Source organism: Caloenas nicobarica, chromosome 10 (genome assembly GCF_036013445.1).
Source record: "Caloenas nicobarica isolate bCalNic1 chromosome 10, bCalNic1.hap1, whole genome shotgun sequence".
Classification (NCBI taxonomy): domain Eukaryota; kingdom Metazoa; phylum Chordata; class Aves; order Columbiformes; family Columbidae; genus Caloenas; species Caloenas nicobarica.
This window is the reverse complement of record NC_088254.1, coordinates 3,709,742-3,813,667: the sequence shown is the minus strand read 5'-3', so window position 1 is coordinate 3,813,667 and position 103,926 is coordinate 3,709,742. Positions and strand designations below refer to the sequence as shown.

Sequence of the window (103,926 nt, the reverse complement as noted above, 5' to 3'; positions counted from 1 at the left end):
GGGGAGCAGCTCCTGGGTTGGGGAGCGCAATGCCCGGGCTGTCGGTCAGCCCCCAGGGACTGTATTATACACGACTGACTTCTGCCTCCGTGCCCACGTCCTGTGGTTCCTATAGGTCCACCTGTCCTCTCCCAGCTCCTTTGACAGCAAAAACAGCCTGGGGGCCATGCAAGCCAGGGCTGCCTCCTTAGTCATCGCATCAAGTTCATTTGTGGCTACAGGTGGGATTTCTGAGGCAACCAAACCACAAGTTTAGCAAGAAATGCAACCCCCGGTAGCTCTTGAGAGTGCAGAAAGCGTCAGAGAGGTCGAGGGTTTCTCTTTGGGAGTGATCAGGGCGGGCACATGTGGGAGGAGAAGGGGAGGAAGGTCCGTGCGTTGCTGAGGTTCAAACCGGGTCACCTCAACCAGAGTGGAAAAAGAAGGGGAAAAAAAAAAAAAAAAGAGGTAAACAAATCTGACGAAGAAACTGCAGCTTCCTCGGGCTGATCTCTCGCAAGGTTTGCCCGGAGTTACATCATGGTGCTCGTCAGGGACCGGCAGCAGGAGCCCACAGCCCAGCCCAGCCTCGGGGGCTTCTCCTGCTGCCCCTGCCCGGGGGTGCAGCCGCAGCCAAGCTGTGCGGGGGATCCCATAGGTGCTCCCTTGGGGGTCCAATGGAGAGACACCCCTCTCCAGCTCCTTTGCCCCAAGGAGGTGTGCACAGCACCCCGTAGCCCCCCCCCCAGCATCCCACAGCCCCACACAGCCTGGCCACTGGTGCCCACTGGTATCTGAGCCGCGTCCCCTCCAGGACAGCAGGTCAGTAGGGATGGGCGCTGCTGCGGGAGGATGCAGCAGGACTCCACACCGCTCTGTCTGGCAGCAGGGCAGCTCCCGAGCATCGCCATTGAATGGGAATATAGCGCAAGGTTGGCGAGGACGTTGGTTAAGTGTAAATACCCTCAAAGTGACTTGCACCTGTCTGTAGAAAAAGCACATACATCACACTAATTGTTTTACTGACCTTGTGTGCTTGATGAGTAGAACCTCTCTGTTAGATAACATAGGCCTGTGAGAAACTCCAGGCACCTTATCACTATGTCTGAGATTCCTGCTTTGTTGTGGGAAAGAGCTGGAGGCTGCGCCTGCCTGAAGCCTTGAAATACAGGCGAGCTCAGCAGAACCGCGGATCTTCTTAACAGGGCTGAACTTACCAGCGCCTGCGTCCCCGCTTGTGTTACCTCTGCATGGGAGCTCCCCCAGTAGAGAGGTAACTAAAATAAAACTTGCTCTTTGCAATGCATTCGTGGCCTCTGGCTCTTCTTGCGACGTGCGTGCGCATGTGTACACAGCCGTGACCCTAAAGCACCTACATGGAGGGTGCTGTGGGGTACGGGACGGCAGCTGGAAGAGCCTTCCAAGGCTTTCAAAGGATGCAGTTTCTTAGCTCACTGCCAGCCTTCCTCCCAAGCAGCCTTTGGGGAAAGCTGGGGGTGTCCCTGGAGGTGGTGGGAGCTGGGTACAAACTCAGGGGGCTGCATCTGCGGGCTGGAGGGGCAGGAGGCGGAGGAAACAGGAGAAGCTCAGAGGGGAACCCCGACCTGGGGACCTCTGTCCTGGGTGTGGGATTCCTGCAAAAGCCTTTTTCTCACAGCCCTGGTGCTGGGGAGAAGCTGTGCCATGGAGCTGCCTTGGATATTTAATGAGTCGCTGGGTTTGGGGTTGTTTCCTTCCCGCAGGCAGGGAGCAGGTGAACCACCCCAGTGACTCTGTCCCGTCCTCCGAAAGAGCCGGGAGTGTGTCTGGAGCATCCCCAAGGCTGCCCCAGCCCTGGGACTTCCCGAGGTTGGAGCATCCAAACACACCGAGGTCGAGCGAGTCTGGCTGCCGGGCTTCAGCGCCAGCGCCGCGGGCTTTCGAGCCCACGTCATGACGCAAGAGTGATTTTCCTCGGCTTTGGACGGGTTTCATCAGCCTGAACATCCCAGCGGGAGGATTTTGGGCAGGACCTCGGAGCAGGGCGCTTGGCAGAGGTGCAGCCGGGCTCCTGCCAGCCCCGCTGCAGGAAACCTCCCCTCCGCCAAGGGCACGGGGGAGCTGTCAAGAGCCCTAATTCATCGCCTCCCCAGCTGCCAAATGGTGGCTTTGTTTTTGCACGCGAGAAGGAGAAGAGTAAAGCAGGGGAGAGGCTGTGTTTTGCAGGGCTATAAAATAATCCCACTGCAAGCTCCATCACCTGGGGAAAGGCGGCAGCGGCAGCACCCGGTGTCCCAGGGGCCGCTCAGCTTCTCCCTCCACAGTCCTCCCCAAGGGTCTTTCGGGGCAGAACCTCCTGCGGGAGCTCCCTTACTGGGAAACAAAAGAGAAAAGAAACACCAGGGCTTTTTCTTTTTTAAGTGGAGGAACAGCGTGTGAATGCAGAAGCAATAATTCAAGCAGGAACCCAGAGCTGGAGAGCTTTCAACTCCCAGACTCTATCCCCAGCCTCAGCAGTTTGTTTTTTGCTGCTCATTCATCTGCAGGGTTATTTCTGTTTTCGTGCCCCTGGGAGAACAGGATTCATTTTGTTTTCCAGGTCCCTTTGAGAGCAGCTTGCTGAGGATACGGTTTAGCAGAGAGAAACCCTCGTGGCCGGTTGGGTTTGCTCCCACCCCGTCCTGGACAGCGAAGCAATGGCACTTCCACTGCCATCACGTAGGTGTTGCCCATTTTCTGGGTGGGAAGGCGATGTTTTATGTCCCTTGGGAATTTACACCCACTCCGCTATTGTCGCGGATCCGATATCTCATTATCTACGGATAATTATCTAGAGATAATGAGATACCTGCATCTACGGTTTACTGGGTCTCGTCTTTATTGCTTTCCTGGGGCAGTGAGTTGTATGTGTTGTTTTATTTTATTTACAAAGAACCGTAGGCCCTGATGCAGTGTAAATCAAAGTTTGGAAGGCGGTAAACTTGGCAGAATGCTGGGCAACCAGACCTGTCTGTGCCTTATTTTCTCCTTAAATCATCCTAAAAGATCATTTCGCCCTGGGTGGAAGCAGCTCCAGAGCAAGGAGGAGTGGGAGAAGCTATGAAGCTGTCCCCTGCCACCAAACAACCCCCTCGGGGCATTTCCAAAAAATCCCCTCTCCTCTGGCGGGGCTGGGCGTGGACGACAGGCAAAGAAGAAATTCACACTGTCTGTGCAGCTCTCTTACTCCAATTATCTCAATAATTAGAGCCTCATCGAGGACGTTGCTGCCTCCAAGGATGTCTCCAGGGCGAGGGCTGTTAATGAGGCTGAGAAGTCCCTGGGTGTGGCGAGATGGGGTTAAAGCCACCTCTTGTCCCCTTGGTGTCCCAAATCCCCCCGCCAGGACCCAGGGGATCAGCCTTCATCCCACACGGGACGTGCTCTGGAGGCAGAAGAGGACCCGTCACCCGCTTCCTTCGAAAACGGCTCCCGAGCCCCAAAAGCCTCCGCGTCCTGTGGCGGGGGATGCTGTGCAGCTGCACAAACTGAAAAACCTCAACCAGGAGCCCCCCGAGCTGCCGCGGGCAGGGCAGGCAGCTGCTGGTGGGAGACAGCCCGGCCGGGGAGCGAACCCGTCGCCACCTTCCCACGCTCGCTTCTGTTGGTGCTGAGCAGAAATGGCAGAAACGGCCGTAAAACCTCCCTGGAGAAAAGCGGCGACAACTGCTGCCGAGCCCCGGGAATGGTGGCGAGCTCCTCGGCGACCTCTCGGCATCCCCCAGGGTGGCATCCACAGGGATGCAGGTCCGGCAGGCATCTCCCATTCTGTGCTTGGGCTTCCCCGGGTAATTTGGGTGCTACTAGATGATCCAAGGAGGGGAGAGGGAGTTTCTCATCACTGTGTAAGCAGCCGGTCCCGCTCCAAAGCCTGCCCACGTACTAGGGGTTAAACCCGAGGCGTTTTTAGAAAGATGCTTAAAAACTTGGTAGCTGTGACGTTTGTGGGCAGCAGATGACCTTGAAATCTCACCTCTCCTTGTCACCGAGAGATCAGCCAAAGCCTACCAGCTCTCCAGAAGCTAGAGCACAACTTCATGGGGAAGCAAACAGAAAAGAAGAGGAAAAAGAGGAGGGAAAATGAATAAAGACAAGATGCTCTTGGACTGATCTGCCAAGGGAAGAAGAGATGGGTGGGGATCTGCCCCCTGACCATGTCTTTGCCGTGTCTGGGAGCCGGGTACCCAGAGTCACCCCTGGCCTGCATCACACTTCTAAGGGGGATTAACTCCCTTGAGGGTCTTAACTAGCACTAGGACAAACTGGAGAGCACAAACTGGGGCAAGAACCATCCTTTTTTGGGCTACGGGAGAAGTGGCACGGCTGGGGAGCAGCGATGAGCTCAAAGCTCTGCCCGGAGAAGGGAGCCTGATGCCCAAACCCCCACCCCTCGCCCCCTCACCCCCCTCATTCATGACGTTTGGGGACCCGTCCCAGGCTGCCACGCTGGAGGCAGCGACAATCTGAAGGCAGCAGGTTTCCTGAGCCTGAGCACGGCAAACCACAGATCAAATCACCCGAGCGATGAACCCGGAGATAGACGCCAGCGCTGCCGGGGCTGAGAAGCCTCAAAAAGAAAATTGAAAACCACACGGCCAAAATTTGACTAATTCGGTCAAACCCTCACCTCCCCAGTCTCGCATCGGGGCTGCCTGTGCTGCTGCCCAGCAGTGGGGTCCGCACGTCCCCCGGGTGCTCGCCCACCACGGGGCATGTGGGTGGCTGCAAGGGTAAAGAGTTTTGGCCGTGCCCTGGGTGTGTCAGAACTGGGAATCACCACCCACCGGTCCCCAAAGGCCATTTTCCCAAGTGCTTGTGTCTTCAAAAACTTATTTTTTTAAAATAAATAGAATAGAATAGAATAGAATAGAATAGAATAGAATAGGATAGGATAGAATAGAATAGGATAGGATAGGATAGGATAGGATAGGATAGGATAGGATAGGATAGGATAGGATAGAATAGAATAGAATAGAATAGCATAGCATAGAATAGAATAGAATAGAATAGAATAGAATAGAATAGAATAGAATAGAAAAGGATAGGATAGAATAGAATAGAATAGAATAGAATAGAATAGAATAGAATAGAATAGAATAGAATAGAATAGAATTAAGTAAAATAAAATAAAATAAAATAAAATAAAACAAAATAAAATAAAATGAAACTAAACAAAACGAAACTAAACTAAACAAATAACATAAAATAACATAAAATAACAAAATAAAATAACGTCAAATAACATAAAATAACATAAAATGAAATGAAATGAAATGAAATGAAATGAAATGAAATAAAGTAGTGGTTTCTTTTGATTCAGGTGTCTCCTGTGCTCATTGTGCCAGCAGGTCTGTTGCCTCAGCAAGGAGCAGGTTTGTCGCTGCTCAGCCCACTTCAGTTGCTAATGAAGAAATGAATCACGCAGGAAGTCGAGAGAGAAGGAAATTCACAGCGGAAAGAAGAACGGAAAGAAGAAAACAGAGCAGGTGTTTGCCTAGAGGACAGGTAGAAACCCCTCTGCTCTAGGGAAATGCAAGACCCTGAGTTATTTCAAGAGGGAGATTGTATGGGAAAAAGTGTGTTTTAGAATAAGTCATCATAAAACCAAAACATCCTCTAGAATTGAGAGGAGGCTGCTGTGAAAAACTCACACCACACGTCACAGCGTTTTGAAAGCCTGTTCAAGAGGAAAAGGATATTGCGGAAATTACAGATTAAAAAAAACCCAAAGCCCCATCAGACCAAAAACCAGGGAGAAGATTTTAGCGAGGTTTGGTTTCAGAAGTCCAGCTGAATGACTGGCAGCAGAGATGTGTCCAAATACAGATGAGGAAGGATGTTTCTGGTGTAAAGTTAAGCAAGTGTGTTAACCACCTCAAGCTTAAAAGGATTATCTGCCACCTCAAGTGAACTGCAATTCTGTCCAGCCAGATAAAAATTGACACTGATTTTTTTTCATGACCGTAACTCCAAATAATAAGCTTTACTATCCTCCCATTTGCTCCTTTTAATACATAACTACTATTATATATTACATGCTAATATAGAACATCTAAAAATTACATATATAATAATTATTCTATAATTGCGTTACAATTTGACCAAAGAAAATAATGCAGCAGCGCATGATCGATGAACTCCAGACAAAGGAATTGTGTAAACATCAAAGCCGAGAGACTGGAAATTCAGAGCCGGCTCCTCCCAGCTACTTGTTTTCTTTGCAAGAATCAACTGCTGCTGCCACAAAACTGCTATAAATTAAATAAAGCCATAAGGGAAAAATGATGATTGTGAGGCCAAGGAGAGGAGAATTCAAACACTGGCTTCTTGGGCTTTGTTCAATAAGGTCTTTAATCACCTGTATTTGTAATAAGGCACAGTCCTGTCATGAATCGGGGCCAAAACCACTGTGAGCAGCTTCATATTTCTTGTTGAGCTGCGGCTGGGCTAGATCCCTTCCTGAAACAATCCATATAGCCCACTCCCCATCAATAATCATTGCATTGCCTTTACATTTAGCAAATGTAAAGCTCATTCTCTTGGGAATCCTTCAAGGGAACGCTTTTCCTCCCCTTTCTCCTGCCACCTGCCATCCGAAGGTGCTTGGAGGCTTTGGTTTCCAACAAAACCCTGCTCAGACGATGATGTTTTGAGGCACCTCCATGCTGCAGAAGGAGCAACTTGGACTATATTGGAAGAAAAGGCAATTTGAAAAGTGGGAATCTTTATTTCTCGCTTAGAAAGTTTCAGTTCTCTCAGTGGGAGCTGAGCTTCTGCCACCACTTCACTCTGTGGCCTTGGGCAACTCACTTAATCTCCCAGCTTCTGTGTCACTGGGTTAATCGTATTTGCAGGCCTTTTACGAGGGTTAATGATTAGTTGGGGAATGTTTGCGTGGACCTGTTCAGATGTGACTCCTTGGATCAACACTAAATCTTAACGCTGGCATGCAGACTTGGGGTTCGACCCTTTGTGCTGTGTGGGGGATCCCGTGCGCCAGGTGGTTAAATCCAGAAGAGTGTTTTCTTTGGGGTGGAAGGTGACGGTGACGGGGGGTTGGAAACCATCCCGAGCCCCCCCAGGCTGTGAGTGGATCCCTCAGCTTCCCTCTGTCCCTGAATGTGGGATGGGAAAGCACTTTGTGTGTGGATGGACGGACCCGTGTCCGGCCAAACCTGGACCGTGCAGCTGCATCCACACCTGCATCCACCATCCTGGTGGGCTTCGGCTTGGGGGACCCTCGCTGTGCTGGGGCTCCTCTGCAAGTTGGGGCCTCCCTGTAATGGGGGCTCATCTTTAACAGGGGCTCCCCACAATGCAGGATCTGCTTGCAATGGGGGCTCCCCTTAACGGGGGGTCCTTTCTACTGGGGGCTGCCTGCAATGGGGGCACACATTAATGGGGGGTGCTCTCTACTGGGGGCTGCCTGCAATGGGGGCACACCTTAATGGGGGGTCCTTTCTACTGGGGGCTGCCTGCAATGGGGGCACACCTTAATGGGGGGTCCTTTCTACTGGGGGCTGCCGGCAATGGGGGCACACCTTAATGGGGGGTCCTCTCTACTGGGGGCTGCCTGCAATGGGGGCACACCTTAATGGGGGGTCCTCTCTACTGGGGGCTGCCCCAATGGGGGCACACCTTAATGGGGGGTCCTCTCTACTGGGGGCTGCCTGCAATGGGGGCACACCTTAATGGGGGGTCCTCTCTACTGGGGGCTGCCTGCAATGGGGGCACACCTTAATGGGGGGTGCTCTCTACTGGGGGCTGCCTGCAATGGGGGTACAACTTAACGGGAGGTCCTTTCTACTGGGGGCTGCCTGCAATGGGGGCACACCTTAATGGGGGGTCCTCTCTACTGGGGGCTGCCCCAATGGGGGCACACCTTAATGGGGGGTCCTCTCTACTGGGGGCTGCCTGCAATGGGGGCACACCTTAATGGGGGGTCCTCTCTACTGGGGGCTGCCTGCAATGGGGGCACACCTTAATGGGGGGTGCTCTCTACTGGGGGCTGCCTGCAATGGGGGTACAACTTAACGGGGGGTCCTCTCTACTGGGGGCTGCCTGCAATGGGGGTACACCTTAATGGGGGGTCCTCTCTACTGGGGGCTGCCTGCAATGGGGGTACAACTTAACGGGGGGTCCTTTCTACTGGGGGCTGCCTGCAATGGGGGTACAACTTAACGGGGGGTCCTTTCTACTGGGGGCTGCCTGCAATGGGGGTACACATTAACGGGGGGTCCTCTCTACTGGGGGCTGCCTGCAATGGGGGTACACCTTAATGGGGGGTGCTCTCTACTGGGGGCTGCCTGCAATGGGGGCACACCTTAATGGGGGGTGCTCTCTACTGGGGGCTGCCTGCAATGGGGGTACACCTTAATGGGGCTTCCCCCCCAGCGTAGCCTCCCCATGCGGCTGCTTCTCCATAAGGGGGGCTTGCTGCAACGGAGACCCTTGCACACCAGGGGCTCCCCGCTGCGGGGGCTCCCCTTTCCGGGGGAGAATGACCCTGTCCCGCGGGTCCCCGCTCGGGGCGCGCCGGGCAGGGGGCGGCAGAGCCCCCGGCGGCTCAGCGCACATGCGGCGGCCGGGGCTGGGCTGTCCCATCCTGTCCCATCCCCTCCCTCCTCCGGCCGGCCCACACGCACACCCAGCCCTCTCCCTCCTCCTCCTCCTCCTCCTCCTCCTCCTCCCCCCACTTCCTCCTCACAATGCGGGCTGCCGGCCGAGCGGGGCAGCGCCAGACGGGCCCCCCCGGCCGCCGAGCCCCCCGCCCGGCCCCGTAGCGATGCTCCGGGGGAGGCACCGCCGCGCCGTCGCCGCCGCCGGAGGTGAGTGGGGGGCCGGCTGCCATCCGCGCTGCTCGGTGGGTTTTGGGGGTCCAGCGGGGCCGTGCCGGAGCCGGGCGGTGCGGGGCGGGGGGGTGTCGCGGGGATCCCGCTGCCCGTTCCCGTGCCCCGCTTGCTTTGAGCTCCGCTCGGAAGGTGCAGCTCCCGGCCGGGGCTACGCGGTGCTGGGGGGTTGCGGGGGGCCACCCCCCGCCGCTTTCCTGTGCTCTGCGTTAACGTCTTCCTGCAGCTCATCTGCTTCTCGTTGGGCGATGCGGGGAATAATGGGCTTGAGGCGCCAGTTCCAGGGTTTTTACCCATTTATGGACACTTTGGTTCGTGCGGCTGATGCACAACGTGTGCGAGGGGCCGAACGCGCGTCCGGCCTCCCCGCCGGAGCAGAAACCCGCCGGGGGTGATGCCGTGCTCAGGGCAGCATCGCCCACCCCAGTGCCGTGGCTGTGGGTGTGCGGAGGGACAGACAGACGGACGGTGGCCGTCCAGCCCTGGCCGGGTCCGTGCCTGATGGCCAGGCAGGAGCCGGCGATGCTGCGATGCCCAGGATCCGTGAGCACGGGGTGTCCCCGCCTGAGCGTGGCCAACCTGGGACGTGGCACTGGTGGGTCAGAATCACATCGGTGCGTTTGTAGCTGTGTATCGGAGGGGTTTTAATCCCCTAAATATGCAGGTGTTGGCCTGGAGGGAGTTGCGCTGCCCTTCTGGTGGCTGCTGCCCGCTTAATTAGGTATTTTTTTAAATAAAAGTTAATATTGCTGGGGCTTTTTCAGGAACAGCAACCTAATTTGCAATAAAAGCAATGGCTTGCTGCGTGTGTTCGGTGAGGATACTGCCTTAAAAAGTGGATGGCTTGGTCCGAGTGAAGGCTCTGGCTGGGCTTTTGCCTACCTGGGAAAAGCTCAGGAGCTGCCAACTTTTTTGAAGAGAGATGAGGTGTGAGAGAAGGGAGCTGGGACTCCTGTTTGCTCCCCCACATGACCTCAGCGGGGGGAACCTTGCTGGCGATCACATCCAAGCCCACCAGAGAGATAGGAAAGGTGACCTCGGCAGGGACCCAAGGTCCCCACCATAGTGAAACCGGTATTGCAGCCGGACGGGAAACCTCCTTCTTACCAGGGAAAAAAGCCGATTTGCTTTGGGGTGACTGGGGGAAAGTCGCCTCCATTAATGACTCTCCACTGCAGGACCCCGAGGGGGGTGTCTCGGGGGGGGTACAGGATGGCTGGGGATGCCCAATGCCAGCAGGCTTAGGAGATTTAAGGGTTTATTTCTAGATTCCTGTGGGCCGGCTGAGAGTTGGTGGCTGTTTCTTCACATCACGTGGCGATGGAGGAGGCGGGAGGCTGCGATGAGAGGCTCCCGCTTCTTGCTGCCGCGGTCCGGCATCGCATCCTGGGGAGGAAATGAGTGCCGGGCCTGGCTGCCCCGCTGATAATGCACCCGGCAGCGCTTGTTCGGGGCTGTCAGAGCAAACAGAGGTGGCTGAGCCATCCCCGGCAGCCTCGGCAAGCCAAGGAGCCCCGGCGGAGCTCCAAAATATGGCAGATAAAGCCAACCGTGGCCCGCGAGCTCTTATCGGGGAGGTTTTGCTGTCACGCAGCAGAGCAGCACGTGCTCCTTCTCGTTTGGTTTTACTTTTTTTTCCCCTCCTCTTGTGGGAAAAAACCTCTGAAAATAAGAGGGAGGGGGGGAAAAGAATCTAAAAAAAAAAAAAAAGAAAAGAGGAGTAAATTGGTTGCGTTTAATCCACCCGCTGCTTTCCCCAGCAATTGGGTTTTGGTATCATAAGCACGTGTTAGTGTTCACCCAGGCATCCCCCCAGCCCCAATTCCTGGTGCCCCCCAGCAGCTCCCCCAGGCCGGGGGAAGGATGGAGGGCACCGCCGCGCCGGCTGCAAGGGGATAGTCCCGGAGGGGAAGGGCTGGTGGCGACAGCGACCGCAGAGCTGTTTTCTCGGGTCTCACATGGCGCAGGTGTAGGGATGGCACCCACCGGGACAAAGCCCCAGTGGATTTCACGGCAAGAGGGAGCCCATTAGTGCCCTCATTCTAATGAGGTTAATGAGCTCAACCCCTATCAGACAGCGGAGAATCCACGGCTCGCTCTGTCCTGCAGCCCTCCCGCGAGGCTGGAAGCTGGAAAGAGGAAAAAGCAGCGAGGAAATGTTGGAAGTCACAAGATCCTGAGTTTCTGTCCCATCTTGTCCACCCCGAGCATCGTCACCGCATGGACGGGATCCCACGCCCGCATCTTCCTCCCACGCAGCATCTCCCAGGGAGACAGATTCAAACATCGCTGGTGGGTGGGGAGAGTGTTAGGCTGGATAGGAAAACAACCCGGTTTGGGACCCCCCGCCCACCGGCTGAGCCTGTTCCTGCTTCACATCCTCCCCATCAGGGTGTAAGGAAAGGCTGTGGCTCGTTTTTGGGGGGGGCCACATGGCAAAGTGCAGCCGGCTTCTCAGGGCCCCCCAAATATCTCTCCCAGCATGTGGTGATGGGGTGAGGAAGGACCGATCTTTTTAATTTGAGGACAGTATTTTATCTGGATCTAAGTGATGGCAAGTTTAACCGGTACTGGATGTCTTGGAAATGACCCTGAGGCTCCTGAGGATAAAGCTGTTGGAAATGATGCGCTTACCCTATGACCCCTTTCTTCGGGGAGCTGCTTCTGGGGGTGAACGTGGGGAGATGAGCTTCCTCCTCAACCACAGGGAAGCATCGACCTTCCAAAGAGATTTTCACTCGTCAGCCTTCGATGTGCGGAGTCGTCCAGGGAAGCAGCATCCCGCTGGGAAAGTGAGACGTTGTTGAAGTTTGGGGAAAAAAACCCAACCAAAACAAACAACCCAAAGGAATGGCAGAGGGGTGCAGCCTACTTGGTCATGCCAGAGCTGCTGTTTTGGAGCAAAACACTGTTTTTGAGCTGGGGCTATCCCCTGGTCCCTGTGTGCAGCTTGGCGCTGGGCTCCAGCTGCGCTGCAGAGCAGAGCCACCGCGCTCTTATCTCCTCTCACAAGCCTCCCCAGTTATCTACTTTATTTCCCCTTCTGTGGACAAGGCTTTTATCTTATCTCCACCCTCTCTTCCTCCATTTCCGTCTTTGCTTCTCTCCTACCTCTTGCCACAAAAAGAAAAAAACACAAAAAACAAAACCCAACAAAACTAAACCACGGTGGAGTGAAGAACAGACATGGGATCCCACCACAGTACGTCCATCTGTGGGTTTTGGGGATGCTGGGCCGTGTTTGGGAGACGCTGGGTGATGATTAGCCATGCTGGGTGGATGCTGAGCTGTGGTCCAGCAATGCTCAGGGTGGTCTTGGGACATGCTTGATGTTCACAATGCTGAGGTGATGCTGGGGGGATACTGGGCGAAGGTCCAGTGATGCTCTTGGGGCTCAAGTGATGCTCAGGTGTCTCAGTGGGATGCTCAGGAGATGCTGGGCAGTACTGGGGCGATGCCGGGTGATACTGGGGGCATACTCGCGATGCTCAGGGGATGCGGGCGATGCATGGGAACGCCGGGCGATGCCGGGACAGTCTGCCAGCTCCACCTGCTGGCATGCACCGCCTGACACTGTGGGCCAGCACCCAAAATCAGAAGAAACCGTAAGGGAGAGGGTCCCCCCAGCTGCAGGCTGCTGCAAATGAATAAGGAAAAGCCGCATGTGAAAGTCAACATGCTTTCTCCAGCCGGTACATGGGCAAACTGACTTTTGGGGAGCTCATGGAGGATCCTGTCGCACCGTGCCGTTCCACCGTGGGTTGAGTGCTTGCCACGGGGAGTTGCTTTGCTCATGGTTTATTTTCTCTCTCTCTCTTTCCTGTTCAGGAGGGCCAGCTCACCTCTCCTGTTGCGTGCCCTGGTCTGGACGCTGGCAGCAACATATAAATGGCCTCAAAACGGCACTTGGAGTCCCTGGATCCCGTGATTTTCAACAAGCTACCTCGGCTGGAGACGGAGCCCGCTGCCGGCTTCCCCGATGGCCTCTGCAAATCCAACCCTGTGCCCAACCCCGGCTCCGAAAACCATTTCAACTACAAGGGCTCCTACTTCGCCTGCCCGCTGCAAAGCCCTGATGGCCCCGAGCAGCCCCTGGCCCGCTGGAGCCCGGCAGCCGCTTACCTGCCCTACGGCAGCGGCGCCGGCAGCCAGCCTGTGCCGGCCGAGGGGCCGCTGCTGAGCTGCCTGCTCTACCGCCCCGACAGCCTGGGGGCCGGGCTGCAGCCCCCAGGTGCCGAGAAGGGCAAGGACGGGCTGATGCGGGAGCTGCTGATGGCGAGGGAGAAGTGGGGCAGCCCGCCGCCCGCGCCGGGACACCCCTTCCCGGTGAAGAAGCCGGTGGCCGTGAGCAAGGTGGCCCCCCTGGCTGTCCCCAAGCCGGTGTACAGAGCCCCGGCGTGCTTCGTGGACCCCAGGATGGCCCTGCCGCTGGGACCCCGCGCCGGGAGCCTGCAGCAGAGACGGGGGGATGCCGACTGGGCTCTGCCCGCTGCCAGCCACCCGCTCCACCCCGGCGAGCCCCGCGGCGGCACCGGGCTGCACAAGAGGGGTCCCCACTCCGACCCCAGCCTCCCGCCGCTGCGCCCCAGCCTGGCGCTGCCCGCCAAGGAGAAGGTGGGCTCCCCCGTCGCCTTCTCCCCCTATTACACCGCCTTTGAGAAATACAGGGGTTCCCCCGACACCCCCTTCTTGGAAGCCAGCTGCCCTGCTACCCACAGCCAGAGGAAGGTGCCCGAGGTCCCCAGCCTCAGCCTGGACCCCTGGCCCAAGCTCCAGCCGCCCGCTGCCAGCCCAGCACCGCGGGAGAGGCCACCGACGTGCTACCCGCACGCCCACTACCCGCTGCCCCTCCACAAGGCCACCCTCCTCTACCCTCCGCTGCCCCACACCGTGGAGGTGCAGCCCAGCACCCTGCCTGGCGCCTACAAAGCCTTTGGCTCTGCGGGAAGTGGGGAGCCCTTTCCTGGCTCCTACCTGAAGCCTCAAGCCCCCAGGAGCTACTTTCCCAGCCCCTTGGACACCTACGTGCCCAGGACAGCCGGCGCGGTGGCGTCACCGCCCACCAAGTCGGCAGCGCTGCCGAGGGACGCCGAGCTGCCACGGAGAGCCGGCTACTTGCCCAGCCCCGGCTTTGCCTTCGGCCCCGGCGATGCAGCCGCATTCGGCACCTCCTTTGCCGGCACCGAGCCGGGCTGCGAGCGGCACCGGGCGGAAAGTCCCCAGCGGCAAGTGACGGTGAGGCAGAACAGCGCTTTCCAACCCGTCTGTGGCTCTGAGAAGGTGTCCGGGGGCTCTGGTGGGCTCACAGAGACATTGCTCAAAGGAGAAGCGGGCTGGGTAAAACCCAGCCGTGGGGAGCAGGAGCCCCCTTACCTGGGGAGGAGGAGAGCCAGCCCGACACCCCAGGAGCCTCCCCGCGGGGGACCACCAGCTCCCATCATTGTAGGGAAGGGAGATGCTGACAAGGTGAAGGATGCAGCCAAGGAGCTCGTCCCCACTGCTCCGTCCACCCCCCCTCCAGAGGGGCTGAAGGACCCGAGGGACAGCGAGGTCCCTCCTCCCTCCCCGCCCATGCCCGTGATCAACAAGGTCTTCAGCCTGGCGCCCTACCGAGACTACCTGGAGGGGACCGATGGCTCAGCCCAGGTCCCCTTCTCCAGGGAGCATCTGCGGCGGGACACCCCACCCCAAAACGTGGGGGGCAGCCGGGAGCCCGCGGCCGTCGGAGACGTCTCGGCGGCGTCCAGCCTGCTGCCCACGGGCACGGCGGCTGGCCGGGTGCTGAAGACGGGCAGCGGCATTGTCCAGAGCCAAGGGGAAAGCTGTTGTGGAAGGGTCCCCGAAAAGCCGAAGCTCGTGCCCCGAGACTCGGGGTCTCGGGGGGGCAGCCCCGGTGGGGCGGGGAGCGGGGACCGCGTCCCCGGGGACTTTGTGCTGGACCTCAGCTTGAAGAAGAGGCTGGTCAGAGCCGGGGAGACCCAGGGACCTGCTGGACAGACAGACGGGGAGGATGCAGAGCGGGAGAAAGAGAGTTTGGGGGGGAAAGCGAGGGAGCGCGAGGAGGCCAAGCCCCCGGCGCTGCCCTTGCTGCTGGAGGTGAGCTCTGGCTACAAGAGCAACTTCCAGAGCTCAGCCGCCTTCATGTTCAAAAAATACAAGATCCTGCGCTCCCTCCCACCCAGCACCGGGTCCCCCCGTCCAGCCGGCAGCCCCCGCACCCCCCAGCCCAGCCCGCCACCACCAGCCCCCTCCAGCAGCACCCCCACCCCGCCGCCGCGGAGCCCCCCTGCCTCCCCGCCGGCCAGCAGCCCCCCAGCCCCGCAGCCCGGCACCACCTCGGCTCCGCGGGGGGCTCGCCCGGAGCCGCGGCCCCCGCTGCCCGCGGCGCCCCGAGCAGCAGGCGAGGAGAGCGCCTGGCTGGGCGGGCAGCGCCAGCCCCCGCAGCCCCCGGCCGGGCAGGACTTCGCCTCCCTGCACGCCTCCCTCTGCCGCGCCATCTCCTGCTCCGTGTCCCGCTCCTCCCCGCAGCTCCTGCGCGAGTGGCTGCAGCGGGCAGAGCCGGCCGAGGGGCTGGGACAGGCGCCCGAATCCCCCCCCAAGCCCAAGAACGGCTCCAAGATCCCCGAAGCTCAGAAGCGCACCAAAGGCAAGGAGATCTGGCTGGCTTTCCAAGACGTGCCCGCCCTCCTCGCCAACCTGCTGTCTCAGCTGAAGACCTTCATGTTCGCTTGCAAGTGTCCTTTCCCCCACGTGGTCCGGGCAGGGGCCATCTTCATCCCCATCCACGTGGTGAAGGAGAAGCTCTTCCCCAAGCTCCCGGGGGCCTCCGTTGACCAAGTGCTGCAGGAGCACAAGGTGGAGCTGCGTCCCACCACGCTCTCGGAGGAGAGGCACCTGCGGGACCTGGAGCTGAAGAGCTGCACCTCACGCATGCTGAAGCTCCTGGCTCTCAAGCAGCTCCCTGACATCTACCCGGACCTGCTGAACCTCCACTGGCACGATTCCATCCGGCAGCAGCTCGGTAGGTAGCCCGGCATCTCCCGTGGAAGGCTGGTGCCACATGTGGGTCCCTGCGACTCTCCCAGGGGAGCTCCAGCTGTATCTGCCTCCCAGATGCTGCTGTCGGGTAGAAGCATCCTGTGGTCCCTCAGCATCCTTGTCCTACCAAGGGTTCTGCAGAGCAGAATATTCAGCTTTTCTCCGCAGGTGTCCCATCCCACTGGTGACAGTCCCACCACCCCACCCCGTCCAGATGCCCTTTTGCTGCTGCTCGAGGCCGTTGCCAGCAACCTTATTTCTTACAGGTTGGAGCCCGCAGGCCAGCCAGCGCCCCTCCAAGTAGGTGGCTCCTCTGGCGTGAGGCACGGGGAGCTGATGGCACAGCGACAGCCATGGAGAGCACGGAGGAAAAGGAGCCACTAAGGAACATGTCACGGGCAACAGCCGAGCCACCTGCCCGCGAGGACGGGAAAGGGACGGGACGGTCCCCCTCGTCCCCAGAGCAGGTCCCCTCCTGGCAGGGACACGGTGCCGGGATGGGGCAGGTGGAGCTGGAGGGCTGGAGCGTTTGTAGCCACCAGAGAAGGAGCGTGGCCATGGCCACAGCCCCGTCCCCAGCCCTGGGGACAGGCTGGCTGCTGCGCGGCTGACTGACCGCGTCCTCTGCTCTTGCCTTCCCTGCTTTACATACATCGTGCCCGATAAACCAACCTTCCTCCCGGGGTTTCATCTTTATACACAGACTTCACGCAACGTGACGGGTCAAGGGAATCGCAACTTCTGTAGTTGCAGGACTGATTTTTTTGTTGTTGTTTTAAATGAAGACATTTTAAAAATGTTATGCATTTACCTTTATAAGGAGCTGCTGCCTTCAGGGTGTTGTTTCTTTTTGTTGGTGTTGTTTTTTTTTTTTTTTAGTAGTAATTTATATTTGTCTTTTTATTTAAAGTCGCGGCTTCACCTGTTTACTGTGCTGGCCCAAGGCAGCGGGAGCGACGCTGTTCAGGCTGAGCCTTTCAGTCCCGATCGCAGCTGACAAGGGCTGCACGAAAGATTTAAAGACTGTTAAAGCAAACCAAACCGCTTTACAACCCAGACCCGAGGACACGGGAGACGATGCACATTTGGGGATGACCTTGACGGAGATGGAGCGACCCTGGTGGGGCAGGAGCGGGAGCGATGCTGCGAGAGCTTGGAAGGAGAAATTCTTCCATCCCGCAGCACCGAGAGCTCGATGGGCGTCCCGACAGGGATCCCGGCAGCCAGGGACGGACAGACGGACTCACCGGGTCTGCAGCGGCGATGCACAGCAGAGGCCTTACAAACTCAACACTCAGGTGTTTTTCCAACTGATGCAGGGCACGGAGGAGCAAAATGAGGATTATTATTATTTGGTTTTTTATTTCACTACAGGAGATATTTATTTTAAACTAAGAAAATTGAGGAAAAAGAAAAGGAAAAAAATACCCAAACTGTACCGTAGACTCTTCTTAGCCAAAAGGTGCCGTGTTTTCTGCAAGTGCCTTTCTGGTTTCCACTGGGGTGTACACACCAGGTCTGCGCCTGGCATCGTACAGCGATTTGGAAAGCAGTGTTTGTTAATGCTATTGTCGTTTTGTATATATATATACATATATATATATATATATATGGTTCCGGGGAAGAAAGTTCCTTCGCTTTATTTAACATTTTGTAAGAATACGGATTTCACAAGGTGCCTCGCCCGATTAAAAGGGTTTGGCTTGTTTTGAAACGCGCCGTGCTCCGGTCTCTGCTTGCCAGCGCGGGCGCGGTGGCACCTTTGTGGGGACAGGGATGTCCCAGTGCTGGGGCAATGTCCCCAGGCTGATGCAACGGGGACCCCAAGACACCCTCCCCCTCGTCAGCCCCCACCAGAAGCACAAAATCTGCCTCATCTTGGGACCCAAACACCCCGAACCACGTTTTTCAGCCCAAATTACTGGAGCTTGGCCGGGGGAGAGCATCGCCACGACCCCCTCCCCGCAACCAGGGTGTTTTGAGGAGCATTTGTGGTGCATGGGGCAAAATCCGCCTGGAGAAACAGGCATGGAACCAATTCCTGAGGCCAAGGGCTGGATGAGGAGCAGGGGGAAGCTGGGACCCATCAGCTGGGAGAGACTCTCACCTGTGGGAGGGCTAATGAGTTGGTGTGTTAATTGGGAGCAGCTGGGATGGAGTCACCCCTTCCCACCGCTGGGAAACCAGATAAAAGCCACGGGCTGGGCAGGGGGCTTGATGCTCTCTGCTCCTTGGGTGCTGCCAGGTGAGGGGGGTTTGCATGAGCCAAAGGGGAGGTTTTTGGGCAGGAGTGGGGGAACCAGTAGCCTCCCAGGTGATGCTGAGGCTTGGCACAAACTTTGCTGGGCTGGAGCAGCTGCTCGGTGCTGCTGGGACTAAGGAGCTGCTTTGGGAAGGGATGTCCATGGGGTGTTCTGGGGACGAGCTGTCACTGGGGTGGGGGCAGCTGGACCCCTGCCTGATGCTCCTGCTGTGTCTCCCCGCAGCTGGGCTCTGCCCATGGCCTCTCCCAGGCAGAGCTGGGGGCTCAGACCACTGGACACCCCCAACGTTGCTGCCTGTCAGCCGAAAATGATGCTCCGTGGTGAAAGAGAAGGGGCTGCAGCCACGGCCCTGAGTCCTGCTGCCCGTGTGGCCGCTGCTGCCCGCGGGCTGCGGTGCAAAGCTGTCCTGGCGCTGGCCGTCTGTCTGTCTGCCACCGCGCTGCCCTACAGCCTGGGGGCTCTGGCTGCTCCAGTCCAGGGCTCCCTGGCCCCTTCCCACACTCGACCGGGCTCACCAGCGTCGTGGAGAGGGACAAGTGACGATGTGGTGGCAACACGTGGGGATCTGCTCACCCAGCCAGAGGTGCACCAAGACGGGGGGATGCTGGTGGGCTCTGCAGGTGCCCCAGGCTGCTGCCCGGGGTTAGCAGATGTATCCTCTGGTGCCGATGACAAGGGACAGAGCCTGGGGACGCCGATGGTGGCCACAGCGAGGAGCCGCAGTGGGCAGAGGCAGGAGGTGAGCCCAAGCCCTGGCCTGCCTGGGAATGAGGATCCTGCTGCTGCTTCTCCCCTGGTGTCCCTTCCAGGGGTCCCCTTGGCCCCACCATCAGAAAGGACACCCAGCCTGGCCGAAACCCAGCCTGGCACCGCGTGGGTCCCCTCTGCTGTGACAGCTGAGGTGATCTGGGGCACACAGCCTGCTGGCACCTCCCTGCATGGCCAAGCTGCGCTGTTGGTGGACACTGGTTTGGCCAAGGTCCCAGAAAACGGGTCTGGACTTCTGGCCCCTGTCTGGGTGTCCCCTCCCCGTGTCACATCGGCTCGTGGTGTCAACCACCCACAAGAACCGGCTCCCTTCCTCCCTACAGAGGAGGCTGGAGGACCTGCTGTCACCTTGGGGATGCGGAGTGACCTGTCCTCCTCCCCAGCACATGGGGCTCTGCTGACACCCTCTGAAGCCCCCACTTTGCCTCCTTGGACCAGGGCTCCCAGTGCTGCAGGTCCTGCTGGGACTGGGGTGAGCTGGGCAGCCCCTGCTGCCACCACAGAGCCCAGAGCGACCGAAGTCCACTGTGAGGATGGAGCTGTGATGGTGGCTTCCCCCTCTCCCGGAGCTGCAGGTGTGACACACGGCTCCTCCCTGGGGTCACCTGCCCAGAGGCCACCTCTGCGCCCAGATCCCCTCCTCCCCATGGCACCTGGGGGTGGACCCTCTGTGGGGTGGCCCTGGGCCACGGCGGTGGCGGAGATGAGTGCCCTGCCTGGAACAGCGGCTGTGACAGCAGCAGCTGGGCACAGCAAGCCCAGGACCGCACCGGTGGGACCCCCAGCAGGACCTCCAGGCCCCCTCGACGCCAGCCCAAGCTCCCAGAAGCCTGCTCCAGAGCATCAATCTGAAGCTGAGCACCACACCAGCACCCCAGGCTCGCCATCCCCATTCTACGTGCTGACTCCTGGAGCTGCACATGCTGCCAGCTCCCCGCTCCACTCTCAGACCCCAGGTGTTCCCGCAGGAGTGACCCCTGATGCTCGGTCCACGTCCAGTTGCTCTGCCCCCTCCACAGCCAGGGAGCATCTTCCTGCAGCCACAGGAGAGACCTTCACCCCCGCTGAGCAGCTGCCGAGCGAACTGGGGGTGAAGCCCCTCACATCCCACCCCCCAGGGCTCCCCTCTCCTGCTCAGCCCCCGCGTGTGCTGCCCCTGCAGTTCCGGCTGTTGGGCATCGCTTACACTGCAGCCCTGAGCAACAGGTCCTCGGGGAGCTACGGGCAGCTGGAGGAAGAAGTGAGGCTGCTGGTGAGTGCAGGAGCTGTTGCTGGGGATGCTGGTACCTCTGGGTGCAGCTGCGAAGCTGCTGCAGCAAGTGCCGCTGGGCTGAGGAGCCTGCGGGGGCTGCGTTGGCCCTGGCTTGGTGTGTCACCCACCCAGGCTGGTGGAGATGCTTTGGGCTGGGATGGCGGGTTTGAGCTGGGACTGGGCTCCCCATCGCACCCCGTGGTGCCGGGTGTTCCCTCCTGGTGCTGGTTCTGGGCTGGTGGGAGCCCCGGCTGGGCCATCTCTGGGGCTCTGGTGTCCACCAGCATGTCCTGCCCCTGGGCAAACCCAGCTGACTCCCCTCTATTTACCTCCCACCCCGGTACGTGCCCTCCTCACACAGGGGAATTTGCAAAAGCTGCTCGATTAACGGGTGCTGCTTTCTTCCAGCTAAACCAAGTGCTGTCCTCCTACGAGACCTTCCTGCAGGCCAAGGTCCTGGAGTTCCTGTGAGTGTGTGGCTCTGCCCTGGGGTGACAGGTGGAGAGGGGTGGGTTTGGCTCCGAGGGAAGGGCTGGTCCAGGAAAACACCCCAGAGACAGCAGCCGGGGCTGGGGGGGCTGTGCTGCCTCCCCAGGGCACCATCCCCAGGGATCCCTGGTCGAAGGTGTTTGAGGCTGCAGACAAAACCTCCCAACATCGCTCTGCAGGGGAATGGCTGCTGTGGGCTGAGGGGGCTCTAAAGTTGCTCCTGAAGGGGGGGGTCTGTCTGTGCAGACCAAACACCCTCGGCCTGTGGCCCATCGGCTCCTCTCCATCCCAGGAACGGCTCTGTGGTGGTGCGAGGGGAGGCTCTGTTCCGCGGGGACGATCCCGCTCCCACCAGCTCCCACCTCATCCGGACGCTGGTGACAGAGGCGAGCAGGGCAGGGAGACCCTTCAGCTGGCAGCTGGAGCCCCGGTCTGTCCGCTCGGGTGGTAAGCTGCTGTCGCTGTCCTCCCTGCACATCCATCCAAGCCAAAACCTGCCCGGTTTGGACTTCAGGCTTCACCGAACCTCCCCTGTCCCAACCTATCCAAAGCCTGTCAGTGCCGAGGCTGCTGGAGACCACATCAGCAGCAGGTGGACCTGCGTGGTCCAGAGCTTCTGCTGAGCTCCCTGGCTTCCCCTCCTTGACCTGCTTCTCTCCTGGGAGGTGGGACATGCCCAGCCCTTCCCACCACACGAGGTGTTCACCTTCCCTCAGCTGCTCTGTGGCTTCTGCTGACCGAGATCTCCCCAGGAAGGTGGAGGAACAGGGATGGGCTTAACAGTCTCCTGAACTCTCGTAGGCTTCAGCCTGGAGAACCTCGACCCAGAGAAGCTGTCCTTCTCCCTCACTGCCCTGCAGCTCGGGAGGAGCAGGACAGAGGCCCTGGAGAGCCTGATCAGTGAGGTATGGAAGCCTTGGTGGCCCCTCCAAGGGACGATGCTTGGGGAAAAGGGCACAGGCTGTGGCCGCGCTGCTGCAGGGTGGGTCATGAGCGCTAAAACAGGGGCAGGGGGTGAGCTGTCGTCTCCTCTCCATCCAGGCGACTCGGTGTCTCAGTGCCCGTTACGAGGTCAGGAATGTGACCGTCACCCAGCTCAGGTATGGGACACAACTACCCCTTTCCAAAGCTCTTCAGTAAATTACCTTCATGACCTCTTGTGTGCTCTTCAGCTAATTAGCTGTGCTCCAGAGATGGGGAGGATGGATGGTGCTGTGCAGCTGATGGCAGATGCTGTCACCGAGCACCTTCCCTGGGCTGAGCAGTTGTGGGTGCTGAGCAGAGAGCAGCCAGGGTGCAACGGGAGCCTGGCCCCAGCCCTCCTGCCTTGCTTAGAGCCCTTCTCTCCCCTCAGAGACCTCCATGGGCACCTGGAGGTTGCTGGAGACATTTATCTCGACACAATCGTCCATGCTGATGTTGCAGAGGTTCTGCAAGCCCTGACAGCTCTAGCCAACTGCTCTGTGGACCTGCTGTCCCTTTCGGTGGAGGGTAAGGACAGTCCCTGGGTATGGTGGGGCTCGCTGCCAGCTCTGCTCCCCTCGCACGTGTCTCTTGTCCCTTCAGGAACCGGGCTTCACCTCCAGGTCTACCCATTCTCCTTCCTCATCACCAACAGACACTTCAGCGAGCACCTTCAGGATCCACTTGCTCCAGAGCACCAGGAGCTCACCAGAGACCTGGGGGATGCGGTAGGTGTGGGTGGTGGGAGGGACCTGGGGTCCTCCCAGGGTGCTGAGCACCACTGGAGGAAGTGGGACGGTTTTGGGGTGTCCAAGCCAGACCCTCAGCTCCAGCACCCTGGCTGAAACCTGCTGAAGGCAGCAGAGGCTTCAGGGTCAGGATGGTTTTTCTCTGCTGACGGTGCTTTGGGCCACCAAAACACATCCAGGGAACTGGAGGTGCTGCAGGACAAGAGCTGCTCTGTGTCCTTGCTGTGGTGGTTGTCCCAGCTCCACCATACCTGTGGAGGTGGTGGATGGTCTGGTGAGGTGAGATGCCTTGAAGGCTGGTGGGGAGCTGAGTGAAAATCTCTCTTGCAGGTGGCGAGGGCCCTGAGGGACCACAGGAGCTTCCTGCAACTGCTGATCAGAGAATTTCTGTGAGTGGGAGCAGAGGGTCTGCTGGGGCAGTGGTGTACGGAGACAGGGAGGTCTCCCCACAGCCATCAACCAGCAGGTCATGGCTGTCTGGTGTCTCGTCAATCTCAAAGGGTTCGCAGCTGAGGTCAACCATTTCCCTGCTGTCCCAGGAGGGACCTGCCAGACCTCCAGGGATGTCTCTTCCATCCCAAAGAGCAGATGCAAAACCAATGCCCTCCTGAGTGGAGAGAGACCCTCCGAGGGGGGGGCTCATCTGAGCAAAACCAGCCCCTGGGCACAGCCCAGCGTGTGGCTAGGGGGTCACAGTGGCACCTGGAGCTCCTTCTTCCTCTGTCCACAGACCTGGCTCCTTGATCTGCCATGGGGACCTGGTGTTCCAGCACCCTGCTCCCACCAGCCTGGAAGTTCTGGAGGCACTTGTGCTCTCAGTTGGGTCCAACAAGGCTTTGGCTGGTTCAGACTTGCAGGTGGACCCTTACTCTCTTGCCGTGGGAGGTGAGCTGCCCTTTGCGGGGGTGGAAAGTGAACCCCAGCAGTGTGTGAGCAGAGGAGATCCACAGCCCGCTAGATCCAGATCTCTTATGCAGTGGGAGGGGGGATATCTTGGCTGAGGAGGTGACCAGCTTGCAATGGTTGATCGGAAAGTACAATTCCAGGATCAGCCGTGTCCTGTCCCTTGGCACAGCCTGGGGTTTGGAGCTGGAGAGACCTGTTTGCTGCAGGGGGCACAGGGCAGGAGAAGAGGGGCTCTGGAAAGGGCAGGGGGGTGTCAAACACATGCTAGAGTCCTGTGTCTTGCCAGCTGTGTCCCCAAGGAGGGTGGGTGGCTTTCCCTGGCTGGGCAGAGCCCCTGTGGCTGTGCTGACAGCTGTGCTCTGCTCCAGAGGACACCCTGGAGCCCCCCCTGCCCCAACCAGGCTTTCCGGAGTACGGTGTGGCCATCATTGTTGTGTGCAGCCTCTGCATCGTTGCTGCTCCCATCGTCCTGCTGGTGGTAAGGGTGATGTCTGTCTGTCTGCTGGGGCAGGGGGAGTGGCATGGAGTGCAAGGCTGCAGCTCTGTGCCCTCCTCCCCAGTGTCTGAGGAGCAAGAGGCTTGGCTGGCGGGATGTGGTGGTCCTCTGGGACAGAAGAGACCCTGAAGCGGGGACCCAAAACCTGGAAATGGAGAACCAAGGGTTCTGGACAGCCTCTGAGCAGGTAAGTGTTTTCTACAGCCCCTGAAATCAGTTTCTGTGCTTCAGAGCTGGAGCTTTGGAGCCCAGCTGGTGTTTCTGCAGGTCCTTGTATCTGGTGATGGTCCTGGTCAGTGCCAGGAGTTGGAGAAAGCTCTTGGGGAGAAGGAGCCCTCACCCCCTGCCCCTGCTGGAGGTGGGTACAGTGACTTCTCCCCCTCTCCCCTGCAGGGCACAGAGGATGTTCAGATGCAAAGTGACTCTGCCTGATGAAAGAAGATGCAGCCGATGGTGGGAAGGAGACCAAAAAGGGGTTGGTGGGGGAGACAGATGCTGAGAAGCTCTCCCTGCTGTTAAAAATGCTTGTTGAGAAGGGTGTGGGCTCAGATGGATGAAGAAATGATTCTTTTTAATATGCTGAACTTTATTAAATTGTTTATGGACTGTCAACCCCAGCTGTGGATGGTCTCTGCTTTTGCTGTGTGGGTGGGGTTGAGCTCCCACCCACCAAGGTCCAGCTCCTGTGGTGGGTTTTACACCTTAGGCTTGTGTAAGAGCTGCCAGCTCTTCCTGTACAGACCTGGCTTTGAGCACCCCAAGCCATGTGCTGCTGGTCTAATGGGCTTCAATAAGCTGAGCTTGGTCTTGTCCAGCTCTTGACCAACTCTACACTAGTGCCAGGGAGTTAAAAGGCCAAGTAACTGGGTCCCTCTTTGAGCTGGGTTGGGGACATCAAGCCCTGGGCTGTTCCCAGTTGAGCACTGGGGACTTTGCTTCACCCCAACAGGCACAGCACCTGATGATGGGGGCTCTTAGTGCTGCCTACAAGGTGAGGATTTTCACGCAAAAGCTTGTTTGTGGGGTTTGGTGTGTGTGGTGTGGGGGTGTGTGTGTGTGTTTATTTTTTTTTCTCCCCCCTCCTCACTGCATGTTTTTAGCCAGTGTGGGACTGGGTTCTGTGTGGAGCAGGTTCTACATAAAGACACACACAATTCGAAAGGTAATTTCACTTATTTATTTTATAATCAAATGTCAGCCAGGGCAGAGCCTCTCTGCCAGCAAACCCTCACAATGCCGGAGGTTCAGCTCCAGCTCCTCAGCATCTCATGTCCACCCTCATAATCAGTATATCAATCCCAGCCCCAAATTCTTGATTTCCTCTCCAGCCCTACAGCATTTCTTTCAGTTCCAGCTCCTGCTCCAGCATCTTTGTTTCAGCTGCAACTTTGTCATGTCAGCCCCAGCCCCAAAATCTTTATTTCAGCTCCATCCGTATAGATGTTATTTTAGCTCCAGCTCCTGCTGCAGATTCTTTATTTCAGCTCCAGGTCTCGGTAGGTTCAGCTCCAGCCCCCGCAGGTTTCTCTCAACTCCACAGCTCCCATCTGCAGTTCAGCTTTGGGATATTGTAGCTACAGCTCTTTTTTTTCTCACAAGCTTTATTTTTCTTTAACCTCTGTGAGATTAAACTCCAGCCTTACAGCGATTCTTTCAGCTCCAGCCCTATATAGTTTATTGCAGCCCCACCCCTAAAATCTTTATTTCAGCTCCATCCCTGTGAGATTTCAGCTCCAGCCCTGTAAATTTTATTTCAGCCCTGTCCCTATATATTTTATTTCAGCTCCAGCCCCACATCCTGTATTTCAGCTCCAGCCCTATATACCTCACTGTAATTTCAGCTCTGTGCTATCTCAGCTTCAGCTCTAGAATCTCTGTCCTGGTTCCAGCTCCTTCCTCCGCCAGCCGCTCCCGGCTCTCCCAGCAGCGCTGCGGGCTGTTGACAAGGTTGTCAATCAATCACTGCCACATCAATACGAGCTGTCACCACTGTCCCGATATCACTTTGATTGGCAGGTGCTAAATAGAGCCTTCCCCCCAGCCAATCGCAGGCGTTGGTGGTTGGCCCCGCCCCTCTAGGCCCCGCCCACCTCCCGCAGCCCGGGCCGGAGCGGCCGCTCGGTCCCCGGTTCGCGTCCCCAGGGGCCGCGCTCGGGCCGGGGCTGAGCCCCGAAACAGCCCCGAGCCCCCACCCCCGCGGGTTTCCAGCCCCGAAGCGCAGCCCTGCGGCCCCATCCCCGGCTCTGCGAACAGCGTGATCCCAGTTTGGGGCTGGAACCGCCGGCGTGATGGGGAACGGGGAGCGACCCCACCCGCACCCCGCGGGGAAAGTGCTTGTGAACTGGGGGCACCTGCACGGGGAGGAACGGGCAGGGGGGCAGCACCTGCCCCGGGAAACTTTATTGGACTTTATTACATTTCATTATTTAAGTTATTGTTACACAGTGTGCTTATATGAAAATAATAACGACAGTTTTATTATTATTTTGAGTTATACTATTTAAGCCCCACAGCCCCACGAGGAGGCGGGTCTGGCCTCCCCAGCGCCGCCCGGGCCTCCTCCGATCCCCACCCCCCCAGCTCCCGCTTCGGCCCCACTCGTGACCGGTCCCCTCACCCCGGACAGCGGCCGGTGCCGCTCACCGCTCCGACCTCCGCTGCCCGATCCCAGCGGGGAGCAGCCGGCGGGACGGGGCCCCGCTCCGCCGCCCCGGATCTTCCCGCGCCGCTCCTGCCCTCAGCCGCTGTCCCCGACACGAATCCCGTCTCAGCGCCGCGAACGGCGGTCCCACCGCTCCGCTCCCAGCGCTCACCGGCGCCGCTCAGCCCACGGAGCCACACCGCTACCAGCTCCCACGGGCGCCGCTCCACAATGGCGCTAACAGGGCCATACCCACGCCTTTTATAGGCTCAGGCTCCGCCCGCCTCGCCAATCCAGCCAATCCCGACCCGAGACTGCTCCCGGCCCCGCCAATCCCAGGCCTCCGCCCGTTTCAGTTCCACCCAATCGCAGCCCGCCTCTTGGATCCGCCCGCCGGGTGCGGAGGTCGGGGGCTCGTTACCCGTCGTGTGGGAGCAGCGGGGCAAGAACGGCGGTTTGTGTGTTTGAACTCGGTGTTCGGTTTGCGGCTTTGAACTTGTTTGCATGTTTGAATAAACCTCTCTATATAAGCCGGCTCCACTGAGGACCGCGGTGAGACATTAACTGCTATGCGTAGGCGCGAAAGAGCTGACGAACTCGAGCTGAGTGTGTACAGTTTTGGATTGAGAATAAGATTTGGATGAAGAATGTTTAGATTAAGAAGCTTCTGGGGAAATAATTGCAATAATTGTAACGTGGGGACCGTTCCCTCTAGTGAAATACCACCTCGTTCCCCCTTAGGAGGCATCTTTAGAGTAAGTTTGCTGGAAACACCCTTGAGTCCGAGGAGCTGCAGAGCATCTGCAAAAGTGCTTGTCCTGCAGTGGCCTCCCAGCCGCCTCTGAGAGACCTGCTCCAGCCCCCCCTGCACCTGGGACTGTCCCCTGGGGCACAGGAACAGTGACCGGGCTCCAACCAGACCTGCTCCCGCCCTGGAGCCAGTTCTCAAGCCAGCAGCCCGGGCACTGAGCGATGCCGCTGCTCCAAACCAAACGGCGACAGGGAAAGAGGCGTCTGGAGGACCTGGGGAGCGAAGAGCAGCTGCTCCTGCGAGGGGGGCAGGAGAGGGTGGCTGCTCCAGGGCTGGGACATCAAGGAAAGGGGCTTTTGGGAAATGGAAGGCGAAAACAACACAAATCTCACAGGGTTGGCACACGCTTTCCATGCAAACCATTTATTGCCACACAAGAGGGATGCCAAAGCTGCCAGCACTACGCTGGTCCCTTGGGGACGGATGCTCCAGCCCCACGTGTCCCCTGGGCACATCGTCGCCTCCATCACTGCAGCGCTGGGGACACCTGGGAGAGAAGACGGGCTGTGGTGACGCTGGGCAGGGGTTCAGAGTCCCCTGGGATGCTGGCTCCCACCATGGCACCAGCGAGCTGGCCCAGCCCCAACAGGGCAAGGGCGAAGTGGACGCAGTTGCAGGTGACGGCATCATACTCCAGTGCCTGGTCCATGGCCGCCCGGACCCGTCGCTGCAGGGCGGCTGCATCCAGCCCTCCCTTCCTCCGCAGCACCTTGGCCGGGCCCCGAGTCCGCAAGAGGTGGCTCTTGCCATGCTTGGCCACGACCCCCGATGGGGATGTTCCCGAGCTGCCTGGGGGTGGAGGAGACTCTGTGCCCCATGTTCTTTCCATGGGGACATCCCCATGTTGTTACCACCTGGTGGGGCTCACCTTCCAGGTGGATGATCTCTCCGTCACCGCAGTACACACCAGCGTGGGCGCCCCACCATCCAGGGCCCCCGGAGGCCAGTGGGAAGAGGAAGAGGTCCCCAGGCTGGGGCTTGGCCACCCCATTGGGGACCACGTCAAAGTGCTGGCCCAGCAGCCCCTCGCAGAGGAAGAATGCCGTGGTGCTCGCCACCCCGGCCACCGCCTGCGGATCCATCCGTGTCTCAGGGCCACCAGTGCTCTGGGGACAGCAGCAGCATCACCGACCCACTGGCTCATCCCCTATTCCCAGTGGCTTGGGCACAGATTTGGTCTCCAAGTATGTGGAAACCGTCCAGGAAGGGGCCATCTCCTCCAGGTGCTGAGCACCCATGGGTGATGAGGAAAGGGCAGGGCGTGCGGGATTTGGCCCTGTTGAACCAAGGGTGACACAGATGCTGTGGGGTGCCGAGAGGACGCTGGCACTTACCTGCCTGGAGCTGCTCACCTGGAGGGACGAACACTCAACATCAGCCCCAGTGACACCGGGGAGGTGGGACCAGTGGCATGGCGCAGCTGCTGCCACCCCCTGCCTGAGCCCCTGGCTGGGGTTCCCGTGCCAGCACCCCCAAACCTGTCGCACCCAGGAGCTCAGGCACCGCCAGGACTGGAGGAACGGCCCCTCTGGGGCTCGCAGGGTCTGCAGCAGGGCGCTCACCTGTGGGTAGAGGGGACAGGGACACCTGGGACCCATCCCTGGCTGGCACCCACCCCTGGTAGCACCCATCGCCATGAGCATGCATCCCTGCTGTTACTCACCACTGCTGGCACTCACCTCTGGTATCACCCACCATTGTGAGCACCCTCCTCCAGCCCATGCAGCCTCCAGGACCCCCCATCCCCCTGTGTCCCCAGACTCAGCACTGGGCAGGTCCCATCCATGGGGTCTGTGGGTGACGGGGGCCACAGCAGCGGGGTGGCACCACCTGGGTGCAGGTGCCCACCGCGATGGCTCCCCGGTTACCTGGCTGAGGAGGCTCATCTGCAAGGAGAAAACATGATGTGCAGAGAGCTGCAGACGCAGGGCTGTGCCCAGCTCCAGCACGGGGACCTCTCTGTCCCCAAACGGTTGTGGTGGCACATGGCTGTGCCAAAACCCAAGCTGCAGCCCCAGGCACCGTGCCAGCCCCGGTACTCCCTCACCTTTGGGACCTCCTGAGGTCCCCTGGCTCCACCGGGGTCCCCAAGCAGCTCCTGCTCCACCAGCAGCGGTGGGGCAGGACCTCAGCTCTCCCCAGCGAGCACCGCGGCGGCTCTTGGCACCCGCACCAAGCTCTGCCGGTGCCCGGGAATGTGCCCGGACCACACCGACCGGCCCCGCCGTGGCACCCAGCCCGCTCTGTTCCTGCACCCTGAGGCCGGTCCTAGGGGAACGAACCCAACCTGGTGTGACATTTCATCACCAAACCCCTTGGGTGACCCTGAAGGAGTCGCGAAACGGCGCCGCGGTCACCAGGTACCGACAGCTGGTGGCCACCGCACTGATGCAAAACCACCTCTTGGTGCCAAAACGCTTCTTGCCCTGCAGGTGGCCCAAGGGACGGCCACCAACCTGTCCCCAGCCCTGTGTCCCCGGGGCCGTGCGTGCCTGGGGTCGGCTCCAGAGCCACATTAAATTTTAATCCTTGCTCTGGGGTGTCAGCGAAGGCTTTGGCAGGGCTTGGGGTGGGTGATGTGGGAGCTGTCACCCTCTATCACCAGGCGACCTCCACGGCATCATTTATCATGGAGTCTCCACTAAACTAGGGCTAATTACAGCTGAAACCAGAAATTTAAAAAAAAAAAAAATTTCCCCACTTTAAAAAGAACCATTATGAAAATAATACTGTTTTACTATAAAATAAGCAAACCGCCAAGCGAACCTCCACAAGGCACCGTGATTTTTCATGGGGGAAAAAAAAATACTCCTGTCGCACTTCCTTACAAATATCTTCACGATATTTTTCTCAATTAAACATTATTTAATTGAAAAACTAAATTCCGATACCCCCCGAACCCGCCCGCCGCCGCGCCCGCCCCTTCGCTCCCATTGGTCCGCCCAGCCCACGTGAGGCGCCGCGGGGGCTGCTGGGGAATGTAGTCCTTCGGGGCACCAAACTGCGCATGCGCGGCCACTCCGCGGACTACATTTCCCGACAGCCCTCGCGGCGCGCTGGAAATCTTAATCTAGCGAAATCTTAATTTAGCGAAACCTTAATTTAGCGAAGCGGCGCGGACACAAACGAGGCTCGTGGGGTCACCGTGTGAAGAGGTAGAAGTTTATTGGAATATAAACATTCAGATAACGTGTAAGATAGAAAAAAAAAAAACCAAACCCAACAACAACATATACAGACACTTGTTGGAAGGAGACGTTGAGGTATTTATCCACCGCCTAGGCTATCACATTTCTTTTTTTAAAATTTATTTTATTTTATTTTTTTTTTTTTACTTATTTTTATTTATTTTTTTTTTTTTAAATAGGTAAGAAAACTAGTAGCAAGGCTGCTGCAGCTGTTTGGTGAAAAACATCATCCGATGCGAAGGCGTTTGGAGCAAACGCACCCACGCAGGCAGCGGCCAAAGGACTCGGCGTGACACGTTCACCGTCCTTGTGCCTTCCCAGCATCAACTGGGACCCACTGCAAGAGGACAAACAGGTTTGGGTTTTATTTTGTCTTTGCTTTGCTTTTTCTCCAGCATCAAACCCAGCAAACCTCCCCCTGAAGCAGGAGCACTAAAGGCCACGTGGAAGCAAGCTGGGGGATTTTCATTTTATTTTTTTTCCTCATTTGCTATTTTAATTTTTGGTTTGGCTGCTTGCTGCAAAACCTTCGCTGGTCTGGAGTTGAAAGAGAATTAGCGACACTGCAAAGCAGAGCACTCCACGCAAGGAACAGTTCTACCCGCAGTATCAAAACCCCTGAGTACTTTACAATCGAACACGGTCGAGTGAAATGATGCGGAGCCGGGGGAATTGGGGGGACCCACCACCCTCGCTCAGCCTCCCCCGGCTCCTCCGCCCCGTCTCTGCTGCTGGTTTCCACAAGCCCGGTTTCTAAAACCCCGTTCCCCAAAGCCCGGCAGCTCAGCAGGAGACCTGGAGCTCAGCAAAACCTGCGTGTGCCAAGATCAAAGCCAGGCTTTAGGGAAAGGCTTAACTCTTCACAGTCTGACTTGGCTGGTCCTTGTCACTGAGGAAGGACCAGTTTATTGATGCAGCTTATTTTTACTGAGGTATCTGTTACGCATCCCGACTTGATTCTTTCCCTGAATCGGATACAAAACAATCTGTTAGTCCCTATTTCCAGTCTAGTTGTGTAAAGCTTATAAACATTAATACTCTAGTAGTGTCAAAGCTGTTTAGCAGTTCAGTGATTCGAGTGCCTTTCTGTGCAAGAAAACACAACGTTAGCATGTGATACATCAGCAAAACCACCCATTACTAACCTCTGCTCCCCAGGACCAGAGAAGAAAGCATAAAGGAAAAGCAAAAAGTCCCCCAGTCCCACTTGTAGGAAAGAGCCCCCAAACCCACCCCAAAATAAAAATAATAATAATAAAAAAAATTCACAAAAACATTTAAAAAAAACAAACAAAAAACCCACACCAAAATAAAACCAAAAAAAGGGGGGGGGGGTGGGGCGGAAAGAAAACCAAAACTCAATCTGAATCTGGAACAACAATTTGAGCAGTTCAGCCTCTCCATGCCTGGTGTGGGGTTGTTATTCCACCCCAAAGCGATGGGAGATCTCAGAGCAGCATCGATCTCGGGACATGTGCACCCTCAGCCGCTTTCCCTCGTCCTCCCGACGCTGGGCAGCGGGATAACTCAAGCCGTAGTGTAGAAACTAAGGTCTCGAGAGCATGCAGCCTCTTGCAACTAGGAGGTGCTGCCCATGGTTTACACAAGCCTTACCACGAGCTCTCGGGACACAGCAGCAGCGCTGGGGGATTAAAAAGGAGAACCTGACATTTGAGAGTTTAAAAGAAGGATTAGTGATTTCATTTTCTATGTACGTTTTGCAGCCCGATCCTCAGGCTGCTGATGGGGCTTTTTCCTGTGGCTCAGTGTTTTTAAAATCCATACTTTTAAAATAAAATAAACAGCTTTTCATAAAATAAACAGCAGAGAGCACAGCACTAACCAGAGGTAGTACAGAGGGCATCTCCCCCGGACCTGTAAAATCTCGCAGAGCGTTAAGACAGGCTTATACTGTTCACAGGAAGGAACAGACGCTTCTAGGCTGAGCTTAGTCTCAGCGGTGCAGGCAGGTACAGCCCCTCCTGCACAGTTCACGTGGTGCCTTTCTCTTACCATACTGGTGCGACACGGGGCAGCTCACCCACTGCACTCCAGAAAACTGGTTTTTAGTAGGCTGAACCTCTCGAGTTATAACATGGATTTTAAGTAAGATCATAATATACCTGCTGGCTCAGGGGGTCATTACACAGGCACCTCTGCACAGGTGACAGATAAGAATAACTTATTTCAGTGGCTCTTACAAAGGCAAATCTTGTCACGCAGACAGAATGAGCTGTGTTGGGGATAACCCAGTCCCAGCAGGGCTGAGGAGCTGGTTGGGGGCAGCAAACTCTGCTTTTGCACAGACCCTGCAACTTGGAAAAAGAGCAGGGACTTTGCAAACACCCTCGTGTCCAACATAAAGGACAGATCTTCTATGTCAACAGCCACTCTTGTTCTCTTTTCCGACCTCTCCCTGTCCTCCCATCTCATGCACATATCCTGGGACAATGCTGTTCAGGTTGTCTCCTGCTTAGCCTGGAGGACGGGGGAGCCACTGCTCTTTCACTCAGCTTTTTTTCTGTCTTTGGTGATACGATTAAAAATAAAATTAAAAAAACAAAAACAAAACCCAACATAATGTCAGCAAAACCATGTATAAAAAAAAAAAAAACAAGTGATAAGATATGCCAATACTTCCTGAAGAGGTCAAAAAAAAAAAAAAGACAAAAACAACAAAAAAACCAACCCAAAACAAACCTCTAACAACAAGTACATATCTGAGGTATTTCGTCTGCTCAAAAAAACCTGACTTGGGCCTGGAGGATTGGCAGGACGTCACCAGGGCAGGCTGGCTGGTGCTGGGACCTGATCTCCAGGCTGGGGCAAAGCCAGGAGGAGGAGAGGACAGAATGAGGCCACCTGAGCAGGACCTGAGCTCCTGGAGTCACTAAAGTCACCTTGGGTGGCTCCAGACATGGGAGAGCCACGGCTGGGCCTTCGCTTTTGACCAGAGGTTTGAGGGAAAAGGACAAGGAAGGGCTTGATTTCCTCCTCTCTGCTTCCACCCAGGAGAGCAAAAGGTTTTACTCAACTGAGAGTGAGCGACTTTCTTTTTGCTCATGTACAATTTGAAGGGGACTGGGCGCCTAGAGGCTTTACAGAGCCCAAGGAAAAGACGTGTGTGTGTGTGTGACATTAATCACAATACCTACACACGCCCCATTAGAGTTCAGATATTTCTTCTACCTTGTGGAGAGCTTCTGGGGCTACTGAAAGACACTTTAGGAGAAGGAAGTCACTCACCAGCCCTTTTGTGAGGATCAAAACATGAAGTCAGGGGGACAAGTTCCTCAAGGGGAGAGAGACAAGGTCAAGGGTGTTTAAAACTTGGCTGAAAGCCTGAAGAAGGCAACAGTGGGGAAGAGGCCAGCACCAGCCAGGAGAACCGAGCAGCTGATCGCGAGGTTTTTAACATGTGTAATGGCTCTTTGGATTGTCAATACACGGAGTTGTTTTGTGGGAAAAAGTCCTTGTGGGTACTGGTTCGAGGAGAACCGAGTTTCCCTGCCCCAACTCCAGGTCTTTCCACCTGCCTTGGTGATGTCTCGGCCATCTCTCAACTCGCAGCTCCTAGAGATGATCCCTGATTGAAAAACGCCAGGTGTGTCCCCCCACTCACTCTTCCATGTCCCACCCCCCAACAGGAACACGGCAAACCCTGGGAGGAGGAGGAAGAAGAAAACAAAAAGCGAAAGGGCGGAAGAAAGGGGAGAACAAAAGAAAAAGGCTGGCCAAACAGATGATGAAAAAAACCTCGCTGGCATGGAACGGTTTCAACATCATCACCTCGCCGTTGGCCAACCCCAAAAGCAGGTTCCTTGAGATGAGGTAATCTGTGCGACTCCTTCGGCTCGCTCCCTCCCCGAGCAGAGGAAGAGGTGCCGGAGGCCAGTGTGAGACCAGAGGCTGGGCCGTCCGTCAGAGAGACCAGCTGGTGGAGGGCTCCGCGCCGGGGGTTCCGCGGGATGAGGTAGGGCTGGGGGAGCAGTGGGAGCTGCTGCTGCTGCTGCAGGAACTTTGGGTGCTGGAGCCTGCGATGAGGTGGACGACCGGCTTCTGGGCAAAGAGCACTCCTGCGAGGCGGAGAAAGAGAAGGGTCAGTGAGGTGGCACAGCTGAGGAGGGTACAAAAAAAAAAAAAAAAAAAAAAAATCACAGACTGTCAGGGATTGGAAGGGACCTCGAAAGCTCATCCAGCCCAATCCCCCCGCCGGAGCAGGAACACCCAGATGAGGTTACACAGGAAGGTGTCCAGGTGGGTTGGAATGTCTGCAGAGAAGGAGACTCCACAACATCCCTGAGCAGCCTGGTCCAGGCTCTGGCACCCTCACCGGGAAGAAGTTTCTTCTCATATTTAAGTGGAGCCTCCTGTGTTCCAGTTTGTACCCATTGCCCCTTGTCCTATCACTGGTTGTCACCGAGAAGAGCCTGGCTCCATCCTCCTGACACTCCCCCTTTCCATATTGATCCCCATGAACGAGTCACCCCTCAGTCTCCTCTTCTCCAGCTCCAGAGCCCCAGCTCCTCAGCCTTTCTTCACACGGGAGATGCTCCACTCCCTTCAGCATCTTCGTGGCTGCGCTGGACTCTCTCCAGCAGTTCCCTGTCCTTCTGGAGCTGAGGGGCCCAGAACTGGACACAATATTCCAGATGCAGCTTATCCATCCCCAAAAACCTCATCCTAACAGAGGGAGGCTCGGCGCAAGCCAAACAGGTGTGGAGACAGACCAGAGATAACCAGCATATCTGGAGAGATCACCAGGACTTGCTCCAGCAGCCTTTGTCAGGGGATGTTTTGCTTACAGAGGCCTAAGAGATCCCAGACTTTGGGGGTGAGAAGCAACTTTCATTGCCCCGTGGTGCCGAGTCCAAGGGTGCAAGTGTGTGACCTGCAGCGGCGAAACGACTCAAGCAGAATACAGGGGACAATATCCCAGAGATGTGCGAGGAAAAGCTGAGTAAAGCCGCTCCTCAGCAGGAGAAGGATAATACTCCGTTTAACGCTTCTAGAGAAGTCCTTTCCCTTAGATTTTGAAAATACTAACCAACCACCACCACCAGAAGGAAAGGGCGTTCATCCTGACTGCCTAGGACCAAAAAAACCCCCATAAAAACAAACCCACAAAAAAAAACCAAACCCAAACCAAACACACAGACAGAAACACCCCACACAAATCCCAACCAAACAAAAAAACCCACACCATCAATAAAAAGAGAGGAATCTTCTCCTGCACATCCTGCTCTGCACCACCAGCCCAGCTCTCAACCCATCCCCGGGAGCAGTTCTTTCTCACCAGCGTAAATCGTGCCGTTAATCTCCACCGACATGTTGATGCTCCCAATGCCGTTGGGTGACAAATTCAGTGCTGCCGCTGCCGCCGAGTCTGGTTTGTCTTCTTTCAAGAAAGAAGAGATGCAGAATTAGAGAGGAACTATCCTGTTCTCTGCATTATCCAGGTGCACACACAGCCTGCTCTCTGCTGAGGAAATCCCCACACAACGTCCACTTCCCGGGGCTCCATTTACACCAATATATAAGGGCAGCTGAATGTCAAAACCCTCCTGGACCCTTCTGAACTCCCAACCTCAGCCACCTTGTGACTGAGAGCTTGGGTTGCAGGATTGCTTCTCTGCCTTTCCAGTTTGCGCAGCCATATCATGGTTACCAGCCCACCCCATGGTGATTTTGGGGCATCGAGCTATTAAAACAGAGAGAGGTTATGCAGAGAGTCTGCTCAGGCTCTGGCATTGCATGGAAAACGCATCTTTAGCTCCTTTCAAGGCTGCTGGGACAGCAAGTCCACCATCCCTGTAAAGAATGCTAAGGATGTCGCTCACATTTAACCTAAATGTTGCTATCGAGCTGTGATAAGCTCACACGATGCTTTTCAAAAGCACAAGATGATTTTTATTTTGCAATTGGGAAAGTCAGAGCATGAAAGACAGGACAGACTTGTCCACGGTCATCTAACAAAGGTGGGAATAGCACGGAGTCCTGAGGGCTCAGCCTGTTACTCTTTGTAGAGACTAAAATCGTTCCTAGCATTTTGATTTAGGAAGTTCAGAGTGGAGAGAAAAAAAAAGGTGACATAAAAGGGAATGAACATTACTTGATAAAATTTGTACTCCTTTTTTGTTACGTTTTTATGTACATGTGAAGTTTAGGTGGATGGACAGCTGTCAGGAACTGTGATGTGAAGTCCCAATCCCATTTAACTCCACTGCAAGCTGCTACTGCTTCAAAGGGGAACCTGCTTTGACCCTTTGCCATATATATTTTTCTGGCAAAGCATCTCAGTAAAGCATTTACCAGCATTGCTCGCAAAGGCCTCAAGAAAACTCTTCCCTTTCTTCTAAGCCGTGCCAAACTTGCCTGGCCTTGCGCCTGCATCCCAATGTACAATTAATAAGTGGTCTGAGCCCTTTAATTTTAATGGATCAAAAGGTTTGGAGGAAGCAGCTGTTGGACCTGAAATTTTCAGAGGCTTTGCTGTCCAGGGAAGCGCAGCCCCCAGGACAGGTAAGGGAGCCACGGCACTTAAATCACCTTTTGAAGCCACGATGTGTAACAGTCTCGATTGTGACAACGTGACCTTTACAGGGCGACTCCCCTTTTACAAAAGCATTTCGGGAGCGCGTTTCCCAGGCCATGAATGCTGCTTATATGTGACCTTCTCACCCAGCCCAGCCAGGAGTTCTTTGCCTGGAGGCTGTGCATAGGGTTGCAGCAGATGTTGGTAGAAATCACCTGATTTGCTCAAAGCCCCGGGATGCGTAGGGCGCCCCCCCCAGATACGTGGGGTTTTTTAGCCGCCTTGTCACACCTGACAAAGGATAATAAAGCAATTCCCCACAGGGCAAGTTCTGGGGAGGTTTAACAGCTTGAGTCATGAAGGAAACTCAGAGTATCTTGTTGTATGGGTCAAGTGGGTTTTACCAGCTCAGATGCAGAGCTTTCTGACGCCAGGCTGGACTCAGACACTGCTGGATTATGCATCAACAAGAAGAGAATAAACCCAGCAGCGGTTAAGTTTAAAACCTAACAAAATACTGCAAAGACCTTGCTGTGAATCCCGAGGCACTGCTCACCCTTGCCGTTGATTTTGATCTTCATGGGGATTTGCCGCGCCACGCTGAAGAGGTTGCGCTGCAGAGCCTGCTGGACCAGCCGCTGCTCCTCCTCCGTCATCCGCGACACCTTCTTCTCGGGGGGCTCTCCCGACTCCAGCCTCTCCCGCAGCTGCTCCAGGGTGGCTGCTCTTGCTGCCACCGTTGCCTGTTGGCTCGCCAAGGTCACTGGCACGGCGATACGGTTTGGCATAGACACGGTCAAGGGCACGCCATCGCCTAGAAAAGGAAAGAGTCGCTTAGTCCCCTCCCGCGGCCCTTCCTAAAGCGAGCAGGGAAAGGTTGAAACAACAAGCAGAATATTCTGAGCCACACAAGTGGCTACTCTCAAGCCCAATGCGGATAAAATGGAAAAAGCCCCTGTGTTTCAGTGCCTGCACGTCTTAACCCAGCCACCTTTGCTGCAAATAAAAGTAGCCAACCTTTTCTGACAGCCGCTGCTGGAGAAACCCGAGGATTGCTGGTCCCGCTGCCCGGCGCGACGCCGATGATGGGGAAGCGGATTTTTGGGGGAGACAGGAGGGAAGGAGGCCCCGGGGTGGTGGGCGAGTAGCTGAACAAAGAGGAGCTGTAGCTGGGCCGCCTGCCCTCCCGCCTGTTGCCGTCGATGGCAGCCTGCAGCTCGGCGGGAGAACTCAGGGATTTCTTCTCACACTCGTAGGCATACAAGTACTTCATATACCTGGGAGAGAGGTGAGCAGAGGGAAACTCAAGGAGGTTTCTCAACAGAACATGAAGTTATAGGCTACAGCAACAAGCAGCGCGTTCAGGAAGCCTTTCAGGCTGAGGTCCTCCGCAAATTTGGAGCCTTTGTCTGCATATTGTGGTCTTTGCACATCGTGACGGCTGCTGCGTTTGGTTTGACGAGCATTGAGCGGTTTGGGTGTGAAGCCCGGCTCTCGCAAAGAAACTCTGAGTTTACTCCGTGTTTATAGGGAAGCACATAGTTACATACTACTGCAAATCATCCAGAGTCACTTTACGACAGAGATACCATTGAAAATGGTAAGAATTAAGATCTTGGACTGTAATATTAATGCAAGGAAGGATGTTTGAGGAATTACTCTTGTCTAAGTCATTTGTACTGGGCAGCACCGAACCATTTGCTGAATTCTGGCAGGAGACTGCCTGTTTGTATCACAGGTGGAGAAATGGTAAGGAGCTTCCCTCTCTGGGACTTCCAAAAACCTGCGTTTGCATAAGAACTGGGTGTGGATTCCCAGAGCCCAGCCTCCCATGCTCAACTCACTAAAGCACAGCTTTGCCTTCTCGCTTAAATTTTACAGTAGCTTTACTTTTACTGGTCTTTCTCCTCTGCTTATTCTATTTTTCTTCTTTTTTTTTTTTCCTTGCCTAACCAACACGAGGTACTGCAGGCCAGAAAAGCAAGCCTCAGAGTAAGTGCTAAATCGAAGTTTCCATAACTAAATAGTGATAACACAGACATTTAAATGATCAAGTTTGTACTTGATGCCTACAAATCAGGAAGCCTCCCCACCTCCTCACTGTGCTAAGTGCTCTTCAGAGACAGAGCAAAACCCTCCTTGCTCTGCGGAGTTTAAGCTCTGAAGAGGCAAGAAAGGCAGAGGAGGAGGGGGGCGTACGCAATGGCGTATTAGTGCTGAGATTGTAGGGGAATGAGTTCAAGAACAATCAGCGCTAAGAAAAACGAGAGGAGAGGGAACAGAAAGGAAAAACCGCAAGCTTTGGATGAGAGGGATAAGTAAACAACTTATCAGCCCCTCCCTGGCCGCAGAGTAGAATTTAAACTTTCAATTTTCCCAGCCCAGTCCCCATCTTCATGGACTCACTGGGTTCGAAGCGTGAAGGCGGCACTGGTGATGGAGGTGGGCAGGTTAAGGCCTTTGGTGATCTCTCGCCAGATCTTCTTGTTGATGATTTCCACCAGCCCTCCTTTCTCAGTCACCAGCTTGTAGAGCATGTAGAGATCCAGGATCTGCTTTGCCATGATGGGGATCCGGTTGATGGGGGTTCCTGCGAGGGAAGGAAACACGGAGTCAGGGAGAAAACGAGGCCAAGAAAACCAGCAGGTTGGGGCTATCTATCTTCTGTCTAATAGGAAATTCAGGCAACTCTATTTGTAGCCTGACTTGAGGCCTCTCGATGAGCGAGTAAATGAGCCAGAGAAGCGCAGCGACATGGCACGTCCTTTTCATGAAAAATCCTTTCCTGTAGGTAAAAGCAATTATCAGCCACATAACAAACCTGCAGCTAAGAGCAACTTTGAAAACAGAAAGAGGGGAAGCAGGGACTATTCAGTCCGAGGGGCGAGGAATCATTTTTGATGGGCTCTCGGGGCAATTTCAGATCAAAGTCTGTATCATTGGTGCTCAGGAAGGGGCTGAGCAGCCAGGCATCCTCACGGCTGCTCGGAGAAGCACCAGGCATCCGAGGGCTTTTTGGAGCCCAAAACAAGGTCCTGCTCTGTCCTTGCGAGGACAGACAGGGCAGGAAGGGAAACAGCTCCATCCTGTTCAGTTTTGTCATCTTGTGCATTAACGGCGGTAAGAAAATCTGATTTTTAACCTTTTAGCAGCACCTCAAAGTGATAAAGCGCGTGGGGTTTGTAAAGGTCAAACTAATGAGATTTAGGCAAGGAGAGGAAGGGGTAGGGGGAGAAAAAAGACGCTGATGTAGCAAACCTTTTATTTTACATAGGAAATACTGTCCTGGATCAAAGCACCGTCCATCCGAGGGCAGTACCACAATGGCCAGCACCAGCCTTTCCAGGAAAACGCTGTAATGGACAATTATGGAATCCCCAACCCACAGGGGACACTTCTGCCACTGCTCATCAGCCAGCGAGCTGGTTAATGCCCCGAAGCAGAGCAGTTTATGGCCCTTATAAATGAGTTTTATTCTGTTTAGTGAAAAGGAGTTCAGCTCAGCTCTGCAGATGTCCTCATTATACATGTATTTTTTTCTCTTTCTCTTCTTTTTGAAGCCTCTTATGTGGTGCCAGTTCCCACAGGTTAATGAGATGCTGGATAGACAAAGTAAACTTTTTCAGCTTTAATAGGGCTGCCTTCGATCTCCCCAAGTTACTAACTCTTAAACTGTAAGAAAACATAAAGAGCAACCAGATCAGGCTTGGCCTGCACGCTCCGTCATTTTATATCTCTCATATCCTCTTTTCCTTGCCTTGTCTAAACAACCCCTTCCCTGCCCACGACAGAGAAGCCCACAAAGCAGTAATTTCACAAACTACATCAGATCCTCTTCCTGCATTTCAGAGACAACAGTTCCCTCGGGGAGCAGCGACAGAGACGTTTCTAAACTGTTTAAACACACCGCGGCTCCATCCATCCAGCCCAGCTGGCTGCCCCGAACCAGGAGCTGGTCCCTCCCAAAAACCCACCCTAGGTAAATGCAATTCCTCAATTTGCTTCGTTGTTTGTTTTCTTTTGTTTTCCTCAGCCACCATTTTGTCTCAGTGTGTTATTCCAAAGATTAAGAGCATCATTTCAGGCACAACACAGAGGGCTGGGAGCGATCGCGTTACCAGCCTGAAGTTATCATTCATCAGCTGAGCCACAGCAACCAGAGTCACACCCAAGTGAAAAGCAGGGAAATATTTATCTCCTATGGCCTCTAGGAAGAGCCGAGGTGTTTTTTTCCACCCCAAAACATTAATACTCCAGCATTTTTGCCCCAGCATCAAGGAAAGTCAGGGTGTCTTAACCCTTTGCTCTGGTGGGGCAGCATCCAGACCCTCTCCCCGATGCCTCCAGCAAGCCCGTGCTGCTCAAAGTCACCCACTTTTCCCCAATCCAATTTAGGGAATGGCATTAGCTTGTCCAGAAGGGACTTTCATCCAGCTCTCCTTGGACAGGGACCAGATGGAGAATGAAAGGGGTCACGGATTAAGGCTCCTCAGGCAAAGAAGCCACTAAGACTCTAAGGAAATATCTACTTTTTAATATATTGCATTTGTCCCAAACGCAGTTTTACTCTTCTCTAGACTCTCCCATCTCAACAGCTGAAAAGGTGCACAAGTGTATTTATCCAAATGCTTCCATGAAAGGGACAAAGGTTATCTACATCAGCGGGAAATAAAGGTTTGAATGTATTTCCAGAGAGCTGGCTCGTAGCTGGAGCAGCAACAGCAATCAGCTCTGACCTCCCCGCCTCACGTTACAGCCCCTCTGACACCTTCCCTTCCTCAAGTTTGCTTTAAAACAAGCCCCACAGACCACAGTGCCCTGAAATTTAATTAGTAGCTTTATAAACTAAGCTAAAATCCCTAGCTTTCCCCCCGCCTCCCGAAATTTCTTTATGCACGCTGAGAAAACTTTACGGCAGGGACAAAACTACTTCCATCCTTCTATTATACCACTTGAGCATGGTGATACAATCATTTTCTCCCACGTTTGCCCATAGTATCACCCCCAGTAATATCCCCCACAAGCCAACAAAGAGGTATTTGGGTTTTGAACCTGGAAAATTAACTGTACTTTTTTTAGGTTTCATAGGATCTGACTGCAAAAGAGTGGAGAGGCAGGGGAATGCTGCTCTCGTCTCCTCCCCCAGCCCCTCTGCAAGGAAAGGCAAAGCGATAAAGTCTTTATTGGAAACCCCCAGCGCTCCAACAGGAAAGGCTGAAAAACGAGTATCAGGGGACGATGGGGATGCTGAAGCCCAGCGGATCCTTTCAGAGGCGGCTGCGGGGCTTGTCAGGGGCCGTGATGGATTACTGTCATCTGGCAGCATCAGGATTAATGATCCGGAGGTCAGAGGGGAGAATTCCAGCGGGAAAGGTCAGCAGCCGGGGGCACGGTGTAAGACTTGTTGCCTTTTGATGGCAAACTCATTTTACTGTACTTCCCAGCCTCTGTATTCTCAGAAACGCTCTACGTACCGTGCTCGAAAGAGCCAGAAGCTTTGCGCAAGTCAAGGAGAGGGCGAGGGAGATGACTCTTGGTAAATGACTTTTCTTCTTTTTAATATAACCCCAGCTACATAAGCAAGGAATCGGCCAAAGCGGGGGACACGAGGAGCCTGTTTCCACTGGAAAAGAGATGATGAACAGCTGACGAGCACCTTGGGAAGACAAACCCTAGGGCAGGAAAAGTCTGGAAGGAGAAAGAGGAATCATCCCGTAGCCCACGGGCTCCTGGTTTTCTGAAGGGAAAGACGGCTGCAGCTACAATTCCGATTTCTGGAATAAAGAGTTTCCCTGGAGGAAGCCTGACTGTAGCTATAAACATCTCTGCCCCCTCTGCCAAGACATTTCACACCGCTCAAAAGCCTCTTCTGTTTCAGAGAGATGGAACAGAAGCCTAAAGGGCTTATATGGATGGGCCTCAATGTCCCCAGTGCTGGAGCAACTGTTTGATTCTCATTCTTCAAAAGCCATTTACAAAGGGATTGAGGAAGCTGTAAACCCCAGATAATCTTGGAACAACTGTTTTTCCATCTATTTGGCAATGAACTGGTAGGAGGGGAAGCGGCGCTGGCTGAGCCATCGCATTTCTTCCTGTTCTTCGTCCTATCTGAGCCAAACTTCTGACTTCGACCTAAATCTGAAGAGGTAGGCTGATGTTAAACATGGAAAACTACCTCCAACTATGACTAGTTTTTAACCAAATGGTAGAAAATAAGTCCTCACCTGGTGCAGAGCCACCAGCAGCCTAAGCCACAACTTGCCCTGCACACCAGAGACAAAGAGCAGTTAATTACACCCAGCCTAGAGCACTACTTCTTCAATCACCTCCCCTTTTAATTTCCTATCCAATTTACTTTCAGAAGTGCCCATTTTTTAAGAGAGGAACAAAGGAGGTGAGAATCCCAAGCCTTTATTCTGCAGAGCAACATTCAAAGTGCAAAAAAGCACACTTTGGAGTGAAAAATAGATATTTTTAAGCCACAACCTGTACAAGGAAAGAGCGACTCTTTCCAGCTTCCACTCTAAATATGTTCAGAAGAGAAACAATATCAGACAGCCAGAAGGAAGAGGTTTTCTCCAGGAGACTAGGGAAGTCCACAGTAATTTCAAATAGTTTTGAACCAAGTCTTGAATAGATCTTCATGTTTCTTTGAAGGGAGAGAGCGCAATTACTTGGTATGAATGATCTCCCTGCTCTCTCAGGCTATATAGAGGTAAAATTCAGTTTAATAGCAAATCAGCAGCGTAGAGTACAAGCAAATGGACTTGAACCTGCACTGTCTCAGTTCCCGGTTTGAATCCAAACCCTGGCTGCCTTCATGCCTGTTCAGCCACACCAGCTCCTCTGCGCGAGTCGTGTTTGTCGGTATGAGCCTGTCCTGAGCGCTCAAAATACAAAGCAAAGGTACAGAAACAAGGGAAACAGCCTCTCGCCTCTTCCTCCTTGCCTGTGCCCCGGCTGATCTCATCTCTCCCTCCGCCTGGCATTGCCACTGGGGGCATTCTCACCTCCCGACGGGAATGTCACCGCTCGAGCCACCAGCCCGCGGACTATTAGCCACTCCTAGCGAAGCAGGAGCCAGGAGAGAGGGTAATTAATCACATTCTATTTGACAGGAGGCCCACTTCTTATCTGCACCTCTCCAAACGCCAGCAGTTTCTGCTTCCCTCCTCAATAAGCAAGGCTGACAGCAGCCCCTTATCAGATTTCGGCAGCCGAACCGGCATCCAGTTGTATCAGCCAAGGCTCCAGCCACACAAACCTTCCCACACCGGGAGCTTCTCCATCCTTGAAACAGAGATCCCGCGGAGATTTGCTGCTACTGACACAGCTGGATCCAATAGATTTGCTTTTACACACAAATTTCTTCAGCAGATGTTGAACCGCCGTGCAACCGGTGGTGGGTTTCCATATGTACGACCTCTCTATGAATACAGAAGATAATGGGGAGAAAGGAGCTGGGGAAAATAAAGGTTGGTCCAAAATTTTCACGCCAAACAGTTCCACTCTCTGCCATCCACCTGGATATCTACAGCATCATCTCTTCAGTGTTGAGCCAGCCCTGCTGTTTAAGTGCTGCGGTTCATTGATCATTTGAAAAACGTGCTTTTAAATCTAGGGAGGGAGGGCCAAGAACACCCAAAGCAAAGAGGAAGCACCAATATAAGAAAGAGCTCGAGAAAGCCAGGATTTGAGACACAAACATCCAGCCTTTGAGATGCTGCAGAAACACGTGACAATTTAACATCTCAATTTTCAGAGGAAGTGAGGAAAATAACCCCTTTGGCTCCATCACTTCACTCAAGCAGGCTGGTGTCAGATGAATGCACTACAGAAAGGTTCATGCAGAGCAACAACGGCCAATCGTTTCAAATTAATTTCTTTTCCACCTCATCCAATGCCAGCTCAGTTGATAACGACACATTTAAGCTGCTCTAACATTCTTCATGCTGGCTACATTTAAAAAAAGGCTCCTGTAAGCCAGAACCAAGTAAGCTCTGAATACTATTACAGCTGCAGCTTCCAATATCATTTTCCTTTGCAAGTAAAGCTATATTCGCTCTAAAACACCACCAAAAGCCAGGGATAATTATTACTTGGACTGAAAAAAATAACTGTGCTGGGTATTTTCCCAGAAATTTTTTTTTTTGAGATCTTTCCAAAGGGAAACTTCTAGGTTTTTACCAAATTTGAGAAAAAACATCTCCTGTCTCCATGACTGTAATGAATGCTTTGATTTATCAAAAAAAAAAAAAAAAGGACAGGAGAAAGTTTTCCTGATGGAAGGACCTGCTGATAACTACTTCTAAATTATTCCAAATTGACACAGGTAAACTCCAGAATACCAACTTACATATCTGGTGAAGGCTTTGAGTCATCTGCCACCCAAGGCTGATGGGCAAGACGCTCCCTGCAAAATAAGAGATCCCAGGCACTGTGCATCTGATTTTATTCTAGCATCACTTAAAAGTATTTAAGGACAAGGAGCGGTGCATTCTCTGTCCCCTGTTCTGAAAGGCTCAAAACCTCTTAGAGAATACAGAGGAATGTAAACCAGAATGCCAGCTCCCCCTAAAAACTTAAGGAAACTCATTCTTTCTGAAAATGTAAAAGTAAAAGCCTAAAATATTTCACTGATCCCTGCTTTAAAGGAGGGACAAGAGGCAGAGATTGTGCTGTGTACAAATCCGAGGGTGTAATGTGGAAAGAGGACCTTGCCTGGTTGATTTGTACCGTCCAGAACAGACCTTTGCGGTGCCTCAGGTGAGAATTTTCCACCGCAGAACATCACCTGCTATTTCAGGAAGCATTTGCTGTGGCTCAGCATTAAACAGGTAGCACAGGATGCTGTGATTTTATCAGTTTATCTATTGATGTCTCATTTCGAGAACTACATCACTTAATTCAGATTCCAAAATATCTCCAGAGGGTCAAAAGAAGAAACCTGCAAAATCGAATCAGTAGAAGAATGAAGTGTATTCCCTGGACAAACATTTCATAAACACCACTTGGCCTATAGACAAAAGAATCCATCAGTAAATGCTTTTGTCAATCCCGTGGATTTGTTGTATTTCCATATCTAAAATGTGCAGACAGGGCACACAACAGCAGGAAAACATTAAAACCACACGCTCAGTCTTACAAAGCCCCTTCTATGTATATACACATAAAAAAACCCCAGAATGGTCATGCCATCTGGGAAAACCAAGGTCACACAGAAACCTTGAACAAAATTAGTAGAGCTGTACAATTGGAGACGTTTTATGAGGTCTTCACAAAGGCAGCACTTAAAATGAACAAAACAGCTTCCCTTGAAAGGGAATAATACAGCCTAGCACGCAGTTAGATCTCTTCCCCATCAAACCTCTGCTCAAGAGGAAGGTCTCACACGAACATGGTTGATCCTTTCAGGGGATCAAACAGTCCCACTGCTCCAACTAACAGCTACATTTTTCTGCGACTCCTCATAGCGGTGGCTTTCAATCACATAGAAAAGAAAGGGAAGACGTCGTCATCTCCGAGTCTGATCTGAGTAAACGAACTTGCCCATCTGGCTGTGTACATTTAGGTCATCAAATTCTTTTCAGTAATGCAAAAGTGGGGGAACACAGAATTACCCTGAGTTATTGTAAGGGACGAAGCTCCAGCCTGGGCACTTGGCAAACAAACCCACGTTCTGTGCCTCGCAGAGAAGCCTCAGCCTGTGCTCTAAAAAAATGCCCCGAGCCACCAACTTGCCTACAGAATGGCTTAAAAGGTTAAAAATACAGCTTCTGAGGAACCAGCCCTCAAGACATCCAAAACTCAGGTTGTCACAAGACACCAGATTAGCTCTGGAGAGAAGTCACCAGTGAAGCTGCTTATCCCTGCTCGGTTTGAGGAAAGATCTTTAGTTTGAGGCTGCAGAGAAGCCAAGAACAGGGAAGGTGACAGTGTTAATACAAACTAGGATCAGCCCTGCCGAGCTGTGCCAGGTCAGTCTTGTAGCAGGCCTGGTTCAAAGTTAGTCTTGCACAATAACCACTCTCCCCTCCTCTCCCCATCTGCCCCTTCAATCACAGCCGTGGTGGGACCCATTCACCTCGCCCCATCCAAGGAATAAAACCTCCAACAAAGGCAGAGTTACAGCTTTCCTCTCATCTCCCTCTTCCATCATTATTGCCACTGAAGGGCCATTTTATCACTTGCAGCTGTGGTCATTCAGCGACAACCTGCTGTGCTCAGAGGCAGATGAGACCTGCACATTTGATCTGCATTAAGCCTGTTTCATGGCTTCACATTTCTAGGTACATTCCTAACAGCAGCACCAACCCACCAAATCTTTTCATCCCTCCCAACTACTCAGTAGCTCCTGTGAAATCTGTCATTTATCTTTCACATCAGGGTGGTGGGTTTTTTTTTTGGTTCAGCATCAGTTAGCGATCTGTGCCTCAAATCCATCAGCCCCAAACAAGGGCCAGGACCTCTCCAGCTCCTCCTGGACAACAGCAAGATCCCCATCTTTACACCACCAATGTTTATTAGCCGAGCTGTTTCCCATTCCCTTCAGACACGAGGTGCAAATTAACCAGCTCTTCGCATATCCCAACTAAAAAACACAGCACTTTGCTCTCGGGTGCTGTGCGGTTCATGGTATCTCTGCCCCACGGGTGCTTGGGCTCTTACATTTTATTTTCAGCCTTCCAGTGAGCAAGAAAATGAGCCTTCAGAAAACAAACCCACTTGGAAATGCCCAGATGATTAAAGGCTCAACTCCTACAGCAACCAGCTGGTGACCAGCTCAGCCCCTGCGCCAGGAACATGTCAATTATAAATAATTAAAACATAAGAGGCAGGAGACACTGAAGTATTAAGCAGATTTCTCTCTAGGTAGCCGGAGGTTTACTATTGCTGCCAATCACACCCTTCAGATGATTGTGTTGTCTGTCGGTCATCCTGGTCCTTCCATTAACATGTGAGCTCAGGTTAACATTTGCAAGCAAGCTAATTAAGCCCTGTAACGCTTCTGCACACAGAAGCCAAAAAATATCAGCAAAACCCAGCTCTAATTTTTAACCGACTTGGAAGCATAACCTCAAACTGCCAGAGAGTGACGATTCACGCAGGGCAGGTGTCAGCTCCAGCCAGGACAAACAGACAGGGAAATGAAGGGCAATTGCAAAAGCTGCATTTTTGGGTAGCCTTTCCTCTGCTTGTCATCTAGCCAACCGCAGAGGGGGATGCATCTGCTTCAAAAGACAACTGGAAACAAAACTCCAGCTCCAACCCAGCAATCTGGTAATTTTCAAACAGATGAAACTGAGATCTTGCATCTTTGTACTTCACTAGACTCTCAGGGGACAATATTGCAGCAGCCCCCCTTCCAAATAAGCACAACTTGGCTTCTTTGGTCCAGCGTGCTCTCAGTGAGCATTACACCAGGAGGGAGCAAAAGGTTCTTCTTACGTCTGCTCCTCACACCTACATTCAGCAGACTTCTTTGGAAACAATGAAAAAGTCCATAGCACAACTTAACACTTTTTGTCAGAAGCATCTTTGGAAAAGTCTTGGAGGGATTTAACAGAAATGTTCAGAGATGTCTGTTTTACACAATACCACACATATGTACATTTTTGTATGAATATTTTGCAGTGAGGGGATTGAACTTTGATAACCAGGGGATGGAAAGACTTGTGTGACATCCCAGCTGAACTACTTTGTACAGGTATCATCACTCCTGTAGCAAGGAGAGATGAAAATTGCTGACAGCACAGGGAGGAACGTGAGAAACTCTGCGCTTCAGCACTCAGCTACACAAAACTACTAAACGGAAAGATGACACGTTGTGAATCTACAGGAAAATGTGGGTCGGGGTCTGTTTTCCCAGTCCCCAGATTGCATGTCACTCCTCTTGGCAGACTGTGAAGGCATTCACACTCAGCTGCCACATACCATGGAAATCAACCATGATGTGTGATCGTGCCACCTGAACAGGAGACCAGAGAATCCCCAGCCTTGTCCCAAAAATCCTTGGGGAACCAGGTTTCTTGGGCTCTTCAGTTCATGGACAACATGGGTGAAGAAATAGCACCTGTGAAATTTAGCCATAAGGCAGAAGAGTTCTTTCTTCCTGCGCTCCTTATCTCCCAAGGCAAATATCTCAAGTCTTACCACTACTCTTCCACCTGATCTGCAAGTTCAAGGGCTGGATTTGTTCTTTCAAATGCAGGAGGGGAGAATTCCAATGGCAGTAGCCCGCTTTTACCCCACCGAGTTCAAGCAAATGCTCACTCACCCCTCTTCTGCATAAAGATGAAGAGGTCATCCAGGAACTCTTTTCGTTCAGGGTCACTATCCAGTTCATAGAGCTGCGGGGAAAAACAAAATAAAAATGAAGGCACAAATCCACAACAAGACAGCAAATAAAATAATATTAGCTTCCTGCAATGGGTGATCCGGTGTTCGTACTGAAGGGGTGAAAGACAGGAAGGATTCCTGAACGATTTGGTGGACAAGGTGATAGTTTGAGGACCCTTGTTATGGTTTGTCTTGCTCAGCCCCTCAATAATTCATGCTGGCACAGCAGAGACCGGTACCCTGAAGGGAAGAGGATTCAACTTGGTTAACAACACTGCTACAGCGCAGGGTCTGAGGCCACCTGAAAGCAAAGGAGAGAGAAATAATTAAGACAAGCTGGAAAGAAAGAAAAAGAAAGAAAAAGACAGACAAGGTAACCACAAGGAAGGTGAGAGCGGTTTAGGGCAGATCAGTTGTCTGTACCTTTGAGGCATCAAGGAGGGAAAGTTCTCTGCAGCTTTTTCTCGTGATTCCTTCCTTCAGGGATTGTCACATAAGTGACAAACTCGAAGTCCCTTGAAGGAGGAGATGAAAGGATAAAGCTTTCCTCTAACTACAAATGCCTGGCAGGAAAGGCCCCTCTAAAATAAGCAAAAAGCCTTGAAAAGTATCAGAAATCAATTTGCTGCAGAAATAATTTTACCAAAAGGCTTAAAAACCCAAGCATTTAAAACAAAGCTTCACAGACACCTTATTCCAAAGGAGATGTGCTGTGTGCTAGCATTACCCACTGATTTCTCAGAAGGAAAGGCATGAGTGTCATCTTACAACTACCTCTTGAATAGAAAAATAATCTAATTTTCACCTATCAAGAATCCTGAGAGGTCACAACATGACAGGTTGAAAGGGCTGAAGTCAGTTGCCCTCAGAGATACGGGAAGATATAGAACAAGACGCAAGACAATGCTGTACACAAAGCAGAATTCGACTCCTTCTCTCGTTTGCATTGAGGAAAAACCCTGCATCACTCCAGGGAATTTTTTGCTAGTTGTAGCTACACTCGTGCTCAACTAAAAAACAAAGATTCACTGGGAAATACGTATTTCAGCCTCTCTGTAGGTGCTGCTAGCTGCTTGGTATTCATCTCGTCTGAAAGAAGGACATTTTGGGCTCATTTCCTGTGAAACTCAGCGCTTTCTCACACGCTGAGCTCTGGGAAGAAAACACACCAGTGTATTTGCAGAGCAATTAACTGCACCCTTTCAGAAAGGGTTTAAAATGAATTCCTCTGGCTGATGTGACACGCAGCTGCCACATTCTGATCCACGAGCACAGCGCTAATCAGGTTCAAGAAACAAAATACTCTTCTCCCAGCTGGAGAAAGTATTGACTAGGTCTTTAAATGCCAAAAGTCTGGTTATTAAGTCTTAGTTCCAACCATATTCCAGTGACCAAAGGCAACAAAAGGGGAGGTTTGTTGGCAGAGGACTGTGGTTTTGTTACAAATTCGCTATAGAGGAATAGTGAGGGCTCCAGAGTCACCCTCTGTCACAGACCAGGGGAAGAATTCCCCAAAGTTACCTTGTTCCCCAAAACCCCCAGGATCAGACTGACCTTGGCAAAGTCTCGTGAAATTTCTCTTCCTCGGCATCCATCGCCTTCATCACTCCAGGTCACGTTGCCGTTCTGGGGAGAGAAAAACGAAAGGGTGAAAGGATCACCAGGGAAAGGCTTGGTGGAAAATTCCAGAGAGCTTGCCAACGTGCGTTTTTGGGCACAAACGTGTAAAAGCAGCTGAGGGCTCAGACTAAGAAGACTAGAAAGATGGGGGACACTTGTACATTTGTCACGGCACACTTCCCTGGAATCTCCGCCAGAAATGTATCTCGAAAAACTGTCTTGGTGCCAGGGAAAACCATTCTAGAGGAAAGTCCTCAACACCTTCAGCTGTAATGAGGTCCAACACCTAAACACTAAGGCGCTGCTTTTGCTCTCCACGTCCATCTTTTAAGCAAGGGCACATCCTCGAGCCCCTGGTGAAAGCTGCAGGTGTCAGCCAGGCATCCTTCCTTCTGTTCGCCAGGTGACACCAAACGCACTCGGAAATATCCTTCTGTCCGCCCCTCACTTGCCTACAAAACCAGAATATCCTGAAGAAAGAAGGGAAATATTAATAATCCCACTGGGAAGCTTCTTGCCAACCCAGGACCCCTTACTCCCAGAAGCTACTGGATGTGAATTCTCCCCACAGAAATGGAAAGCTCAGCTTTGCTGGATTAAAGGTTCATTCTTCTTAGGCATTAAAAGGATTACGCTAGTTAGGCTTATTCTCCTTGGGAAATCATCATCCTGAAATGATCACCGGGGCTGGAAATCAGCAGAGGCAGCCTCTGGGAGCACCGAGACCAGAAGAATGATCCTGAAGTATCTTCAAGCATCTTTAAACCATAAAATTCATAAAGCTCCGGTGTAGCAAGTGCTCTGGAGCCACTCGAGGAAAGAGAACAGCCACATCCACCTGGCGGGGCAGCTCGGACTGCCCTGTCCTGATAAACACGCAGAAAAGCACAGAATAGAGCCAGATGTTTCAGCACACCAAAAATAAAGCACGTGAATCAGGGAGGTGCTCCAATATCTGAAATCTTGGAGTCATCTGGTCATGACACATCCATCGAATTAGAAAGATGAATAGCCCTTGTCACGGCCAGGCAAAGCTACATTTCCCCCTTTCAAAAACCCTGCAGTGAGCTGCCCTAATGCCTGCTGATTTAGTTTGAGCCAGTAATTCCTGCTGGAAAGTCAATTATCCAGTGAGTCCCATCAACTGAAAGATATTTAATGGGGGATTATTGCCACTTCTGTTATGTCAGCTGTTTATTACAGATCAATTCCCAGCCCTCTCTAGGAAAAAGATCTGAAGACCAGTTTTCTTCACAGGAGGATTCATCTGGGTGTCCTTCGCTAGCAGAGATTAAAACCACAGGTTTTTTGCTAATTATGGTAACATCCAGCTGCTCCTAAAACCCCACTGGATTATTACCTGGGATCAACGAACCCACATGAACAGTCGGAATAAGAGAATCTCTCCGGAAGGCAGCAGCTATTCCCCATCTTCAACTTTACAAACTCCGCGGCAAAATGATTTGTAGAGGGCTGAGCTGCTTTCTTCCCGAGTTTGTCCTTGGTTATAAATCCAGAGGGCAAAACCACTCGCGGTGTTAAACCAGGTGCTCCAAGAAGCAAAACGCTTGCTTTCAGAGAAACTCCGGTCACACTGAGGGCTTATTCCACCGCATTTGAGGACAGGGACAAGAAAGAGAAGAGGGCTTAAAGCAGACAATTCTCTGTTGCCAGTGGGTTTGAACTTGGTAAAATTTCCAGGAACAAAACTTTTCATGGGATTAAACACTCTTTAGAAGTGATTTGACTTGTTCTGTTTGAAGCAAAAAAGGATAATTAGATAAGAACAAGATAGAAGGTTTGATACAAAGAATAAGCAGAATATATGCATCCTACTTTCTGTACCTCCGTCCTGAGATGCTCAAGAGCAGAGAGCTAATGTTCCTCCACACCCAGCTAGTGAAAAGGAGCTTAAAGCCAGCCAAAGCCACCGGTGTTTTACCATCTGTCCAGAAAACTGGCAGAGCTGGACATCACCTGGTGTGACACGGAGTGACCCGAGGTGAGGGACACTTGCCAGTATTAGCGTTTCCTCCTGGAAAGGTTTAAAGCCAGTTACCGCTCCCCACATTAAGCTTTCAGAAGAGATAAGAGGAGAGCTGGGTGTAAACCAGCAAGGCTGCACTGAAACTGGGCTGCGGAGACACGAGCACAGGTTTGGTTTGGGTAGCGAAGTCTCGGGTTAGCACAAAATGTCAGCTCAGCAGTTGTGGGAAATAAAGCCTTATTTATTCAGAGAACAGAGTACGAGCACCAACAGGCACTTTCCCAGGCTTCAGCTTTGATCTCGAGGGATGATTCCGCTCACCAAAAAACCTCTGGGTCCGTGCCAAGGCTACAACCGAAGATACCAAACACTGGCAGCGGTCAGAGCAGCGACCCGACCACAACGGGAACAGGTAAATCAAGTAAAGAGCCCCGCCGAAGCAAAAGGTGCTCCGCATCCAGAATAAACTACATTTTGCACAGCAAGAGAGCTCAGTGGGAGCTTTGGTATCAAGCTTCCTTTCCATTCCTCCTCGGAAAACAAAGTTACCCTCTGCTGAGAAGCCCTCCTCCGCATGAACAGCAGGAACCTGAGAAATCAATATATCCTCACAAGTCATTAAAAGACCTTTGTATAAGTCGGGCAATAGTAACAGGAAGGAAAAAACCCACTGTTCAGAGAGGTGGGGCGTTCTCTGGGGAGAGTCCTGCCTCCCCTCCACCTCTTCGCATCGAGGGAATTTGCTGATGTTTGACAAACAGGCAGGAATTTCTCTGGTTTCTTGCAGAAAAAAGGGGGTAGAAGTGGCACAGGCTGTGCTTGAGCCCCCGATGCAAAGCCCGGGTGGCAAGGGAGAGGTTTTGGGAAGGGCTGGTCACCTTCCCCAGGCCACAGACACACCTCGGGGGCCACCAGAGCCCCCCCACACCCCTCTTTCCCCGTGAGGCTGCACAAGCAATTATATCTGGAGCTATTTTAGGATTACTCCCTAACCACCTGGAATATCTTATTAGAGGGGAAGCTCAGATGTCCAGAGCAATTTTGGTTTCCAATCCCACATTCAAAAAGCTGGAGTTAACCCTGAGTTGCCAAGCAGACAGAAAAGGAGATGACAAACACTCTTCCTGCTCCGTCCAGCCCATTCTTTTGAGGACAAAAACCTTGTAAAACAAGCAGCCTCGAGCCCTCCCCACGGGACACCTACCTCTCAAATATTACTGTCCCTCCCAGAGACTAGAGAACTAATCAAACCTCTGTGCTCAGTAAAATAAAGCAAATTATTAAGGCAAACAGAACACCAGCTCACGGTCTCCTCCTACACAAACCACAGTGCACAAACATGGATGGTGATGAGGATTTGGAAATGCTCCTTTTCCAGGTCATTCCCCTTTCTCAGCTCTTTGAGAGGGGCTCAGCTAAAGCCCCATGAGGTTTTTCATCAGCCTGCAAAGTTGTATTCAAGTGGCAAAGTCTCAACTCGAGAGAACCCACCAAAGCTTTAATACGTAAAAGAAAAACTTCTGGCACGAAACTCAAAATCATTCTGCGCCTCCGTACCGCAAATCCGTAGTTTTGACAGAGGTTTTAGGCCAGAAATTTGCTGAAATATCCACTTAGGGACTAGGCTAAATGTTAAAATAAAGCTCCTCCCCTACCCCGTGGGTTAACTGAAAGCGCCGAGTCAATGAAAAGGTACAGGGGCAGCAATTTCAGGATTATCAGGGAATCCACAGAAATTCCTTTTGTGGGTAGAGTTAAGCCTTAGGAAGTGAAACAGATGCTATTATAAAGAAAACTGTTGTACTACAAAACGCTGATAAGATCAGGAGTACTGCCCTGAGCTGCAAGTTCTCAAGCATGGAGAAACCAAGTTATAATTACTGCGTGCACAAGCTGCCTGGTAAAGCTCTGCTGAAATCAGAATAAACCCTGCCCAGTACTGCTAATAACAGAGCTCAATTCAGTATCCACCAGCTTCAAAGACGGGGTTTGAAAACATTTTAGTGATTTCAGGAATGGCAGGGAGGATGGGGAAGGCGAGAAAAAGAATGGACTGAAGTTAACAGATTAATTACCTCTTTTTATTAAGTTTTTTTCTATGTGCTCCCACGACCTAGTGACTGCAGCACCAACGCAATTCTTTGCAAAACAGGAATCTGCTTCCTTATCCTTAAGGAAAAGCTGGACTCTGTGAATGACTCCTATTCACAAATACTCAGAGGAATTCACTAAAACGTACAGGACAAGAAAATTCGCTCAGTGCTATATAGCTGTCAGAAGAGAAATTCTCACTGCCACACGAGAGAGTCGCAGATTTATCCTGAAGTGAGAAAAACACAAGTGTAAGAACACGACACATTCAAGGTCTTTGCACCTACCGCTCTCCGGTGTTAGAATTTCTATAAACTGGCACCAAAGGAGACAAGCTGCAACTATTCCTAAAGACAAATTTAGCCGTCGAACAAACACTAAAATAATCTGTATCTTCCCTGGGATATAAATGAGCTCCTCGCTCTGCTCCTTCGCCTCCAGATATAGCACAACCTTGATGAAACCTATGCAATTGCCCTTTGAGATGAAGATCTGGGGGAATTCTCTGATGTCTAAATACAGGTTGTTCGCAGGCTGCTGCCTAGGGTCATTATCACAACCGGTTTTTCTGTTGTCTTCTCCCATACATTATTGGTTATATTAAACAAAAAGGAGCCCTTATTACCAAGATCCTGCTCTGCTCCAGCCACTTTAATTTGGATATCAGCATGAACTCCTGTGACTGTCACAGGGGTGAAAACTTCATCAAAACAAACCTAAGCCTTGAATTCAGAAGCAGCAGCAATTGGCACTTTAATAATTCAGATCTCTTATTATGGAAAACAGCTTTTGGCAAAAGAGAACTCAAATATCTATTAATGAAGAATTCTCCTCCTGCTACAACATAAAAAGAAAAATACCGGTGACCCTCACGAGGAATTAAAAATCCAGTCCTTGAATTGGGTCCTGGATATCTGAAACAGCTCGGAGGCAAAAAATGCACTGTGTGAAACGCAACTTTTTTAAAATTCCTGGGACCTTCACCCCCTCTGGATTAATGAGTATTTCCCGAGCGATACCTCAATACCCACAACACTTGAGGCACATACTTAAGGTTATGGAATCTCAGCCACTCATTCCTAGACCCTAGAGCAAAAGCAAAGTAATTATTTTAAGCTGACTTATCTTAATAAGCACTGTGACCTTTGTAAAAGTTTAGGTCAGGATTTTCAGGACTGGCTGGTGATTTCTGAGAACCTGACATGAGACACCCCCAAAAACCAGACCACAAGCCTCTCTCCGAATGTCAGACAGCTGCTGGATGCAGACTTACCTTGGTGCGATTTAAGGCGGCATTAAGTATCAGCTGATGCCTGAAAACCTCAGCTTTATTTTCACATTCCACGAAGGAATGCGTGTAGTAACGTGCGTGCTGTAGTAAGAGCCTGACACATTGCTCATGTTAGTGCTGGACACCAATTTTGAGCAGAAAAGGAGCAAGGAGCGGTCCTGCTCTCCCTGGTAACCAGAGCCACCGCTGAGCAATGCAAGAACCCACGGGACGCGAACCTACATCTGCTAAAAGCAACGTTTTCACCAGTGGAATTAAAAAGCTCATTTTTCTTCCAAGACAGGCAGCCCCAAACGGCCTTTTCGAGCCACGACGGATTTGCAGGGGACTCGAGTGAGTCTGAGGAGCGAACAAGCTGACCACAAACCCCCCTGGCTCGTCTTTGGGGACCACAACTCCCTGACAAGCAACTCCCCTCCCTGGCTGTTTTGTGCTGGCAGGATTCCCCCCGCCCCTGTGTCACAAGCTGAGCCAGTTCTTTTGTCCGCCAGCTTGTTCTACAATTATTTACTTGGCCATGCAGGACCAAACAGAACAGGGCTTCATCTTTGCTGGTAGTTTCCACCTTTTTGCCGTCTTCACACCACACGCCTTCCAGGCAATCTCAACATTACGCTTTCAAGATACATTTTTCTCCAAGGGCGTCACTTTTAGAAGAACAATCCACGCTTGAAAGAAGAAGTGACTTTTTCCCCCTCTTCCGCAAGCGAGTGCCATTATTGCATACCACAAATACTCCCCGAGCAGCGCTCGCTGGAAGCAGTGTATTCTGACTGGTTATTACCCTCCATCTCAACAGAAGCTAAAAAAAAAAAAAAAAGACAAGTTGAGGAATCATTTCAAAACAAAACCAGAGAACGCAGGCACTTCTGCATTTGAGCCTGTTTTAGGTTGGTTTTTTTTTCCTGCTCAACACAACTATTTTAGACCGAGACAAAAGAAAAAGCCCAGTATCTTTAAAGCGTGCCTTTAAAAAAACCAAACAAAATTTCAAGCGAGGCTCATGCAGGGGCAGCGTGCTAACATTTAGCACACAAAATGAGGTGGCCAGTCCACAGCTGCATGCACATTTATCCCCTTTTGCTGTCATGCCAGTTAAAAGCTCTTGTCTGCTCCCCCCAGCCCATTCCCCCCTCACCGGCTCTGAACTGGTCTAGCGCTGTTAAATTTTTACTCCCCGGTATGCCGACTGCACCGGCGACTGCAAACAAGCTGATCTGCAATATTTACCCTCCTCAAGGTGAATATACCACACCAGCATCGCTCATATTGGGCACTTCGATGTGGCCTTTTGAGCACATCACATAACGTTGTTCACCAGCACGGTTACAAGGATAAGCCACGTCTCGCTGGGGCAGACCAGTTAGGCCAGAGCTAACTTCAATAATAGTAACAGGAGACAGTATTTTGGGACAACACATGAGCCTGCCCACTTTCTGCCAAGCTTTCCCACCATCCAGAACTCTTGTAGCACAAGCACATCCCTGACATTCCCTTAAAATCCACTCCTTAACTTCATGTCCATTAATTTCTCCAGCTCCTTTCTGGTTTTCACTGGCTGCCTGCCCAGTAGTGAAACAGTTTAACACAGCAGCAAAAGAGTTTTTCTTTACATTTTGCTTCCTTGGTGAAGCTTTGTGCTCTTTGGCTTCCAGAAGTTGGCCTGAAATCAGACTAAGCTGCAACCTGCTACCAAAATACTTGATGATTCCTGCTGAACTGCTACAGAATTGGGCCAAAGTAACCGGATCAGTATTAGTGCACAGTATGCCAATTGTTAAACAGTATTTTTAGGAGGTTTTTTTTGTTATTCCATATCAGCTAAGCCCAGATCTGGCATGCTTATGGTCATTTGTCTTCTCAGAACAGGGCACACGACCCAGGAATCAAGCCTATTAGTTCAGTAAGATTCACAGGACTCTCACAAGATACGCCAGTACTGCAAAGCACAATGACATATTTGTTAACGCCAGCCACGCTAGAAATAAAGACGGCCAAAGACTAACGCTAAGTGGGTTTTTTTCTTTGGTTGGTGTTTAAAAAAAAAAAGCGATCGCCCTAACACCAGAGTCCTGGCTACTATTCTCCACCCAGGGACCTGCAAGAAGAAGTTCAACCCAGTAAATTCTGAAGCAATTTCTCTAGACCCACCTCACTTCCCTACACCAGCTTGAGCAACCGCTTTTTCAACCCAGGCCCTCTTGAAAGCGCAGAGAAAACACAGCAGCAGCTGGTTGTCTGCTGCGTCCCGAGTATCTGAGTCGACAACCCGCTTTACAGCCACAATAGTCACAACTTCGTGGAATTATTGCCACACGCACTGGTGTGGAAACACCAAACTGGCCCCAGTTTGCAGGAGCAGCTGGGCAGGAGCCCACAGACCACCATAAGTGGAATAAAGCTTGCTGAGCTTTAGTAGCTCCTCCTTGAACTGAAAAGAAATAAATCATCTTGTGCATGCAACCAGCAGCCAAGGGGAGAGATTGCCCTGAGTGCCCCCAGCAAACTTTCACACACCCAAGGTTCATCAGCCCCCACAAAACAGCTCCAGCCTTTTTATTTCACAGAGTTTTTGCAGGGGAAAACAGCCCTGGTTTTGTCCATACAAGGTTTCTGAGTTCTGAGAACTCTATCTGAAGCAAATCCAACCCTCTTCATACTCAGGCTAATGTTTGTAAGAAAGAACAATTAAGCCCAACTTCTTTTTTCTTTATTTAAACCATGCAGCCCTTCGGCTCAATTTCAACACACATAAATACTGTAAATGTCTCCAAAAGTCTCCTCAAGTGAGCTCCGTAACAACACAGCTCACAAGTGCTACACTCACTGAAATACCCACTTAAAACAAATAAAAGAATCCTTGATCCTCTGGCATTTATCTACAAGGAGTAGTAACTCTTCATTCAAACAGAATTCACCTCTGACCAAAACAAAGCAGTAGCAAGTCAGCTCCTTCCTTCCCACACGGGAAAAATGAAGTGGCTTTGCTTACTCACAGGATCAGTGGCAGGACATGGACTCACCACCAACCCGAAATCCAGGTGAAGCCGATGCATCCTGGAGGTCTTACACAAAGGGGTTATAGTGAAATAACTTGAGCGAGACATTAGCAGGCAAGTGTCCACGCCAAAAATAAATATAACACCAGCATGTCCCATTCTGAACAGCCCAGCAGCAGCGAGACAGAAGATAAACGAACCAAAGATCAAACCTCTACCTCCCCACAAAGGTTCTTACAGATCGGGGTTTCTATATCATTTGTATCTGTAAAGCAAATCTTGTGAAACGTCTTTATAAAAGAATAAACCTGGGAGAGCACAGCAGGGAAGCATCACTGTGCACGTGCCTGGCGCTTGCACTCTTTGCAAAGCACTTGCAACACGAACGAAAAAAATCCTCGGTCTGACTGAATATGGTCATTTTTATGCAGAAGGAAGTAATATGGACACTGACCTGTTTGAGCTGCTCGTCCAAGCGCCAGTTCTGCCGCCCAGACGGGGAACCGGCGTACGGCTGCTTCGTAGTGTCTTTACCCTGTTCTTCTTTGCCCGGCTGTCCCCGCTGGTGCCCCGAGGCTGGGAGAGGGTTCGAGGTAGAGGCCACTCTTTGGTTGTGATGGGCAACTTTGGGAGCGTGAAAATATTTCAGAGCGGAGCAGCTTTCTTTTGCAGTCACATCAGCGCCATCCTCAAGCTCGCCACCTTCCAAACCCCCTTCTTCTTCTTCTTCCTCCTCCTCCTCTTCTTCCTCCTCTTCGTCATCCTCCTCTTCTTCTTCTGGCTCTGAATTCATGCTGCTCTGATCAAACGTCCGCTTCGCCCCGGCCGTGGGTGGGGTTCTAGTCAAGGGCCCGCCGGTGGAGCCCCCCGAAGCCCTGCCAGATGTGGCGGCCAGGACGGCCTGCTGCACAGCCAGCTGTTGGGTGTAGAGCAGCTGGGCCTCCCGCAGCTGCCTCTGCTGCCTCTCCCGGGAATCCATCTGTAGAGGCGGCTGCTGCTTCTGCTGCTGCTTCTGCAGCTGCTCGACCACGGCTTCCAGCTTCATCCCGCAGTTTGCATGGCTGGGAAAAAGAGGGGCGGGGGGGGGAAGGTTGGTTTTTGACTTTATCTGGCAGGGTTCAAGCCCCGACCTTGGGAGATTGGCAGAATCTGAAAGATAGACAAATATTTGGCTGTATGAATATAAAATGCTTTCATCTTTTCCCCAGGAAGAGGATAAATAGAGTGCAAAGCCAATACTCTTTCCTGTGCAGGAGACCGTGAAACAATCAGCTTCATGTTTAACAGCCTCAGGCTCAAACTTGCATTCAATTTTCAGACTGTTTAATTGTATTTTCAAGCTGAACACATTTGCTATAAACTCAGTTTCGTATACCCCAAAGACAGCAGCTGAGCTGCCTTTGTCCGCTGTCCCAGCAGATCTTTTTTTGTGTGTCAGAATCCTTCCATGCTTCCTAAATAATTACTTTCGAAATGTTAGGTTTAACATCTAGGGTTTCATGCTTCTGAAGCCACTACCTTAAAAGGAGATAAGCCAGGAGAAGCTTGACCATATATCTATTAAAAAATGGGCAGGAATTTACCACACACCAGTTCTCTCTCAATTCTTTTATGCTTTCACTACATTACTAAATTCTTTACACTTTGTACACTTATCTCAAAAAAACCCCCAACTATATTTAGCCATTATTTTCCCAGGGAGAGGGAGATAAGAGTAAACCAAAGACCAGTGTAGCCCTAAAGAGACTGCTGAGCACTGAGCAACTCCTGCCTCTGGTTCCCAGCGTCGCCAGCACATCCCAAGCCCTGGCCACGGCCTCCCTTTGATTTTCCCAGCCCAAGGACCCGAGAGCTTCCCTAATTCTCCGTTTTTTTGACTGGCAGCAAGCCCGTGCTGAGCCAGCACTCGCCTTCTCTTGAGCAAAGAGCAACAGAACAGACCACTGTTGGAAACACTAAATCCTAGAAAGGCGACTTCACCTTATTCTCCAAACCATCCAAGACCACACATGTATTTTGGACTGTCACAAACTGGACCTGCTGACAAAAACTGTTCTTAGCTTTTTTTTTTTTTAATGTAAAAAGATGCTTAAGCAGATCTCACTTGCTGCCCTTCAGGGTTCACTGATATCAAAATACAGTCAGCTTAGAGAAACAAAGGAAAGGGCAACTACAAACAAGCTCCGGAGCCTCCCGGCCACCTCCCACCACCCTGTTTACAACCAGCGCACTGCTATTCAAGCCACACACTTGAAAAAAAGAGACTATTTTGCTAACGCACATTGTCGAAAGGGACGTAGTTCTGCTCTAAAACAACAAATAACCTACCAGATACCAGTTTTAAAAGTAAAAGACAACTTGCAGAATCTCCAAGGCTTCCTCTGAGGTGGTCAGAGTGTGTCTTTCATACGAAGTGCCTGCGAGCTACGATGCCCAACTCATTTTTCCTCTGCAAACTCTTCCCTGTGCTAAATAACAGCCTGGCACCAAAACTAAAAGCCGGGCCGACGTGTTTGCATTTTCATCTCGCAGCTTTAGCTTGCGAATGAAACAATATCAAGTGGATTAGCGGTTTGAACGTCAGGAGCAATAACGCATTACCTGCCAGCCGAAAAGAGCATTAGGCTGGTTTCAGGAGGCACAAGGCACCATCTGGCCCAGTAAACCAACAATGTACTGGTCTGGATGTCACGACAGCAACAGGCTGGGTGTTGGAGAACCCACACCTCACCGCGTATTGTCGCACCTGAGGCAGAGCGAGGTGTTACCTCTCCTGCCCGGGGCAGAATTCAGCAGGGCGCGTGGTTAATACATGCCTTGGGGACGTTAACGATAATAAATGACCTAATACTCGATTAACACGCCGAGCAAACACACCTTGGGCGCAGCAACCCCCTGGTATGCGGCACCCGCGTATTTCCCGGAGCGCAGGTACAATGGCGAGTGACAGGTTACGGCAGGATTTACGCGCCGCTGCCGAGGGGTTTTTGTTGGTTACTTTTTCTCTCTTTTTTTTTTTTTCACCAGAGCGCAGCACAAACCTCACGAGCCTCCAAAAAGCTGAACTTTGGATACAGCAAACACACCCTCAGCGAGTATCGTGGTTGGGAAGAGGCTTTACGGCCAGTTTTAAGTCAAGGAGGGGACAGATGCGCTGCTCGCAATAAATATTTAAGCCATGATATTAGGACGGAGTTTAAGAGAACAGCTGCAACTAGACCAAAACCAAACCTGTCCAGGTTTCCACCTCCATTTTACCCCTCAGCACCGATATCTGCGTGTTTTCTGTGCCTCTCCCAACCGAGGCAGCAGAACGATTCAAGTTTAACCTTCGGAAACCCTCACAGCCCAGCCTTTGTGTGGCACTCAAGCCCTGGGAGAGCACTTTGATTAAAACCCGTTTTTAACTCCCTTTGCATTTTTAACAAGCCCTATTTGCGGCGGGACCGGGAAAACGCACCGACAAGTGGAAACCACCTGGAAGAGTTAAAGGAGCGGCCGAGGCCTCCCAGCCCCGAGGAGGGGGGAGCTCTCCTGAGCTGGTAAACAACCCCACCCCTCCGGTTTGACCGGGGACCCCCCGTGCCCCATAACCACCCACTCCCCATCCCCAAGCGCACCTACCGGGGGGAGGCGGCTGTACCCGGCGGCCACCCCGCTTCCCCAACCGGCCCCACCCGCCGCTGAGCTCCGGGCCGCCCCCTCCGCCTTCGGTACCGGCCCCACCGCTGCGGGCCTGGGCCCACAAAAGGTACCGGTCCCCCCCCACCCCCCGGCCGCCTCCCTCCTCAGTCCCCCGGTGCCCCCCGCATTGCTCCCCCGTCCCCAGCGGGGCCGTTACCGTGCGCGGCCGCCTGGGCTCCGCCCGCAGCGAAGCCTCTTCGCTCCCTCTCCGGCCCCCCCCCGCCCCTCCTCAGCCCGGCCGGAAACGGGGCGGCGGAGGCGGCGCCCGGCAACGGAAGCGCCCGCCCCACTTCCGGGTACGGCCCCGCTCCGCGGGAGGCGAGAGCCACCGCCCCCGGACCCGGGAACGGCTTGAAAGGAGGCGGGGCTGCGGGGCGGCTGAGAGCCAATGAAATAGCCAAGCGAGGGGTGGCTTCCGGTTCCGGGGCTATAAGAGGCGGCGCGCGGGGTTGGGCCTGGTAGTCACTCAGGAGGCGCTGCAGGGTGAAGAGTGCTCAGGTGAGGCCGTGGGTCATCCCGAGGACATAAAACGATCTTTTAGGGAGGGTTTAGGGGTCCCCGCTGTCCCTTCAGGCCTTTAGAGGGAAGGAGGAGCAGCGCTTTTTGTCTGGGCGCTTCTTTGTTTTCTCTGGTGCGGGTGGGGGGCATCTCTTCAATCTCTAGGAACGAGTTACAAAGGGTCTGTGTTCGAGTTTTTCTTGATCCTTCAGGGGCTGCATATGTATCTGTGTTTTGGAGGGAATAAACGTTTTAGGGGTGGTTTATGATGGGAGATTCTTGCTTGTCCACTCAGGTGCTTGGGGAGGAGTTGTGAGGGGGCTGTGCTTGTCTTTTCCTTGTCTTTTCAGGGGCTGCGTATGTATTTGTGTTTGGGGGTTATAAATATGTGTTAATTCTCCCTGCTGTCTCCACTCAGGCCTTGATGGCTCTGTAGGGCAAACACTCAAGACTCCTCACTATATTCTCTCACCTCAGATCCCTTGCTTGTTAGTGTATTAACTCCTTCCTGGCCTATAGTGTGTGGGGGCAAGTATCAGGGCTGCTTGATGTTCCTTGGGACTTGATGATATCTTGTGTCCCTGCTCACCTCAGGCCTGCTCAGCATGGCGGATGAGGAGATCGCTGCACTTGTGGTGGACAATGGCTCAGGCATGTGCAAGGCGGGCTTTGCAGGGGACGATGCCCCCCGTGCTGTGTTTCCCTCCATTGTGGGACGCCCCCGGCACCAGGGGGTCATGGTGGGTATGGGGCAGAAGGACAGCTATGTGGGGGATGAGGCCCAGAGCAAGAGGGGCATCCTCACCCTGAAGTACCCCATTGAGCATGGCATCGTCACCAACTGGGATGACATGGAGAAGATCTGGCATCACACCTTCTACAATGAGCTGCGCGTTGCTCCGGAGGAGCACCCCGTCCTGCTCACTGAGGCCCCCCTGAACCCCAAGGCCAACCGGGAGAAGATGACCCAGATCATGTTTGAGACCTTCAACACCCCAGCCATGTACGTAGCCATTCAGGCTGTCCTGTCCCTCTACGCCTCCGGCCGCACCACCGGCATCGTCATGGACTCCGGGGACGGCGTCACCCACACCGTGCCCATCTATGAAGGCTATGCGCTGCCCCACGCCATCCTGCGCCTGGACCTGGCCGGCCGCGACCTCACCGACTATCTCATGAAGATCCTCACGGAACGGGGCTACAGCTTCACCACCACGGCTGAGAGAGAGATCGTGCGCGACATCAAGGAGAAGCTCTGCTATGTGGCTCTGGACTTTGAGCAGGAGATGGCCACGGCTGCCTCCTCCTCCTCCCTGGAGAAGAGCTACGAGCTGCCGGATGGGCAAGTGATCACCATTGGGAACGAGCGGTTCCGATGCCCGGAGTCCATCTTCCAGCCTTCCTTCCTAGGCATGGAGTCCTGCGGCATCCACGAGACCACCTTCAACTCCATCATGAAGTGTGATGTGGACATCCGCAAGGACCTGTACGCCAACACCGTGCTCTCGGGGGGCACCACCATGTACCCCGGCATTGCTGACAGGATGCAGAAGGAAATCACGGCCCTGGCGCCCAGCACGATGAAAATTAAAATCATCGCCCCGCCAGAGCGCAAATATTCCGTCTGGATCGGGGGCTCCATCCTGGCATCTCTCTCCACCTTCCAGCAGATGTGGATCAGCAAGCAGGAGTACGATGAATCTGGCCCCTCCATTGTTCATCGCAAGTGCTTCTAGGGTGGCCACTGACAACCTTCCACCTTGTACCGGAATTGTTCAGCTGTTACTTATTTTATGTTTTAATTAATGGCCTGTTAGGCTGTAGTTTTCCTCTTCCTTGCAGCTCTCTGGGGCTTGTTCACCTTCCCTGTGTAGCACTGATAGGATGACACTAAGGTCAGATTTGTCACCTTTAGGTTTGTCACAACTGACTCCTTTGTAGGAAAACAAATAAACTTCCGAAGCTTAAAAACTATAAGAGTTTGCTTTCTTTCAAGGTGGGCTGTCTCCTTGCTATGAATAATTATTGTGCAATACATGGTTTTGGGCTCCAACCTGGCCTGTAGTTGCCTGCTTAAGCCCTAGAAAACAAATTTTGGGGTAAATAAACCTTAAACCCCACAATATTTAGAGTAAATGCTCTAAAAAACATGTACTGTCACCTTTTAAAATGGCCCACACAGCACAAGGCAGCTTTAAGAACTGTGAGGGAGAAAAGCTTGACTGGTATGTGGCTCTTGCAGCCTTTCTGTACTTTCATGGTAACTCGGCTTTTTTTAGAATGCAAACAGCTCTTCTTGTCCGAAAAAGCCCTGGCGCAGGTTTTGGTGACCGGAGGAGTCATTGCTTTGCCTTTTTTGGGAGAGGGTGACAAGATGAAGCAGGGGATGGAGCTGAAGCTCGTTTGGATGGGGGAAGCTGGCCCTTCTTGCTGCAGGAGGTTGTCTACGGGACCTTATTTTCGGCAGGGGAAGGATAGCAACCGCTTAATTGACGAAGCGTTGTTAATTAAAGGGCGGTGGCACGTACCGGTCCCGGGCAGCCGGTACCGGCGCTGCCCGCGGGGCGGAGTGTGCGCGTCCCGCCGCGCTCCGCCTCTTAAACCCTCGGCCAGCTGCCTATTGGCTGGCTCCGCTGTGTCACGGTAGCGTCAGCCAATCGGCAGCTTCCCCACCGCTGAGCGGCTTAGCGTTCCTGACCGCCTTCTCTGGCGGACTCCATTTCCCAGGGTGCACCGCGCAGCCGGCCAGTACTTCCACTTCCGGTGAGCCGCGGGGATGTCGGTAGCGGGGAGCTGAGGGGCGGCGAGAGCGGGGCCGGTGGGGCCGGGATCCCTCCCCGGGCATCCCCCACCTTCCTCCCCTCTGCTCCACCGCCGCCGTGCTGGGAAACGGGGGTTTCGGGGGCTGTGCGTGCCGGGAGAACCGGGCCGGGCCTTGCTCTTGGCTCGGCCGAGTGTGGAGGCCGGCAGGGCCGTTCCTGCCCTCCCGGTAACTTCAGGTGTGGCTTAACGCTGAGGTAGGAATCTAAAAGCGTGGCTGTATGTTGGCCAGGCCTCCTGGTAGTTTCACGTGTGCTGCCCAGCAAAGCTTCACCCCATGAATTTATAAGGTTTTATCGTCTGCTTCGGGGAGTATCTCACTTTGGTTTGTTTTCCTCCTTTTCCAGAACTTTGTGGCCCTTGGCTCTGTTTGGTGAGAAGGCTGCGATGTCCCTGCCCGACTGGCACATTGCCGTGAAACTGGCGGATCAGCCACTGGCCCCCAAATCCATCTTGCGTTTGCCACAGACGGAGCTGGGCGAGTGCCCGCTGGGTGGGTGCAGCATCTCCTACCTCAAGCAGCTCATCACTGGGAAACTGCAGGAGTCCGTCCCGGACCCCGAGCTCATTGGTAGGTGTTGGCAGGGTCCCTGTCCAGGTCCTGACACTTGGGGCCGCCCTCATCCTGTGTGACACACACATCCTGCTGTCAGTGACTTGGGGCTGGTGGGGAGATTCGGCACAACCACATTGTGGCTTTGCTCCAGGGACTCTGCTACGCTGCAGCAGTCGTACTACCTCATGATTTGGATAGTTTGTTCTGCATTTGGGGATTCCAGCGCTCCTGTGGTATCAGTGCCCTTGTTAAGACGTGTTTTGACTTGCTAACACCAACGTGTCCTTGTGAGAGCTCTTACGAGAACCATGCAAGAGGTCCTTCCAAAGGAGATGGCAAAGTCGTGTTTCACGAATGTCAGCTTTGTGATTTCCTCCCTGAACCTCAGCTCTGTGATTTCCTGGTGTTCTGGAGTCCCTGTGCTGCTGAGCAGATGAGGCAGCCCCACATGTGGAGCAATAACCCCCAGGCAGCCCCACATGTGGAGCAATAACCCCCAGGCAGCCTCACTTAAAGACCCCAGACTTTTTCTGAATGTGCTGCAGACATTTATCTTTAGCTGTTTCTCTCTCCCAGACCTGATCTACTGTGGCCGTAAGCTGAGGGACGACCAGACGCTGGATTTTTATGGCATCCAGTCTGGCTCCACTGTTCATGTCCTGCGCAAGTCCTGGCCTGAGCCTGATCAGAAGCCAGGTGAGGAGGAGAAGGGGTGGGTTCTCCTGGGGATGTGTTTGACAGTGGGTCTCTTGTGACCGAGGAGCAGCTCCTCCTGTGCTTGTCTCTAGGAGGCTGATGTGAGGTTTGGAGCAGCAATTGGTGGGTGTGTTTGTGTGGGAATGCTCCACCTCTTACAGCAGCAAATGAGCGTTATGTTTTCGTGCTGATGTGAGAGTTAAGGAATGAGTGGCGTAATGTGGAGAGCAAAAATTCTTTCCTTAATTGGCTGTGACCCATTTTTAGGGTGTTGTCAGAGAATCGGGGACAAAGCAACTGGTTACTCAGCTGGAGGGATGAGTAGGCATGTGTGTGTTCCTGCTCTGCCTGCCTGTAGGTTAAGATTGGTTAGTTTAGAGTTGTTACTTTAGTATAGCTCCTTTTGTACATGTAGGGGGATATAGCTGTATGTTTTTATATGTCTGGAACCTGAGAGTGTGGTTCCTTGTTACACTCTGGTGACTGTACCGAGACGTTCATAATTGTTAGTCCATGTCCTTCCTCTCTGGCTCTGTCAAATCCAGGTTAACTAGAGAATTGCCACCGCTATTGCAGCATGGAACTCCCAGTGGCATGTAAAACTGCTACTAAAGCTGCCAGAGGGAGAACTCTGTTTTATTCTGTTATTTTACCCTCCCGCAGAGCCCGTGGATAAGGTGGCAGCAATACGGGAGTTCCGAGTCCTTCACACCGCCCTGCACAGCAGTCCTGCCTACAGAGATGCAGTGAGTGCTTTGCCGTGCAGATGTCTTTTGTCCATCCTCTCTCTGTGAAGAGAGGCCCTGAGCAGAGCCGCGTTGTTGTGATGCTGCTGATCTGCTCCCATTTTCTCTGGTAGGTCTTCAAAATGCTGGGGAACAAGGAGTCACTGGATCAGATCATTGTAGCTACTCCTGGCCTCAGCAGCGACCCTGTGGCTTTGGGTGAGTCCAGAGGATCTGAGGGAAGCCAAATAAAGATAGTCAGTGTTTAATTCCTGACACAGGGAAGGGACAGGTCCCCTTCTCTGGAGAAAGTGTCTTTTTTTGCTGCTTTTGTGGAGCATAAGAGCAAATGCTTGTTCAGGTGTTGGAGTTGTGCTCTGTTGGTAGCGCAGCAGGGAACAGATGCTTTCTTCCTGCTGCAAAACGTTACAAAACTGTTCATTAAATCTAGCATGCTTGTTCTGGACTGGGAAGTCCCTGGCCTTTTGGGCACATTACTACAAGAAATGTGGAATATGGGATGAGTCCCAACCTGGCTGGAGAGAGCCGGGTGCCATGTTTGGTCCTGTCTGTAATGCAGAGCACAAGCCCGTGGGGTCTGCTGGGAAAGCCCCAAGCCTTGGGTGTGCAGCTGTGACCGAGAGTCTCTCCAGAAAGATGTAAAAGGCTTCAGAGAGAACAATAATAGAGTATTTCTGGTGTTTGCCAGTGACTCAGTTCCTGGAAAACAATTAATTCTTTTGGTTTCTCCTATGGTTTTTGTTTGACTGGCTCCTGTTTTTTGCATCCTGTCTTTTACTCATCGTGTTTCCTGGTCCCTCCCAGGAGTCCTGCAGGACAAGGATCTCTTCTCAGTGTTTGCAGACCCCAACATGCTGGACACGTAAGTTCGTGCAAGCTTGTGCAGTGACTAAGCAATGCTTTTGTTGCATTCTGCATTGTGTAAGACCACTTCTCTCTGGGTGGGAGAGACTTCTGCTCCTGCCTGTCAGTACAGATACACCAGGCCAGAGATTCAGGGTCAGACTTTTCTTCCTCAGCAGCACAAAAGAGAGAACTGGTACTTTGATACTGACCTGCACTGTTGGATTAAACCAAAGGATGTTTGATGGGAGACAGGGCCATAATTGCATCCAGATCGTGGGTTCAAATCCCGATCTGGTTGCTCACAGCAGAGAGTTGCTCCCAGGAGAGCATACGGGAGACATATAAATTGGGAGGGTAAACATGGGATTGTCAAGAAGCCCCAGTTTCTCCATCTGTGTGGAACAAGGTTTTCCTGGACAACTGAAGGCAGTGTCTGAGGTGGTGGTGGCTCTGCCATTCCTGCTCTAAATCCTTTGCCGGAATTGAGCTGCTTATTTTTTTAGTTGCCCTGTATGTATGTTCATTCTTCTGCTCTGTCTCTCCAGGCTAATCCCAGCCCACCCCGCGCTTGTGAACGCCATCGTCCTGGTTCTGCACTCGGTGGCTGGCGGCACCCCGCTCCCTGCCCCGGAGACGTCCTCTCGAGGCATGTCCTCTGGCTCCTACCGCGACATGCCGGGTACGTTCAGCCGCACAGAGGAGCGGGGAACCTGCAGAGACGATGTGCTGCAGGATTTGCAGACAAACCGGTGCATTAGCTGGGGCGGAGAATGGCTTTGTGGCCAAGGACTCCACGGGATTCTCATCCAGTTGTCTAAACTCCTGCCAGTGCCCAGTTTTATGCATATCTTGATCCTTTTTTCTGTTGCAGGTGGCTTTCTGTTTGAAGGTCTCTCTGATGATGAAGATGACTTCCACCAGGTAAGCGGCCAGATTAGGTGGAACAGCTGGTTTGGACTTGAAATAGGGTTTAACTTGTAATTCTTAAGATTTTCTCATGAATGGCCTGAGCTGCTTTGGCTCCTGGGGGTGTTGCAGAGACAAGCATTAATCATGATGTGTGTGGATGATGTTCGTGTTTGGATTTTCTTGAGTGCTGAGGTAGGATCACAACTGAACAATGCAGAAGCTCAACACAGAGCAGCGCTTGGCCTCAGAGTAAACACCTTCACAGTCAAATTGATGCAGAGCCGGAGTTGTGCACAGATGAGTATGGCTGAGAAGCCTGAGAGTGGTGGTCCCTGCCCTTCAGTAATATAGGGAGGTTTTCCTCTCATTTGTAATAAGAAATTATGTGTTTGGGCAAAAAAAGTGCCTGCCAACATGTAATTGTTTTGTTATAGGCTAATAACATTTTGGTTTTAAGCTGATGAGTGATATATTAAAAGGGTTTACTGCCAGTTTCTGCGGCTTTGTGAAAGCTGAGTTTGTGGAAAAAAGCATGTCCGATTCTGCTGTGTTTCTGCACAAGTTTCAAGTGTTGTAGGAAACGGATCCCCAGGGATGAACACATGAGCCAGATTTTACTGGGACGTGGACACCAGTGTCAGAGGTGGTTTCCTTTTCAATTTCCATGCAGAGCACAAGATCTACACCATCCAGCAGCACTCCTGGTTCCCGCCCAGCTTCCCTTGGCTATGCCGGGGCTGCTGGACCCCGGCCGATCACCCAGAGCGAGCTGGCGACTGCGCTGGCACTGGCGAGCACCCCAGAGAGCAGCTCCCACACACCCACCCCTGGCACGCAGGTATAATAGAACAGCAGCAGCCGGGGAGCTCCTCCTGGGCCAGAAAACCAACGCTTGAGCAAGCACAAGCCCTGCTCAGATCTGGGAGGCCTCGCTGTTTTATTTTCTTGTGGGTTCTTCTCCATATGGCTTGGGGAGGCAGGATGGTAGGGGTACAGCTGGCTCCAGTTCCTGTGACAAATGTTCTCCTGATCTACATGCGACTTCTTCTCTCCTAGGGTCACTCCTCTGGGACCTCCCCGATGTCATCCAGTGTCCAGTCAGGGACACCCATCACCAACGACCTCTTCAGCCAGGCCTTACAACATGCCCTGCAGGCCTCGGGGCAGCCCAGCCTGCAGGTCGGTGCCTCAGCCTCTTCTGGAGCCCAGGGAAGCCCTGGGGTGAAGGTGGTTCTTCCAGCTGCCTCCTGGATGTGGTATCAAGTCCTGGGTGGAAGTGGGAGGGGTGGGCTGGTGGATTTGGGGAGTTCGCAGCAAGACTTTGAGCTTTTCAGCTCTATTTGTGTGCTTAGCATTGTACTTGTGAGCTAGGGACAGGTGGGAGAATTCACTGTGGAAGAGAAGGCTGTTTGGTTTCTGCTTTTACCCTTCGGTTTGTTTCCTCTCTGCAGAGCCAGTGGCAACCACAACTTCAGCAGCTGCGAGACATGGGCATCCACGATGATGAACTAAGTCTCCGGGCCCTGCAAGCCACTGGAGGGGACATTCAGGCTGCCCTGGAGCTCATCTTTGCTGGTGGGGCTCCCTAGCTTTTTGGGCTGGACTGGTGAGTTGCACTGAGGCAGCTGTGACATTCCTGGGGCTGGGACTTGTTCCTGAAACTCTTCTCAGCGTGGAGCAGCTGGGATGGCTGCTCCTTTCCTTGCAGGCGGGCAGTGTTTGAGAGCATGGACTGTGCAGCTCCTCCAATTCCAGGTATCTCTCTCCAGCCTCCTTCTTCTGGCTACCAGAGATGAGACCTCAGAACTGTGTCCAGCATGGAGAAAGGGCTGGCTCTGTGTGTTGGAGAGTTGTGGCATCTACGGTTCTGCAGTCTTAGATCTGTCGACATGTTCTCTTGCCTGTTGTTTCATTCCTGCCCACCTGACATGCCTCAGTCCAGCTTGTTTCACTGTTGTGGTCTCTCTGTGTTTGACTGGATTAAATGGGTTGTGTTCACTTGCCTGTTTGGATTGTGATCTGTCTCGGGTTGTGCTCCTTGAGTGAAAGAAACTGGAGAAAATGCTTTGCCTGTTGTAGGACTGTAGTTATTTCAGCAGAGGGCACTCTGTATTAGTCAGGAGAGCAGTGTTTGGGCTGTAGCTGACCTGCACAGCCGTCCTGCCATGAGTTAGGCCAAGACTAAAGAACTATTTGTGCTACAGATATTCTCCAAGATGGTGCTGTGGAGAAATATCATGTCGTCTTAGCATAAACCTTATTTGTTCTCAGTTGTGTTGGGCAAGGCTGGTAGAGTCCTGCAAGCTGAGAACAAGGGTACAGGTGCAGGAGCTCGTGGCCACCACAAGGTGACAGTAGAAAGAAAAATGACAAGCACAAGGGTTGAGGCAGTTGCTAGAGAGTGTGAGGTACTGACAAATGATTTGGGAGAAATTTCTTGTCTGTGACACAGGTCAGTCCAGCTGCAGTAAATATTTTCCAAGTGTCTTTTAACCCTGGGTGCCACCTTCGAGGTGCCGAAGACCTGAGCTGCAAAGACAATTAAAGGCGTTTGCCTGTAATTACAGTCAATGGGAGCTGAGAGGAGCCAGAACCAGATCCGGGCTTGGCTTCCCTCCATCGAGATTAACGAGGCATGAAAATGGGAGCTGGCTTGTCTGAAATGCCAATGTGCGTTAGCAGAGAAGCTAAGAGCAGAAAATGCTTTCCTACCTTTAGGCTGCCTGGACTCCCCTCTTAATTCCTCTCCAAGCTCCAGGATTGCTGGCTGATATGATCTCAACCAAATGCTGAATTGTTCTCTCTGGGGTCGCCCCTTGACTGATCGGCTTTAATCCTGTAGGGAGGATTAAGTCTCTTGGGAGGGAGGGGCTGTTTTTATTTTTCAATATGTAGGAGATAAGATGTGATGGACATTAGCGGCTTTTCCTGACTTGATACACCCTTCCGGGTAACCGCCCTCGTTACCTGCTTCGGAAACCCAGTCCAGATGATGGCTGTGATTTTTATGGATCAAAACTGATTAATTTTTTCCCGTCGCTGGCACATTCATTCTTTGCTGGGGCAGTAGACAGCATACGCAGAGCATCCTCCTCTCCCTGCTGTGAGCTCTCAATCCTCCCAGGCTGAGGATTAGCTGTATCACAGCTGCTGCCCAAAGCTGGAAAGCGTTTGCAGGCTCTCCCAGAGCTTTCTCAGCACCAGCAGGACTTGCTTTGGGACCAGGACCACTACTTTGCTTTGTTGTACCATGTCAATTCTCAGCTTAGGCCAGCTTGGGGTCCTTGGTGTCCTAAAATGGTATTTCTATTCTATCCTGACATTGCTCTTATGATTTGATCGCTTTGACCCGTATTTTGTATTAAATATTTTCTTATAGTGGCTATTTCTGCTTCTGTGTCCCTAGACAACTGTGAATTGCCTAGATGTTTTCTATGGAAAGAACTCTTTTTTTTTTTTTTTCCCTGATTTCTTTCCCAAATTGTGTTGCTTGGCTTGGAGCACCGCATCAGACACATTCTCTGCCTGAACTGGCTACAGCAGAGAACTTGGCACTGATGCTGTTCACGATGTGCCTGATGCGTTCGCTTCGCTTCCCCCGTCTCGCCTGCCTAGAATAGACGTGCTCAGCAGCCAGGCAAATTTAGAGATGCAGGGATGGGAAGAGAGGTGGAGGAGGAAGGGAAACTTTGCTGTAGGAGCTCAAAGAGACTTAAAACTGGCTCTGCAGCTGCTTCTTGCTCGAAGGAGCAAATTGCGATGCCTGTTCCCCATGGTCCATCCTTGGTGCTGCTGCCCTGACACCTTCCCCTCCTCCTCACTATGTCCAAGTTCGTGTTAGAGGCGAATCTGTACGTGTTGAGTCTCAAGTTATCTGTGTCCTATATCCCCCGCGTGCTGGGAGGTGCTGGGCTGACCCGTTGGCAGAGGTGGAGGTCAGGCCGTGGTTCCCTAACGTAAGCGCCTTCAGGAGGGGCTTTCTGGCTCTGACATCAAAGAGAAACTTTTTTGGTTCAGTTCCCTCTTTGCCAGGAGCGGAGCTGACACGGGAAGCATTAACAGCGGGTGTTTCCAGGGCCGATAGTAGCAGCTGTTTGTCCTCCTGTGTTTTCGGTACTTATTATTTGTGCTGGTGCTTGACCATCAATGCTGGTGCCACCTGCAGAGGCTGGCACTTTGCCTGGGATCCAGGCTCCTCACTTTGTGCCATGCTTCTCTGTTTTGGGCACTTTGATGGCTTTTTTCACTGTTTCTGCCTTGTCTCTTTTTGCCAAAGACGGTCCTGAGCTGACTGTCTCCATGAGGAGCAAACTGCTGTTGTGGGGGGCTGACTTTGCAGCAAAAGGGTCAAATGGAGACAGAGCGGAATCCCCCAGGCTTCACATCCCGATGGCTTTTGCGGTACCTCAGCCTGCGTGACTGCCCGCCTCGTGTCTTCCTCTGCTTCCACAATGACGGTGGAGCCTTCCCGTGTGTGAAGCGAATACAACCGGCAAGATCTATTCCCAGAAAAGATGTTTGTGTTTGAGATATTAACTGTTTACGTGTAGATTCAGTCTCCCTGGTGTGGTTTGCTGGATCAGATGCTGAACAGCCAAACTTTCAAGCTCTTCAGCCTTGATTTCTGGATACAAATTACTACTGTTGGAGAGGTTTTTCCCCTCAGCCTCCCACATGTTTCAGAATAAATGTTTCTTCCTTGCTCCCCCCAGCCAAACAGAGGCTTTGTGTGTGTCCCTTGCTTGCAGGACCCTGACACAGGAACCAATTCCCCACTTGGACAAGGCAGCAGAGCACCTTAAACTGTTTTGTTGCTGTTTTGTCCAGCTCCATCCACAAACGTGCAGGACCTGGTGGGATTTCCTTGGCAATAATGAAATCTTGTTCTTTCTCAGGCAGACTTGCCAGGAGGGAGGAAGGAGTTTTACTGATGCTGGGACAGCTGATCAGGAATAAGGTGAGCGCCCAAAGATGAGGGCAGGTGATACAGGGCAGCTTCCCAGCAGCTGTGTCCTGTGGGACCTGGTCCCCTTCCTAGCATGAAACAACATTTTTCTTTAGAAGTGATGAAAGGAGAGCTCTGTGACTTTAGCCATCAAAGCAGCCTTTGTACAGCAAAGAGTCTGTGTGATGTGAGCTGGAGAACAGCACAATAAAACAACGCAGTTTTAAGGCAACTTGACTCTATTTTAACTTGGTGAAAGCAGAAATGTTCTGACAATGTCACACCGCGAAAATATTTCTATTGCCTACTATTTTGTTGTATATTTATAGTATTCTAATATTTATACATCACAGTGGTTATGAATAACCCTTTGACTTATGGTAGTACCTGTAGTTCTGGTTTTGCCCTACAAGGGTGCTTGAGTTTAAGAATATTGTAAGCAAAAGGAAAGTTAAGAGGGAAGAAGGTAAACATCCCCTTGATAAATCCTTTGAAGTCAAGACAATGGCTGAGCCACTGGCTTTGAACACAAAGCTTCCTGACTCTAGTCCTCTTGGATTGAGCCTGAGAACTTTAAACAAAACGAAACAAAAAATCCTAACAGTCTTAAGGTGAGACAAGGGATTTTAGGGAGCATTTCTGTCCACATAGTCTCTCTCTAGCTGACTTCTGGGTGTTCCAGGCTGCCAGCAAGCAGAAGGCTTGTCCCAAAATCACTTGGAAGCTTTTATATTTCCCCTCCCTTACCGCTGAAATAAATACCTTGCTGGTTTAGGTGTTGAGTTTGAGGGAGAAGCTGGGGAGCTGTAGGTGTCCACTCCAGGGGCAATAAAAGCATCAGATGGGTTCTGGAGGATGAGAGCCAGAGTCCCCTGTCCTCCTCCAGTGGCCATGACATCCTGCAGAAAAACCCGAAGAACAAGAGAAAATCCATCTCTATCTATTAGATTTTTGGGGGGTTTGTTTGTTTGTTTTCACCCAGCATCCAATGGTCTGAGGTTTAGGGACTTTTAGACTTAAAAATCAGGTGTTAGTAGTTAACATCCCTCAGGACTCTTTTTCTTTGAACATGGATAAACTTGTAGTGAGGAGAGAAACCCCAGCGAGGAGTCCTGCGGTTTAGCCCCAGTTCAAGGTCTGTGACCCCCAAGAGCCTTGAGCAGCTGCAAGGAGATGAGGTGCAGATGTGGGACTGTGGCACAGCTAACTTGTGGGCTAGTCACACTCCAAAGTGGGGGTACTGGTGCCTGAGGTTTCATTTTTGGGTACCTGGGATTGCCGTGGCCACTGAAGCAGTAACAGGTGACAAGGACAGCTATAGGAGTCAGGTAGAAAATTGTCACTTAATCTGGCTAAAGCAGAAAGGGCTGCTGGTGACAGCAGAGCTCTGTAACCCCTCAGTGTGCTGCCATCCTGCAGAGCAGACCCCAAACTGTTTAATTCTGTGTTAATTGGATTGTGTAGGGCCCTTTTCCAGGGAAGGGAAGGAGTGCTGACCATCCCATCTCTGCAGAATTCCTTTCTGAGGTGTAGCTCCCTGGCATTAAATGCTTTGAGCTCAAAGGATCCTCGCTTACATCTGACTTAATTATCCCATGGATTCTACCAGCTGGTGTCTGGTCCATTTTTTCTTCTTCCACCTCATTTTTTTTAATTATTATTCTTTTCCTCTCCTCCCAACAGCCTGTGACCTGGTTGCTTATGGTTTTTCTGCAGTCGCTTTCCCAAACGAGCTGTGTGGGAGCGACTGGAACACATAATAACCAGGAAGCCTGTATAAGGAAGGGTAGATGAGAGGCAGGAAGAAAGAGGAGCTCTTCCCTGCCCAGGCCAGGGTCTCTTGAAAGAGTTTTGACAAGTCATGTGGGGGAAAAAAAATAAGTCAAACAGGGTCCAGCACACAGGGAGATCCTGAGCTGTTCCCACTCTCCTGCTGGAAGAGATGGCAAGATTCCCAAGTCTGGCAGAAAGAAAAACCAATGAATCTGTGGTGCTGAGCCTTCGTGTCACCAGGCAGATGCAGAATTTAGAGCCAAGGACAGTGGGGAACTGCAGACACTTATGGTCTGCGTCATTTGGCCCAGGGCTGGCTAGCAAGGGCCAAAATAAGGAGGAGAAGGAGATAGACCACTTCTTAGATGACTCTCCCTTCCTGGCGAGACAGATACCGCTGCTGGAAGTACTTGAACGCTACAAGGACAACTTAATCTTTAAAATAGTTTACCTTCCTGGACAGCCTCCGCTTAATCTTGCGTGTCTGGCCAGCTTGGAAAAGATTCTGTTGGCGTTTTTCCCAGCAGCAGTTCAAAGTGGTTTCTTGGGGTCCAGGTGCCTTGCTTTGGTTCCCCAGAGAGAAACATGGGCTTAAATTGCAACTCAGTAGAGCTGATCAAGGGGACTTTTATGCTTGTTTATGGGCTGATGTGGGAATTGGTGTTGCAGAGGATGCTGCTTTGCCCACTGCTGAGACGCTGCTATTCCTGCAGGAGAGTGATGCTGCCCTGAAATCCGAGCCCTGCCGGGAAGCAGAGGAACACAGCGGTCAAGAAAAGAAATGCTGAGAGTTTCAGGTAGGCGAAACATAGCCTGGCCTGCTGTGCCCCGGTGGGAAGTCAGAGCTGACATGCTGTATGGCATTAGTTTATCAATGTGCAGCTCTCATAGTGGGAATGCAGCGGAATGATCTGGACAAGGCAACTTATTTCTGTCCTTTCTGTTTTTCACTCTCTTTTAGTTGGGAAGGACGCTGCATTGGGCTTTATTTACTCTTCCTAAAGCCTTTGGCATCACTGTTTGAGGGATGCACATACTCTTAGCAGTCTGTGTCACCGATGGGCATCTGTTTTACCTCCTTTCCTGCTCCATCAGTGAGTTTTCACTGAATTGCTGTTGATAGTGCTGCTCATTAATGTGACGAGTGTTCAGGTGAAATGCTTTTGCCAATCAAATGGGTGTTTGAGGCCATCTAGATGAGCCAGGTTTGTGGCTGGTCTTTGGGCAGGGCCTCTGGAAACTTCTGGGATCAATGAAAGGTGTTGTGAAGCTCTCGTATGGGAGTTTCTGCCTGGGGTGAGCCCCAGGGGTTTCCTCAGCAGCAAAGGAGAAAGCACAGAAGAAGGGGAGTCCCAGCGAGGAGTTTCGGACTGCTCTCCAAGGAGTTGAGCACGAAACTGCTCTGGCACAGGCTTCCTTTGGCAAGTCAAAGGCATTGATCTACTAGGACAAGATGTTCTGGGGCACATGGTTCCTTCTCACCTTCCCTGAGGTGTTTTTAAAGCCCTGGGAATGGCATTTAGCAGACGGGGGCTTCTGAGCCCGTTAGTGGATGGTTGTGGTTGCGGTAGCGCTCTGTGAGGAATGCGAGTTGAGGATTTGCGTGTTGCAAGCAGGATGCAGCAGTTTGCTGATAAACAACCCGTTTTTGCTTCCTTCCCACCTCACTCTGTCATCTGAGGACTCAGGGACCTGTTGGTCAGTGCCAAAAGAAACAGTGAGCGGGATTTAGCTTTTTTTCTTCTCAAAGTTCATTCCTATGAGTCTACTTGCTCCCAAAGGTGAAGTGCAAGGGGTAAGAAATGGAAGCTCTGGTCTTCTAAATCTCGATAATGGTCATTTATACTCGTGTCCCAGCCTTATGGCACATCATGAATAACGTTCTAACATACCTGCTCTTCTCTAATGAAAAGATGTCAACTGAAAACGGGAGGTTTTGTTATGGGCTGCCTGGGCCACAGACATTCAGCAGTCTGTCTCCTCTGCAGTGATGAATAAAACTGTTCCTCTTCAGGGAAATCTGCGTTATTATGGTTTTTACCAGATACTTGGGGGAAGCTGCTTTCTGATTCATGTTGGAACCGAGCAGTGTGATCTGGAAATACTGCACTGGAGCAGTTTTGATACTTGAGTGAAGCAGACGGAAACCTGCGTAGGAGGAGGGGGCTGAGTGGGGGGGTGTGCCTGGAATTTGAATCTCTTGTGTACTCACCCCTTAGACGCAGGGGAGGATGTGGCATGTGGCTGAGCAGGTCCTGAGCAAACAAACTCTTCTGCAGAAGTGCTTGCCTGGCCTGGGTGCCTGTGTACTTAATGTAGGACAGGTGTCTGGCTGGATTTGTGGCACCGCTCTGTGTTCAGCACTCTCTGCAGACTAGTACAGGGTTGGGACAACCTGGAAATCAGCTCCAGGCTCTTCCAAAGCGGACGAGCTGGGCTGTTCCTTGATCCAACGTGTGCGGCATTGCGCTGTGCGGCTTTGTGCGTCTGTGGAACAACTCTGCTTGTGGGGAGGTTTATTTTCCCATGCATCGCACGGTGTGGGTCGTGCCACTCCTTAGATCTTGCCTGTGTGGTGAATCCACTTTCCCAAGGTCGTCCTGCGCAATGACGTGATGTTTTGCAGTCTTGCTGATGGGTCACGCTGCTGCCCGAAGGAGCTCGTGGGGAGGAAAAAGGACACTAAAGGGAGCTGTAGCTTCTCAAGGGAGCAAAGGCATTTGGGTAAATGCTCTATTTCAATGAAGACCATTCATTTAAAGAGTTGAAACATGCGTTTTGGGTGGGATGCTTGTGTACGCTTGCCTGTTCCACCTCTATAATTTTTTTTCTCCTCCGCTGCAGGCTTCTTTGAGCTGGTGTGCAGGGATCTTGCACAGCTTTGCATTTAATTGATACGCACCAAGACACCTCCTGAATCTCTTGCTTAGCAAAAGATGCTACAGCATTGTTCTGAATCCAGGACTGCAACACAGTTGTGTTCGTGGGGTGGCTCAGCTCATGGTCCAAGAGATGGAGAGCGTATCGTGTGTTGAAGTAGAAAGAACCCAGAGCTGAACAATTCCAAACTCCTGGGGCAGTCTGAAGCTGAATTTTCTACATGGCAGCATTGTTTTTAGCTGAAAGTGGAAAAGCCCAAAAGCCAACCATGCAGAATGCCCAGCTGTGTTAGTTAGGGGTAAGGAAAAGAGAAAAGCAAAGGATTTACTGTTCTAATAAGGCAGGAACTCTCCTCATTCATCTCTGATCAGAACCCTTCTGTGTTTCCAGTTGGCAACTTTGTCAAGAGCTGGAGTTAAAAGCCAGTTTCCCAGCCCGCCAGCTGCGTCACGTCATAAAAGGCAATGCAGATAATAATGTATGCAACTCATCGTGTAGCCCAAATATAGGGTGGAGGCAAAATGCTAAGTCCCCGTGTCAGTTAAGAAACCTGCATGGGTCATATAGCTTAGGCTGTTGATTTACGAACGACATTTCTTTTTCACTCATGACTGTGTTAAAGAGTCTTAATGAATTAGATGTTTTTCAGGAAGGCTGCTCTGCACGAAAACAAATGATAACAAGGTTTAGCGCCTCTGGGAGCAATGGGGCAGGCAGGGAAATACAGTTGCTTCTGCGGGGTGAATGGGTGGTTGTTTTGAGGTGAACACTGATACAAAATGGTTCAAGACTGGGAATCACCGTGTCCAAAACCGAGAAACCAGAGATGATCTGTATGTTATCAGACAGTAATTACCCAAGCAGATATTTGGTTAAATTAAAAGATGAAACCCCGTGCTTAGAGCCGGTGGGAAATTCCCATGGGTCCTTAAAATTCACCATTAGCCAGCTCATTAATTTTTTTTGCTTCCTCCAAAATGCCCCCTTTGCCCTGCTGCTGCTCATCTTCTTCAGGAGCAGGTCTGTCTTCAATGCCGACTTTAAAGAGCGCAGCTGCATCTCTCATCCTTGCGAGTTCCCCGTGGGGCTCTCCTATTCTGGTCACGTCCGACCTCACTTTCCTCGCACGTAACGCCTCCTTCTTCTCGTTAACAAACCTCCCGACGCTTCACAAAAACCATCAGCCCTTCCTGGCCCTCCCGATGGGGAATGAGGAGGTTTGGTAAAGCAAAGTGACTTTCCGAAGGTTGCGCCACAGCCCTGCATCCCGTCCCTTTGGAGGATGTTCGAGTCACAAAGCTAGAGCAGGATCTCAGGGAAGGGAGCGTTTCTTCGCCCCAGCTCCGGGTGGATTTTCCACCCGCATTCTGGGATCTCATTCACTCCCGCACTCACACCCACATGCCCACAACTGCTGCGGGTGTTTTTTCGGCTGGCAAGGGGGTTGTGTAACTGGGATAAGAGACACAGCTGAGTCGCCGTCATCTCTCAATTTGTCTTGTAACCTTCCTGGCTCATATTGACTGAATCTTGTCTCGGCAGTGTTTTATTTCAGTATGAGTGGCCCTTGGCTATTATCTAATTGTGGCCCTAGCGGGAAGAGGGCTGGCACACGGGATACGCCGCATCCTTCCGACGGCAGAGCGAGGTCTTCTGTCGACGAGGTTCCTGCCGCCTCTATCCAAGCACGGCTTTATGGCCTCGATACATCCTTTTTTTTTTTTTGAGCAGCTGGGAGCGGCATCCTTTGTTATCGCTCTCTGCACCCTTGGTCTGCTGTTGCATCTTACACATACCTATTTTTATTCCTATTTCAGTCATTTGAACCTTAATATTCCTCTAATGAGGCTCTGTGATAAGTTGACTGCAAGGCTTGGGTCAGCTGCAGCTTGAGAATAACCATCAGACTCTTACCTTCCCCTTACAGAAGAAAGGGGGGAAAAAAAAAAGAAAGAAGGACCAGAAACCCCAGCAAAACCTGCAGGTACCAAATGAGTCACTTTGGGGTGGTTTTTGGTGTGCTTCCTAATAAGTTAACCATAGTCCCGCCCTCTTTTTCAGCTATTGGCTGTCCCGGCTCTTTTGTACAGGGAGCGATGCAGCTGTCAGGCTCACAAGCTCGGGATCTCCGCTCGCTGCAGAATTAGAAATGGGCAGGAGGTGGCCGGTCACCCTGCTGGTGGCCCTGTGGCTGGGCCAGCTGGGCGCGGGGGCAGCGTGGCGCTCCAAGGTGAACCCCCGGATCATCGCGGCTCCCCAAGGTGAGTCCCGTCAGCTGCAACCTTGAGATGCGGCAGCGTCTGCAGCTGACACTGCGCCGTGCGTTTCCTACCCGTGACGTGTCTTTTGAAAAGAGTTCGTCTTTTTTTTTTTTTTCTTTTTTATTTCTTTTGGCTATCATTCCAATGCCTGTGGCCTCAGGAAGGGGCTTCTGGCTTCCTTGATTGCTTAAGTGAATTTTTAGATCCCTCTTCTTCTCAAGTCCTTTCCTTTGTATATTCTAACATTTTCCTGCAATCTGGGTGTATTAAAGGCTGTCGAAAAGCCCTGAAACAGACACAGTAACCATTTCCCCTAACTTGCAGGGAAGAATGCAGAAGTGTATTTGCATAATACAGCTATGTTCTTATTCATCTGATGTACATAACCCTGTTAGTGGCAAGAGTTCTGTGAGTAAATATTTGCAGAGCATTTCTGTTCTCTGAGAAAATATATATTTCTGAAATGGCACGCAAGGACTTAATAATCAGATCTGATCCTAGCAGCAACCGAACAAAGAAATGTTTTCAAGGACAAGCTTAGAGCACAGCCCAAGCTTCATGTGTTGAAAAGAGCAGGCTAATGTTTAATGACTTTAACTTGTGTCTTCCAAGCTTTTTGATTAATACCCTCCAGGGAGGCTTTAACAAAAGCCCCCATCATGTCCCCGGCGGTTTTGCTGTTCGGCTGAGCCGGCGGGTTCAGCTGAGCTGCAGATCTCACGCTGCTCTGCAGTACAACAGCTCCTCTGTGTTCCCTGTTCGCCGGCAACTTCAGAGGACACCGATTTCCCCTGGTTTATTCTGCACCATCTGTTATTCTTCTGCCGTTATTTGCTATTCCCTTCTTCAAGGCGATGGCTGCCTGTGGGTGAAGGGCCGGGAGCAGAGGGAAGGGTGGCGGGTGCTCGGAGGTGTAACCTCTGCTGGTGGCACAAAGGGGACAGACACCAGCAGGGAGGGCAGCGAAAGGTTTCTCCCAGTTCCGCATCATTTGTTTTATTCCCTGAGATAATGCAACGGCTCAGAAAAGGGGACGCAAGCAGGGGAGAGGACATGAAACCTGAGACTGAACAGAGGATGGGGTCACACGTGTCCCCTGTGCTGCTTGGAGCATGGAGAAGGGGGAAAGCTGTATTTTTGGCATCTGGCGTGTTTGGAAATGCTTGTCCTGGAGTACAACTGTGCTGAGGCGGAAGAGAGGGCTCGGGTGGTTGTTCCACCTGCCTGCGTGGGCTGTACGTGCCATGGCTGTGCAGTGTGGTCCTATGGCCTTTCCCTGCATCTGTGTCACAGGGTGGCTGTCCCAACATTAAACACAGCGAGGATTTGTCACCAGAAGGCAATTAGTGGTAGGACATGTCCCTGCAAGGGGATCAGCTTCTGTTTATCTCTGTTTCTTTTTTTTTTTTTCAGAGAGCTTAGCTGGGACACAGGCTGAGGGATTTCAGTTCGGGACATATCAGAGGCAGCTGTGCGGCACGTTCGTTAAGAGTCATTCACGTGTCCTATCTCACAGATCGCATTTTGCTTGGCGTAACCTTTGCCCATTAGGAAGTGGGCCTGTGGGTGAGGAGCCTCTGGAGGAGGATGAAGAAATGGGACAGGGACAAATGGGACATGATGGGCAGCAGGGAGCCCGCTCCAACTTCCCCACTGCTCCAGACACAGCGCCTTTAGGGCAACCTACAGGGCATATTTGTGTCCCCATAGAGAGGTCTGTCCCTTGCTGTGGGGTGATGGTGTTGCAGGGCTCGATTTGCAGCTCGAGCAGGATGGAGAGAAGCAGCAACACGGGACGTTTGCGTGGGTGGTGGTGCCGGGGCTGCGTTTGCCGTGGTGCAGCGCTGGCCTCAGCCCCGGGCTCTGCGGGAGCTGGCAGCTCTTCACCTCATTAAATTTCCTACATGCCACAGCCCATCACTAGCTCCAGGTACAGCAGAATCAGCAAAGACACCTAGAGATGTTTCAGCCCTGCGGGTGGAGGAAGAGATTCCTGGTGCTGGCTGCGTGCGTGGGATCCCTCCCCAGGCTGCAGTGCTGGGCGAGAGGAGGAAATCGGTGCTGGGTAAAACTACATCTCTCAGCCTTGCTCCTCTCACCAGACTGAGGGAGAGAGCCCTGATCTGTCTTGATGCATGGAGCTGCCTGGGTTTGAGTCATTTCCCAGCCCTGGGGACTTGGGGCAGTGGGTGGCTGGAGCACCGTGTTCTGCAGATCTGCTTTTTCATGAATGCCATATGCATCTAAAGCCAGCCCCGAGGCCTCAGCTGCTGTTCTGCCTTTATTTTGCTTCCCCGATGCTGCAGTGCAGGAGGGGGTAAGGAAAGGGCACGCTTTTCCTGAAGATCAGCCCCGTTTCAACACCTGCTTGGGAGCGTTTGGCCCCGTGGGCAGGGTGACAGGTCCCCAGGGCCGGCACAGGAGGCCAGTGCTTGGGTCCGGCTGGGTAAGCACTTATTTGAAAACACATCTGACTCTGCAGGATTTCTTCCCCTTAGGGCAAGACTCAGAGCGAAGGGCTGAGGTCAGCTCCAGGCCACTGGTCATATCTAAAGTGCTTCAGATCCTTCTTACTGACAAAGGCTTTGTCCCCCTTCCCCTTTGCAGCTGACCCAGGTCGGAGTCTCTTCTGGCTGTTACCCTTCCCAGCACCCTAATGAAGGCAGATTGTAAATAAATGGCAAGTTTCCCATCTCTTGAGATTTGTAGAGTGGGAGTAAGTTCAGCCGTAGCAGCTGGGGCTGGCATAGAAGCAAGTGCTTCAACCTTGCACACTGTGTTCTTGCTTATCTTCCCTGTTATTTCTCTCCTCCCTCTGCCTCCGTGGATATTTTTTTTTTTCTTAACTAAACACTGACCAGCTGGGCTTTGTTTTGAAAAGGTGCGTTCACATCCCACACTGAGCTTTTGCTTGTCAGCACAGATATTGTGGTTACTCATGCTGATCCATCAGCAGCAAGGGAGACCGCTGTGTCCCCAGCTCTCCGGGTGACAGTGCCGGCAGATCCAGCCCCTCCGGACAGAGCATCCCAGCCTGGCTGTCTCCTGACCGGAATGTCACCGAGCATCGAGCGCTGCAAAGACAACACAGAGCCCGAGGGCTGGGTCAGGCTCCTGTAGCCTGGGGCCTTTGGTGCAGAGCAGGAATCATTTTTAGCTACTGCCATGCCTTAGATTGTCTTGTCCCTGTTTACTTGCACATGGGTAGAGCCAAGACAAACTCGGGTTGCCTGCTGCATTCACACCTTGGCATAGGTTGGAGTCTGATAGTTTAATTATTCCCTCCTTTCTCCTTAACAGATGAGGCTGGAAGCTGGAGGGGGACAAGTTCTGAGCTGCTGTGTAGCTCACAGGACATAAACAAGGTCCCGCAGGGAGAGAGGAATGTTATACCCTTGACCTTTGGCTGCCTCGATGGGGTAAATTTGCTCTAGCCTGCCCCAGATCATGGCGGGGCACTGAAATGACAGTTCCTGGAATTTGCCCACACTGCAAGTAATAGCTCCTGGGCTTTGCCAAGCTCAGTTTTGTTTCCTTGCCCTGGGAAAACTGCACCAGCAAGCACCTGAGTGCTGTAGGAGCAGTTCCAGGAGCTCTTTGTGCCTACGGATGCAACAGTGCTGCATTCCACTAGCAAAGGAGCTGAAGGGGCGAGGCTGGACTCGTACTGATGGGGAATGGTGGCAAAATGAGAGATTGTAGTGTTAACACCAGCTTTTACTCCTCAGTGACAGTGGCACTTTGTAGGACAGTTTCACATCAAGCTCTCAGAGCATCATCATTTCCAGGAGAAAGCTTCTCGCTTTCCCAGCAATGCTATTTTCTGCAGGCGGCTCATTTTCACAGGGTGGGTGATGCTGGTATCATAAAATGTTGGTTGAAAAAAATATATATTTTTTTTTTTTGCTCTGCGCAGATTGAAAACAGAAAAACAAACCAAATAAACTGAGCGAGTGAATCACAGCCACCTCCTGTTGCAAGAGCACGACACAAAAACAACAGGCATGGGCGAACTAATAGAAGTTGTGGCTGCTCAGGGCTGGGAAAGGGCCAGATTCAAATTGCTGACCTGCCGCCCAGCTCTGTGCCAGCCCTCAGGCTGAATCAGGGTAAGAATTGCAGAAAATTGGCCTGGGAAGGTTTTTCTGTAGTTGATGTAGTCCAACTTGGTGCCTCAAAGCAGGATGAACTAAACCTAAGCCTGAGTACTTGAGTACAAGCTAAATAAGGAGTACAAGATGCTTTTTAAAGAAGCTCATGTCCAGAAAAAGGGCTGAAAGGTGAGCTGGAGGGATGAAATTGCTTGTTTTGCAGCCAGCTCTCTGCTGTCGAGCTACATCCGATGGTGTGCGGCTATTCCTGGTTGCTCCCAGAATAGGACTCGTTCCTCCAGTTGGACACCATTTGCTTTTCCATCCCAGCTCCACCCAGTGTCTAACTGGGTCTGGTATGACGCAGAAATACTATCAGTGCCACAGGAGGTAGATGTGGAAGCATCTCTACTAATTTCAGAGCAGTTGAAGTCCGGAGCAACAGGTTTCGTATAGTAAACCTCATATCGCCCTTAATGACAGCTCTGGATCCCTATAAATATCCAGTCACCTATTTGAATGCTGTTGACTGGTGTCAGCATCGTCCTGCAGCGATGACTCCATATCTAATTACCCACTTGGGTTAATTTTTTTCTCCTTTATCAGGCATGCCTGTGCTGGGAGGGAGAGGGCATCGAAATTTGAAGGAGCTGTAGGAGTTTCCTTGGGGAATGCATGGCCAGTCTTGGCCAGACACCTGCCCTTGGGCCGTTCACAACAACCGTGGCCGTAGCTTTGCTCATGTCTTGGATAAGTTTTGGAAAGTCTGAGCGTCTGTTTTCCAATGACTGTAATGCAGTGGTTTGGCTTTCCAAGTCTGAGTAACACTCCCGCCAAAGAGGGATGTGAGAAGAATGGATAATGTGTTTTGCTGCGGGGGGGTTGGGGTCACACTGGCAGAAAAGGGGGTGCCAGCAAGGTCTGTGTGGCCGTCCCTGCCACAAACCCAGGTGGCCTCAGGGCTGAGACCTCACTGACACTCGTTACAGGGGTGGGAAGCCTGCAAACAGCATCCCAATCCAGTGCAGAAGTCCCCTTGCTGCATGTGTAATCTCATTTATTTTCTGTAGCGAATTGAAACTTCATCGTTGTGCCAGAGCCACAGATCTTTCTCCTCACCTTTAAACCTCTGCAGGGGCTGGAGGCTCCAGGGGGGACTGCACATGTCCCCGTGTCCCTCCCGGCAGGTCACCCCAGGGCTGGCAGGAGAGAACATTTGCTGGAGAATTGTTTCTCAGCTGCCTGAAGCAGCAGCAGGGAGGGAGGAGGTGGCTGCCAATTAAGCTAAAAGGTAAAGTGGCTGTTTTGCTGGTGGATGCTCATAGAGGTGCTCGGGGCGAATTTTAATCTGGAAAGCTTTTTAAGAGAAATGGGCCTTTGGAAATGGATCTTCTTTGTGGGAGGGGTAGCCGTGTTCTCCAGATAGCAGCTCTCTGGCTAAAAGCATCCTTTTGTTGTTCGGCCGTTGTGCCTGTATAATAAAATACTATAATCACAGGCCAAAGTTCCCCAGCTTCCAGCAGGAACACGGCACAGCTCGGGACTGTCATTACGGAGACTGGCTTTTGGGAAGGAACAAAACCTGGGTCTAAATTTAGCACCCACGAGCCGTAGGGTGCAGCTGACAGCTCGGCTTTGGGGCCGGTGAGGAAAAATGTACCTGCTGGATGATGAACCTTGCATGTGAAATCAGAGGCTCCAGACTCATCTTGCAGTGGCACAGCTGTCCGTGCCGCATAATTTTGTGGTTTGAGCGTACAGGGGATATCAGTGATGCGTTAGCATGCACAGAAAATACCGCCATGCCTGTCATAATAGTCATTTTGTGTTTCAAAAGGAGAAACCTTGCTCTGGTTGGAGCCTTTCGAGGGTAAGCGGAGCCCTGCCGCGCTGCTCGATGGCAGAGGCTTTGAATTCAAGGCTTGCTCCTCCCCGGCTGCAGGTTCGGGGTCTCTTTTGTTGCTTGTTGAGTGGGCGTTTGGGACCGCTGCCAGCTCTGGCCCCAGCTTGGAGGCCCCTGGTGAAGGGAATATAGGTTGTAAAGCTCTCGGAAGAGCTTTTGAGCAGACATGCCCATGCCCAGCAGCCGCGCTACCAAACCGAGAGGGTTGGTGGTTTTTTTTTTTTTCCTTCTTTCTTCCTGCATTTGCTCACCTCTATGCTGAATAGCACTGCCAAGATGCTCCAAAGCTTACTAGAAATAGCGTGGAAATTGTTAACGTGCCAGAATATTTGTAGCGTAACTCTAAAAAAGCCCGTTTGTGTGGTTAGAGCGTTCTCTGAGAACTTGAGCCTTTGTGCATCTGGATTGCGCGCGGGCTGAGAGCTTTTGTAGGATGTATCCCCGATAATGCAGGCTGAATTGTTTCCTCTGCTTCGGAGCGTTTTGCCGTTGATGGTTGGGATCTCTCGAGGGTGGCAGAAAGCGGCTGGCTGGTCACCCCATGATTGCAGGGTCCGCAGGAGCATTCGGGGAAAGAGCCAAAGAAAAAGGCAAGCGGCAGCGTCCGGTGGCACCCAGGAATGCGGCTTGGCCAAAGGTGGAAACGTCCCGCTGCGGAGAGGAGGCGGATGTTGGTGATGGATCCATGGCCTTGCTCTTTCCTTTGGAAGAATGCTCAGAGAGGATGGGAAGCAGTTGGGGAAGAGGGGTGAGAAAAGATAAGCGTGACGTTTCCTGGCAGATGATTAAATGCTGCTTGCCTCCAAACCATTTTGGGGGGAGAGACAGGATGAGAAATACCAGATAGGTTAAACCCGCCACTCTGACTTGCTGCAAACTTAGAATGAGAAAGAGGAGTGAAATGTGAAGGCAGTTGGGGCTGGGTTTGAGTAATGTGGGCTTCCCAGCTGCGCAGTTCCCCACCGTGCTTTCACATCTCTTGCTTCTTGCTTTCCTGCATCGGAGGGACCCCTTAGCCAGGGTTCAGGGCCACAAGACCCCCTGGTCCTCGCCAACCTCCTGTGGGTCGCCTGTGCTGCCTGGCACCGGTTCTCCAGGTGAAAGATGGTCACAGATGGAGAACAAAAAGGAGAACAGCTGTGTGGCTTTCGGGAACCCACCCGCAATGTTTCCTGCGGGATGGGGGGGATGAGAAAATTACAGAGCTTTTACCTGCCCTGGGCTGATGAGAAAGTGCTTTGTCTTCACTGAGAAACTGTTTTACTTGCTCTGGCCTTTCACATGCTCTTGGGTGGCATCCATAGGAGTGTTTGGTTGGCACAAAGGCAGCGGCTCTGAGCCCGGTGTTCCTGTCCCACCTGGGCAGTGCCCAGACCCCGCTCTTGGGCTCTCCCCATCACAGGGGGCTGTGTGGTCCCTACAAGAGCACGGAGGGCTCTAAGGAGCAGGAAACACGTGTGTCTATGTCTGGTCCCACTTCAGCAAGAGACATTTTTAGCACTCTTTTTCTGCTTGCCCGGTTTCCGCTGACTAATACCGCAGAGGAGTTTTGGGGGGGGTCCCTGCAAGCATCCTGCAAAGATAAGAGGGGAGAGGGGAGACTGGGAGGGGAAGGCAGGTGGCACAAATGCCTTCTGAGATGTGCCAGGCACTGGGCTGATGGGCACCATGTTCCCAGTCCTGCCCAGCTGAATAGGTAGGGGACAGGGAGGGAGTGAAAGAGGGACAGGGATGATATTTAGCTCTGGATGGAGCTCTGAGAGGTCCAGGATAGAAATCTACAGGCAATGGGGCTGTATTGGTCCTGCTCTCTTTATTTTGCTTGCTTTGTGAAGTGGCTGATGTTGGAGCAGAGGTTGAACTGGGACAGTGTGGGGCTTCCCTGCATGCAGCGATGTTCCCTGTGGGATGATCCTTCAGCCTTTCCATGCCTCTGCGAAATCCTTTGGCAGCGTGCTGGTGTCATAGACCGGGGAAAGGAGGGGACAACGGGCCAGGTTTTGTCATGAGCCATGAGAAGGAAGCGGTTTCCCACACCGATTGCTTTGTTTGCCCCTTTCTCAGAAACCTCTCCCACAAAAGCATATCATTTTCCGCAAGGCATCTTGGCCGGTGGCATGTTGGAGACCCTGCAACTCGCAGTCACGCAATGGCAGGTCAGAGCGAACCCCCCAAAATGTCCCTGTTGCATCGTCTCATCTAGAGACAAATTGTTCCTCTAAAAAAAACCCCATCGTTGCAGGATCTGCCGGATCCCAGGAGCCTATCAGACTTCTTGAGGTGTCTGTCCCCGAGGAAGGGCACAGCTGATGGGTGCACAGGGCTCCGGGGAGCACCTCCTCGGCCCGACTGCGGTTTCCTTGTGTGTCACATCGCTCCCTTTGGGTAAAGTCACGGGGGGAGGAAAACCTGTCTCCCTAGAGGCATACTTCCTCCTTGCAAAATGTCTCAGCTTGGGAATTTATAGACCATCTTAAAAAAAAAAAAAAAAAAGAGAAAATGCAGCTTGGCTTCTTGCCGGCATCCGTGACGGAGCTGGGGAGGCAGACGGTTTGTGGTTGGGAGCAGGGTGCTGCAGTCCAGCCCTTCTCCCAGGGATGGAGGGGACCCGTGGCAGCCCAGTGGGTGTCTCCATCCCTCTGGGGTGGGTGTTGTGACCCCCCCACCACTCCCCTTGGAGGGGCTTGTCTGCTGTTGGGGCTCTTGGGGCTGGTAGCTGGCCAAGCAGGTAGGAAATCCAGGGATAGGTCTCACTTGGGGGAATAGTGAAACTGGAACCGCATTGCAGAGTGATGTCAGAGCTGGGAGTGGGTGTCTTGACCCCAAAGCGGATCCTGAATCACATTCCCGGTCCTTAAAGGAAAACAGTCGGTCTGTCTGCACTGGGCTGTTTGTCATGCATCCTGTGTGCGCTGGGGATGGATGTCACCGAGTTCAGACAGCTCTGATGGTCTCAAAAGCAGGTGCTGTGCCTGGAGCACAGTCAGCCCTGACTCACGCTGCATTGCCAGGGGTTGAGGTGACCCAGCACAGGTGTAGGGGACAAGAGGTGGGGGACATCCCTGCATTGTTGGTCCATGAGTCAGCATTGAGCAGGCAGCTTTTCCTTCTGCCGTCAGAGCCCATCCCAGGCCAATTGCCACTATCGAGGTTGTAATCCATCCGGTCTGTTAAAAAAGGAAGGAAGAAATAAAACCTGGGAAATGAGAAATTGTTTAGAAAAGGAGGGAACCAGGAAAGGATCCAGCCAGCGCTGTGATTTGGGCATGAGCGCGCGTGCTGTCAGACCCACCGGCAGCGGAGCAGGTGGTGGTGTCACCGGCGTCCTGCGCTGTGATGGTGACGCCTGACAATGTTATAATGTGTTATAGTGAGAAGAGTCCCCAGGGCTGCTGGGGGCATTGCCTGGGCGTCGGGGAGCTGGAGACTTGGCTGCGAGCTTCAGCCCTGCACTGGTTTAAATCCCGTTTTAGCACTTAGTGATGCTGGCAGGTGGCCCAGCCCCGTGTCCCTGTCCTATGGCAGCCGCAGGAGAGTTTGGGAGAGCGCAAGCAGCTTAGCTAAAGGAATTTCCCCTGCTCAGGGTGGTGCAAGCCCCATCATTTGGGGGGGGGTAATGCCAGGGAGCAGGTAAATCCCATACCCTGCCTGCTTTTCCCTCTTCATATTCCGGGGGGGGTCCCACTAATCAAGGATCTTCCCCCCGTCTGCATTTGCACCACTCTAAGAAGCAGCAGCTTCTTATCTCACCCTCCTTCCATTTTTATTTTTCTCTAAGCTTTATTTCAGCTCCTTATTTTAAAACGCTGCCACTAGAGCAGATTCGAACCATCACCACCGTTTTGGAGGAGTCAATCCTCCCCCAGCACCAGGGAATCATGGATTCGCAAAGGCTGGTTTGGTGCTGGGAGCTGTGCGAAGCCAGTGACTAAGCCGAGCGTCTGGGTTGCCGGAGCTGTCTGCCAGCCCGGGGTGCGGAGGGAAGCAGGATCGTCGCTTAGTCAGCCCTCCAGCCGGGATCAGAGCCGGGTTGTCGAGTTTGCCCGTGAGGAAATCTGTTCTGGAGGTGGGGAGCACACTTCCCCTCTGCACGAAACTCTGGGATGTGCTGGGGAGGGCCAGGCTCTTGGTGCCCTTCTGAAGGGAGCCAGAGTGCCCTTCAGCGTGGTGTTAAAGCTGGGTTTGCCCAAGCTGCGCCTTGGGAAACCGGCATATTTCACCTTATGCCCTGATCAGCTGGGAAACAGGATTGCTCTGTCTGTTTTCTGTGTTTGGGATGGGCCTCTCTGCCCTCATCCAGAGCATCTTCCTCTCCCTCCTCCTCCATGAGCTCACCCCACAGGCATCCTTCCGAGCTGCACCGGGCTCCCTCCTGCTCCCTCCTTTAATATTATTCTTCTTCAATCTGGTGTCGCGCTCCCCATCTTGCCCGCGAGGCACAAAGCCGCTCTTTCTCCCATTCAGTTCTCTGGACCCGGGGTTACCGTTTCAATTGACAATCGTGCCATTGATTTACGCGCTGGCGGTTGCGTTGGCAGTAAATGCCAGGCCAAGGGACTCTGGAAAAGAGCCCCGTGTCCTCTGAAGCTCCGGAGGGTGGTGGCAGGGTCGTGTCTTCCCCCTTCCAGGGGGTTAAACCATTCTTTGCAGTGTCAAAAGTAGCCTTGGGCTTGCTAGGGGAGGCTTGTCCCCTCCTTTAGGGACACTGAGGGCCATTAGATGCCCCCTGCATCGTCATCCTCAGCTCTTGAAGCTGTTTATGGACCCCAGCACCCGCTCACGGGTAACACCTTTAAAAGATTTGCTTCCAGATTGAGTTAAATCAGTGCTGGAGCTGCAAAACCCACTTCTGGGCCCTGGCTAGCAGAGCTGTTTACTCTCAGCTCAGTGATTCAGTGCAGTCCCCGGGGAGCTGTAGGATAAATAATACGTTGGCGCCAACCAAATTATTGTTTTGGGCTTGTTTGTTTGCGGCTGTTTGGAGAGAAGTGTGTCCTTACAGGTTGGCACAGCTCTCAGAGCGGAGATTAAAAAAGAAGCAGCGTCACAAAAGAGCCTGGAAACAAACCCAAAGGTAACAGAAACACCTAGGGCTGAGGTGTGTGAAAGGGTGAGGAGGAGGGAGAGGAGCAGAGAATGGCTGCAGGTGGATATTTTCTTGGATTTAGCAGCAAATTTAGGAGCTGGGCTGGGGGTGTGACCAGTATGGTGAAGCGGAGAGAAAAAAAGCTACAAAGCCAGCAGACATTTGGTAGCCCCAGTGACCTCTAATAAGCCTTTTTTCTTCGTTTGGGGCCCTGTGGAGCCTCGGTGGGACCCCTGCGCAGTGTGCTGGGGGCAGAGATTGTCCTTTGCCTGTCCTGCCAAGTGTCCCTATAAATAAAGCGGGCCACGTGCCACTGATTAATTGCCTGTCTGTGCGGGCAGCCGCAGCCTTTGTCTGTGTGCTGGGAGCAGCAGCGCTTGCCAGGCGAAGAGGCCCCGTCTTCTTGGGAAAAGAGAATGAAAACAGAGCACTGAGCAGAAGTCACTCCTGATGGGGGACTTTTCCCCCTCGGAGGAGCAATTCCTCTCGTGTCATTGCTACAAACTATGGTAGGGGATCTTGAAAGGTGTGTTATAACCTGCTACGGAGCTGGGACCCAGCACAGCTGCTCAAAGCTGCCCAGATGTGGCTGCAGCATCCCAGAGAGGGACGTGGGATGAGGAGACCCTATGGAGGGACAGCAAAATCCCCGGGGGAGGAGGTGCAGGGCTGGCCTGCCACACCTGAGCTGGCAACACAGAGGGGAAGGGAGGATCTTTGTAGGAAAGAGAAGCTGGAAAAGGCAGAAGGTGAAAAGAGGAAGGAAATTGGGGAGGACAGGCAGCTCTTCCTCCCAGCTGGAAAACTTCCCGTCTGCAACAACCGGTTGTGACACAGGTCCAAGGTCTTGCAGCTCGTTTCTGGGTCACATTTGGGGTGTGAGGCACCTTCCCCTGGCACACATGGGCTCTGGCCTGGGGGCTCCAAGCCTTTCCCATGTCCGGAGAGGGGAGAGAGCCCTTGTCTCCAAGCAGGAGGCATTCAGCCATTTGAGCAGGTGGGATGGCAGCTGCAGAGCCCATTTGAGCTTCTGCTCTCCTACAAGAGCTCCTGCAAAGTTTCCCCTCCTCCTCCTCTTCCTCCATCACCAGCCCTGCAGGTGCCAGGTAGGGCCGCTCAAGCGTGCAGCTCTGCTGTGCCCCGGGGGCCGAGGGGACAGTAGCTTGTGTCCCTGCCAGCTGTCCCCAGGGGCTTCCAGCCCTGTGTCTCTGCTTTTCTGGTTGCTTGCACTGAGGTCGTGGAAAGGGAGCGGATCAGGCTGAGCTGGCTGCAGGTGCTTTCTGCAATTAGCTGCAGTTCCCCTGATGAGTGTCTCCTCTGTGCTGTTCCTAGGTGCGAAAGAATATGTATTTCCCAGGAGTGAGAAGTACCCAGTCTTCTATCATCAGGAAAACAGCTCAGCCATCTACATCGGGGGAGAGGGAAAGCTTTATTACTACGACTTTGCAACTGATGAGAACTACACGGTAAGGGTGCTCTGTGAACACGTTTGGCCCCTCTAAGGAAGTGTCCAGCATCCGTCTTGCAGCCCAAATGCTCAATATGTTGCTCAGTGTCTTTGCCAGCAGCAAAGTCAGGTCTGGAAAGGTCTGGTCTCTGCCCAGCCTGCCCCATCAATCCGGGAAGCCGCAACATCAATATGATAAATGGCTGCAGCACGCATTAGTTGGCTTTTAGAGGGAAGGGACTAAGGCATATCTCTTTCTCTTTTATTCTAGGAAGACTTCCCCGTGAAAAATGAAGGACAGTGCATGATGCCTGGGAGTTCGGTGGGTTCTGCCTGTGGTCGAACAGAATTCGGACCAGCTGGGTGTGTGGGGGTTGGAGGACTTGGGTTGAAGGACTGCTGGGAAGGAGCTGGGTGTGCTTCTTGTGCCCTCTCTGGATGAGACCACCAGTGCTTGTGGAGCAGGAGGTTAGATGAGATGATACCAGTTTCTTCCTCTGGTTTTAAGACCCAGGAAAAAGCTAAGAAGCCATATAGCAGTGGGCTTGGAGCTGCGGGGCTGCTCTGCTCTTCACAGTTGCTCTCACTCCCCTTCCTTTTCTTGCAGGAGGACAATAAAAATTACCTCACGTTAGTGGAGAAGTACGGAGACGGGATGTTAGTGTGTGGGACTGGTGCCTGCGCTCCCACCTGCTGGAACTTGGTATGTTGTGGCCACCTGTGACAGCTCTCGCTGTTTTGTTTTGTGCTCTCTCTGTCTGTAAAATGGTACCTTCATCCCTCCTCCTTCTCAGGAGGCTCTGAAATGCCTTTTCTGTCCTTCCCCAGACGCAGAGGAAGGAGAGCACCACATGGGATGGGAGAGGTATTGCTCCTTTCACCCCTGACTCGAATACCCTTGTTGTCATTGATGGTAAGTCTGTCTGCTCACATATTTTTGGTTGTTGTGCTGTGCAGGAAGGCTGAGCTCTCTGTGACAAAAAGTGGTGCCTTGAGGCTGCTCCAAGGGCTTCGCGTAGTTGGTGATTTGCCTTAGTGCTTCTTGCTTTTGCTTCATCAAAATGCGTGTTGTTCTAGGACAGAGTTTGGCACAAGGTGGTTTATTCCTGTCCAGACCATGAGGGTTGAGTTTCTGTGTGGGAGGGTAGAATGCAATGGAAACAACAGGAGGTTCTGCAGTAGCTCTGCTGCTCTGAACCTGGCAGAGAGGGAGACAGGGATCCCTCCCAGAGACAGCAAGAATTTGTCCCTTCCACTCCTTAAGAAAACAGGATTTGGTGAGTCCTGCCAGGCCTGCTCAGTCCTAGGCAGCAAGGATTTGGTTTCTTGACCTGTGTCCACCATCTCTGTGAGTCTATATGCCCAGAGGGACCTTGGTTCTTACGTTTTCATCTCACAAACCCTTCTGCCCGCTCTGGAAACAGCCCGCTGCAAATGAGCCTTCCTGTGCCGCAGGTCATGACATCTACTCCACCATCAAGAAGAGCCAGCAGAACGGCAAGATACCCCGTTTCCGACGAGTGAGAGGGGGTGGAGAGCTCTACACAAGTGACACGGTGATGCAGAGTGAGTATGGGGGAGATCCTGAAGGCCTGAGACACACCAGGTAGAGAAATTGGACTCTTTGTCAGTCCACAGCTGCGGGCTGTGCTGAGTAGATCCTCTCTGCCCAGCTGGGGTGTAGCTGCAGAGCTTCTTGCTTGGGTTTGGGCAGCCCTAGAGCAATGCTGCTGAGGAGGGACCCAACTCCCTCCTTGTGCCAGCTGGAGGGATTTCACCTCTTTGCTTCTGGAACAAAACAACTGACAGACGAGTTCCTCTTGCTGAGGGTGAGGAGATGGGGAAATGGAGAGAAATGGGTGGCAAGTCCCCATGTCAGATGCTGGAAGGAAATATGGTTGTGTAAAAGGTGCCCATCAGCTGCCCTGTGGCTGTGGAAACGGGAAGAACAACTTCCACTCCGGGCAGTGGCTCTTTTCAAATCCCCAGTGGGGCTGAGACCCTGAGGGAGGAAAATTTTGGGCTGTGTATGGGGTGGAGCGAGGAACAAAAAGGAGCCTCCTCAATCACCATGAGCTTATTTTTACATTATTCCATTGCCTTCCTCTGCAACACTGGGGAATGGGGGATTATTGAACCCCTGGCCAAAGGCAAAATCAGATTGAAATGACACCAGGGCAAAACAGGACTTGTTCATGCAGAGCAGCAGAGTTGTGGCAACCGAGACACCGGCAAACAAACCCAATGGACCCAGCACCATGAGGCTGATCCCACACTTAACCAGAACTCCCTGCTGTGGGGATGCTGACTAATGATGCTCAGAGGGACCCTATGCTGCTGGGGATGCCCTCTGTGGCAGCGCTATATTACTAGGCAGAGCGTCACTGGGTTTTCCACAGCAAACACAAACAACAGTGCAGCTTGTTCTCATCACGGAAACCTCCCTGTATGATTATAACTCCCCTGCGCAAGGAGGGAGAAGGAGTTTCCTTTGTGAAGCAGCCGAGGTTTCCCCACGCTCTGGAGACTTGGTCTTCAATGCGATGGGTTCGGGTGGGAGGCAGAGGAAGGGGAATGCGTGGGGAAGGTGGCGGGTGAAGAGCGGTTGTTGGTGCGATGCATCAGGTGTAGAGGATGGACTGGGACCTGTCCTTTGCCTGCAGCCCGGCCAGTGTTGCATTTATTTCCTCATCTTGGCTGAGGGCAGGTGGTTTGATCCCCACTGGTGGCTTTTCACATGAAACCTGTGTGTTTTTCTGACGCCTCGCTTCCCTTTTCAGATCCTCAGTTTGTCAAAGCCACCACGTTAAGGCATGAGGAGCCTCACCAGGACAAGATTTACTACTTCTTTCGTGAAGACAACCCAGACAAGAGTCCCGAGGCCCCCAGAAACATCTCCCGAGTGGCCCAGCTATGTAAGGTACTGTGGGAACTGTGTGTGGTGGGGAGGCAAGAGTATCACGAGGTTGGCAAATGGATGTGCTGGTTCAGCTGGTGTTATCGGCACATGATTTGGCCCCTCTGGCTCAATTCATTTCTCCGTCACAGAGTTTCTGTGGGGTAAGGCCATGTCCTTTGGCCTTCCCATCCTCTGGCTCCCATCCTGCCTCAAATATACCTCCAGAACATCCTCCAGTTATCCATCCAAGATGCTGGATGGAGTGGGACTTTGTGTTCTTCCCTCCCAAACCCTGACTCCCCGCTTTCCCTCTCCCTCAGGAAGACAAAGGGGGAACCAGTTCGCTCTCTGCCTCCAAGTGGACCACCTTCCTCAAGGCCACCTTGATTTGTGTCGACCCAGTCACAAAGGGCAACTTCAACTGGTTGCAAGATGTCGTCTTTGTCCCTGCCAGTAACTGGCGACACTCCAAAGTCTATGGGCTCTTCACAAACACCTGGTGAGGGGCTTGACAAAATGGGGATGTCCTGTCCCATGGGCCAAATGCTGCTTTTCAGCCCTTTCGTTGCTCTGGTGAGCACGTGGGTGGAAAACAGCCAGAATGCACGTGTCGGTGAAGGTGCGATGCACACAGCTGTTGGGGCAATGGCCAACATCTCCCTGACCCTCTCTTGGTCTCGTTGTCTGCAGGGGAAGCTCTGCCGTCTGTGTCTATTCCTTTGGGGACATCGACGCTGTGTTCCGGACATCCAAACTCAAAGGCTATAATGGTCCCAACCCAGAGATCAAGCCTGGGCAGGTGAGTTGAGTGACAAAAGATGCCCATATGCCATGGCGAAGCTTCCTGAGGCCGGGAGAGCTGGTCCGTGCTCTGTCACTGAGTCACTGGGCAGGTGAGGTGTCCCACCCCTGAGCGGCCAGCTGGGGCACTGACTCTGCCGGTGGCTTCTGTCCCCTCTTGCTGCAGTGTGTCTCCTCCGGCCAGCACACACCGAGCGAGACCTTCAAGATAGCCGACAGCCACCCGGAGGTGGAGGAGCGGGTGGAGCCCCTCTCCCCCACCAAGAGCCCTCTGTTCCACAACAAGCACCGCTACCAGAAGATTGGGGTGCACGAGGTCTCTGCGGGCGACGGACGCCGCTACAACGTGCTTTATCTGGCAACAGGTACTGAGAACCATTCCCTCGGGACTTCCCCGCGGTTTGCTTTCTCCTCGAGGGCAGGGAATGGCAGGGAAGCAGCCGAGACCTCCAGCGCAGAGCGAAGCGAGGGGCTGTGTTCCCAGCTCAGCATATGTTTGTCAAGCAGGAAAGAGCTGCCAAGTCCCAAATACATCCAGTTTCACTGTGTAGGCAAAGACAGGCTGAAAGCAGAATCCCAGTACATGGGATTTACCCTGTTGGACTGCTTCAGCTTGTGGTAGGTCTCAGGCCAAGCATTTTTAGGGCAAGGGAGGGGTAGTGCAGCTCTCCCCAGGTGCAGCTTTACATTATCGAGCAGAAATCCTTCGCAAAGTGACCTGCTCCGTCATCTCCTGTCCATGCTTGCTCTAGTTGCCCAGATTGTCTGCCTGTCCCTGGTTGCTCCTGACAGCCGTGCTCATCCCTTTTTCTGCACTGTGCTGGGATTTGTTCACAGACACTTGTGGAGGAACTTCCTGGGGGCTCTTTGTTTCCTAATCTGTGATTTATAAAAATGCAGCCAGCTCTCGGTAGGTGGCCTGGGTTGGATTAGGGCCCAGGCATGCTCAGAGTGTTTTTATCTTGCCAAAGCTGTAGTTGAAATGCAGGTAATGCCTTGCCCGCCCTGGCTGAGGCAAGGGCTGGCACCTGGGGGGTCCCCATCCCTCCCTGACCTGGGGGTCACATCTGTCACCTCCTCCTGCTTGATGGTGGAGAATGGGGCAAAAATTTGGGAAAGGGAAACCATGCAAAGTCTTAAATGAGGGTAAACTGAGGATTCTTGAGCCCTCTTCCCTCAGGATGTGTTTTTCTACCCCTCCACCAAACTGACTCATTTTTTTAAATCACCAGTTTGGAGGCATTTAGCTGAGGAGTCAGTTTAATTAGAAAAACTGAAAGGCAAAAAGCACAAGTTTCAGCCTCAGGCAAGTGGTGAGATGAGGCTCACGCAAGAACAGGCTGGTGATCAAAGCAGAGCGGAGCTGGAGAGTGGTTGGGTTTTTCTTGCTGGGGTTGGTTTTTCTTGCTGAGGCCAGCCAGGTCCCAAAGGGCAGTGAGAAATGGGTTCCTCGTGGCTCTTGGCTGGGAGGATAAGGCTCTGCTGTGGGAAACACAGCTTGTCTGGAGGATAATTTCTTAGCAGAGCAAGCAGGCTCCTTCTGACAAAGGTCCTGTCTTCTCTGGGGGGCTGGTTTCAGGAGTCCAGTCAAGCCCAGCTCTGCAGAGCTGGTTTTGCTTCGCCTTTCTGCTCTCAGCGTGCTTCATCTGGGCTATCGCCTCTTTCTTTCTAGACAAAGGATCCATCCACAAGATTGTGGAGCTGCCCGACGGGGTGCAGAACATCATGGAGCTCCAGGTCTTCCCAAAGAAGGACCCCATCCAGTCCATGATCCTGGACCACAAGAGGGTGAGTCTGTGCTTGCTTCAGGAGAGGCAGGGACCAATGGTTTAATGACAGCCAGCAAGGTGGCACTGGGACACCGCGCCGAAATGATTAACCCCTCTGCTTTCCTCCCGCAGGCGAAGCTGTACGTCGGCTCGACGAAGAAAGTCGTGGAGATTCCCATGGACATGTGCAGGGTGTATCGCAACAACTGCGAGAGCTGCCTGCTGGCCCGGGACCCGTACTGTGGGTGGCTCAACGGGACCTGCCAGTCCGTTTATCTCAACCGGTACGTGACACCCGCAGCTCGCTGTTTCTCCGCCACCTTCAACTTCTTGCTCTCACATGAGAAACACCCGTACCCTTGGGATTTCCCTTCCTGCCCAAGGCTGCACATGGTTTTGAGGCCATCTTCCCATCACAGACATTTTGTCCCCAAAAACTGAGCCTTCCTCCCACAGCCCCCCTGTTCTGGGCAGGGAGAGGTCGTTGGGTTTTGAGCACCCGGTCCCTCTTGTGCTGTTAGAAATGTGCGTAGCTCTGCTGGTTGTGATGCTGTTTTGTGCTGTCTGTCACATTTGTCATCCACCAACCTCCTAAGTGGGGTTCTGGGGTGTGTTTTTTCTATAGTAGGTGTTTTAAACTTTCTTTCTTACCTGCTCTGATGCGTCTTGTATGGGCGATTCCTTCCCTACCCCTGGAGAGCCTCTTCTCTGATGTTAGAACTTTGCTAACACTTGTTCCTCTCTGCCAGGGAGGTGCATCAGAACCTGAACCTGGACCCGTGGCGAGGAAAGTGCCAAAAAGGGGATATTAAGGAAGGTACGTAAAGGTTTTTTGAGCTGCAGGCCGTGTATCCAGGGGAGGTTTGGGGCTGGGTGGTGGATTCTCAGGTCTTTGTATGAGTTGTGGAAGGTGTTGCAACTAATGCTGGGGAACTGTGAATGACCACATTGGGACTTTTAATGCAACCAAGACACCAAGCAAGTCTCAGCTTGGAGTAAATCACTAATAATGTATTTCTGAGCTGGGTGAGAGGGATTAAACTCCGTGGTTGCTGATGTCCTGGGAGGAGAGTCCCATGGACTTCACCAGGCATGAGTCAAGCCCTGCCGTTGTCATTAAGTGACTGTGTAACATGTCTCTATCGACCCAACTGTCCTTCTCTCCAGACTTGTGGGAGAACTTGTGGTTCCTGGAGATGCCAGTCTCATCCCCTCCTTCTCAATCTCTTCCAGCAGATGACTACCAGAACATCACAGTCGTCCCTTTCTCCCGCTACTACCTCAACTGTCCCATCGAGTCCCACTACGCCACCTACAACTGGTACCACAACAACAGCCTCATCAAGACCTGCAATACCACCCACCCGCAGCAGGACTGCTTGCACTTCATCCAGAACGTCAGCCACCTTCACTACGGCCACTACGTCTGCGTCTCGGAGGAGGACGGCTTCAGGCAGGCCCTGGTGAAGGAACGCCTGGTCAACCAGCTCAGGTTCATGTCCCAGAAGGGCCAGGCCACCGTGACATTTGGCTCTTGGCTGCAGCTGCTCCTGATGGTGATGTTGGTGGAACTCTTCCACTGAACGCGCCAGGACTTGGGTTCCCACCATCCTGGCTGCTGCTGCTGCTCTTCCTGCACTTGCTGTCCGCTCCCAAGGCGAGATCCTCGTTCTTTTAGTCCTTGGACGTTAATTAGTGACTGTCCCGAAAGGAGTCCTGGGCAGCAACCCCTCCATCTTTGGCCTTGGTGGAAGGATCGTGGCGAGGAAGAAGAGACTGCAGGGCCAGACAGAGCTAGGTTTGGGGACAGAGAGGGAAGGGGGACCCGAACACGTGTGGGTACACTCACAGCACCCAGCAGCGTGAAGGGTCCTCCTATCGATGTGCATGCACTGATCCTCAGGGCACCGGGACTCCTCACCTCAGGAACGTGCATGTGATGAAGAGGAGGAGCCAGCCCTCGGCCTCGTGAACTGCTTGATCTGCGCTTCACTCCGAGCGGGGACTGATGCCTCTGAGTTTTTATGGACTAATGTCTTGTTTGGGTTGGCAAGCAGCTGGGACACTCCCAGTGTCACATGTGAGTCCCCTTTTGGGCTGGAGAATTGGGCGCTGGAAGGGTTTTAGGGTTTGGTTTATGGTTTTTTTTGGTTTTGTGGGGTTTTGTTGCAGCTGGCTTTGACATGGGAGGGAGATCAGGAACCTGCAAGGCGAGGGCAGGCACAAAGTTAGCATTTTGCATGGAAAAGCCTCGGAAGATGACTAGATTTGGGGTGTGGGGAAGGACAGACGGAAGTGGACGAGAAGGGAAGGTGAAAGCAGAGCCCAAACCAAACTGGGGGAGGCCCTGGGATGAAGTTTTAAACGCACAAATCCTCTGCAGGCAGCTAAGGGCATTTATCTGCTCCTCCGGGAGAGGGGACCAGGCCTCCTCAGGGAACCAGGCGTCAGGCTGTGATCTCAGGGCGATGCCCAGGGGCTTGGGGACACTGTGGCTGTCCCCAGTGCCCGGAGCAGCTCTGCCTCTGTCCCTTGCAGTCAGGGGGGACTAGGGGTTCGCTTCCCTTGGGCTTTTGAGGTCTCCGAGCAAGACTAAACTGTGAAAAACGGGATGCTCTCGCGTGCGAGGGGCCGTCCTGCACCTTGTCCAGCCCTCTGAACCGCAGGGACCCCAAAACCTTGGGCCGGATCACAGAGGGGGTGTCATATCTTATGCTTCCAATAACCCGCTCCTGCTTCGTGCCTGCTCAGAGACACTCAGGAGTGCCCAAGGGGGCCTTTTTTTGGCAAGAGGGGAGAGGTGCCATGTGCCTCTTATGACCACAGACAATGGACAATGGGCCAGAGCTTCCTACTGCACTACATTTCCAAGATACCCCTCTGAATCTAGGATATAGAGCTTCTTACATCCCTTCTCAAAGCACTTTAACTTTGTGGACTAACAAATACCTATTTATTATCACCTGGTGATTACTGCTATAATTTTATAATATGATAGAAAGTGGGTTCAAATTGAAGAGGAAAAAATCCAACGCGACAGCTACCAAAAAAAAAACCTTTCAGAGCTGTGACCAAAGTTGAGAATGTGATCATGGAAATAAAAGAATGGCCAAGAGGCAGGTGAGTGCTGTGTTTTCCCCAGGAGCTGGGGGATGCTGTTGTGATGGTGGCTGGGGTCCCCCCATCCCTCTTCCCCCACCAACTGAGGGTCTCTCTCATCTTCTCACATCTCAACCCAGGATTTACAGGAGGGTTTTTCAAGTCCCTGATCTGTGGGGGTGGGAGGGTTTGGCAGCTGAAAGCGAAAGCCTCCCCTGCCTTCTTTCTTATCACATGGTTTGGCAGAAACCGTCCCGCCGGCAGCATATGCCGGAGCGGTGTCTTGACGTAAAGAAGGAGAACCAAGCCCGAGAGGCAGGCGGGTTTCGGCGGAGCTAAAACAAGAAGTGTGATTTCTGGGGGGAGGCGGGGAGCTCGTCCAGGATGGGAAGGGAGAGAATGCCGGCACTTGGGTGCTCTGCGCACAAACCAAGGTGTTCGCGTTGCCAGCTCTATCGCTGCCAAGTATTGGATTTACCAAAGCTCTAAAAACCGACACTAAAGCCCCAAATGCTGAAGGGTTTTGTGGTGCCCTGGGAAGAGGCGAGCAGAAGGGCTGGAAGTGAAGGTGATGCTGAAACCCACTCTGGGAGCAGATCAGAGCAAGGACTTGAGGCTGCAGTAACACAATTTCGGCTGTGATAACGCTGTTTTGGCTGTGATAATGCTGTTTTGGCTGCTTGGGCTTAGTTTTCTTGCACAAGAATCAGTCTGGGAGTCATAGAGCCAGGCCTGGGGAACACAGAGACCCCCAGACCAACCCCAGGCGCTGCAGCGGCATCTCCTGCCCCAGCCCTTGTGCCTGTTCCCTGGGGACAACCAGGACAAAAGACAGAGCCTTTGGCTAAATTTCCCAGGAAAAGCAGCAATGCCTGAGCTTTTCAGACTGTATTTTATTCTGGGCTGTGTTTTCCCTGTCCGCCAGCTGTTTCCTATGAATACAA

At 52.5% G+C, this 103,926-nt stretch overlaps 6 protein-coding genes across 16 annotated transcripts; 4 read left to right on the top strand and 2 right to left on the bottom strand.

Moving 5' to 3' along the window:
- Positions 1 to 12,678: 12,678 nt before the first annotated feature.
- Positions 12,679 to 16,645, top strand: C10H15orf39 (chromosome 10 C15orf39 homolog). The gene is made up of 2 exons (XM_065641905.1): positions 12,679 to 15,867; positions 16,151 to 16,645. Exons 1-2 carry the CDS (start codon positions 12,735 to 12,737, stop codon positions 16,186 to 16,188), a joined length of 3,171 nt encoding a protein of 1,056 aa, XP_065497977.1. The 5' UTR covers positions 12,679 to 12,734; the 3' UTR covers positions 16,189 to 16,645.
- Positions 16,646 to 27,689: 11,044 nt separating this feature from the next.
- Positions 27,690 to 30,232, bottom strand: LOC135992593 (uncharacterized). The gene is made up of 6 exons (XM_065641882.1): positions 30,115 to 30,232; positions 29,054 to 29,109; positions 28,711 to 28,785; positions 28,558 to 28,575; positions 28,092 to 28,293; positions 27,690 to 28,012 (listed from the first exon to the last, which is right to left on the bottom strand). Exons 1-6 carry the CDS (start codon positions 30,230 to 30,232, stop codon positions 27,690 to 27,692), a joined length of 792 nt encoding a protein of 263 aa, XP_065497954.1.
- Positions 30,233 to 30,426: 194 nt separating this feature from the next.
- Positions 30,427 to 63,257, bottom strand: ARID3B (AT-rich interaction domain 3B). Of its 3 annotated transcripts, XR_010606728.1 has the most exons (10): positions 63,115 to 63,257; positions 59,728 to 60,422; positions 50,840 to 50,911; positions 49,224 to 49,296; positions 39,353 to 39,536; positions 37,964 to 38,223; positions 37,503 to 37,760; positions 35,708 to 35,809; positions 34,168 to 34,487; positions 30,427 to 30,748 (listed from the first exon to the last, which is right to left on the bottom strand). XR_010606728.1 is itself a non-coding variant. In XM_065641523.1 (9 exons), the coding sequence occupies exons 2-9, from the start codon at positions 60,316 to 60,318 to the stop codon at positions 34,333 to 34,335; spliced, it is 1,695 nt and encodes a 564-aa protein (XP_065497595.1). In that variant the 5' UTR covers positions 60,319 to 60,422; positions 63,115 to 63,257; the 3' UTR covers positions 30,427 to 34,332. The 3 variants fall into 3 exon arrangements, 2 of the variants coding, with proteins under 2 accessions (XP_065497595.1, XP_065497596.1); XM_065641523.1 differs by having other exon boundaries at positions 30,427 to 34,487; XM_065641524.1 differs by having other exon boundaries at positions 30,427 to 34,487; positions 35,708 to 35,806.
- Positions 63,258 to 63,280: 23 nt separating this feature from the next.
- On the top strand, positions 63,281 to 65,414 carry LOC135992397 (actin, cytoplasmic type 5). The gene is made up of 2 exons (XM_065641525.1): positions 63,281 to 63,455; positions 64,050 to 65,414. Exon 2 carries the CDS (start codon positions 64,061 to 64,063, stop codon positions 65,189 to 65,191), a length of 1,131 nt encoding a protein of 376 aa, XP_065497597.1. The 5' UTR covers positions 63,281 to 63,455; positions 64,050 to 64,060; the 3' UTR covers positions 65,192 to 65,414.
- An 817-nt stretch (positions 65,415 to 66,231) lies between these two features.
- Positions 66,232 to 77,529, top strand: UBL7 (ubiquitin like 7). 7 transcript variants are annotated; one of them, XR_010606743.1, is made up of 13 exons: positions 66,232 to 66,472; positions 66,623 to 66,846; positions 67,408 to 67,527; positions 68,191 to 68,273; positions 68,387 to 68,471; positions 69,078 to 69,135; positions 69,665 to 69,798; positions 69,991 to 70,040; positions 70,699 to 70,866; positions 71,085 to 71,255; positions 71,480 to 71,783; positions 74,924 to 74,985; positions 77,460 to 77,529. XR_010606743.1 is itself a non-coding variant. In XM_065641755.1 (12 exons), exons 2-11 carry the CDS (start codon positions 66,663 to 66,665, stop codon positions 71,615 to 71,617), a joined length of 1,191 nt encoding a protein of 396 aa, XP_065497827.1. In that variant the 5' UTR covers positions 66,232 to 66,472; positions 66,623 to 66,662; the 3' UTR covers positions 71,618 to 71,634; positions 71,798 to 72,029. The 7 variants fall into 7 exon arrangements, 5 of the variants coding, with proteins under 5 accessions (XP_065497827.1, XP_065497826.1, XP_065497825.1 ...); XR_010606744.1 differs by having other exon boundaries at positions 71,480 to 71,634; positions 77,460 to 77,521; XM_065641755.1 differs by lacking the exons at positions 74,924 to 74,985; positions 77,460 to 77,529 and adding an exon at positions 71,798 to 72,029 and having other exon boundaries at positions 71,480 to 71,634.
- A 3,947-nt stretch (positions 77,530 to 81,476) lies between these two features.
- On the top strand, positions 81,477 to 103,277 carry SEMA7A (semaphorin 7A (JohnMiltonHagen blood group)). 3 transcript variants are annotated; one of them, XR_010606755.1, is made up of 16 exons: positions 81,477 to 81,610; positions 81,688 to 81,887; positions 94,300 to 94,433; positions 94,686 to 94,736; positions 95,022 to 95,117; positions 95,243 to 95,327; positions 95,870 to 95,980; positions 97,195 to 97,334; positions 97,634 to 97,812; positions 98,004 to 98,112; positions 98,281 to 98,479; positions 99,787 to 99,902; positions 100,016 to 100,167; positions 100,633 to 100,700; positions 101,117 to 101,963; positions 102,947 to 103,277. XR_010606755.1 is itself a non-coding variant. In XM_065641968.1 (15 exons), the coding sequence occupies exons 2-15, from the start codon at positions 81,776 to 81,778 to the stop codon at positions 101,464 to 101,466; spliced, it is 1,902 nt and encodes a 633-aa protein (XP_065498040.1). In that variant the 5' UTR covers positions 81,477 to 81,610; positions 81,688 to 81,775; the 3' UTR covers positions 101,467 to 103,277. The 3 variants fall into 3 exon arrangements, 2 of the variants coding, with proteins under 2 accessions (XP_065498040.1, XP_065498041.1); XM_065641968.1 differs by having other exon boundaries at positions 101,117 to 103,277; XM_065641969.1 differs by having other exon boundaries at positions 81,478 to 81,610; positions 101,120 to 103,277.
- The last annotated feature ends 649 nt before the right edge of the window (positions 103,278 to 103,926 follow it).

Coding starts and splice junctions, on each gene's coding strand:
- ARID3B (XM_065641523.1), bottom strand. CDS start 60,318: ATGAAGCTGGAAGCCGTGGTCGAGCAGCTGCAGAAGCAGCAGCAGAAG. Junction 49,297..50,839: donor TTTCACGAGACTTTGCCAAG/GTCAGTCTGATC, acceptor TTTTCCCCGCAG/CTCTATGAACTGGATAGTGA. Junction 34,488..35,707: donor TAACGGCACGATTTACGCTG/GTGAGAAAGAAC, acceptor TCCGCCTCGCAG/GAGTGCTCTTTGCCCAGAAG.
- C10H15orf39 (XM_065641905.1), top strand. CDS start 12,735: ATGGCCTCAAAACGGCACTTGGAGTCCCTGGATCCCGTGATTTTCAAC. Junction 15,868..16,150: donor TTCCATCCGGCAGCAGCTCG/GTAGGTAGCCCG, acceptor TATTTCTTACAG/GTTGGAGCCCGCAGGCCAGC.
- LOC135992397 (XM_065641525.1), top strand. CDS start 64,061: ATGGCGGATGAGGAGATCGCTGCACTTGTGGTGGACAATGGCTCAGGC.
- SEMA7A (XM_065641968.1), top strand. CDS start 81,776: ATGGGCAGGAGGTGGCCGGTCACCCTGCTGGTGGCCCTGTGGCTGGGC. Junction 81,888..94,299: donor GATCATCGCGGCTCCCCAAG/GTGAGTCCCGTC, acceptor TGCTGTTCCTAG/GTGCGAAAGAATATGTATTT. Junction 97,335..97,633: donor GAGTGGCCCAGCTATGTAAG/GTACTGTGGGAA, acceptor CCTCTCCCTCAG/GAAGACAAAGGGGGAACCAG.
- UBL7 (XM_065641755.1), top strand. CDS start 66,663: ATGTCCCTGCCCGACTGGCACATTGCCGTGAAACTGGCGGATCAGCCA. Junction 68,274..68,386: donor GTCCTGCCTACAGAGATGCA/GTGAGTGCTTTG, acceptor TTTCTCTGGTAG/GTCTTCAAAATGCTGGGGAA. Junction 69,799..69,990: donor CTCCTACCGCGACATGCCGG/GTACGTTCAGCC, acceptor TTTCTGTTGCAG/GTGGCTTTCTGTTTGAAGGT.
- LOC135992593 (XM_065641882.1), bottom strand. CDS start 30,232: ATGCGCAGTTTGGTGCCCCGAAGGACTACATTCCCCAGCAGCCCCCGC. Junction 29,110..30,114: donor GCGGCGGGCGGGTTCGGGGG/GTATCGGAATTT, acceptor TTCTCCTTGCAG/ATGAGCCTCCTCAGCCAGGT. Junction 28,013..28,091: donor AGAGATCATCCACCTGGAAG/GTGAGCCCCACC, acceptor CTCCACCCCCAG/GCAGCTCGGGAACATCCCCA.